This window comes from Leucopleurus acutus (genome assembly GCF_964270905.1).
Source record: "Leucopleurus acutus genome assembly, chromosome: 2".
Classification (NCBI taxonomy): domain Eukaryota; kingdom Metazoa; phylum Chordata; class Mammalia; order Artiodactyla; family Delphinidae; genus Leucopleurus; species Leucopleurus acutus.
The window spans coordinates 184,465,986-184,605,316 of NC_139143.1; the positions used below are offsets into that span (position 1 = coordinate 184,465,986).

The 139,331-nt window shown below is 54.1% G+C and overlaps 7 protein-coding genes across 8 annotated transcripts; 3 read left to right on the plus strand and 4 right to left on the minus strand.

Annotated features, from left to right (window-relative positions):
- Positions 1-931: 931 nt before the first annotated feature.
- NPPB (natriuretic peptide B) lies at positions 932-9,587 on the plus strand (the record flags this gene model as incomplete). The annotated part of the gene is made up of 3 exons (XM_082860197.1): positions 932-1,057; positions 1,317-1,572; positions 9,442-9,587. The coding sequence occupies 3 exons, from the start codon at positions 932-934 to the stop codon at positions 9,585-9,587; spliced, it is 528 nt and encodes a 175-aa protein (XP_082716323.1).
- Positions 9,588-10,503: 916 nt separating this feature from the next.
- Positions 10,504-11,271, plus strand: NPPA (natriuretic peptide A; the record flags this gene model as incomplete). The annotated part of the gene is made up of 3 exons (XM_082860209.1): positions 10,504-10,623; positions 10,722-11,048; positions 11,209-11,271. 3 exons carry the CDS (start codon positions 10,504-10,506, stop codon positions 11,269-11,271), a joined length of 510 nt encoding a protein of 169 aa, XP_082716335.1.
- Positions 11,272-14,892: 3,621 nt separating this feature from the next.
- CLCN6 (chloride voltage-gated channel 6) lies at positions 14,893-42,904 on the minus strand. The gene is made up of 23 exons (XM_082834009.1): positions 42,809-42,904; positions 41,959-42,018; positions 36,852-36,917; positions 36,430-36,495; positions 35,793-35,859; positions 33,893-33,999; positions 33,135-33,261; positions 32,416-32,483; positions 31,341-31,399; positions 30,344-30,476; positions 29,411-29,524; positions 28,971-29,137; positions 28,306-28,432; positions 25,517-25,643; positions 25,102-25,255; positions 24,787-24,946; positions 24,590-24,696; positions 23,405-23,591; positions 22,456-22,613; positions 22,151-22,307; positions 20,449-20,556; positions 20,179-20,304; positions 14,893-17,409 (listed from the first exon to the last, which is right to left on the minus strand). Exons 1-23 carry the CDS (start codon positions 42,893-42,895, stop codon positions 17,329-17,331), a joined length of 2,613 nt encoding a protein of 870 aa, XP_082690135.1. The 5' UTR covers positions 42,896-42,904; the 3' UTR covers positions 14,893-17,328.
- A 2,284-nt stretch (positions 42,905-45,188) lies between these two features.
- Positions 45,189-55,775, plus strand: MTHFR (methylenetetrahydrofolate reductase; the record flags this gene model as incomplete). 2 transcript variants are annotated; one of them, XM_082834240.1, is made up of 12 exons in its annotated part: positions 45,189-45,313; positions 45,593-45,838; positions 46,996-47,234; positions 48,093-48,203; positions 50,961-51,154; positions 51,842-52,092; positions 52,382-52,516; positions 52,693-52,873; positions 53,117-53,299; positions 54,101-54,202; positions 55,071-55,190; positions 55,557-55,775. In XM_082834240.1, the coding sequence occupies 12 exons, from the start codon at positions 45,204-45,206 to the stop codon at positions 55,773-55,775; spliced, it is 2,091 nt and encodes a 696-aa protein (XP_082690366.1). The 2 variants fall into 2 exon arrangements, with proteins under 2 accessions (XP_082690366.1, XP_082690365.1); XM_082834239.1 differs by having other exon boundaries at positions 45,204-45,313; positions 45,596-45,838.
- A 2,494-nt stretch (positions 55,776-58,269) lies between these two features.
- Positions 58,270-78,742, minus strand: LOC309975229 (uncharacterized protein C1orf167; the record flags this gene model as incomplete). Its single annotated transcript, XM_082860223.1, is given in 23 exon segments — positions 58,270-58,370; positions 58,373-58,409; positions 58,413-58,491; positions 58,840-58,972; positions 60,998-61,116; positions 61,199-61,267; positions 61,997-62,191; positions 62,193-62,246; positions 63,286-63,425; positions 64,341-64,530; positions 65,210-65,364; positions 65,482-65,712; positions 67,129-67,191; positions 67,501-67,696; positions 67,969-68,116; positions 68,201-68,311; positions 68,314-68,375; positions 74,149-74,285; positions 75,491-75,649; positions 76,711-77,288; positions 77,291-77,413; positions 77,416-77,536; positions 78,635-78,742. Coding segments are annotated over 23 exon segments (3,309 nt in total).
- Positions 78,743-88,696: 9,954 nt separating this feature from the next.
- On the minus strand, positions 88,697-101,826 carry AGTRAP (angiotensin II receptor associated protein). The gene is made up of 5 exons (XM_082833009.1): positions 101,733-101,826; positions 94,168-94,202; positions 91,747-91,852; positions 90,734-90,908; positions 88,697-89,186 (listed from the first exon to the last, which is right to left on the minus strand). Exons 1-5 carry the CDS (start codon positions 101,757-101,759, stop codon positions 89,083-89,085), a joined length of 447 nt encoding a protein of 148 aa, XP_082689135.1. The 5' UTR covers positions 101,760-101,826; the 3' UTR covers positions 88,697-89,082.
- A 14,406-nt stretch (positions 101,827-116,232) lies between these two features.
- On the minus strand, positions 116,233-126,821 carry DRAXIN (dorsal inhibitory axon guidance protein; the record flags this gene model as incomplete). Its single annotated transcript, XM_082833461.1, has 6 exons — positions 126,352-126,821; positions 123,765-123,955; positions 122,326-122,437; positions 121,831-121,920; positions 119,970-120,059; positions 116,233-116,345 (listed from the first exon to the last, which is right to left on the minus strand). The coding sequence occupies exons 1-6, from the start codon at positions 126,800-126,802 to the stop codon at positions 116,233-116,235; spliced, it is 1,047 nt and encodes a 348-aa protein (XP_082689587.1). The 5' UTR covers positions 126,803-126,821.
- Between the last annotated feature and the right edge of the window lie 12,510 nt (positions 126,822-139,331).

The following is a 139,331-nucleotide window of genomic DNA, read 5'->3' on the forward strand; positions in this document are numbered from 1 at the left end:
CGTTATGTTGGCTTGGTGGGAGAGAGGAGGTGTTGGCACCTGCGGGAGCTGTGATAGAAGCATTCCTGAATGACTTCATCTCTGGGCCTTGCCTCTCAAAATTCCTGTCAAATCAGCTCTACACTTTAAGGGATGGAAGAAGGGTCAACATTCCAGAAGTTCCTTGTCATACCCAGGCTTTTAATCAGGTGACACTGGAGAATTAGCATCCTAGTGCAGGAGGTTGTGAGAGGGCGGAGAGGGGTCTCAGACGTCTCTTGCCCCTGCCCCACGCTTGTCTTTCTGGCAAGACCCACGTTGAGGAGAGCGAGTCCTCTTGCGTTGTTGGCTCAGAGCGATCAGCACCACGGACAGCGGTCAGAGCGCCCGGAAGCCCCGCCGCGGAGCAAGGTGCGGAGAGTTACGGGCGGGGAGGGAAGACGCGCTGCGGCGCGGGGGTGGCGGCTGGGCCTGTGATTTCTCTGAGTCACCCCGTGCGCCCGGCAGTTGCGTCGGGCCTCTGATCGCTGGGGTTCCCTCTGCCCTCTCCAGGAATGCGGGGGGGAGGAACGAGAAAAGAGCCACTCTAAGGCCCCGGGGTTTTTGCAGGAAAGGGGGAAGCGAGAGACAAAGGACCTATAGCGGTGTCTACCCAACCCCGCCAACTCCCCCCCGCCGCGCGCTCCCGTAGTCGGCCAGGCCCATTTCTATACAAGGCCTGCTCTCCCCGGCCTCCCCCCTCCTCGCGGAGAGGTGCATTCCCCCGCCCTGAGCTCAGCGGGCCGGGCCGGAACGCGCCGATAAATCAGAGATAACCCAGAGGGGCAGGGCCGGCCCGGCTCTCAGGACGGGGATAAAAGGCCGCCGTTGCCCGAGGACCCAGCGGGTGAGACGTGAACTGGGGCCCAGCGCTGCGGCAGCGGCGGCAACCTCTCTCCGCCCCTCCAACGACATGGACCCCCAGACGACGCTGCCCCGGGCGCTCATGCTCCTTCTGTTTTTGCACCTGTCGCTGCCACGCTGTCGTTCCTACCCGCTAGGTGGCCCCGGCCCGGCCTCGGAACTGCGCGGGATACAGGTGAGCGCTGCCGAACTGCGTAAACCCGGCTCGCCGGGAGGGCACCGACAGCAGCAATTAACGGGTCCCCACCTACCCCCACCCACAGTCCCAAGAGGTCCCCACCCTCCCCTGGGAATTAGTGATAAGAGAGTGAGAAAGCGGCGAGGCTGGGTGCGGGGACCCCCGTCCCCAAGGCGGTCGGTTTGCCTTGGCGCCATCGAGAGAGGCTGGGCCCAGGTGCGGGTTCCTGAGGCTCCGCCTCCCCCACCCATCGCAGGAACTGCTGGGCCGTCTACGAGGCAGGGTCTTGGAGCTGCAGGCCGAGCAGATGGACCTGGACCCCCTTCAGCAGGGCCACGGCCTCGCAGAAGCCTGGGAGACCCGGGCGGCCGCCCCCGCGGGGCTCCTCGGGCCCGGCAACAGCGTCCTCCAGGCCCTGCGGGGAATACGCAGCCCCAGGATGATGCGCGACTCCGGCTGCTTTGGGCGGAGGCTGGACCGGATCGGCTCCCTCAGCGGCCTGGGCTGCAATGGTGAGCACCCACCCCCATTCCCACCGCGTGCCGCCTTTCTGGGTTTGAAGTCTCGGGACCAAACTTTGAGCAAAGGACACCTGGATATCACTCTTCCTTGCCGTCAGTCCTCAGGGTCAAGGAGCGCCTTTCTGGAAATATTAAATTTTGACAACATTCATTACCACGCCTGTGAGTTCCCACCCACCTTCTAACCCCCTCCTGCCTCTCTTACCAAAAGGGGCAGAATCACCTTAGGATGTAACTCGGTCATCCCATGAATTACATCCGTGTAATTCGGTCAATCGCCTTGGCAGCCCCTTCTTGGCGCAGAAAGAGTATGAAACATTTTCCTCCTGGTTTTCCCTGAACTGTCTAGAGCTGCAAGGGCAGAGGGCAGGATCACCAGGGGGACGGCAATCCCCAGTTTACAACGAGGAAAGCAAGGTCCAGGGAGGTAGAGTATTCCAAAGCCTCAGACATCCAGATGGACTGAAGGTGGCACATGGTGAGGGGAAGCTCAGGTCCTGCCTGCCTCCCGCCCAAATGTAATCATCACTCTCTCTCTTCCCCACACAGTGCTGAGGAGGTATTAGGAGAAGGTCCTGGCTGCATCTGATTCTCCCTCAACCCCCTGCTCCCCTTTGAAGCAACTCCTATTTATTTTTACTTATTTATTTATTTATTTGGTTGTTTTATATGAGATGGTTCTTATCTTTGAGCACAAATTTTCCATGATGAAATAAAGTCAATATTATAGCTTTTTCCTTTGAAATTGATTTGTCTCAGTGTTCTAAAAAATAATCCGTCATTGAAGAACAGTCAAACCCTGTGTTTTCTTGAAGATCCCAAAGATGTCCTAATGGTGGGGCAGGGACACGGCTTCAAGGGCTGGTCAAACAGTTGGGGGGGGTGGGGGGTGGTGGCTGCTTTGCTTTAAGGGCTTTTCATGCTCTGAAAGGTCTCTAAATATCTCAAGCACTTGAGACACTTCCCAGAAACTACTTTTCAGAGGCCGGCAGTTTCTCCCTGGGAGTTGAATGGGCCCTGATGTATTCCTGTGACATGAGGGTGTGTGTCAAGGTATCTGCCCCTTGACAGTAGCCTTCCCTTTGCCTGGAATTCTGCCATTAGAGGCCCTCTCCCTGTATTTGTCGTTTCCAGAAGCTCTCAGAGATTGGGGGCGCTTTGTGTGTGTGTGTGTGGTGTGTGTGTGCGTGTGTGTGTGTGTGTGAGAGAGAGAGAAAGAGAGTGAGAGAAAGAGATATGCCAGCTTATTTGCATTCCTGATGGGGGTGAGCCCTCCATCTGCCCCAAACCTCAGGTTCAAGTATTCAATTCCTGATGTCATCCTGGAAAGGCGGCTTCTAAACCCTGAGTTTAATAGCATTTTCATTTCCTGAGCCCATAAGTTTAGAAGTGCCTCAAAGAGGCCCAGCATTTCAGGGTGCCTTCCTTCGGGGCCCCACATCTTCACTTCCTCTCTGCCTTAGAGGGAGAAGACCTTTATTCCAAGGCAGAAAAGGAGACAAGCACTAGAATCCTACTGTGTTGCCTTAATCAGCAGGGAGTCCTGGTAGAGGTCACTGCCCTCTCCTCTCAGGGTCCTCCTTCCCCTGCATCTTGGGTTCCAGGCATCCCAGGTCATGCTGCAGAGCTCTCTCCTGCTTTCAGGCTCCCAGGCTTCAGCTCATGCAGTTTCCTTTGCCTAGAATGCCTTTTACGATCCCAGCTCTGCAGGAGGACAGGACTATTATTATTCCCTCTTTATGGATGAGAAAACTGAGACCCAGAAAAGGGAAGCATCTTACCTGAAAGCATTCAGCTGCTAAGTGCCAACACTGAGGTTTGAGCAGAGATCCCCGTGACTCTCTTATGGCTTTTCTGCTGTTCTCATCTGATGTTTCGAGTGAGAGGGAAAGAGAAGTGGTGGGTCTTCGTGTTCTCATTTTAACCCACTGTGCATTAGACATATCTAATGAGATTCAGATTTTGAAGGTAAGGTTTTAGGACCAACTTATTTTCCAATAAAACTGTGAGCCATCTTTGCCTAATGTTTTTTTTGTTTTGTTTTGTTTTTTTTGTGCTACGCGGGCCTCTCACTGCTGTGAGTTCTCCCTCTGCGGAGCACAGGCTCCAGATGCGCAGGCTCAGTGGCCATGGCTCACGGGCCCAGCTGCTCCGCGGCATGTGGGATCTTCCCGGACCGGGGCACAAACCCGTGTCCCCTGCATCGGCAGGCGGACTCTCAACCACTGCGCCACCAGGGAAGCCCTGCCTAATGTTTTTGACCCAGGACAATAATGAGTAATTAGCACAGTTAACATGTATAAAGGCCTCACTATGTACCAGGCCCAGTTCCATGAACTCATATTAGTCCTTGCAACAACTATGCAGGAAGGACTCTTATTATCCTTCATTTTACAGATGGGGAAATCGAGGCACAGAGAGGTAATGTGACTTTCTCAGGGTCCCGCAGTTAGTAAGTGGCAGAGCCAGGATTCAAGCCCACGCATACTGGTCCAGCAGCCAGGCCCCTAACCACTGCACAACCCAACCTTTCCCAAGCCAGTGAATTAGGCTTGCTGGTGGGTTGGAAGTTCCCCCTCTTAATGTCATCACTCAGTTCCCCATTTGGGGCTGCTGCGTGTTGGCAACTTTCTCCCCCTGCTCAGGTGATGAAGGCAGACCTCCTCCCAGAATGCCCACTCTACAAACCCAGCCAGCACTTCAGAATTCTTCCAGCTAAGTCCAGCTCTTCCATAAGTAGGGCTCAGGCAGTGGAGTCTGTATGTATGATACAGATATATCCTGTTACTTGAACCTTTTCCCCAAGCAAAAGTCCAGGAGAGAGGACCCCAAAACAAACTGTGAAGGAAGCAAATATGTCTTCTGGAGGATGGGGAGTGGGTGGCCTGACGTACCCAATGAAGTGACACCTCATTGAGCTCCCCCTGTGTTTGATGTTTGCGGGCAGTGCTATGGCACATGCATCGTCTATGGGTGCCCTTTAGAACCAGCCTTCCCTCACCTGTGACCCTGGCCCCTTCAAACACATCCCCACGTAGCTATAGCCATGGCCTTAACCTCCCTGACTTTCCTATTATCAACCTCGTCCTCCAAAGAAGCTGCCAGATTATGTGTCTCCATGGACGCTTGTCACTGGAATCTACCCAGAAAGACATGTTGGTGGACACAGGTCCAAGGATGCCTAGCCCACGGCTTCACGGCTGGAAGGAGCTTCGGTAGAGGGTAGACTGGCTTTGCTGGGTCTCCAGTTTTGAGGTTACTGAAGTCAGGACAGTGTTGGGCCTGAACGCTACATCTCATGTCACTGATGCTGCGTTCCCCTCTCCATCCCTCTCGTGGCAGCTTTGACTTTTTTTTTTTTTGGCCACGCCGTGCGCCTTGTGGGACCTGGGACCTTAGTTCCCCAACCAAGGATCGAACCCAGGCCCTCGGCAGTGAGAGCACGGAGTCCTAACCACTGGACGGCCAAGGAATTCCCAGCTTTGACCCTTCTGAGAATGATTTGTGGCAAGAAAGAAAAGTGCATTCTTTCCTCATGCAGAACCAGGTGTAAACAAAGTCATGAACTTGGCCATTCGTCTTTGTTCGTGTTGCAGTTCTCAACCTTCTATCCCTGTCTCTGTAGGATTTTTCATGCAATCAGTGCTTTTCTACTAAGTGGCCCGTTCCTCCCGTGGGGTCAGGAGCCAGGCTCCATACAGCTGCCTGGGCATCCTGGAACATCTCAGCCATGGAACCTTGGCTCCCACCCTTGTGCCCGCAGTGTCTTGTCTCTGGCACTGCCAAGTACAGCCACTGCCCTTGCTGCTTCAGTGCACACGAGCCCTAATTTCATCCAGCAGCACTGCACTTTCCTGCCCGAGGACTTTCTCTGGCAGCCAGAGTCCACTTCCTGCGGGCAGGCAGGAAGTGCTGGGGAATTGACACAGACCAGGAACAACACTTAGTCAACACCTAGGAGAGCCCTCTGTTCACAGGTGGTGTGTATCTTTCACTGGTTACTGGATTTCTCTGCGGGGGGCGGGTTGGGATTAAGCTGCAACTGCCCACGGTGATCCGTGCAGCTAAACTCCTTCTCTCCCTGGTCACTTCCCCACCCTCCTGCCAGTATTTCCTGGGATTATCTCCAAAATAAACTACTTTGCTTGAATACTTGTCTCAGATTCAGGAGAACCCAAACTATGACACTCCCGAATGAGTAAACTTTCTCCCAGGGCTCCACCCTCGATGACTTCAGCCCTTGGAATCTTCCTTGACTCCGTTCTTTGGCTGGACCACCCAGGCAAGTACCATGTCCACTCCTCCTTCCTTCCCTCACCACTCATATTGGCACACCAGCTTCCTAACTGGCCTCCCTGCCCTGGACTCCTCGATCTGGTTCTTCCTGCATCGGGGGAGAGAGCAGAACCTTCATGCCTTAGACAGCGGGTGACTCCCCCTCCCTGTGAGGCCCCTAGGGAGGGCAAGGTGCAGGGGTGGGCCCTCATGTATGTCCTTGGGTGGTATGCTGGAGGGCGTGTTTGTGAATCACGGTCATTGTGGATGTAATTAGTTGAGATGAGGTCATACTTGAGTAGGGTGGGCTCCTATTCCAATATGATTAGTGTCTTTATAAGAAGAAAAGAGAGAAACACAGAGAGGGAAGACGGTCATATGATGACAGAGACAGAGATTGGAGGGATGCATCTACAAGACAAGGAATGCCAAAGATTGCCGGCAGCTACCAGAAGCTGCAAGGGACAAGGAAGGATCCTTCCTCACAGGTTGTGGAGGGAGCCTGGCCCTGCTGACCCCTTGATTTCAGACTCTAGCTTTCAGAACTGTGAGACAATACACTTCTGTTGTTTTAAGATACCCAGTTTATGGTACTTTGTTACAGCAGCCCTAGGGATCTAATGCAGCGCCCTCATCCTTTTCTCTCTTCGTAGACTGTTCAAAGGTGCTGGGTTCCACAGAGCTCTCTGGAGATGTGCAGCATGTCCAACCAGCCGACCAACCAACCACTGACCTGTTTTTGCAAAGCTGTGACCAGCTTGGTAACATATCGCTTTATATTTGCTCTTTCTCTTTCCTTACCTGTGGTGGGCAGCCTCTGAGATGGCCCCCATTGATGCTCATCTCCTGGTATTCACCCCTTGGTAATCCCCTCCCTCTGAGTATGGGCTGGACATTATGGCTTACTTCTAATGAACACAGTACCACGGAAATGATGGGGTACCACATCTAAGATTAGGTTACAGAGAGATGATGGCTTACATAATGTTTCCCTCTCTACCTAAAGGAAGTCAGCGGCATCTCTGTGGAGAAGCCCACGCAGTAAGGAACTGACATCTCCAGCCAACAGTCAGTGTGGACCCGAAGACCTGCCAACAGACACACGAGTGAGCTTGAAAGTCCCCAGCCAAGCCTTGAGATGACCGCAGCCCCGGCCAACATCTTAATTGTAGCCTGTGTGAGCTCTGAACAAGGGGCACCCAGCTAAAGCAGAGCCAGATTCCTGGTCCACAGGAACTATTAGATAATAGATGTATAGTTGCTAAGGTTTGGGGTAATTTGTCACGCAGCAGTTGTTGACTAATACACTATCTCACTTCCCTTTGCTCCTCACTCTTACTTCCCTTGAACTAGAACCCCCATAAAGCTTTAGCAAATCAACTTGTCTTGGGCCTTTTTTCCTGGGGAAGCTGCCCCCAAATTCCAGTCTCAGTGACCTCCATGTTGCACCAGAGAAACAGAACATCGTTTTCAAAGTCCAAAGCAATCATTCCTAAATACGCACCAATGTCCTACCAACTTCTCCCAACTGGGGCTTCTGCTTTAGGCTATTTAGGTCTAACAGACTTGTCCCATGAATGTGATGGGGTTTTCACACCAGTTCTGCCCACATGTGACGTTGCTGGGCCCTCATGGCTCCCCGAGGCAGCCCACAGCATCCCCACGGAGAGTCATGAAACCAAACTCGGCTAGAAACTGGAGTTACCCCATTCTGGATCCTCCCACCCGTCTGCAACCTTTGTTCCATCATATGACTAAGATGACTTCTTTCCAGTGATAAGGAAATAAAGTCTTTTGATTTTTCAGCTACTGGGAGAGGTGGAGGTGGAGGGTGGGCCTGGTCTTCTGTACTTTTTGCTTTTCTTCTCTCTCACTCCCACAGGCTGGCTTCTAAACATCCCATTAAATATTAACTCCTCCACACATACCCCCCGAAGTGGAACAGGGGCACGAAAATGAAGAGAAACTGTACGTCAAGGCATTTTCCATTTCAGGGACAAGTCAAAGGCTTTAAGAGGGCTGGGCGGTAAGTGTATTTGGGGATTATCTGTTTGCCCTGGGCCCTGTTAGTGCAGGGGTGGTGCTGGTCCTATACAAAGTCAGGGCAATAAACCTAAGTATTCTTTTTTTTGCCACCCACCTTCCACAAAAACCCCAAAACAATAGAAGAAACTCAACAAATGACACTCGTGCCCCACTCCAGTTTCACTCTGGAAGACAAAATGTAACTTTAATAAAAGGAGCTGGGAAAATTCTGAAATTCTCCTTCTGGAACCTTGGACGGGATTTCCACTTTTCCTTGGGCCACCAACAGACTTCAGAAGTGGCTCAGGACGCAGGAACCGCATCAGCCCCCAGAGGCCAAGCCGTGGCAGAGGCCACCTGCCACGATGCCCTTCCGGAAGTCTTGCCTGCATCAAAGGTCTGTCTCAAAGGGTATCTCCAGGAGACAGGCTGTGTGACGCACGCAGCACGGAGCATCAGTTCCCCCAGGGTGACTGCTCACTGAATTCTCTTTGCTAATAATAACACTGCCACCCCAGCTATTAAACTGTGAGCACATTCCAGAGACTCTTCAGGATAGAGCGGTTCTTTGCCCCCAGCACTCCTACTCAGAATTGCGCTCATTTCAGATTTCAAGTTGAGTTTGGCCAACCCAAATCTTTTCTCCTTTAGAATAAAACCCCCCCAAACACCTCTCATGACCCCTGGCCACGTAATGCCCGGATTTCCTGCCTTTTCACTGCGTAACAGCCTCTCTCTCTGATCAGCAGTTGGGGGAGGGTCCGGCCAGGACAGAGCTGTCATTCCACCCACATTTCCTGAGCTTCTGCGGGGTAGATTGAAACACGTTAGGTGTGTAAATAGGTCACGGGGCTTGGATGTGGTGCTTTCCTGAGATAGTCCGCATACTTGCAGACTTGCCAAGCACGCAAAGCTCTAGTCCCAGGGCAGGGGGAAGGCGAGGAGGTGCTCAGAGGAAACCTGAGAGGCTGGGATTAGGGTGGTGTTTAATCAGGAACTGAGACTAAAGGGCTTGTTAAGGAACCTTCGTGCAAAGAAGCAGCGGGATCTGGGAAGTGGGTGGAGAGTACAGGCGTTGGCGTCAGACCTGGGGTCCGAGTCCTGGTTCTGCCGAGTGACATTGGGCAAGTGGCAGATGCTCTCAGTCTCAGTTCTGTCCCTCTATGAACGGGGACAATACTACCCCCCTTCTGGGGCTGGTGATGAAAAGGAAAGAATCCGTCTAAAACTCTCAGCACGGTGCCCGGCACATTCCAACCAACCAGGAAGGACAACCATTGTGAGCACCGTGCAATTATACAGCAATTCACACTTCAGGCTACAGTCACATATTAATAGCTCTTATGAGCCTCACAGATGAGGAGAATAAGGCCCCAAAGATGTATGCAGTTTGGCTTCTTTGGGGCTGCAATGCAGGGCTCTCATCCCTTCAAGTGTACTGTTTCCCCCGGATACGTTACATTGAAGAGTGTAGAGCGTTAAGTCCAGTGCTTAGTAAGTGGAGGCCACTCATTACATGTGGACAGGCTCGCTGCCTGGTACTTCTCTTTTGGGGACCAGGAAAATGGCGGCTTCAGTGGCTCATCCCTTGCCTGGCCTTGGAGAAGGACATGGGAGGCATTAAGGGAAATTCCACGGGCCACAGCTGCATCCCACCTCGCTCCAGCAGCCAACTTCTCCACGGGAGCTTTCCCGGCGAGATGTGAGGCATTACAAGCTTCAAACCCAGAGTCTGAGAAGTAGCAAGCTTCTATAAATGAAAATGCTGGTATCCTCTTAGCGCCGATCTCCCCCAGCACCTTAGGGGGAGCCGTGCGGTGAAGGGGGCGAGCTCTGCAGAGGAATGATTGCGTTCCCAAAACTTTTCTTGTGTTTCTATTTGGGAGTGGAGTTCTTGGGACAATTGGTCACATTTGGTTCTGACTTAGTATGCTAAAAAATAACTCCCTCTTCACCTGACCACTGAGAGTGACAGCCAGGTGTCAGGACAGCCCTGTGGAGGGAGAGGTCTGCCCTCGCTGCCGATGAGTCAGGTACGAGGCCAGCTCGAGCATCTGGACTAATTTGTCCTGAGCTGAGCTGCCGGCTGCCTGCCATTTCCTCCCCTCCCGCCCTTATTTGGAGTCCCTGACAGCTGAGCCGCAAACCAACGGGGGAGCTGGGCGCCGGCCAACCGTCACCCTCTGCTTCCCCGCATGGGTCCGGCTGCTGATGAGAAAGAAGCCTGAGGCATCGCTGTGAGATAACCAAGGACTCTTTTTTGCTCTTCTCACACCTTTGAAGTGGGAACCTCTTGAGGCAAATCAACAAGAATGTGGCTCCTGCAGCTGGGGGTCCCGGGCTCGTTGGAGCTGCTCAAGGCGGAGGGGCTGTGACGAGCTGGCTGGACTGATAACTTTAAAAGGGCATCTTCTGCTGGCTCCTCGCTCAGCTGCTTTATCGCTGCAAGTGACAGAATGGGGAGGGTTCCGTCCCTCTTGTGCTCTCAGAGAGCCAAGGGGCTATAAAAAGAGGAGGCGCAGGGCAGCTGGGAGACGGAGACGGAGGAAGGCCACGGGTGGCAAAGCAGAGAGGAGAGAGAAGAGTCAGCAAGCACCAGACCACCCCTTGACCGACGCCAGCATGGGCTCCGCCACCATCGCCGCGAGCTTCCTCCTCTTTCTGGCGTTTCAGCTCCCAGGGCAAACCGGAGCGAACCCCGTGTATGGCTCTGTGTCCAACGCAGACCTGATGGATTTCAAGGTAGGGCCAGGAAAGGGGCACGGTCTGGGATGAGGGGGCTTTGTGACGCTGTGCCAGGCAGTGAGACGTCTCCCTTTCCCTGTTTTCCTTTTGTAAAGAACTTGCTGGACCATTTGGAGGACAAGATGCCTTTAGAAGATGAGGCTATGCCCCAACAAGTACTAAGCGAGCAGAATGAGGAAGCTGGGGTCCCTCTCAGCCCCCTTTCTGAGGTGCCTCCCTGGACCGGGGAGGTCCACCCAGCCCAGAGAGATGGGGGTGCCCTTGGGCGTGGCCCCTGGGAACCCTCCGATAGATCTGCCCTCCTGAACAGCAAGCTGAGGGCGCTGCTCGCTGCCCCTCGGAGCCTGCGGAGGTCCAGCTGCTTCGGGGGCAGGATGGACAGGATTGGAGCCCAGAGCGGACTGGGCTGCAACAGCTTCCGGGTAAGAGGAACTGCGGATGGACATGGGGTGGGCGGGAAGGAAATTGTGGCTTTGTTGAGGTTCAAACCTTGTGAAAGAATACCACCAGGGGACGCCTTCAGCAGGAAAGGGAACAGCACAGAAGCTTACTCCCTTTGAAATTTCTGTCCCAACTGGGTAGGTGCCCCATGAGTCTCAGAACCATGATACCATCCTCAGCTACAGTCTGCTGAGAAAATGCTAAGAGGAAAAGAAGTTACTGCTAGGAGCACCGGGAACTTAATATGTTCACGGGGCCAAGTCACCCGCGTACCGCTGATTGGCAGTTCATGGCCCTCGAGGAACTGTCAGATCCCGAAGGATCGGAATTTACCAGGATTGACTTTTACTAGCTTCTAATGGGCAATTTGTTTACCAGTTCGTGGAACTCAGAGGGTCGTCAAGCTGGAGCGGGGGCTGGTGGGAAGGGAGAACGGTCCTATGAAACTGACTTTCTCCAGTGGAGGCAGGTCACCAAGTCAAACATGTCTCTGCTCTCTTTGTAGTACCGAAGATAACGGCCAGGGAGGAAAAGGCGGGCCAGGCCCCCGGCAGACTTCAAGAGACCCTCACCCCCTGGGATCTCTCATTCAACTTCGTCCCATCTCGTTGCCATCAGGTTGAGTTGTGACGAGTGTCCTATTCAAGCATCAGCCTCCTGTCAACATTTCTCACATTTTATGCTAAATGTAGATAAAGTGGTTTAGTTGTGGCTTCTCCACTTCTCCCACCCATGCGTTAAATTTTAATCACCTGTTACTGACACCGGTTTGAAAATGAATAAACTTCAGCACCACGGACAGAAGCTGGAGGCTTGGTGTGATTTCTTTCATTTCCTGGGGAAGGGAGTTCAGCTTGATAGTCCTTGTCATTTTACCTTTTGTCAAAGAGAATAATGCTCAGTTCTTTTCTTCCTCCTTTTTTTAAAAAATAACAAACTTATTTTGGGGAGCAGTTAGAGGTTTACAGCAAAATTGAACAGGAAGTAGAGATTTCCCACATATCCCTGTCCGTCTCACATGTACATCCTCCTCCATTATCAACATCCCTGCCAGAGTGGGACATTTGTTACCATGGATGAACCTACAATGACACATCTTGATCACTTAACGTCCATAGTTCACATCGAGTTCACTCTTGGTAGTGTACATTCTATGGGTTTGGACAACTTCGGCTTCCTTTCATTTCTCCCTCCGTGAGCATGGTGTGTATGTGTGTGTGTGTGTGTGTAGGGGTCGGGTCTCAAACCACAGCTCTCAACTTGCTCTCACTCATATTGCAGCCTCACCATGGATCCTGAAAAAGCCCCTGGAGACCAAAAGGGCATTTATCTTTATATTCAGATTTGCTCACATTCAGGGCACTTATTTATTGAAAAGAAAACTTACAAACATCTGGGCTTTTCTTCTGGTTACATCGAACATAGCTTGTACTCAATATGACACTTTTTGTACACTTAGTGTTTTTTCGTTACTGTTATTATTATTATTTTTTAGAGGCACATATGTAAAATAAGGGCACTAACTCTTCTCTGACACCTTTTGAGAGGTAGTGCGCCAGCTGAGTGAATTGCACTTTTAATCTGAAGAAGAGTAGGCAGGATATTTGGGTTTAAAAGCTGAGCAAAGTGAAGAAAGAAATGTTTGCTGTGCTGACAAACTTCACGTTTATGTGACTTTTGGGCACTAAATTTAAAAATTAGCCATTGGCTTTCCCAAATTCAGGTCCAAGGTGTTTGGACTTGTAGGTTTTACTAAGGTGGGAGCCACTGGAGAAGTTTTTTTGTATCTGCTTCTGAAAAGGGTGCTGCCCAAAGCAGAAGGTACCAGGCCCTGAGTTCACCTGCAACATGAAGCAGGGCTCTGACCAATTTTCCCAGCCGTTACCCCTGACACCACACTCTCCGAATCAGATTCTGCGACACTCCTCCGACAACCCTCCACCTTCGCTTCCCCACGCCCTTATTCACGCTGTTCCTTCCACCTCGAATGCCCTCTGTCCAGAGCCCTCGAGACCGTTTTGCTCATTTCTCAAGAATCATTGAGAATGCCACTTCTTCCCTGAAGCCTTCCCTGACACCACATGCCCAGGACAAATGAAGCTCCTCACTGGCAGCATTTCATAACTATCGTATAGCTATTATCATAGACCACAATTTGTCTTGGTATGCAACTGCGTCTGTGTCCCTGAACTGCAAGCTCCTGGAGGGTCAATGCCCCTTCAGCAGCCCCTGCAGCACGTGGCACTTTGGGTGCTCTATAAATGTCGGTCAAATTCTCTTGGTCTGTTACAGAAATTTAGAAAAGAGGAAATAAATTAGCAACGTGCTCCTTGTAGAGGGAAGGGGAGGCCAGGAGTGAATTGCTGGTTAGAGAGGGAGGTGAGGAAAGAACAGTAAGGTAACCACTTCTCATAAAGATGTTCCTTACGGGGACTCTGAACGCAGAGGGTGGAGAGCCAAGAACAGAGGACTAACAAGGGCCAGGAGGGTGGAGAGCAAGGAAGAAGGGTCTGTCCAAAGCCGGCTCCTGAGGTCCGGCACTGGGGGAGTGGGAGCTGCTGAGAGGAGGGGAGTGGGGACCTGGGCTCACTGCCAGGGTGTCGCAGTGACACAGCGGGTGCTCGCCAATGGAATTCACTGAACGTGCCAAATACCTTAACGCACAAGAGACGCCCCTGGAACTTAGAGGACCCTCGGGGATGGGTGGACAGGGGTTGGGGTGGGGGTGGGGGGTGGGCGGAAGGGGGGATGGGCGGAGGGACCTGAGCCGACTGAGACCATTTGCCACTGTGGAGTGGCAACGCGAGGCAGGACAACTGGAGACCAAGAACATCACGTTTCCGGCGAAACAAAATGTGAGCAAAGAGCCATGGCAGGTGGCAGCGACGGAAGCTCTGCAAGGGCTAAACGTCCTCAGGCCCAGCACCAGGTCCATTTGTTCTGGTTGGACCTCGGGGAAAGCTGCCTGTGGGGCAGCCTCCTAGACGCAACACCAACAGGAACCGAATGGCTTCTCCACCGACTGCCGCGGGAAGGAAAGGCTGGAAGGACAGGTGGCTTTATAGGAGGAAACGACCTGTAAACCAGGCCCAACAGCATCGATGTGAAGGGGGAACAGGAGACGGGGAACACCCGGTGGTTTCTGCTAAGATCCTCAGGACTAAACTGGTTCTTACACTAAGGCGGTGAGTGGCCCCCTGTGGATGAAGAGTCCTGCTGGGAGAGCTACAGAAAAAGACCTGAGACTATAAACCCCCTCCCCAGCTGTGCAATTTCTACATATTAGAGAGAGGGAGTGAAATGAAAACCAAGTATGTACCACTCTAAAGAGAGTGCACGGTGGAGACAAGAGGATGATGGAGATGAAGACATTTTATTCTGACATGTTACAGTTATAGTGAGAACTTCCACGTTCCAAGAGTTCAAATAAGAATAGAATTTTACAAATTAAAAAAAATACAATTTATATACACAGTAGAATTAGCTAACATTACCACATAAACAAACAGTGCAAACAGAAAGGAAGCTGCTACTGTTGAAGTGACCAAGGTCCACGAACCGTGGGGCAATACTGCACATCAACACTGCAGGCCTGGGAGGGCGCTGCTGGCCTTTCCGGAGGCTTTCCTGCCCCCCCCAGGGCCATGTCAGTGCGTGATTTTGCATCAGAAATGTCATATGGTCAGCTGGGTCAAGTATACAAGTGTCCATTCCTGTCCGGAACTGTTAGTTAAACAAGGTCACAAGCAAATCGTCCCCCAGAGCACAAAGGTCCCCCAGTCGGGTGGGGACTCTTGGCCCCCTCCCCCATCACCTCGGCCAGGGAAACAGGAAACCATCTCTAGCCAACCCCAGCCCCAGCCCCCTGAGGGTTTGTTTATCCAGGTGCCAGGTTCACTGGGAGGTGATCAGGCTGGCAACAGGCGGGATATTGAGATGCAGATTTCTAACTAACAGAAATCAAAGGAGGGAGGCTTACAGTTATTTTGTTACAAGTGGAGCCCCGCTTGTCTCTGGGCTTGTCTGGTAAGGGCAAGATGCCAGGAGAGGACAGGAAATAACGTGCCTTCCCAGAGGGGCTGGGTTTGGGTCCTCCTTGGTGGCCGTCCAGTCCGTTCTGGGGGAGGGAGGCGTTTGCTCTCTGCCGTCTATCTCTGGGCTACACTGAAGGGAACAAAATATCTGGTGACTTAAACACGACATGATGTGCAGGAGGCATAAATCCCGACACCACTCACCCAGGGTGTCCAGGAGGCCAGCAGCCTGCGACCCCGCCCTCTGGAGGTGGGAGATCCTCAAGCAGGACCTCAGTGCTACCAGTTTCAGGAGAGGAAAGGAGAGGGAAGAGGAAAGCAGGTTCCTGGTATGGGCGGTCATGCCACTCGCCTGCCTTGGGCATTGGTTTCCTTCTCAATAAAAGAAATAATGCGGTCAAGTTCCGAATGCTACCTTAAAATACCGGCAGCTGGTTGAACGCAATCACATTTAGAAGGGCTTGCCCTTTGGTCCTTGTGATTTCCCAAACTACTTACTGGGAGTTTCATCTGTGTTTCGTAAGTCAAGCGCACCCAAGGAAGTTGAAAATTTTATAGGTCGAAATAATCTTGGTCAAAGAGATTAAGAAAATGGAGGAACGGAGGAGCCAGAGTCATTGGCAATGATGCTGACGCAGCCCCCCGGCGTAGGTGGAGCTGTTCCCTAGAGTGTGTGGAGCGCAAGACCTGAGCCAGCAAAGCCGGGCGGACACCCACTCCCCAGGCTTAAAGGCGGCAACAGAAGTCGGGAGGCTGAGGGGAGAGAACTGTGTTGCTGAGGCCTGGCACTGACGTCCTCAGGCAAATTCCATGATTAAAAAACAAACAAACAAACAACTAACGTAATGCAAATGAATGCCACCTTGACCCTCAGAGCACATCTGCCACATGGTTGCACGATGGGCCTACGATGTTGCTAAACGTGTAGAGAGAGCACAAGAGGAAAGTAAGCGCAAATGCCTTTGGGTGCCTGTTCAGAGAGGACCAACCAGCCCAAAGGGAAACTAAGTCACTGAAAGAGAGGGAGGCTTCCTCCGCTTGATGTTAAAACCCCGGGGCACGTGCTGGCAGGAGCCACCTCCCTCTCCCCGCTGTTAACCCCTCCTGAAGTTTCCACTGCTGAGCCGCTCGGTAGGCTGCGGACGGCCAGCAGGAGGCCAGTGAGAAGTGCTGCGAAGGACAGACACCCTCTTCCTCGAATAAACATCTGCTGTACTGTCACACTCTGGCTTTTTAAGCCACATCGTGTACCTGTGAGTGGACCTGGCTCAGGATTCACTCCTTTCCATCTTCTGAACAACTGCACCATTGCCCAGAGTCAAGTGAAGCAGCTTTATCTAGGGGTGCCCTGCTTTTAGGGGTGATGCCAAGATCCTCTGGGCTGGGGTTGCTTCACCAGGAAGATGCAGGTAAAACGTAAGGAAAGTTTAGTAATTCCATGGAGAAGAAAAGGACCAGGGTAAAAACGTGGCACTCGGAGACCACGGGTAATTTGGAAAATGGAGAGGAAGCCGAACTGCTGAAACCTAGGGCAGATGTGAATCTAACCCTACTGTCAGAGTTACTGTTCAGGAACTATTAGCGGGATTTGAATGCTTTGTGCTTCTAGGGCCCTAGATTCACAGCACAGCGGCGAGACCAGAGCACCAGCTCACACCCAGAAGCAGAACCTCCCTCAAAATGAACTGCTGAAGATGTCAACTTAAGAGTCCCAGTGAAGGCGGGCCTCCCTGAAACAGGCGTAGTTTCCTCAGGGCCCAATTCCTCAATTTAGTAATTGACTGAATTCTGCAACCGGCATTCCACCCAGTGTTTGCCTCGGTCAAGGTCCCTCCCATGATGGTTTAAGGCAACAGCTGGGTTCCCTAGGAAAGGAGCAAAGAGGTGGTGGGGAAGCTGCTCCGAGCGCCCCCGCCAGTGGGTGAGGCCTGACTTCCCCTTCTGGTCCTGGTGCTAGTGGGGAGGAGGGGCTGGGGCCTGTGCCAGCACTGGATGGGGGCGCGCAGGGGGCAGGAAACGGGAAGACACTGGCTGAGGTCACACAAGTCCAGACCCTGATGGCTTGACACCACCCCCAGGAGCTCTGACGGCAAAGTGTTCGATGATTGCAGGCTTTCCAAGCCAGCGGGCGACTGGGAATCTTCCTGGCCAGCCATGGCGGCGGAGCCCGAGCTGCAGCTCCCGGAGAGGACGGGCTGGCACGTGGCGGCGAGGCCGAGCTGGGCCGTCATAGGGTCTGGTAGTGCTGCCGCAGCCGTGCCTGCAGAAACTCACGTGTCAGGTTGTGCCGTGTGATGACCCCAACGATCTAGGACGAAGCAAAAACAGACCCAAGTCACCTGCAGAGTGAACCCTACTGGGACGAGAACATGAGGGACAGGAGTGGACAGAGCTTGCCCGGCCCATCTCAATAAACGGCAGGGCCAGAATCAGGTCCTGGAAGGACGGGGACAGGCCTGACAACGTGATCAAGACACTCATTTCAAAGGCCACCTAGGGCTTCTCTGGTGGCCCAGTGGTTGAGAGTCCGCCTGCCAATGCAGGGCACACGGGTTCGAGCCCTGGTCTGGGAAGATCCCACATGCCGCGGAGCAGCTGGGCCCATGAGCCATGGCCGCTGAGCCTGCCTATCTGGAGCCTGTGCTCCGCAACGGGAGAGGCCGCGACAGTGAGAGGCCCCGCGCACCACGATAAAGAGTGGCCCTGGCTCGCCGCCACTACAGAAAGCCCTCTCACAGAAACGAAGACCCAACACACCCAAAAATAAATAAATAAATAAATTTATTTTAAAAAAAAGGCCACCTAATTTCTAGATGGGAACGAAATAAAGACACAACTCGCGCATCGCAAGCTGGAGGCCAGTGGGATGAATTCAGCTCCAAACGGTTTTAGTTGGGCCGGCTAGAATCTGAATGTGAATGTCTTTTTAAACAGGGCCCACGCTCTCTAGCTTCTCAGCCACCACACGCAGCCTGCTTGGCGTGCCTGTGCAAGACGCAGAGCCCAGGGAAGGCTTCTGAGCGGCGGTGACCCCTGCTCCAGCTCAGAAATACCATCTTTCAGAGCTACCTGAGTCACTGTGATATTGGGATTTATAATAACACGTATTTGGACTTTGTCCTAGTTTCTGGCACAAAGCTCTTAAAACTCTTGGCATTTCCTAAGTGATGAGTAATAAGGGTGTCTTATTATTCCTAACAAGCCCCTTGCAACCACCCCAGCGTTTATGTTAATGAAGTAACTTTTAGAAAGCCCTTTAAGGATGGAGGCTGGTTTCCCAGGGAACCAAGTGTGTGACTAGAAGATTGGAACTTTCATTCCCACCACCCCCTAGCTGTGGGAGGGGAGGGCTGGAGGTTGAATCCAGCACCAATGGCCAATGATGTAATCAATCATGCCTATGTCATGAAGCCTCTATTAAAATCCCTGAGCTACAGGGTCTGGAGAATGTCCAGGCTGGTGAACACGTAAGGTGCTAGGTGGTACCAGAGAGGATGCAGAGCTGGCCACCCCTTCCCCATCCCACATCCCTTGCCCGGTGTATCTCCTCCATCTGGCCGTTCCGGGGTTACTAAATTATTGTTTATTATAAAAGGATATAAGTAACTGTTTTCCGGAGTTCTGTGAGCAGGGGGTCATGGGAACCTCCTATTTACAGCCAGTCATTCAGGAGCACAGGTGACAACCTGGACTTTCCGTTGATAACTGAAGTGGGGGGGGAGGCGGATGTGATGAACAGTCTTGTGGGGCTGAACCCTCAATCCGAGGGACCCGACGCCGCCCCCAGCAGACAGTGCCAGGGCCGAGGTGAGTTTAGGACGCCCAGCTGGTACCCAGAGAACCAGAGAACTGCTTTGTGTGGGGAACACCCGGCCTCCTCCGCCAAGCCAGTGACAGACGCACAGCAGAGCATGAGAGTCCAGAGTCTTCCCTAAACGGGTATTTTCCACAGCCATCGCGGTGACTCACAGCTGTCACTGAGGTTGGCGTCCCACACCATAAACTGCGTTAGAACTGTCAGCGTGGCTGTGTTTCAAGGAACACGATTTGACTCCCTGCCACTAAATCCGCGTAAGGACACGCCGTGCCGTCGGAGGGCCTGCTGTGACCCTCACTTTGGAGAGGCGTCACTTCCTGGAGGGCAACGAGGTGACACCCACCGAAAGCCTCAAACAGGTGACCGTTAATGGTGAAATTTAACTAGATATTGCACAACAGAGGACAACTGAATGAGAGACTGGACTGCCACGTGACGGAATGCTCCCGAGCTGTCAAAGTATCCCAAGTGAACACTTTCTGCTGTGGAAAGTCATTTCCTATAGATTAACTGAAAAATTAAGGTATTAAACAGGATAAATAGTGTTAACATCTTCACTAAACCTTGACATATAAAACCTCTATGTCTAGACACAGAGGAAAAAAACAAGATATACTTTGAAAAGTTAACATGGCTGCCTCTACAGAGATCAGGGTTTGGCATTTCTTTTTCCTGCCTATCTATATTTTCATATTTTCCTACAAACACCAATGTTTGTGGAATAAGAAAAACAATGGAGTTCTAAGAAAGAGAAAACAATGGGAAAATCTGTAGCAATAATTACTAGGTATTTTACTTTTCAAAACTCTCCAAGTATTTTGTCTGAAACTCCCTCATTTACTGCTACAAATTCCCATAACAGGGGGGGAACTGACCCCCTCCTCAAGGAGGCGCCATCAGGTCAAGGGTGAAGAGGAAGGTTTCAGGACAGACAAGGCCCTAAGCGCTTCTGGGCCTCAGAGGGAAGACCGGTGAGACGCTGGCGACATCTGCCGGCCACACAGGAGACGGCGTAGAAGAAACACCCCGGAGGCAAAGGGGAAGGTTCCCGAAGCTACCGCAGTCTCCCCCTCCACCCCTGGGCCCCTCACCCCCGGTGGGGAGCCACAGAGCAGGTCGGGTCTGAGAAGCCTCCCTGCGGGATTCTGCTGCTCCTTCCTGGGTGAGAGGCCCCGCCTCCCCGGCAGCACTGCCCTTAGAGGGTCCCTTCCAGAAGATGCGGCCACAGGCACATGCGCCCTTACGCGCCCTTACGCTCACCTCTCCCACCGCATTCACCACGGGCAAGTGCCGCAGGCCCATCGTTCTGAACAGGTTGAAAACTTGGGAGACGTGGGTGTTGGGGGAAACAGTGAAGGGCGCGGGGTTCATGTACGGGGTGACGTCCTGCAGAGGAGACAACACAGGGGACCTGTAGCCTGTCCTGCCCGGCCAGGATCAGATGCCAACCGTGCAGACGAGCAGCGGTCCACGCAGGACAGGCCCTTGGCCTCCGTGCCTGGCCCCATCCCCAAGGGAAGCCCGTCTCACCACGATCATGCGCGGGTTCAGCAGGGTCAGGTCCAGGTCGTGGATGTCAGGGTACCGCGGGTAATCCTCGGCCATCTCAGCGTAGGAGAGGCGCGGCTGGCTGGTGCTCTGCAACCCCAACCGAGACAGTCCTCGCACTGAACGCGGCAACTGGCAGGGTCACCTTTAGAGACCCCCTCCCTCTGCTTCTGAGAGCGGGGCGGGGCCGGACGGGGCGGGGCCAGAGCAGGTGCCGCACAGTCAGCTCTCCGCCAATTCCCAGCTCTGTCTCCCTGGGCCAGTCCCCTAATCTCTCTGAACTTCCCTTTCATCTGTAAAGCAGACCTGAGCTATTCTCGAGAAAAGTGCTAACTAATAGTAGCTGTGTGGGGTGACTTGTGTCACCCCAAAAGATACGTCCGAGTCCTAACGCCTGGTACCTGTGAACGTGGCCTCATTGGAAACAAGGCCTTTGTGGATGGAACCAAGTTAAGATGAGGTCATATTGGAGTAGGGTGGGCTCTAAACCCAATGACTGCTGTCCTTATGAGAGAGGAGAGGACACACGGGGAGAGAGTGGGTGACGAGGAGGCAGACGTGAGTGGGGAGCCTCCAGTCGAGGCAGGCTGAGGACCGCTGGCGCCCACCACAAACGAGGAAGGCGCCTCCGGAGGAAGCACGGCCCTGCCGACACCTGCGTCTTGTCCTGTGGCCTGAGAACTCTGAAAGGATACCCTGCTGTTGTTTGAAGTCACCCAGTTTGCGGCGACTGGAAATGGCAGCCACAGGAGACTCACACGGGAGCTTCGCGACTCCTCCTGCATTCTGAGTCTTGTGGACTTTCCCTCAGCTCTCACTGCTGCTGACCGTCAGCGGGCAGCTGGGCCGCCACTACCAGCTCTCGAGCGGGGCACAGGAAGCACAGGTGCTAGTCACTGCCCTGCCCCACTCTCCTCCCCTTAACTCCCCTCTGCACACAGCCCTCCCCGTCCACCGCTGACTCGGGCCAGCTCTGGCGGCTCCTGTGTGCAGGCCCTGTGTAGTCTGGCCCACTTCATGCCTCCAAATTCCCTGTCCCCTGTGCTCCACACGTGACCTTTCCCCCATTCCAGCAGGGCTGGGCCTCCCCACAGGCCACACCCCCAAGCCTGAGCCTCTCCACCCATGGCCTTTTCTGTCCTGCCCATGCGAGCTTCTCTTCTGCAGGCCAGTGAGACCACGAGTGACCTCAGCTGGCTGCCCACAGGCAAGACCCAAAGCAGGAGAGTCAGTTTGGAAACTAGTCCTCTGGGTGACTTTTTCAGGCTCCATCTGAAGGGGTCAAGTGTGTCCCAGGTCGCTATAGGGACCACTTTGAGCACAGCCCACCCATGCCTGCTATCTCGACAAAAACCAAAGAGAAAAAAGAAAACTACAGGGGAATCGATGAGAAGAAGGGTATTTCTCTGGATGACACATGTAACAAAGTTCATTCACGGCAGACATTAAAGGCAGAAACTATATTAAGAGCCCACCGGCCAGAAGGACACTCAGCCCCGGGTGAGGAACTACGGGAAGAGGCGCCGGAGGGCAACTCACAGCTCTGCTCGGGCTCAGCGCAGGGACCCTGCCTGCAGCGGGGGCCACGCGGCCACACACACCGCTGGACGGCAGGTGCACGGACTGTGCTCCTGCCACCCTCGTGCCTTCCAGAATCCTGGTGGGGACAGGAAAGGAGACTCACCGACTGGCTTTCAGAATAACAAACTCCTCGGACGAGCAGGGTGACAAGCTGCGAGCGCAGGATCAGGCCGTGGAAGGTCAGTGGGCGGAAGCGCTCCTCCATGGTCCAGTCTTCGCTTGGGGACTGGTCAGGGTATAGGTTGGGGTAGGGAGTGTATCTGTTATACAGAAACCAGACGCTGCCTAGGACACCCTCAGCAGGATCACTTCCCGTCCACGTCCCCGACCCCCTCCCCCAAACCCCCCGGACAGCCCCGGCGGGCGGGCGAGGGGCTGACGGCCCCACAGGCGGCCACGCTTCCTCACCTCCGCTCGAGCATCTGCTGCAGGAGGTCCTCCTTCTCGCCCGGGTCCTCGGAGGTCACGTGCTCGTCGCACACGTTCCGCAGCTCGCTGGATGGGTAGGACTTCATGGACTGGCTCCGTCTGCGCTGCTCACCGGCGCGGGTGAGGATGCTGCACTTCTGTGGGCGGGAGGGGCGGCGACGACGGCCAGCTAGCGCGGGCGCGCCAGCACCCACTCAGGTGAGGATGTGGGTGACAGTGCGGGTCAAAAGCACAGGCCTATGCCGGAACTACAAGAAACCTTCACAGCGGCTCAGGGGCTTGTGATTCAAAGGAGCCTGTTGGAGCCCAAGGTTTCTCCCAGCCCAACACCCCTACTCCTTTGATCCGGGGACAGCATCTCAATGCTCCTGCGTCACGTCTGGGCGGTCCTATCAACTGACGTGCCCCCCAGCCTCCGAAGCCAAGGGTGGGCACGTGACCCAAGTGAGGCAGTGGGACTCTCCCTCAGCGCAGGTGCCTCCTGGTACCTGCAGAGGGGCCACCGGCCACCTGCTCGCCCAGAGTGCACTGCTCCTGGTGCTTCAGCTTTCCTGTCCATCCTGCAGTTTCCAATGGACTTTTTTCTTTCTTAAGTAGGTCGAAGTCCATTGTTGGCAACTCAGAACCCGCCCCGATACAACCTGCACCGAATACTCAAGACTGATGTTTAAAACAACAATCTATCCACGTGCTTGCTGCAGTGGGAATGAACACACGTCCTGACGGCCTAACAGTCCTTACTCACTGCGTAGTCTATACTCACTGTCCAGTCCACACTCACTGTCGCGTGCAATGAAAAGAGTGCTGACTTTCACAAGAGCCAACCGGGGCCACCCCATCTACGGGGTGTGACAAGCACGGCATCACTGTGGGCAGCAGGGAACCACTTGTCCATCGCCCACCTCTCCTCCGGGGCCGTTTCCTTTACCTTGTATTTGATGTTGTTACTGATGAGCTGGTTGCCCTTCATGAACTCCTTCTCATTGCCCCGGTTCTCCGTGACCACTGGGAAGGCGTGGTGGACAGTGGTGCGCAGGATGCTGACCAGAGACTGGATGCGGGTGTGCGGGTAGACGTAGGTCAGGTTGGGCTCCATGATGTCGCTGGCTCGCAGTCTGGGGGAAGGAGGGGAGCGGTCCGCACTCACGACAGAGTCCACGGCACCGGGAGCAAGCCATGACGGAGCTGCACTGCCTCTCCTGCACTGCCTGAACCACCTGGGCCCCTTTTCTGAACCATCTCTAGCAGTTCCTTGAACACACCCGTTCCTTGGTGTGTTCCGTCCCCTTCGCACATGCTGTTCCCTGTGCCTGGAATGCCCTTCCTTGCTCTGTCAGACGTGTGGGCCAAGACCCTCAGCTCAATATGAATGTCCCCCCACAAACCTCATCCAGTTGCTCAGGGGTTTGGCCATCGCTCCTCAGCACCCCATGGCACGTGCCAGTATCACCAGTGAACTGCTAATTATACTGGAATTACAATGTTTGGGCGTCCCTTTAGACCAGGGATGGCAACTGTCACCCGCAGGTCCAATCTGGTCACGCTCGCTCGTTTACATGTTGTCTGTGGCTGCTTCTACACTAAAGCGGCAGGACAGAGAGCACATGGCCTGCAAATATTTACTATCTGGCCCTTTCCAGAAGTTGGCTGACCCCTACGTTAGACTTTAAGCACCTTGTACGATCCCAGACACGGGAGGCCTGAACTATCTGTCGGCTGATGGATAAGCTGGTGATTATGCCCAGAGGAATCACTGCTGATAGGACGACACCTCGCTGGGCACACACGAGGCAGCTAGTTCTCACTCACAGGGCTTGGAGCCTAAATTTAAACACTCAATCATAACACTTCCTATTTAACCAGAATGCCACAGCGGCCGAACCATCCACGAAGCGGCCCTGCCCGCCCCAGTCCCCAGCTGCACGGGGCCGCTCCACCATCCCGAACACACCTGGGTACAGACGTGCTTGCTGTTGGAAGGACCTTGCTGTTGTTACTTACCTTCTTCCAACCCAAGAATCTGAATTACCGTTTCCTACCTAATACAAACATTCCTGGGCCCTAAAGTCTGTAAATTCTGGAACTAGGACATGAAGAGAAATTCTGGCCTTACTTGTCCATTTCCACCTCCGTCTCCCATTCTAGAAGCGGCACGCCTCGCAGGCCCACGTGGATGTCATAAATGCCCTTATTGAAAAAGTCCCCTGTCCATTTGGCCACCTGAAACACAAAGCAAAGACTTGAAAAGAGGCTGCTGTGGGGGAACGTGGCCCCGAACCTGAAGGAGGCCTGGACGGGGGGCGTGCTCACCATCAGGGTGACCATGATGGGGAGGCCGTACGTGATCTCGCTGGTGGACTCAATCAGGATGACCGTGAGACTGATGCTCATACGGACGACCCCGCCCAAGAAAGCCGCAGCACCGATCAGGGCAAAGGTTCCCGAATAGATATGGCCCAATCCAATGTAGCTGGGGAAGAAAGAAACCAAGAACACGCCTTAGAATCACACCGGGGGTGCGGGAGGGAGTTATGATTTGCACACTTGTGCATACGTACTCAAGTGCACGCTCAGGCGCACGCACACACACACACACACACGCACACACACACACACACGCGGTACCTTTTGAGAACGTTGGCAACTAAACGCCCAAAAGCAGCTCCACATAGCAGGGAAGGCACAAAAAGGCCGCTTGGAACAGAAATGCCGTAAGTCCAACACGCAAGCACGAAATAGAGGACGAAGAACAACGCCAAAGTGATGGGGCTAAAAGTACCTGCAAAGCCAGAATAGACCGACCTGAGTCCCGCTAAGATGCCTGCCAAGGCCCATCAGACTGCATTGGCTCCCACCAGGTCCTTCTGTGCCCTGACCGGTTCACCTCCAGCACCGGAGGCAGACACCCCTATCTTGTCTGGGTTGGCATTACCAACGAAAAGCCCTGTTCTCGCTTAGAATGAAGGGCAAGCCTGGCTCTGTCTCACAGAGGAGTAACTATTTGTTTCCTGCCCCAAACCCCACCCTCCCAGATACTCACTATCCTGGTGGAAAAGCTGAAGGATGCCAGACTCCTGGGAGTTGAAAAAGAGTGTGGCCATGTCATTGTAGGTCTCATTGGGACAAAAAAAGGTCTTGATGCTGGAATTCACTTCTTCTGATGTGACCTAAGAAAAAGGAATCAGAAAGTCAAATAAGGGCCCCTGAGTAGGGCATCTGAGACTTCAAGTGGGATGTCTCCAGCGAGGTCGAAAGAGTCTGGTTTGCAAGCTTTACCCGTAAATTAAACAGGCAGCAGAAAAAAGATCGATCCCCAAGAGCAGCCAACCGTGATACGGTATATTCCTTGCGTTTTGAGAAAGAAAGAATCAGGAGGAGGGCCCTGTTCATGCACATTCATAACAAAAACGTAACTACACTTAGGGTTCACCATGGGCTGGCTCTGCCTCCTCTCCCAGGGCTAATTTTGTCAGTGGTACTGCGGGAAGCCTGGCCCCAGAGCACCATGGATGGTGGAGGACGAGGCAGGGGACCGACAAGTGGCCGGGAGTGGACAGGCGTCTGCAGAGGAGAGTCCAGGGCACAGCCTGACCTAACGCCCCAACTTTGTCCCAAATGGAAAAAGCCTCCACCCGAGTTTGCTGCAGAAGAAAACCCACGTACACGAGGCCCGATGCAGACACCGCGCTCCTGGCTGCACAAAACCCAAGCTGGGAGGAGAGATTATTTCTCCACATCCCAGCCCTCTCATTCTCTTCATCGTTTTGTGTGAGCAGATGAGCTCCGGGCACTGCTGGGCTCATTACAGGGCGAGGGTATCTGTTTTCTGGTTGGCGATGTACACGCAGCACAGGGGGCAGACCTCACACCTCTCACTGGGCAAACAATCAGAGAGTGCTTCTTGCAAAGTTAACTACACAGACTTTTCCTGGATTCCATTCTATCGATATTAATGACACTGTAAAGATGCCCTTATGTGGATCCTGTAACAACACCAGGTGATGGGTTTGTATAACCCTCCCAGGTGGACCTGGCTGGGCAACACGGCCGGATGAAGGCTGCTGTAGGAGACAGGAGAGTGCCCCCTATCGGCAGAACCTGGCAGGGAGGAGCTGGCAAAGGAGACGCGTGTGCGGAACAGTGAAGGGGGGACAAGCTGAGGCGACAGCTTAATCACCAGCACATGCAGTGTTTCCCAAACTATGCCTGGAGGAACCTAGTCCTGAAGGTGCTCTGGAAAGAGTCCTGTGGTCAAACGCATACAGAAGTATCACAGCACTTGCTGGAAATCGGTGTATCTGTGAAAAGCAGAGAACAGGCTCCATGATCAGGTGGATTTGACTCTCACACTGCCACCCTCTAGTGACCTTGGGAAAGGTCTTTAATTTTGTGAAGCTTCCGTTTCCTCATCTATGAAATGGGAATAATACCCACCTCATGCTATATATTACTAGCTGGGTGATCTCAGGCAAGGCCTCAGTTTTCTCATCTGTAAAATGGGGACAATACTAGCCAACGTGGCAATGGTAAGGACTAAATGAGGTTCATGTATGTACAGTGCTTAGTAGAACACCTGGCACACAATGAACATTCCAAACATTCCTAACACTTACTGGAACTTTAAAGGCCCTGAGAAATCCTGTATTAAAGAAACCTACTCAGCTCTGGTTAACCCATCTGACCACAGAATCCTTTTCCATTTGTTTGCTCTTGAATCACGTGTATCAATGTTCCTTAAAACACACTTTGGAAAATATTGGTCTGGTAAGGGTGGCCTTGGGGAATAGCCAGTGACAGGGATCAACAAACATTTCCTGTGAAGAGCCAGACAGTTAATATTTTAGGCTGTGCAGGTCACATACAGTCTCTGTCACATGTCCTTCTTTTTTTTTTTTTCCCCAACGCTTTAAAAATGTAAAAACCATGGACCGCAGTTTGCTGACCTCTGACCTAGTACATTCTAGCCGTTCACTGACTGTTCCTGGGGACAAGGAAGAGGCAGCCACTCAAGACAAAAGCCCAAAGGGGCTCAGAGGGACTCGAGTGGCTCCCCGGAGGCAACAAGACATGTACTTAGAGAACCTCCAGCCTCCACCCTAGAGACCGGCTCTCAGACCCACCGGGCTGGACTGAAAAACACAGGGTACAGTAAGCTCCAATGCCTACCTCACTCAACCGGCTCTTTCAGGGAAAGGTGCTAGAAAACATCACATACTCCTAGGAAAGGAAAAGGAGAAATGCAAAGAGGAGGCATGCCAGTAAATGACCTAAACCCAGAAAAACTAGAAGATGCAGGACGAGCCAGGACCACCGTGTGCCCTGAGGCAGGCACTCCTTTCTCCCGTCTGAGGGGTGCCTCTTACATCCCGAGGGTGAGGCTGGCGTGCACCTTTCAGGGGTGGGGGGGGGGTCAAAGAGTAAACTGAGGCTCGGAGGAGAAGCGGACAGTCAGCATCCTGAACGTCTGTTTCCAATTAGTTTTGTTCAACAAAGAGAGAGAGGGAGGGAAGGAAGGAGGGAGAGGGACGGTTGGGGGGAGACAGGAAGGGAAGGAAGGAGGGAGGGGGACGGCGGGCGGAGAGAGAGGGAGAGGAGTTCCCTCTATGAGAGCCAGGACTGTTCACAAAAGTGAGAAAGAGAAAGTTTGGTGCACATCCTCTCTTAAGTAAGAAGACTACTACAACGCCCGCCCCACCCCGGGCAATCTGAATCAGGTGTGGAAGAATGAACCCAACACATCTATTAGCTCTAAACTGAGGCAAGCCATACATTTCTGGATTCTTCTGTTTCGCGTGTGTAGGACAAAGGTAGCAGGTGCACCAGGGTTACCTGGAGTGCGAAGGAGTCATTATCAACTTGACTTGCGGAAGACATCTGTCGGCATTCTCCTAACACCATGGAGGCCACAAACACCACCACGGTGGTCACCAGAGACACCAAGAGGCTCTCCAAGACTCTAGGAGGCAAAGCGCAGCCGTTACTGTGGATAAAAAGTCACCTGGTCCTGGGAACTCAAAACTGCCCACCTCCACCCCTCCTTTCCCCCAAGAGCACGCACAGCAGCCCCTGCTGTTAGCACGTGTGCAGAATTTATCAGTGACTTGCTGCATTCCAGCAATTTCCATGTAAAAAGTGGGCAGCCAGTAACGTGGGCTGCTGTGGCCACATCATCTCTCTCCGAGGAATGAAAGGCCTTCCATTTTAAGTCCTGGGGCGAGAGTCTAGTGAGAGTGCACCCCTCGGCGGGGCCAATACTGACTTTGTCATGCGTCCTGGTGGCCAAGTCCAGAGAGGCTGGGAGTGAGCCAGTGGCTCTGATATAAATTAAGCTCAGCCTCAGTCTTTGGGCCCATCTGACAAACAGATTTCCATTTTCAGTCTTAGACATGACATGAAAGCTGGTGTGGGAAGTGGGGTCCATTCCCCGGGAGAGATGGCCTGGTCCACACAGGACCTGGGGGCCACGGCAGGAGGGGAGGTGACTGCGTGGGTACCTGACGAGCTTAGGTTTCGGGTGCACGTTTCGCATACGGTACTTTGCAAGCCTCTTGTTCAGACAGTTGAATGTGGCTCCCAGGAGGCCCCCAACGACCCCCATCACGACGAAGAAACCCAAGTCCATAGCTGTCCAGAGATGACATTTTTTATCAGAGTCAGAGCACTGAGAGAAGGGGCAAGGGAGGGAGAGAGAAAAACCAGAGTGCCCATGAGAACAGGAAGGGGCAGGAGCAGAAAAAGACAGAGACGAGGAGCGATCCTGCCTTCTCCCTACGAGAGCCAAAGCAGTGCTGCAATCCCGCCCACACTGAGCACAGGGCATGCGGGAGACGACAGGGGCAGGGACGCACCTACCCTTCTGACAGCTTCTCTCTGGTACTTAAGAGCAATTTTCACGGGTCAAGAAAGAAATTTGGGGGGCAAGGACAAAACGTACCTTAAACTCGCCAAAGTTCAGCAATCCAGGGAGCTGGAAGGAACCCCAACTTCCAAACTGAATCCCAGAACGGAAGAAGTTGAGGGTGAAGGTGGCAGACATGGAGCAAAAGAGCTAGGGGACAGGTGAAAAAACAAGAACACTCGATAGCGACAGGTCCTGCCTCCTCCCAGACGTGTCCCCACCAACCTCCTGCTCTGCACAGAGACCGGCCAACTCCAGGTCTGGACACAGGGCCCTGGTGACCACGGCAGTAGATACACCACAAGTGTGAGAAGTTGGAAATCAGGCTATTAGGAGTTTTCATTCAGCCTTTTGTGAAGGACTATTCATTTACAGCCTATTATGCACCAGACCCTGTGCCAAAAAAGGAACAGTAAACACCAGAGGAAGAACGTGCTCCCCTGAGGCAGGAGACGGGGGTTCACATCAGGACCACAGCCGGTCTCACCTATCGGGTCAGATGGTTCATCAGGAGAGAACGGCAGCAGCTTGCCTAAGGATGGGAAGGGTGTTAATATGGGAAGTACAGAAAAGTCCACAGTTTGGAGGTTATGGGTGTCTAGAGCAAAGGAGTTTCCAGTAACGTCAACTCTCTTGGTCTCATCAGAAGCACAGGTTAACTAAAACTATCGATTAAATCGAGCCTTTTATCACCGTGAAACGTCCCTCATTCACTTTGGTAATTCCCCTTGTCTCAAAGTCTCCTTTAACGTTAAGAAACTACTACACCAGCTTTATTTTGGTTAGTGTTTGCATGGTATACCTTTTCTGCTTCTGTTATTTCCAGACATTTGTAACTGTATTTAAAGTATGACTCTGGTAAACAGTAAAAGAGGAAAAAAAAAAAAACTACTGGTAAATGTAACGGGTAAGAGGTGTCCAGTTTAAATCTGGGGGGTGTGGTTAAGCTCAGGGGAAGGTCTTCCTCACCACTTTCCACGTGAGCCCTTGGTTCCAGAAGGATGAGCCCTCCTCCAGACTGAACAAGGTACCCCCAATGGGGGCCCCGAAAGCTGCAGCGACTCCAGCAGCCGCCCCTGCTGATACGAAATCCCGCTTGTCTCTGAGGACAGAAAAGAGAGACAGTTTATCTGAGAAACAGCCCTCAGGCTGCGAAAGGCAAGTTTTCACTTCCTTATGCACTGACATTTTAACATCTCGAGACCCACGAACAGTCAGGGCTCGTGAAGGGCAGGTCTCTGGGGAGGCAACTCGGCAGCCAAAGCAGTTCACCTATGAGCCAAACGCTCTCCCCAGAGGAGCTCCGCCAGGTGGGGGGACTCCCTGACGTCTGTTGACTCTCAACATGGGTTCTCAGGAGGCAGACTGGAGGGTTCTGGTGGCACTGCTGAGCCACTGGCTCATCAGACCTTCCTTCCAGAAAGCTCAGCACCAGAGAAAACGTACGAGTGTGGCTGTGAGCAGAGGGGCAGGTGACAGTGACCGGCAGGAACGCCGAGGCGAGGAGGCGGACCGCAACCCGGCCCCTGGGCCCCTGACTGCAAGGGCCTTGCCAGGTGTGCAAGTCAGTAACACACACAAATCCCACGGGCTGAAGAGTGCCCAGAAGCAGCCTTCCAAACCCGAGACGCGGCTGACCAAGCAAATAAGCTCCATCCTTGATATATGCCTGTGGGCTTCCCTGGGCACACGTTCGATCTTGGACCACATTCTTCGTTGTCTGAGATGCTTCTAGAGGCCCTACGTTACGACAAAATGGAAGCCATGCTGCCTGCTTGGCCCTTGTGCTCCTAATCTTCAGAAGAATAATTCAAAGCCCACCTCCTTCTGGACGGTCGGGTTCTGCACGCAGCCCGCCCAGCCGGGGAGAGTGTGAGCCGGACTAGAGCAAGTGTAGGGTCTCAGTGGCAGTAAATGAACGGCTTGTTTTTTCCAAAAAAAAACCCAATTTCCAACCTTTCCATACCTGTCACTTCGGAAATAGGGGAAGTTAAACTGGATCTTCCGTAAAGAGAGGCTCTGAAACTAGAACAAGAGAAAACAAAGTCAGAGAGGGGCCCGAAGCTGCAGGCATCCACAGCGCCAGGGAGTCCCTGTAGCCTGAGCGCGCCTGGGCAGGGACTGCGAGAAGGAGTCCGGGGCAGCAGATGGGAAGACAGGCGGCTTCGGGGAGGAACTGCTTTTCCTGCCCCCCCAATTTCTAGGCCCCTCAGAAACTGCATTTTGTACATAGCGAGTCCAAAAGGAAAAGGGGAAATTGCTGAGCGAAGGGTTAGGCGGAACTGAAAGCTGCTGCAGACGTCATGGGGCAGAGTCACCAAGGAAGGGCCAAGGGGGCCAACTCTTAACCTGCTCGACAAAATCTCAGGCCGCCGCACAGCAACTCCCTCCCCTTAGAACATGAGATGTAAACGTCCGTAAGCGACAGTTCATAGGGAACTGAGACTTCTCCACGTGGACCAGCCCGTGAGCACGGGAGCCTGCGGTCCTGAGAGAGCTCCTTGGCCTCCCTAAGCCTCAGCTCCTCATCTGAGAAAGAAGATGATAAGGGCAACTCAACCCTTGAGGTGGCTTTAAAGGAGCCAGTATATGAGAGTCTGGCCCGGACAGCACCTAACGCTAATGAACAGCAGCTGCTACTCCCGCATTGCTTCCAAAGGAATCAGCATAGACCTGTGCCTGAGACCATCTCAGCCAAGGCTTCCAGCCTCTCCCGAGACGCTCCACAAAGCCACCCTGCACGGACGTGCTCGGCAAAGGCTGTGGGAGCACCGGGTGACTTTCATTTGAACAGACTTTCTCTCTGTCCCATTCCTGCTCCTAGGACTCAGCAGGGCCTCGTCAAAGCCTCGAGGTACCAGCTACCTGCTCTCCTGGGAGACAGACCATATCGTTTTCTCGTCAACCCAAAGTGACAGCAGATTCCGAAGCCGTGTTGGGATGCTCCCGATGGACTTTTTCCAAATTCAACCACAGACACGCCCCTGTGCAGGAGGCCCACTCCCAGGGGTAACCCGCCCCCGCAGACCATCAACTCTTACCTGTGGGAGGCCAGCCCCTACCACTGCTCCACTGTGGATCATGGGGCCTTCCTTCCCCACGAAGAGCCCTGGAACAGGTGGAAAAGGGGGAGGCCATCAGTGAGCACAGAACGGTCTGGGTCAGGAGACCTTTGTTACATAGACCTTTCTCTTGACAACTATAAAACAAAGATGATCCTATGACTTTGTAAGAGAAAGGGTGAGTCAAATTCCCATCAAACAGGAGAAAATAATCTTGAAATTCTACATCGGGGGTCGGCAAACCATAGCCTGTGGGCCAAGACGGCCTTGCTGCCTGTTTTTATACAGCCTGAGAGAGCTCAGAATGGTCTTTACATTCTCACATGGATACATTTTAAGCGGTCATGTAAGTTTAAGCACCTACCTAATAGCTTCTTTTCTTGCCTCTTGGCCCACCAAGTATAAAATATTTATTATCTGGCACAAAAACTTGCTGACTGTGCTAAAAGCCACCTCCACAAACCAATTAGACATTCGTTCTACTTCAAGACTCAGTGGTGCGCTGGTCAGATATCTCTGAATGGTAACTAATTCAGAGCATCTGCATTTAAAAAATAACCCATCAACAAACAGGGCAGAAACCTGTTTGAGGCCGGGGCCTTCAAATCCGAACCTACTCAGTGTACACACATGACACTTCTTGTCATCTTCGCCCCCTGAACACTTCAAGGATAAAGGTCAGAAAAGACCCTCCTTACCTCCAGCCACACTGAACAGCACTCCAAAGACTTTGCAGAGCAGGGTCCGGAGACGCACGATTCCAGGCACCTTCACACCATTCAGATAGCATTTGATCTCGGGTATCCCAGAACCCGCTGCCACTGGCTGATGGGGAGAGCAGGTACACCCAGAAACTCAGACTCCACTAGGTCTACGGTTCACCCTGGACAGCCTCACCAAAGAGGGCGAACTGACCCTCTTCACCAGAGCAGCACCCACCCCCCTGCCCCCCATGGGCCTGTGAAACCAGAGGCTGCCCCTGCCCCCCGGGCTTCTGACTCAGTAGGTCTGAGGCATTTCTAGCAAGTTCCTGGTGATTCAGCATCACCTGGGGGGGCCTTTCAACAATCGATGCCAGCCTTCACTACCGGAGAGTCTTACCTCATTCGTCTAAGCTGGGTATCAGTCACTTTTAAAGTCATTTTAAAGTCTTTTTGAGTTTAAAGTATTTAAGTTCAAAGTATTTTAAAGTTATTTCAAGTCATTTTTACCGTTCCCCAGGTTATTTCTAACGCGCTACCAAGGTCGAAAACCAACCTCGTCTAGATTGTTCCTCTTTAATCTCACCAGAGGCTGAAACCACTTTCAGAAAACATCTCTAAGTGAACGAGAGACCACGTTTTCTACGGGAATCTATATTCGAAGTCTAAATCAGTTTCTTGACATTTTGAAAATGGAGATGGAGAAAATGAGAGCAAAACCTCATGAGCAAAAAGGCGACACCCCACCACCTCACCTCAATTAGGACAAGAAGGCTCGCGAAGAAGACAAAAGTCAAGTTGAAACCCAAGAGTTCAAGGAGGGACAGGGCGAGGCAGCCTTTCTGGCTGCACTCCTCCACCGCTACAGACATGGGGTTAAGGAAACCGTGCCCGCTAGCTGGGGCGGTCCTACCGTCACTTGAAGTGAGGCAGCTTCTCCTCTTCTGAAGCACGGTGGCTGCTTACTGCACACCCTCCTGTTCTCCGTATATAAACTTAAAAAAAACACAACTGCCTGAGATGTCTCCTACATTAGGAACCATTTTTAAACTATGAAATACTTCAAACATTATGAGAGGTAAGGTACAGACACCTGTACTCCCACAGCCCATGCCTTGACAAATCTCAGTGCTACGCCGCATTTGCTCCAGGTATTTTTTTTAAATGAAAACATTAGATACCATTAAAAACAACGATGACAACAACAAAACCCTTTCTGTTTCCCTCCCTCTCTCTTGGAAGAAACCACTAAGCTGAAACTCTTGCGCATCCTCCCCTGCAAGTTTCCATGTGCGTCCACATTGTTCCAGGTGCTTCTAAAATTAAAACAATGGCATTGCACTTGATGCACATTCTACAGCTGCCTTTTTCCTCTCCCTCAACGCTTTCTGAGAATTAGTCATGTTGATGGAAAAGCTCTGGTTCATTTGTTTTGACTTCTACATAAAACTATATCATGTGAACATCAATTTTCCCACTCTCCCATTTGGTGGGATTTCAATCCTTTGCCATCACAGAGCTGCAATGAACATCTCTGTGCATGTCTGAGGGCCACATTTAGAACAGAAACTCAGGAGTTAGGAAGGTGCACCTTCCTATGTATTTGATTTTCATTTCCCTGCTGGTGGTGAGGTGAGCACTTTTCCACAGGTTTATTTATCGGCTAATTTTCCTCTTCTGAGAATTGCCTGTTCACATCCTTTGCTTGCTTTTCTATTGGGCTGTTTGGACTTTTTTCTTACTGAGCTGCAGTTCTTCCTCTATTCTGGATACTAATTATTTGTCTCTTAAATGCACGGGAACAACCTCTCCTAGGCTGTAAACTTGTTTTTTAGTTATGGTGTTTTATTGTTGTTTGGGGTTTTTTTGTGTGTGTATAAATAGAATATTTACTTTGATGTGGTCAAGTTTATTGATCTTTTCCCCTTCAGTCTGTGCCTCCTGGAGTCCTTAGAAATTATTCTGTACTCTCAACATTACATCGTCTCTTCAAGTTTTGTTTCGCCTATTGACATCTTCAGTCCATCTCGAATTAATTTATAGTACAAAGAATCTAATTTTGTATTTTTCCAGGTGGATAACTGATGTCCCAACATCTTTTATTAACTAATCCATCCTTCCTAATTTATAACACTAACTCTGTCAGTCACCACATCTCTCTATGTGTGTGGGCCAGTTTCTGCTTCTCTATTATTTCCCACTGGTCTAATTGGGTATTCCCGCACCAATATGATACTGTTTCAATGACTGTATCTTAAATTATATGTCTTGACATTTAGTATGGCTATTCCCCTGTCTGTTGTTCAAAACTGTCTCAGCTACTTTGGGCTCTTTACTATTCCACACAAATTTAGGAAAAGACTTTTCGAGTTCCAGCAACAATCTACTGGAATTTCCATTGGAACTACAATGAATTCATAGATCGATCAGGGAAAATAGGCATCTGTGCTTCAGGTCTTACTAACCATGAACATGAGCACCTTTCTATTAAAGTCTTCCTCTCGTGTCCTTCGATGATAATGAAAAACCTCAAACCCAAGTGGCTAATACGTAGCTCTTCAAAGATCACGTCTGCTGTTAAACTCACTTCTAGACAGGAAAGCAGAGTCAGCAACTGCTGACGTCCGGAAACACCAAGACCCGTGAAAAGGATACACGCCTGCACCACTCCGAACTTGAGCTGGGTGAAGAGCCGTACAAAGAAGTCCACGAAGAGACCCACCTGTGAAGAGAACGTGGGTGGTCACCCAGGTCTCCCCGCTGTCACAGGCACTCCCCTTGAGGCACCGCCCCTTCCCCCCACTGCCTGTTCTCGCTGGTCACCTGCACCAATGTTACCAACAGGCCACGCGTGAACAGGCTTTCCTTAGTCACTGTGGCTACAGGAGGGTCCCACCTGAACCTGGCGCCTCGGCCCCTCCAAGCACAAAAGAAAGGGGTGCAGCTAAGTTGTCAGAAGGAGAGTTAAAGCACAGAGGGAAAAGGATGGTAAAAAAGATCGGAGACCAAGGAAGACCACTGGTGCTTGGAGAGGAACAGTACAGACATGTGTGAGGCCTGCTCCGCTCTTTCCAAATGCAGTTTCAAAAAGCCTTTGCGTGCTTTAAAGGGCATCAGAGTTGCGTGGCAAGAGAAGTATGAAAAAGTGTCAGGATTATGATTTTAAAAAAAGGAGTGGGGGGCGTAAGGCAGTCTCTGTTATAAAAACGAACAACTTATTCGCCGGCTGGAGCTTGCCCTCTGACCCCCTCCACCCCTTGGCCCATCGTCTCCCCACGCCCCGCCTGCTCACCAGCCCTGTGCAGACTCCAATGGCAAACACCATCATCCACTTCACCGCCTCATACCTGCGACCTTTCTGTTCACAAAGGAAGGAAATGATTCTGTTTATTGCAGGCTTATGATGACAGCAGGGAGGGAATACATCTCAGCCAACCAGTTTTAGACTAAATTCCATATGGACAGCAAGCACGGTGATGATGTCTGGGGTGGCAGGTGCTTTACAATGCAAGAATGAAGAACGCTAAGGGCCGGGCCAGGAGCACTGACAGCGGGCACTCTGGTTGGCAGGTTGAACGACTAAGTAATAAATGCAGATATCTCATGAAAAGGGTTAAGAGGCCAAGGGGTAAAGAAATTTACTTGAGTATTTAGAACAGAAAAAGAAGCTGTCCTAAGACCTACTTGGTCCCAAGAGATCAATAAAGGACTCACCTTATTATCCATGGTCTCCAAAACCTCCAGGTAAGGGTCATTGATACAGCGATCATAATCCAAACTCTGAAAGAGGGACGTGTGAGTTAAAAAAAAAAAAAGTCCCAAGCCAATAGGAAGAATTACCAAAACCTGGAAAGGGATAAAACTCCCAGTTCCTGCCACTCAAAGCACAGGTGGGCACAGCAGCACCCAGGAGGAGCTTGTTAGAAACACACACCCTCAGCCCCTTCAGACCTGCAGTATCGCAATCTGTGGTTTATATGGACATTTCAGCAGCACTGCTTTAGGTGTATACTTCACGCTTTAGGAAGTTTTTTGCTTAATTTTTAATTAAATTAAATTAATCAATTAATTAATTTTTGGCTGTGTTGAGTCTTTGTTGCTGCGCACGGGCTTTCTTTAGTTACGTCGAGTGGGGGCTACTCTTCGTTGCGATGCGCAGGCTTCTCATTGCGGTGGCTTCCCTTGTTGCGGAGCACGGGCTCTAGGCGCATGGGCGTCAGTAGCTGTGGCTCACGGGCTCTAGAGCTCAGGCTCAGTAGTCGTGGCACACGGGCTTAGCTGCTCCGTGGCATGGGGGATCTTCCCGGACCAGGGCTCAAACCCGTGTCTCCTGCATTGGCAAGCAGATTCTTAACCACTGCGCCACCAGGAAGTCCCAAGAAGTTTTAAACTACATATTTTTAAGTGTCCTGTTTCTGCCAAACATTAAAAGACCTTCAGCTGTCACTAGTTTTACCCAACTTACTCTATTAGATGAACAAATACTTCAATTAACCAGAACCAAATTAATTTAGAAAGTCTAATTTTAAGTACCTTCTGCAGTTCGTGTCTGTGAAAAAGAGGTTAGTCACGAGACAAACGTGGAGACAGTTTTCCTTAAACTTCGCAGAACACAGCTGTTCTGCAAACGCTTTGCAGGTGGGCCAGAGTCATTTCAAGAAACAATTCAAAGTAAATAATTTTATTTCTACATCTTGCATGAGAAGCAGCAGTTTGGCACCAAAGGAACACAGTCTTCTGTGTGCTCTCTCCCCATAACCTGTTGCTACCTACATGTCAGCTAGTGAACAAACTGGACACTGGCCCGGTGGCCACACTCCCAGACAGGAGTTGAGTCAGCCAAACAAACACAGGTGTGACACGTGACAGTTTTTTCCATTTATATGACTACCCAAAGTCCAAATTCCTTTGTTAAAGGGTCCTGGAGTAACAACAGCCGACTGATTAAATCAGTTATCATCCACCCAGATACAGAAGACTATATAGCCATAAAATAATTGACAGGTCTACAAAGACAGACGGGGAAAATGTGCAACAATTAAGTAAAAAAGGCAAAGATGCAAAATAAATACAGGCAGAGCAGAATAAAATGTATAATATAATCCTATTTTGATTAAATAAAATTAAGATTTGTACGTCAGCATACAATGCAAAACATTTGGGAAAACTGTTAACGGTGGTTATCTCTGGTGTTTTAGGAGGCATTCACATCTGGATATGATTTAAAATTCTCCCAGCAAACATGGTGTGCTTTTTATATTAGAAACAAAATTGTTTTCCTGATTACAAAACAAAAAAATCTCAATCTGTAAACTATACTTCTGCTGGGAAACTAGACCCATCCGTGAATGACTAAATATATATACATATTTAATGATTATACATATATACACATATAGATTCTACGCATATACGTACATATAGTGGACACTTGAACAACGTAGGGGTTAGGGAAAGCGACTTCCCACACAGTCGAAAATCCAAATTTTGCTATTTCTGCCTCAAAAATGAAGAAACTGATAAATGACTCACCCAAGGGCAAGAAGCTGAAACAGTTTGGATACTAGCTCTTTTGATTCCACATATTGTGATCTCTAATGGAACACAAAGTTTTCCCCACACTTAGTTAATTTAAATATCTGTAAAATGAAAATACAGGCACTGTATTTATTGGAAAAAACCTGCATATAAGTGGACCTGAGCAGTTTAAACCTGTGTTGTTCAGGGTCAGCTGTATGTATACACACACGTTTGTATATATGTGTGTGTGTATATATACACACACGTATATATTTTTTAACCAATTAAGTGACATCACATTCTAGGAACAAACAGAAAAAAACTGACATGTTGAAAATATGACTATCCTTCATACCAAATATGTATAAAAATCACTGGCAATTAACTATTTGCTTGATGGTTCTAATAACACTGTGACTCCATAAACATTGAAAACGCTTGCAGATGTCCAGAACAGGCAAAGGTATAAAGATAGGAAGTAGATTAGTGGTTGCCTACGGTCAGGGGCAAGAAGAATGGGCAGTGACTGCTAACAGGTGCATGGTTTCTTTCCGGGTGATGAAAATGTTCTGAAATTGCTTCGATGATTGCACAACTCTGTGAATATACTAAAAAAACATTGCACTGTACATTTTAATGGGTAAATTGTATAGCATGTGAATTATGGCTCAATAAAGCTGTTAAAAGGGACATTTAGAAACAACTGCAACACCAGAACACCAATCTTTTTTTCTTTTTTTTAAATAAATTAGCTGAAAGTTTGACACTTGGTAAACAGGTACCAATGAACTATATGATCTGTTATTGAAACCTGATATTGTCTGGGCTTCCCTGGCGGCGCAATGGTTGAGAGTCCGCCTGCTGATGCAGGGGACACGGGTTCGCGCCCCGGTCTGGGAGGATCCCACATGCCTGTGCTCCACAACAGGAGAGGCCACAACAGTGAGAGGCCCGTGTACCGCAAAAAAAAAAAAAAAAAAAAATTTATAGAATAAAAAAAAACTACAAACCTCAATTTAAAAAAAAAAAGCAACAGGGACTAACATCTTGTAAGACCCCCAACTTATCAAAGAGTCAAGTATGTGCAATGAACTCTTTCTAAGGCAAGAAAGAACACATTTTAGAAAGAGCTTCAAAAGAAGGATTTTCTAGTTGATCCCTCATAAATAAAATCTGGGCAGGCTTTTCTGATCACGTGCCTAGCTAAGTTTGCTCTTACACATAGCAAGTGCTCTCAAGAAGCTCATATGCAGAGATGGTTAACTGAGAAATATTAATGACTCACACAAAAGAACATTAGCCCATAAAATTTACATAAATATGCATATCAGCTGAAAGTAAATGCATTACAAATATGAGTGTACTATAGTGAAAGGAGTGAAGGAGCCGGGGATACAGTAGGTCAATGGAGCACAGATGCCGTAGTGAGCTCCCAGGAGTAGAATGAAAGCTGAGACAGTGTCAGTCATAGCAACAGTCAGGATGATATCACCAGGCTCAGGCTCAATGAGGGAATGCAAGATGACAGCACAATATGGACTGTCTTATACTTATTCCTGCAAGTCTCTCAACTATGTACAAGCAAACAAATATTTAAGAAATATGAGACAATACATCAGTGGATACAGTGCTTTTTGATTGATTAAATGCACTCACATCAGAGCAGCACATTACACTATACCACTGTGGTACAGTTGGCAAGTTCTAGATTCCTAAAGTTATTTTAAGTCAATTGCAAGGGGAAAAAAAAAGATGAAGGTGGAATCTACTTCATCTTAAACCTACTTGACTTAAAAGATATATCACACAAATGCAATGTGAGGACTTCATTTGGAACCTGATTCAAACAAACTATTAAGAAGTACATATGACGTTTATAAGACAACTGGAAAATCTGAACACTGGTTATTTGATATCAAGGAATTATCGTGAATTTCTTAGGTATGAAGATGGTATTGGGTTATGCTAAAAAAAAGTCTTCATATACTAGAGATACGCACTGAATTACTTACGGGTGCAATGATGTGATGTATAGCATTTCCTTCAGAATAATATGGGAAGGGGGAAGTGGATGGGAGCCTACATGAAACAAGGTTAGGCATGAGCTGAATGGCTGCTGAAGCTGTGTGATGAGTACAGGGGGTTTCAATGTACTATTCTGCCTATTTTTGTCTATGTTTGAAATTCTTTATAATAAAAGTTTTTTAAAAAATTCCATGCGAAGCTATAAATCATAATAGTTACACTAAATTCTACAGCCAGAGTAAGATAAAATATTAGAAAGAAAATTAGTCTGGGTATGTTATTGCTCTAGGATGTTGATTTTTTTAAGTCTACCTGACCTTTTCTTTAAAGCATTAAACATAGACATGACTAAGCCCACTTCTTGGAATTGATCCTAAGGAAGCAATTAAGGATGAACAAGAAAGGATGGTCACAACGATGCAGTTCATAATACAGAGAAGTCAGATTCAAGAAACTGTGGCACAGTGAAATGCTATTCCCCAATTTAGAAAGATATTACAGAAAAATATCTATTGCTACAAAAATTCTTATCAACTGGGAGGGGAAAACATGTTAAAATAGTGTATTTAGTAGAGTCTCACTTTGTTACTTAAGAAAAAAACATGGAAAAGGACGTTTAGTAAAGTGAATAATCATCTTTTAACGAGCAGTGTTATGGGTTTTTCCCTAGCTTCTTTTTATAAATCATTTACGAATCCTCTATCACAACCATGGCTTGATTTGCCATTTCAAAAATCATAGAAATGTCATCATAAACTGATTAAATGATAAAAGGCACTCCCGCAGCACTGGCCTTACCCCCCCCCCCCCACACACACACACACTTTCAGAGTCCCATGCTTGAAATCTGGAACTATAACCAAGCACTGACAATTCTGAGAGAAGCTGCTTGGGCAGGAAACAATCATCTGAAAACCCAGTTCTCTTAGAAGAGAACTGGCCCACACCTGTTACTAGCAAACACTGTCAGTGGCTTTGACTCTGGGTCTCTACAAGTTGTAAAAAAGCAAACAGTCTAATGGCAAACACATGCTCTATCCAGGTTAAGGTGCCACAGATCTATGAGAGCCTGGAGACACACCCAGACCCTGCTTTGGGGCTGAGGTGAGAAAAGCGCTTCTTAAACAGGCCCCTTCCCACAAAGAAGTTACATCTTACCCACTCACTCCCCGGGAGAGAAGGTCAAAGAGCATCTCTGGTTGGAATCCTAATGCTTCGCTCTGAAGTGAGGTCACTCACTACTTATGTTACCCAAAACTGCATCTAAGAATCTTACCTCATAGTCTTTCCTTGGAAGGATCTCATCCTCCTCCTCCTGTGTTTCTCCAAGGATGGTCTAGAAAAACAGATCCAGAGAAGGAAGACCTTTTTAATGGTTTTAAAAGTGTTAAGAGGCAGAAGTATTTACTGAAACCAGCTACTAGTTTCTAAATCATCTGGAGACATTATCATCAAATGGGAACAAGACCTAAAAAAAAAAAAAACCTTTTGGGAGGGGGGTAATGTGGTGGGGATCCACAGTCGTCAGGTGACCGCTTCATTCCTACTTATACATTCTCCAAACAACCTCTCATCGTCAGGACACTTCAAAGATGTCACTTGCCAGTTTAAGGGGGAAAGAGTTCAGGTTCCGTCTGATAACATGCCGAGTCTGAAATCAGGAGGGACTTGTCAACTCTGGGGACGCAACAACTCAAGTTTTCCCAGGGTGCTTTGCAGAGGGACGCTGGATTATCAGTGACCCAGAAAGGGTGAGGGATAGAGTGAGAAAGGGCTGGAAAAACTAAGCCAGCTGCATGATATGCACAAAGTCCAGCGAGGGGGCTCACTCCGAAAACGCTCGTTTCATTCAAAACTCCATTCAGATGGAAATAAAAAGAAATAAGGATGGGATTAGCTGAAGCTGGCCTGGGTTCTCCCTCAGATTCCAGGGAGGGGTTCTGAGAAATGACCCAAGACTTGGGCACGTGAAGCCGGGCAGAAGCTTCGAGAGCCCAGGCTGCGGTCCCCAGGCCCCACCCGCTGCTACCTGCGGGCCCAGCTCGGCCCGGCCCCACCCCCGGCAACGCCTCTCGCCGTCCCTTAGCAACCGCCCCCTCCCCAGCCCGGCTCCACCCGCTTCTTACCAGCTCCTCTGGGGTGCGGGTCTCACGCTCACCGCAGCAGCAGCACCACCTGCAGCAGCAGCAGAGGGACCCCCTGCACCCCGCCATCTTCCTCCTTTACTGCCACTCTGGACCCCTCCGCCAACCCCCTCCCACCCAGGATCCGCGCCTCACGTGACTGGCCTCGGGAGTGTCACGTGGCCCTCTCGAGCTTGGGAGGGAGACTGGGAGTGGCTGCAGACGGGTGAGGCGAGGGCTCGCGTCACATCACGGTGGAGGGACGGCTTCCAACGAGACTTCTGGGCGCCGCCATGTTGGGGGCGGGGTTTCCGGGCGCCCGCAAGGGTGGTTTCCACCCTCTGGCCCCGCCTTCCTAAGCAACCTGACACCGGCGCCGCGCCCCCACCCGAGCCGCGCCGAGTCTGCTGGCACCTCCTTATCGGCCACGCATCTGCGACGGGCGCGCGCCCTGAGTCATCCGCGACCAGAGGGTGAGTGACACCGAGGCTCGTGGTCGCCGGGGAGGGAGACCAGGGCCTTGGGAGCCTTGGGGGCCACCTACCCGGGGGCGGGCTCTGGACGGAGGGCGGGGAGCGGTGGTGGCCGGTCGGCCCGCCCCCTCTGCGTGCACGCCCCCCCCCGCGATCCTCAACCGTGAAGCGGAGACTTACTTTCGGCCCCCGGCCTGGACTGAAGGACCTGAGCTGGGGGTGGACTTGGGCCTTCGCTTCCGCCCCCGCCCGTGACCTAGTGACCCGGTGACTAGATTCGTGGCCCTCGAGTCCCCGGCGCCAGAGGCATCTATCCGGCTCCCTGCCGAGCACCTGGAGAAGAGCCGTGGGCCGCTGGCACTGCTGTCCCCGACGCCCACTGCGTCGGGCGGCTCACAGGTGCACACCGGGACCCCTCTGGGAGTGGTGGGCTCCGTATTCCCCCACTGCTCGGTGCCTGGCACCGATTAAGTGCTCATCAAATGGCAGAGGGTTGCTTTGAGGACGGGGTGACAGCGCCTGGCCCGTCGGCGCTCAGTGAGTGCTGGCTGTTACCGGGTGCCAGCGCGGAGATACCATAGGCAGAGTACCCGGCCCTGGTCTCAGGGAACTGGGAAGAGGGAGCGGAGACAAATATGTGAAGCCACAGTTGCAACCCAGGGTGCTATGGGATCCTAGCTTAAAATGGGTTAAGTGGTAGCACGTGAAAAATGTTGGAAGAAGGCTAATGCCTGGCACATACTAGGAATGCAGTAAGTCTTAACGAACAGATGAAAGAGCATTTAGTTTGTGGGTGGTTCAGCCTCCTCTCCCCTCTTGGTTTTGTTCCAGCAGACAATTAATGAGGCACTCTCTGGAATTCGGAAGAAAGGCCAGACTAGGCTGATCTTGACACTCTCCCCTTTCTTAGTCGTTCATCCCCACAGAGAAACTGGAATTTTAGGTCAGAATCAAAATGGGCATCCCTGGCGGTGGTCTGGTCTCAACTCTTTGATGTTGGGTGTACCAGGGTATGTTACGTGCACTTGTGTGTGTTTGAGGGGAGAGGAGCATTGGATCTCATCAGTTTCTCAAGAGTCTAGGTCCCCCAAAATGGTTAAGAACACGGGCTTAGCAGTGGACATTCCCTGAAAGACGTGAACTTGGCCTGGTTGCTCCTCCAATGCTCCAGGTCAGCACACCCTGGATTTTCACTACTGTGTGTTTGCATCTTGCTGTGCAAGAGTAGTGTTTTGTTTTAGTTTTTGTCTTATTTTCCCCACCAAACTGCCCAACGGCGCTGTGCCCTCTCGTCGGCCAGCCTGTGGTTGCCATGGTTCAGGGCTTCCACTGTGGTGGCTTTGCAGTCGCTGTAATCGCTTGAAGTGACTTCACTGGTGTGTGTAAGGAGAACAGCCTGGAAGGCAGGCACAGACTTAAGCCTTTGTTCTGAGTTGGACATAAATTCATGCTCTCATTGAATTTGGGTTTGGCTGTTTTTGGAACCCAGCCAATGTCAAGTTCTAACCCATGACATGGTCTTTTCAGAGAAGCACAAACTCGGGAGAAATCAGGCTGCTTTGTCAAGCCCTCACCCCTTACAGCTTGCATGCGTACAAACTGTTCCAAGTAACAGGAGATGTTTCCATGGCTGAGCCGTTCCTTCCTTGGCATGTGATCCAGTCACCCTGAACATCTGTTGGCCTCATCACACCCAAACCCTGCAGTCTGCAGCCCCACGTCCCCCTCCTTCCATCCGCCTTCGGCCTCTAGAGCCTCAGCCCTCCCTCTTGCGGGGAAGCCTTGCCCCCGCCCCTTCGCGCCGGCCCCAGCTGCTGCTCTCAGCTCTTCCTTTGTCACAGCTCTGCCCAGTCGGACACACCCGCTGGGGAAGTTTCCTCCATTTCTTCCCCAGTGGTATGGGGTCTGAGTTTACACTGGCAGAAATGGACCGTCCAAAACCCAAGGTCCTCCCGGCGGGGCACTGCTGCCCCTCCCTGGGAATGCGGGCCTGGGAGGCCGGCAGCGCGAGGTTCTCAGTGCCACCCTCCATCAGGTAGCGGTCACGGAGGATCCACGGGCTGAAGGAGCATGTTTCTGTGCTGGGTGGGGGCTGTCATGCGGAATCAGGCAGCAGCGGAGGGCAAAGCTTGGAGCGAGGCAGCGCAGAGAGTCGTAACTGGCGTGTGGAGCCACTGGGTGGGCGCGTTGTCACCCGTACCCTCACCGGCCTTCCTCGTGCGTGGAAATGCAGCATCTCTCGCTTGATCCTGCCTTGCTGGGGCTCGGCTGGCTGCCTGCCTGCTGTCTCACGCCCCCGCCTCACCCCGTGCAGCAGGAGCTCAGCCATGGTGAACGAACCCAGAGGGCATGGCGGCCCCAGCCCCCGCTGGGAGGGCAGCAGCAGTGGCAGCGAGAGCTCCAAGGATAGTTCAAGGTGTTCCACACCGGTGCTGGACCCTGAACGACACGAGAGGCTCAGGGAGAAGATGAAGCGGAGGATGGAATCTGGTGACAGGTGGTTCTCCCTAGAATTCTTCCCTCCTCGAACTGCTGAGGGAGCTGTCAATCTCATCTCAAGGTGAGTTATCGCAAGATAAGGAGTAGGGCCAGACTGGGGGATGGGGGCAGGGGGAAAAGATGAACTGTCAGCCCCGAGGCTGGGCTGCACTTTGACCCAGCAGGAAAGGCAGCCACAGGGGGTGGAAAAAAGCAAAGCCAGGGTAGATCCTTTGATACGCAGCTTCTGTTGTCTGTAAAAGCCCCTCCGAGCACCTGGAATGTTTAGACACTCTCTTCCATGTGCTGAAAATGTTGATTCTCTCAGACTAAATTCTTTGGCGGAACTTGGGGCTGGATCCGTGAGGAGAGTTTAGGAAGTTACAAAATGGCGGCTTGGAGAACATTTTCAGCAAGTTAGGAATTTGGATTATGCATCTTGAAATCTAGAAATGCCAACCGGATTATGTTAGCACTTGATGAATCACAGTTCCTTTTTTAAAGCTTACGCTTTTTATCGCTTGCACTTCTTATGTGTCACTCCCAAGGCTGTGAAGTTTGAAGGCACAAAGATGTTTCAATGCACCACGTTATAGCTTGTAACACAGCGCACGCACGCACGTATAGCTCTCGATTCTAGTTATGGAAATGTGGCCGTGCTCTGCAGGACTCCTGGCTGCTGCGCCGGAACTAGGGGGCGGCAGGAAAGAGACTTGTGTCTGCTGACCCTCTTTGTCCCTAGAACGAGGCCCTGCATTTGCCACTCTGAGGGGTCCCCGAACCCTTGACCATTGAAATGTCTTAACTCACCAGAGATAATAAACGTGCAAGCAATTTGCAAGGCCAAAGTGCTGCTCTCACACAAACTGGTTTCATTGTCATTATATATTATCTCCACAATAAGAGTAATTGTAATGATAGCACATGGATTGCGTGTTTGCCGTGTACCCAGCGCTGTTTTAAGAGCTGTGGAGCCATCTGTCATGATATCCTCAGAGTATTATTATGAAGTAGGCACTGCCCTCTGCCACATTATAGAAATCAGGAAACTGAGGCTCAGAGAGATCAAGTAATTCTCCCAAGATCACACAGCCAGTGAGTAGCAAAGCCAGGATATGAATGCAGGTCGGTCTGATTCCAGCCTGCATGTGATGCTTCTCTAACTCCCAGACCCCATGGGAAGGTGGTGAAGCGTGGTGTACCCCCAGGAGCCCCTCTTCAGAAAGAAATTCCCCACAGGTTTGACCGGATGGGGGCAGGTGGTCCCCTCTTCATAGATGTGACCTGGCATCCAGCAGGGGACCCTGGCTCAGACAAGGAGACTTCGTCCATGGTGATCGCCAGCACCGCCGTGAACTACTGTGGCCTGGAGACCATCCTGCACATGACCTGCTGCCATCAGAGCCGGGAAGAGATCACGGGCCACCTGCACAAGGCCAAGCGTCTGGGCCTGAAGAACATCCTGGCGCTGAGGGGAGGTGTGGAGTCAGCACTCTGCTCTCTGGGGTCTTGCTTTCCCGAAGACTTCTGTCCCCAGAATGGTCCTTTCCTTTTCTCCAGGTCCCACACTGAGTACACTCAGGGTCCCGCCCCTGCCAGTAGCGTCGAAGGGCAGTGTGGGTCAGGAGGTCACGGGCGACACACAGATGTGTGGAGCCGCTTCCTGACCTCGCAGTAGGAGTTCAGCTGGGCCTGCGGCCGGGGCCTGACAACCCTCTGTCCCGATGTACACGATCAGTTGATTAATCAAGCAATTAATCAATCCCTGGCTGCACCTGGCCATTGGCCCAGTCAGAGTTCAGCTCTGGCATGTGTCCTAGGAGTGAGAGTAGCTGGCTATGCCTCTGGCACGCACTGTCACTGGGCCACACAAGTGTGGGAAGCGGGAGCCTGATGGGTGGGCACTTGTGGCCTCACGCTCACCACCCGAAAGACCACTTCTCACCTGAGATGAGTGGAAGATTCTCCCGGGAGGCGAGGGTTCCGAGGGAGTGGGAGAACGAGCCGTGGGCTTGGGTGAGGGTGTGTGGACACACCCAGGTGTGAGTAGGGAAGGGATCGCCGATGCTCCAGGCTGAACGCAGAGCTGCAGCCGCTCCCTGTCTGCTGCTGCCAGCACGGGGCCCTCGGAGTCGGTGCTCAGTGACTGATGGGTTGGCTGCTGTCTTCCCTCCCACTGTTTACCAAGTGCTACGCTAGAAAGTGGAGACACCAACTTGAGTAATAGGAAGGCTCTGCCTTCGACATGCTCACGGTCCTGGGCGTGGGGGGAGAAGGAACAGAGAGGCTACCTGGAGGTTTGGTGAGACCCAGCACTGTGACCTCCAACCCTGCAGACCCCATAGGTGACCAGTGGGAAGAGGAGGACGGAGGCTTCAACTACGCTGTAGACTTGGTGAAGCACATCCGAAGCGAGTTTGGTGACTACTTCGATGTCTGTGTGGCAGGTGAGAGGCTGGGGTATCCCAGTGGGTGGGACCGGAGAGGGGAAGGAAGGAGAGGCACAGGGAGCCCCTTCGGCATTCAGGTCAGGACCCGCTAGCTCAGCGCACCGCCGGCCTGCCTGCGCCAGGTGACAGAGGTGCAGGGGTGAATCGAGTAGCGTCTGCCCTCTCATCATTCTGTCATCTGCTGCCCACCCAGGCGTGCCACCACCTTAAGTTTTTGTTCCTCTGCCTTTTCTTTTTATTATTTATTTATTTTTCTTTTCTTTCTTATTTTAGGCTGCGTCCGGTCTTTGTCGCGGCACGCAGGCTCTTCATTGTGGTGTGCAGGCTTCTCTCTAGCTGCGGCTTGCGGGTTTTCTCTCTCTAGTTGTGGCGCACAGGCTCCAGGGCGCGTGGGCTCTGTAGTTGCGGCGCGTGGGCTCCGTAGTTGGCGGCACGCGGGCTCTGGTTGAGGCGTGCGAGCTCAGTAGTCGTGGCTCACGGGCTTAGTTGCCCCGCGGCATGTGGGATCTTAGACGTTGTGAGGCATCCGGATTCTTTACCACTGGACCACCAGGGAGGTCCCTTCCTCTGCCTTTTCTTGCTCTTAGCCTGCTTCCCAGCCCTATTCTTCTTTAAACCAAAGAAGTACATTTATTAAGATTCCGGGGGCAGGGAATCTCAGAACAAGGTCAGGAAATGGCATCAGACCTCATTAAGCGCTGGAACCAGGAGGCAGGCAGAATCCAAGGCCCTCCCTCATTCTCTCTGCCCCCCCCCCCCCGCCCGCGCTGCTTCATGCCTCATCCAGTAGACCTGATATGTACGGTACACATGTGACCCGCCGCCTGCTGCTGGCTCGCCCAGACTGATTGGCAGGTCTCAGCATCAGTTCCAAATCCTCAGGAGAGAGAACTGCGTCGGCTCAACTCCAGTTTCTTTAGCTACAGCCAGGAGGCAAGGTTCACCTGCTGGAAACGGAGGGCGTGGCCTTCCCTCTCGCCCCGACTCATGGGCCTGGGCCTTCAGCTTCTCAAACGGGGGCTTGGGTGTGGTGAGGCGGCGTGTGCCAGGGACACAGGAAGTCCGGGGATTAATCTGACACATCACCTTGGCATGACAATTTTTCTCAAATATTTTGGGGAAAATCATATCATTCCTATTAACATGGCTACATTATGGAGTAGCAAATCAAAGTGATCTGAATTTAAAAATACAAGCCACGTGGCTTCAAGGAAATTACTTGTTGTGGGGACTTTGGGCTGCGTCCCCAGGCCCCCATGTACACGTCCGCTGTTCTTAGTGTTGAGAAGAGGGCGTTGAGGTGGATGAGTCTAGGAGGCCCCGATGAGGAGGTAGGAATTGAAGTGTCGTTGGTCGTGCGGCCACGAGACAGTCGGTTGATTGGGGAATGTGCCCACGTGTGGTGGGCGTTGGACGGTCACCAGGGGAAACCAGCAGAGCTGTGAGCGTACAGTTGCTGAACGGTTTGGTGCTTTGCTTGTGGTAAAGTGATGAAAAAGAGCACCGGTGGATTAGAAGGCACCCAGCTGGCCGTGACAGAACAAGAATATAGTAAAACAGCAAAATCCAGATGTAAGCAATTGCTGGATTGTTGGGTGCCGCTGAGGTTTTATAGAGCTTCAGCTATTAAAACCTCTGTTTCTGAAATGTCTGCTGGAAAAATAGTATAAAGTATAAAAGCATAGTATAGTATAGTATAAAAGTATAAAGCTCTAGTGTTTAATCCTCCCACGCCCATCCCCAAAACAGTCGTTTTTATATCCAGTTTTGATGACTCAGGGTTTCTTAAGAACGAAACTGCATTATCACAGCAAAGCAGCCCGGCTACCCAACAGTGTGGGTTCAGGCTTGCCCCTTCCTGGCTTGGGGTCCTGCCCTGGCCTCAGGCTGAGGAAGCTGGCACTCTGCTTGCAGTTCATGAAGGCCTGTGGTCTTTCCTGTGCAGGCAGAGCCACTAGTAAGTTCAGTCGTTTAGGGAAGGGAGCGCACCGTTCCTGGAGCTAGTCGGGAACCTAGGGGACGTCTGGCCCCGCCTCCCAGGCATCCCCGGCACAGGGTCATCGCCCGGCCGCGTTGTTTTCACACACTGGGAGTCCATTCCTTTGTGGGGTTGCTCGTTGCGCTGTCAGGCAGCTCTCTGAAGCTGATCCTACTTCTGCCATCAGAAGCAGCACAGAGTATGATGCATAAGGAACTCGACTAAGGTGACTCCTTTTTCCCAGTGACAGACTTGTGGGCGTCTAGAAATAGTTACCATGTTCTCTGCGTTCTTTTCTTCAAGCAGAACATCTCTACTCTCTTTATTTATTCCTTGTGTAACGTGGTTTCTGATTTTGCACTGTCTGGGACCCCTGAGTAATTTTAATGTGAAATTACGAGCACTGTTGTAATCCAGTACCTAGAGTCAAGCCCATTACCCCAAGGCTGGCTGGCTGGTGTGAATGTAGCATTTCCTCTCTTCCGTGGCCACAAAGTGCAGGCCAGATTGGCCTAGCTGATGGCAGGACAGCGTGGGTGTTTGGGGGCAATCCATCCCCACTCTTGGGAGGGTGGCTCTAAGGCAGCGTTCAGCGAGGGTCACCTCCAGGGTGAGGGGCACATCAGACGAGCCCAGCCATCACTGCTTCAGCCTGTCCGTGCCGTGGGGTTGGAAGGTATGGATCCGGAGCTCTCCGTCCCCAGCTCTCTGGTTGCTTCATCGCTCCCCTCGAGCAGGTGGAGCCAGTCTCTCTCTACTGTCATCCCTGTTGGCAGGTTACCCCAAAGGCCACCCCGACGCAGAGAGCTTTGAGGCTGGCCTGAAGCACCTGAAGGAGAAGGTGGCCGCGGGAGCCGACTTCATCATCACCCAGCTCTTCTTTGAGGCCGGCACTTTCTTCCGCTTCGTTAAGGCTTGCTCCGAGATGGGCATTACTTGCCCCATCCTCCCCGGAATCTTCCCTATCCAGGTGAGGGTCCCAAGAGGCTCATGGGCTCCCACCGCCCCCGTCCTAGCACAGGCCAGGGCCTTGGTTCAGGCCAAAGTTCTTCTCTGACGCTCATTAGATTTTCGTCAGACAGGTGCTCAGTCCTTGCAAAATGTTGTCGTGCCCCCCTCTTTTGATTACCTCTTATGTCTCCGCAAAATAGCAGCGGTAACTGTCGGAGGGGCTCATTGATAAGTGTCACTAAAAGGGATTATTACTCTCATTATAAATTTGGGTTAAATCAGTGTTCCCCAAACTTGGCTGTCACCAGAATCATTTAATAAGCTCTTTTAAAACGTGGATTTCCAGATCCCATGCCTAGAAGTTCTGACGTAATAGATCTGAGGTGGGACCTGGGAATTTGTACGCTTCTGAAGTTTGGCAGGCGATTCTGGTCACTGGTCAGGCCTGGGAACCCCTGGCTTAGGTGACCACCATTTATCAATAGGTACATCTAGGGGCCAGAGGGCCGGCTCAGACCAATGGCAGCAATGCTGTGGGCGGCTGCTGCAGCCCGCAGAGTACAAAAAGTGCTGGTACAAGATGGTCTGACTTTCCTGGGTCAGTCTGTGTCGCACTGCAGAGCCAGGAGGCCTGGTGGGGGGATAAGTATTTGGGGTGAGAGACAGGCAGGGAGATGGGACCCACAGCCCCCTGTGTCTTGGGCAGGGCTACCACTCCCTCCGGCAGCTTGTAAAGCTGTCCAAGCTGGAGGTGCCGCAGCAGATCAAGGACGTGATCGAGCCAATCAAAGACAACGACGACGCCATCCGTAACTACGGCATCGAGCAGGCGCTGAGCCTGTGCCGGGAGCTTCTGGCGAGCGGCTCGGTGCCGGGCCTGCACTTCTACACCCTCAACCGCGAGGTGGCCACCACAGAGGTGCTGAAGCGCTTGGGCATGTGGATCGAGGACCCCAGGTGAGGCTAGTGGCCCCGAATTCAGGCCCTGGAGCCACAGAGGAGAGTCGGGTGGGCAGGGAGGTCAGAGAGAAGTCACAGAATGAGTGCGCCCTAGCTGGCAGTGCTGGCTGCCAAGGGGGCACAGAGGGGATGTCTGTGCCGTGGCTAGTGGCACCCTTAGGGCTCCAGTCTCAGCGGGAATGCCATCCGGCTTGACGTTTACGAGTCAAGGTGGAAGAACCCAGGTTCAGTGGTGCCCCCTCCCTCTGGCCAAGCCCTGACCCTTTCTGTCTCCATTCTCACCCAGACGTCCCCTGCCCTGGGCCATCAGTGCCCACCCCAAGCGCCGGGAGGAAGATGTCCGTCCCATCTTCTGGGCCTCCAGACCAAAGAGTTACATTTATCGCACCCAGGAGTGGGATGAGTTCCCCAACGGCCGCTGGTGAGCCATTGCAAATGAACTGTTTCTTGGGAGGAGGGAGACCAATCATGGTGGAGCCCTCGGGACAGGATTCACAGGAATGCCCCCCCCACCCCCCACTCCGGGGCAGGTGGATGCTACTGTCTGGAGCCCAAGGTCAGGGGTGTGCCTTGACCTCCTGGCACCTCCTCCACCAGGGGCAATTCCTCCTCTCCGGCCTTCGGGGAGCTGAAGGACTACTACCTCTTCTACCTGAAGAGCAAGTCCCCAAAGGAAGAGCTGCTGAAGATGTGGGGGGAGGAGCTGACCAGTGAAGAAAGTGTCTTTGAAGTCTTTGCCCACTACCTCTCGGGAGAGCCGAACCAGAACGGCTATAAAGTGAGTGCTGCTGGGATGGGATCCCTGGGTACCTGCCCTCGCCCCATGGGCCAGATGCGGGTGTGACTGCCCCACCCTGAGCCTCATCGCTGTGCCTGGAGGTGGCACCTCAGCAAAGGGAGAAGGTGAGCTGGGGGGGTCCCCACGTGGGGTGCCTGGAAGGGGCTTATGGAAGCAGAGACAGGCTGGGCCTCTGATGGGGACCGTGACAGGGAGGGACCCAGCCCGGCTTACCCTCCCCAGGTGACTTGCCTGCCCTGGAATGATGAGCCCCTAGCGGCCGAGACCAGCCTGATGAAGGAGGAGCTGCTGCGAGTGAACCGGCGGGGCATCCTCACCATCAACTCCCAGCCCAACATCAACGGGAAGCCGTCCTCCGACCCCGTCGTGGGCTGGGGCCCCGGTGGGGGCTATGTCTTCCAGAAGGTGTGGCAGGGGTGCACAGGGCTACCCTCCCTTGACCTGCCTGCAGGGGTTCCCCAGAGCTGGGGACAGAGGCCTTCATCTCAGGGGCTTTTTGTTCTGAGCGGCCGGGGATCAGAATGGATGCGATCTCAGGCTCGGAGTCAGACAGACCTGGGTAGGCTGGTCACTTGACCACTCTGGGCCTCAGCTTTCCCTTCTGTAAAATGGGGATATGTCACGTCGTGCTCTGGGGATGAAACGTGACAAAGCACATAAAGCGCTTAGCACGTGGGAAGCATCCCCTAACTGGGAGCTGTTATTACTGTTCCTTGTGGACCCCTTTCTCCTGGGGCTGCTGGAGTTAAAATTACATTCTAAACTAAAGCCTGAGGGCTCTGGGATAAGCCCAGCTTAATCCCTGGTGGCCAGGTGGTGCTGGAGAAGCCCTCCCCCCAGCAGGGGGGGATGGGGTGTCAGGCCTCTCTTGCCTTACTTGCCAAACTGGGCCCCCTGTACAGCTTCTGGAGCGACTTCTCCATGGAACCTTTCCCAACTGGACGAAGGGTTGGCAGACGTCCCTCAGACCTGTGCAGACCGAGAAGCCTCACGTACCTGCTCCCCTCCCTTTGCTTATGGGTTCAACTCCCAACTAGTGGCCACCGCTAGTCCCGACGCCTTAAGTGTCCTCGTGGATGCCTCCCTGAGACGGTCAGGAGGGCAGGCGTCTGGTGTTTCAGAGCACATGGCCCACTCAGCAGCGCCCAGCGAAGACATCCAGCAAGGACTGGGGGTTACGCGATGGCACCTGTCTCCCTCCCGCAGGCCTACCTAGAGTTCTTCACTTCCCGAGAGACAGTGGAGGTGCTTTTGCAGGTGCTGAAGAAGTACGAGCTCCGGGTGAATTACCACATCGTGGATGTGAAGGTGGGCCGGCCCCGGGTCAAAGGGCGCTCAGCAGGGCCGGGGTGAGGGCACCAAGTTTACTCCACCATTCAGCAGTCACGGAGTGCCCAGTGGGGCCACGCATCGTGCCAGATGGATATGCAGACAGAGCCAGGCCCCTGCCCTCCGAGAGCTCCCGGCCTGGCGAGGGCAGCCGTCAGTGAATAATTATGCACGGGTGAAAAGCAGTTGCACTGTCTAACAGTGAAGTGCAGCCTAGGAAGAAGCTGGGGATCCGAGGGAGGGATGTCCAGCTCGAGAGATCGGGGGAGGTGTTTGGAGGGTTCCTGTGTGGCCTGAATCTTTAAGGATGGGGAGTGAAAGGGCATCCCAGGGACAGGGCCGAGGGCGTGCAGAGGCTTTGCTGCCAAATGGGGTCCGAGTGAGGCTGACGCGTTGAGCCGGGCGGGTCCTCAGGGGTCTCAGTTGTCCTGCCTGGAACTTGGGTTTTACCGTATAGGCGAGAGGGAGCCTTGGCTCCATGTTTTATTTTGGGCAGGTCCCAGGGGACAGCTGTGTGGCTAACAGGGCCAGGGGACACTAGAGTCAGCAGCCCTGGTGGTCTGAGTAGCAAAGAGAGGCCTGGCCAGGCTGGACACGCGGCTGGACACGAGAGGAAGTGAGCAGTACCAGCGGCTGTGGAGCTGATTGGAGCGTAGGAGGAGGGAGGAAAAGCCCAGGGTGGCGTCTGGGTCTCAGGCTCCTGGGCGTCACAGAGCTGCAGAGGCGGGGCAGGGGTGGGGCGGTGACGGCGGGAGGAGGGGCGGAGCGCACCCCCGGGGAGAGAGGGCTGGAGCTGTCTGCACCCCAAGTCTGCCCCTACTCACTGCGCCACCCCCCCGCCCCGCAGGGTGACAACATCACCAACGCCCCCGAGCTGCAGCCCAACGCCGTCACTTGGGGCATCTTCCCTGGGCGAGAGGTCATCCAGCCCACAGTGGTGGACCCAGTCAGCTTCATGTTCTGGAAGGTAAGGGGGGGCCGGGAGCAGGCCTGCCCTGCCCACCTCCAGAGCCTTGGACGGGCGGGTGGGGTGGCTGGGGGCCACACCCCCAGGGCTGGCAGCGCCCTGACTCTGACTCATGGTGTTTACTTCTGGGCTGGGGAGCAGGGGTGGCACTGGCAGTGGGCCAAGTTCTATTCTTGGAAACATCTTGTCGGGCAGCAGCAGAGGCCCTTGGGGTGCTGGGGTGCTGAGTGCCCTGGCCCTAGGGCAGCCCTGTTAACCTGGCCGGCGTGTCTGTATGTGGGACCGCACACGTACTTGTGTCTTTCTGTCTGTGTGTGTGCTGGTGTCTCCGTGTGTGTGCGCGCGCGTGCCTGTGCGTGCGTGCAGGACGAGGCCTTCGCCCTGTGGGTCGAGCAGTGGGGCAAGCTGTATGAGGAGGGGTCCCCGTCCCGCACCATCATCCAGCACATCCACGACAACTACTTCCTGGTCAACCTGGTGGACAACGAGTTCCCGCTGGACAGCTGTCTGTGGCAGGTGGTGGAAGACGCGTTTGAGCTTCTCAACGGGCCCCCCCAGAGCAAGAGGGAGATGGAGGCGCCGTGACCCTGAGCCCTGACAGCCTTAGCTTGAGGCCACTGTGTCCCGCCTTCCTCCTCTCCGTCCTGGTTCTCTGGGAGACCCCCCGTTCTCCTTTGCTTCCCCCCACCCCCTGACACGATGATGGCAGCTAGACTGGTGTGAGGATTCCAGGCTCTGGCTGGACCGGAGTCCGCCCCACACGGGAGCCAGGTGTTCCCTGCTTAGCTGAGAGTCTGTGCTCCGGTGGGAAGCAGCCCCATCCCCCAGAGGAGCACGTGGGCAGAACGCATCGTCCCTGAGAAGGGTTGTCATTGACGGAGCCCCTAGGAGCCAGCCTGGGACTGCCAGTGACCTTGCTCTTGGGGCCTATGGAGGACAAGCAAAGCGAACATGGCAGTGGGCTCTGTGGGACTGCAGAGGAGACATGGCGAGGTCAAGGCGCTGCAGCCTTCCACCTCCAAGGCGTTGGCAGCCAGGCATGACCCACTCGGGAATGAAGGGGTGGCCCACTGCCCTGCCAGGCCCTGGCCCCTGGATGGGCCTTGGCCTGAAACCTAATAGTTGTCGCCTCCTAGCCGAGAGCTCAGCTGAGTTTCTCCCTTTTATACAGCGCTGGTTTTTTTTTTTTTTTTTTTTTTTACATCTTTATTGGAGTATAATTGCTTTACAATGGTGAGTTAGTTTCTGCTTTATAACAAAGTGAATCAGTTATACATATACATGTGTTCCCATAGCTCTTTCCTCTTGCGTCTCCCTCCCTCCCACCCTCCCTATCCCACCCCTCTAGGTGGTCACAAAGCACCGAGCTGATCTCCCTGTGCTATGTGGCTGTTTCCCACTAGCTGTCTACCTTACGTTTGGTAGTGTATATGTGTCCATGCCTCTCTCTCGCTTTGTCGCAGTTTACCCTCAGTTGTCTCCTCACATGCTCGAGAGAGAAAGTGCCTCTTAAGGGTTAAAGGTGTCTGAACCTTTGTGCATGGTGGAGCCCTTGGCCTTCCCTTATCTCCCCTGGCTCTGAGGGGTGAAGGGATGCCCTGCCTGTTACCATCGAGGGCGAAAGTGAGGTTGGCCCAAGCAGGACTGACTTCTTCCTGGCTTATTTTTCGGGCAGGACCTCCTTCTGCCTGCCGCTCCCTCCCCTCCATGCACCCTGTCCCGGAAGCTGTCTGTCTGGCGCAGCTCCCCAGGCATCAGCCCTCAGGCCCCACCGCCCAGGGGCTGTGACTGACACGTGCACGCAGGCTGTTCCCTGTCCCAGCCCCTGCTTGCGGGGCTTCACCGGCTCCGGGGGCGGGGAGAGGGGGCCGGTTGTCCACAGGGCGGCCTGATGGCAGAGGAAGCAGGTCAGAGGGGCTGGTTGGGTGGGGCAGGGGGCAGCCTTTAGGAGAGACAGAGAGAAGCAGCCGGGGCCAAGGAGGGTGTTTTATTGTCCTTCAGAGCTCTTGGCCTGAGCGCCTTGTGCCTGAGCCTGTACTCCTCAGGTGGGTGGGGCTCCGATCTGCTTTCCTTTCCAGGGGAACGGGTCACAGCTGCTGCTGGGCCCCCTGCTTCACCCCAAGTCCACCAAGCACAGGGGCTCTGGTGGCTTCCTGCCTGCTCCGAGGCCTCCCACTGCTGCTGGCTCTGCCCCTCAGGCCCCTGGCTGCCAGACGCTGGTGCCGTGTTTCAAAGGCCTGGAATCAGAGAGCAGGAAACTCTTTGGCTCCCTCCTGGGTGTGTGCTGTCAGTGCTGGAGGAACTCCGGGGGCCCAGCTCCTTCTGCCCCCGAGGGAAGAGGAGGCCTTTCCCTCTGCCCTGGGCCAGATGCACAGGCCTGCGATCAGGGAAGCTGGGTTCTGAGCGCACATCAGGGGGCGGCGCTCAGCGACCCACACCCAACACAGGCCGTGTGAGCGGCAGCTGTGCCACAGGCCAAGCCCGTCCCCGGACCAGTGACGGCCACGACTGTGCTCAGCACGTGGTCACCAGCTGGATTAAGGGCTCTGGAATCCAGGCTGCTTTCTCTAACTGAACTGATCCCTCCCCTGGAAAAGAAGGGGTTCTGGGGGCACCAAGCAGGGAGGGCCGCAGCTCAGGAATGTGCAGGCGTGGCATGGCTAGGAAGGGCCTGCTGGGGGGCGGGGCCGCCCCCTTTCCCCCAGTACCTGGGAATGGACCCAGCGTCTTGTTGTTGCTGTAATCGCTGAGACACCTGCAGCCGCAAGGCCCACCGTCACCAGGCCCGCCTCAGGTGCCACTGCCTGAGCTATGGGGACAGTCACGAGGAGACCCCGAGCTGGGCCCACCACTGTCCCCGGCCCGGCAGCCCCCAGCCCCTCTGCTGCCTCTCCCTGCCTGCAACTGCGGCACCAGGAGGAAGGGGATGTGACGAGGAGGTGTCACCTGAGGTGTGTTAACAATGCAGATTCCTGCACCTGTTCCCGAGGTTTCAGGCTTGGTAGGTCCAGAGTCCTGAACTTACTTTCAGAGACTGCGTTTCCATGGGTTAGGGCTGGGAATGGGACGTGATGGGAGGTCAGCGTGAGGGTGGGGAGGGGCCGCCCCACTCGCCAGTGTGGGCGCCAGCTGCTCCGTCCCCTGAGCATCTACCCAGCGCTGCCATGCAGCTGCCCGGGACTGGCCTGCAGGGAACCCCGGAGCCGGCGAAGCAGTGCCTCAAGGCGCCAGCACTGCAGGTACTTCCTCCTGAGGGGAGAGGCCCTGGTGTGTGTCCTGACAGCAAAGGGCATCACGACCCCTTCATGGCCAGGAAAGAGGGCAGAGCCACGGGCCTAGGCCTGGTCCGCAGAATGCTGCGGGACGAGCACCGGCCAGAGAGGGCCCAGGTCAGGCAAGGCCCTCAGCCCAGCCCACACCCTCAGCCCTCCCTCTCCACCCCTGCTCTCAGCCCTCCCTCTCCACCCCTGCCCTCAGCCCTCCCTCTCCACCCCTACCCTCAGCCCTCCCTCTCCATCCCTACCCTCAGCCCTCCCTCTCCACCCCTGCCCTCAGCCCTCCCTCTCCACCCCTGCCCTCAGCCCTCCCTCTCCACCCCTGCTCTCAGCCCTCCCTCTCCACGCACACACTCTGCTCCCACCCCAGACACCTTTGCTCGGCCTCGCCTTTGCCCTCGAGGTCTTTGGTCTCAGAGCCGGGTCCCCTTCTGGCCCCGTAGGGCGCTGACCCTCGCCCCAGCAGCTGGAGCTGGGAGGCAGGGCCGAGGGGAGGCTCTCTGTCACCTGGCAAAGGGGCGTCAGAAGAGGTTAACACATCATTCAGGGGAGTAAGCTCTCCCCCGGTACTTCTGGAAGCTGAGCCCTAGGAAGAGAGTTAACGAGAAATGGTGTTGAGCCTGTGTCCCTGCTGCCACCACCTCTGCCCAAGCCTCCTGCAAAGGCTTGGGCTGTGGCCCCAAAGGGTGGGCCAGGAGAAATTGTAATTGTTTTCTCAAAATTGTGAAATATTCCAGAAGAGGAGATGGGTGGGGAAAAACAGTAAATACATAAGACAGATTCGCCAAGAGTTCAAAGCTGATTTCCAGGCCCGTGAGGGCTGGTGACGGTCTCGTCCCTGCACTTCAGACATTGTTTACTCCCTGAGAGAGTCCGGGACGTTTCTCTCTGCTTCCTCTGTCCACTGGGGCTGTGGTGCTTGGTTGGGCTGGGCAGGCCAGGCCCTGTGGCCTGTGGCCTGCAGCTGCAGGCCTGAGGGAACAAAGAGGAAACCCTGAACCAATGGGCTTGGACATCTAGGGGCCCAAGTGACCTGGCAGGACTCCTTTCCCGACCAGTAACAGGGTCTCGTATTTGCGTGCACACAAGTGGGACGGATTCTCCCGCGAGCCCTGAGGCTCCCAGAGGAGACAGGAAAGGCCCGAGAGTAGTGTGGTCATCAGTACACGCCACTGCCTCTTTCCCCATGCTCCCACATGGCTCGAGACTCAGGAAGGTGAGTGGACCAAAAATGGCTACCAATCAGAGCTTACCTGTGCCAGGTACACCCTGTGAGGTGGGCATTACTCTCCCCACTCAGCCTCATAAAGTCAAATTACTTGTCTGAGGCCTCACCTCTACGGAGTGGTCTGACTCCAGGGCCCGAGGCCCCAGCGACTGCACTCTACGGACACCAGGGGCTCTCTAAGGGAGTCGGTGGCATAAAACCCGCCCCCGTCGTTAGGTGAGGGCCGCCTGGGCGCGCGTGTGCGTGCGGTAGAAAGAGGGGGGCCTGGAATTCAGCCCCCTAGTTACCATTGACCATTCCTGACATCTACTTTGTTTCTACAAGTCTCAGTTTCTCCATCAGGAAACGGGATCCCTGCCTGCCTTTGCTGACAGAAATGGAATGGAAGTGTTTATAAACATACTCTGAAAATAAAATTCTCTTGAAACACAGATCTAGAAATAAAATACCCTGAGACCCCAGAATCTGCTGTCGCCATAGCCCCACATAGGTAAATATGTGGATTCTGCAAATAACCAAAGCCAGTCCGTTTCAATTCCATTGAAAACAAACCACTTTAATCTTTTTTCCTAGAAACTTTTCTAGAGTCTATGACGTATTTTGTGGCATCCTGAAACAGGATTCTTGATGATACCAGTTCATCTTGAGGAACACTCTGTGGCCTGCCGGTAACTCTGGGGCTATGTGTCCCGCAATGACGTGTCCCACAATGGACTGCCATGTAGCGTCGCTCTTTGTGCCCGGGTTTCCTTGTGGCCTCTTCCCTCGTGCTAGGCCACCCAGCTCTTTGTCACCCTTTGCAGGTATCAGAACTAATGCTTCTGGTCTGGAGATGGACTGGCAGTCATCTCTGGGTAGAGAGAGTCATGAAAGAATATTTTTTCATTTATATTTTCTGGGTTTTCTATAATGAGCGTGTTTCATTTTCTAATTAAAAGAAAAAAAAAGAACAACAAAAAATTGCTACTGACCCCAATTACCTCTTTTGATCCTAGACTGTACCAGGACTTATAATGAGTTTAGGTGTCTGTCTCCCTAACAGATGCGACCCAGGGTGCTTCTTTGTAGCAGACCAGCACTGGCTGGTGCTCAGTGGGTGCTCAGTAAGTGCTGATGGACCTGTAATTGGCTGGCTGCCCGGCCAGGAGGCTGTTGAGAACCCATAGGGGTGGTGTCCACAAGGCCGCTGAGGTCCTGGAAAAGCATGCAACCACCCTCACCATCGGGGCTGAATCAAGCTGACTCTGAGGCCAGTAGCCCCGAGGTCATTTTGGACCTCCCACCTGACCTGGGCCGGGCCTCACCTGCCTCCGCAGGGCTGTAGCGCTCCTCAGCAGAGGTGCCCTCTGGCGGCCAGCCTAGGCCAGTGCCTGAGGCTGGCTCTGGGCCTGGGGTGGGCTGTGCTGGCCTCCTGGGCCTCGGCCTGTGGTTCCAGCCACACTCTGAGCAGCGCTGTCCGCCACTGGGCCCAGTGGGTTCGCAGGAGGCGCCTGGGCCCAGCCCACTGGCACTGGGCGATGGCAGTTCGCTGGACACGGCCCCCGGTCGCTGACTGGGCGCAGGCCTCTAGGACTCTGGCGGCGAGGGAGGAGCCCACACCGAGGCCATCAGGGCCAGGACTCTACAGCGGGCTGTAGGAAGCCCTCCTCTGCCCCCGCCAGTGCACCGCAGGAGGGGGACCTCCAGGCAAAGCCCCGTGCCTGTGTTCCTCGTCCCCCATCCCTCTTCTGGGGAAATCACGTTCAAATGGGCACAGAGAGCAGCAGAATTATCTGTCACACGACGGGGACAGGCATCCTGTTTAGGGGACACAGAGAAAGCAGTCCTGCCAACTCCTCCTTCCCTCCCATCCCCCCCACGAGCACTGATTTATATCATCCAGGACCTGGTGTGTGTCTAGCCCGAGCTGAGCGGAGAACTTGCACACGTTATTTCTTATCCTAATCCCCGGGGCCACCCTGCAAGGCAGGCCTGTAATCTTCCTTGGACCTTCGAAGTTAGACTTGCCCAAAGAGGGGTGGCATAGCTGGAAAGTGCAGAGCTGGAATTTGACCCCAGGGACCAGGACCTCCTCTCCCCATCACCCCTAGCCCCCTGAGACCTGCCACCAGCCGTCAAATACCCTCTACCCTGGCCCCATACGAGCTCAAGGCCTAAGCTGGAAGCACAGTGCGGGGCCGCACTCAGGCCATGGGCGCCCACCTGGCGCTCAGCTTCGGGGCAGCATCCGGCACAGGGCCTGGGCCTGGGTTCTCTCTCCTGCCTGCTGGCGGGCCTCACAGCACTGGCCCGGGGCCACTTGCCTTGCAACGGAGGCTGGCTGGGCCTGGGCCCTCCTCAGCTTGATGCCCACCTGGCGCCCCTGTCCGTGGCTTCCCCAGCAGGAGAAGGAGGCCTGGGCCACGCGCTGCTCCTGAGGCCGGGCTGCAGCTTCTGGGGCTTCACTGGCAAATGTGGCCCCTGGTGCCCATCTCCTCAGGCCATCCTGGAAGGCCACCCTTGGCCCGGGGCATCCCTGTGTCTCTCACTACTCCACACCAGGCCTGGAAGTGGCTGCAGAACAGGTGCAGAGAAGGGGCCCAGCCGACTTCCCAGTCAAAAGTCACATTAATTCAAAATTACACCTGAAAATTCCCCACAAACCATCACGGGTTCTTCACAGTTTTGGCTACACAGCCCTGTGCCTTAAGAACGTATGGATCGATGTATAACAGGTGAGAGCTCTGGCTTTCGCTTAGGGGCCTTGGCACGCACTCACCCCCACTCCGGGGGCAGGTGCTGCCCGGGACGGTGTAGGAACCTGGCAGTTGTGGGTTCAGGTCCCCCTCCACCAAGAGAGCATCCACGCCCTGCTTGCCCTCACAAGGCCACTGTGGGCCAGGAGGTCAGTGAGGAGAATGTGGTCCCCCGCTCCCAGATGGACCAAGAAAACATCAGCCACTCTGCGGTGAATGGTTCAATGGCCCCGTGGGGACGCTGTGAATGCGTGTGAGTTTGTACAGAACCAACCGTGGGAGAAGGTGTCATCTGTCCCCTCTGCTTTTAAATATGCACCCATGAACGGTATATGTGTGTCACTAGAACATCTCTATTTCAGATTTCTCTCTCTTTGTGGTGGCTGTTTGAGGAGTTGATTTCCCCATCTTTTTCTTTTTTTTTTTTTTTTTGGCCTCAAGGCACGTGGGATCTTAGTTCCCTGACCAGGGATCGAACCCATCCCCCCTGCAGTGGAAGCGCAGAGTCTTAACCACTGGACCGCCAGGGAAGTCCCTGATTTCCTCATCTTAACTGTGAGCTCTGAAACCAAAGGGCTGACCTGGCCAGGAGGTGGAGACCTGGGGCTTGTCAGGGCATTGGGTGGGGTTAGGGGCTTGCCATCCCGCACCTCCCAAACAATTCATATAATGGAAGCTTGGTGGTTTTGACTCCAGGCTGGGGTCTCCCTTCATGCCCATGATGCCCGGGTCCCAGGCCTCCAGCCTGGCCTGCCCCTAGAGCTGCAGAGGCCACCCAGCTTCCCATCCCTGGGCTCTCTCCCTGCTTTTCCCAGGATGGGGGTGACCCTCGCTCTCCCACCCCCAGGCCCGGCCACCTCTGCAGTAGGAGCTGCTCTGGACCGGCCGCCGTGCGTCTCTGACAAGCTGCTGCCTCCTGCCAGCCCCGGAACACGGCCCTGCGCAGGCCCTGGAGGCGGGCCCGCACACACCGCTGGTACTTTTCACGCAGGAGCTGCTGTCCTGTGGCCAGAGAGATGCTGAGGTGCCCCTAGGCGTTCATTCCAGCCTCAGCCTGGACCCCAAGGAACCGTGGGCCCCTGCTCTGCCAGCTTCTGCCCTCTACCCAAGTGGGAACCAAGGAGGCCACCTAACTGTCTGGGTTAAGATGCTCCCATTACAGGTGTCCTACTGGTGACCAGGACTACCAACTCAGAGTTTTGTTTTGTTTTGTTTTTTTAATTTCTTGACGATGTTTAGGAGTCAGGAGAATTCACATAAAAATACAGATTTCCAGCTTTTCTGTAAAAACAGAGGTCTGGCAACACTGGGTCAATGTTCCTAGGCAACGATTAGGCTGGGGAAGCAGCTGTCCCCAGTGGACAGGACACGAACTTTCCAGAACAACCAAATCCCCACCTGCCAGCCCACTGATATGATAGCAGCGGAGTGAGGAGCCTCTAAAATTGCCCCCAGTGATCCCCGCCTTCTGTGCTGGGCTCCTGAAGGCCAGGTGAGGGTGACAAGGATGAAGATGAAGATGGTGATGATGATGGTAGCGCCCACGAGGAGCAGGGTTCCGAGCCAAGCACTTAGTGTGGATTGTCTCACAGAATTCTCACAATCACTCTAGCGGGGGCGGGGGGGGGGGTGTATCACTGTTATCCCCATTTTACGGATGAGTAAGCTGAGGTTAAGTAGCACACTTAAAGTCCACACAGCCAGGGAATGGAAGAGCGGGGAACGTTAACCCGAGCCTACAGCGTCCACGCCCCCCAGTCCTGCTCTGCCACCCAGACCTGGGGTGGGGGGGTGGGGGGTTGTGGGAGTGTCCCATCACTGGACTCTGTACTAGAGGACCAGAATCTTGGGTGTCCCTGACGGACCTGGGCCCCCCCTCAGCCCCGGTGCCCCGTCCCAGTGCCCGACTCACTCTGCCAGCAGCAGTGCCAGTGGCCCAGTGCACGTCGCTGCTGTCCCCATCCCACTCCCGGGCCCACTGTTCCGTCTCCTGCTGCTGCACCAGCTGCTGCCGCCACAGGCCCAGCACGGCCCTGCAGCTCTGATCCCAGGCCCGGTGGGCAGCCAGCTCTCTCCTGGCCCCTTGGGCTGTTGCCCAGTGGCTCCAGCCAAGGAGGATCTTGGGAAGGGGAGTGTCCACCCTCAGGTGGTCACTGCCACTCTGGGCCAGCCCGGCCCTCCCCTCCCCTCCCCTCCCCTCAGAAGCAGAGAGGGCTTGGGGTGACTCTTCTCCCTCCATCCATCATGGGGGAGGGTGGGTTGCTGGGGGCTGGAGGGCTTAAATGCTCCAAGGGTCACAATGACAGGTGGTCGGGATACAGTGGGACCCCAGACCCCCGATGCCAAGTGCTATGCTCAGCTCCTAGTGAGGAACATTGCCACGGGCTGAGTGTTTACTAACGCCAGGCACTGTGCTAGGGGATGTGCGTGCCCCTCCCTCGCTGATTCCCATTGGAGTGAGTCCTATTATTACCCCCATAACGGAGAGATAGAGGCAGAGGGAGGTTAAGCAACTTGCCCAAGATCACACAGCCAGTGAGGGACAAAGCTGGGATTACCACAGCTGTGAAATTTCTGGGAGAAATGAATACTTCACACCTCTCAGCAGGGCAGGGTAGGAGGGCAGGAGGCTCTGAGAGGATCTGAGTCTGGGGTGTGAGGGGAGCCCTCTGGGATGCAGACCCCAAGGGGGTGAGGTGGGAAGGGCAAGGATTGATGGGAAACAGTAAATCCAAGGGTGGTGGGCAGCATGGCTCACCCGTCCTGGGGAGGGGTCCCTACCGCCTCTGAAGGGTGCGCTGATGCCACCTTGCCACGCCCCGGGACTGCTGGGCCTGCGCCTGCCAGAGCAGAAGGTGCCTCCCCTGCTGCTGCCGCCCAGCTGCCCACAGAAAGCTCACCCGGAACACCTCCAGGAGGGCGGGGGCCCGGGAAGCCTGGGGAAGGAGCTGTGGAGTCCTGGGTGCCCTGGGTGCTGCCACCCCCTCCCCCCTCCCCTCCCCTTCCCAGCCCTCCCCTCCCCTTCCCAGCCCTCCCCACCCTCTCCCCCTCACCTGCTCCAGGGAGCTGCAGGGTGTCCTGCAGCCCGGCAGGGCCTTTCCTCCCAGGACACCGCCCAGAACCGCTGGGGCCAAGGTGGTCCTGGCGCTGCCCGGATCCCGCGCCCTCAGGCGCCAACCCCTCAGGCTGTGACGCAGCGCCCGCTGCTGCACGCCCTCGAAGAAGGAGCTACTGGAGGGGGCAGGTGAGTGCCGGGGCCCCCCCGTCACCCCTGACTGGGGGTGCTGGAAGGGTGCCACCGTGAGCCAAACGCTGGGCCAGAGCTGGGCAGCCCCACCTCCCACACGGGCCGCCCACTAGGACCACCGGGGGCTCTAAGAAATACCGATGGGCTTCCCTGGTGGCGCAGTGGTTGAGAGTCCGCCTGCCGATGCAGGGGACACGGGTTCGCGCCCCGGTCCAGGAAGATCCCACATGCCGCGGAGCAGCTCTGCCCGTGAGCCATGGCCGCTGAGCCTGTGCGTCCGGAGCCTGTTGCCCCGCAACGGTAGAGGCCACAACAGTGAGAGGCCCGAGTACCGCAAAAAAAAAAAAAAAAAAAAAAAAGAAATACCGATGCTCACTGGGGCCCCAGCCCCGGAGATTCTGATGTAATGGTCTGGGTGCGGCTTGGGCTCCCCAACTTTTCCAAAGCCCCCACGGTGACCCCCCGTGAGCAGCTGAGGCCGAGACCACAGCTCTACTTGCCCTGATCACCTGGTTGATCCTCGCCACACTCCCTGGGTGCATGGGGGCCACACAGTTGATGGGGAGTGGAGCCGAGCCCAGGCCCAGCGACCCAGGACTCAAGAGCCCACACCAGTATTTCTGCCTCCACTCGGTTATAAAGGTAGGGAAACTGAGGCCTGGGGGAAGGTCATTTCCCCAAACTCCAAACAGCAGCAGACCTGGGATCCAAGCACTCATCTCAGGCTACAGGGCAGCCTCAGATATGTTGCAGGGAGCTATGGACTGTGAGCTGGTACCCAAAGGCCAGAGGATAGACTGGGGGAGGGAGGGCTACATTCTGAAGGATCATGGTGAACTGAGTTTCCTTAGAGGTCCAGGGACGCATTAAAAGAGACTGAGGGTCCAAGTGGACCAAGTGGGTGTGGGGCTGATGGATGCCAGGTGTATAGCTTTTTTTGGTTTGTTTTTATTTTTTTCTCGTTTTGTTCTTTTTTGTTTGTTATTTTGGGTTTTTTGTTTGTTTGTTTGTTTCTTTACAACCCCTTGTGTTGAGGGCTGACTTTCAATAGATCGCAGCCTGGGAGCTCCTCTGCTAGGTGCATAGCTTTTAAGGACAGAATTCTTAACCCTGCAGCTGCTGGCTTACATTCCTGCTGACATTCCATCAGTGAAGCTGGCCCCTCCTGACCTCCACTGGCTCTCTCACCCATAACCATCAGCCTGGGCTCTGAGTCCCAGCATCCCATCTTGTAGAAAAGCATCGCAAGGTCTCCCTTCTTGCTCCGGATTCAGCGTGATTTAGAGCAAGCTGCTTGATCCCTCTGAGCCTCAGTTTCTCCAGCTGTGTAATAAGGCAAATGGGGGCAGGGGAAAAAGTGGCTCCTTCACTGATTCATTTACGGTATTTGTTCTGGGCCTTTGGCAGCCTGGGCATCTGCAAGACGCTAGGAGACAGCGGTGAGGAGACATACAGGGTTTCCGCCACCAGGGGGCTCCCACTTAGCCAGGAGATGGGTGAGAGGTGGGTCCAGATTCTGGGGAGGGAGAAGAGCATTAAGCCAACCTCCCCGTCAGGTTCCAGCCACCTTGGCAGGACTCCGTGTCTGTGCCCCTGACCACTCCCTGTCCCCCACAGCTCTCTGCTCTATCACTGACTCAGCGTCCCTAGGCTACCTCCCCCGGCCCCATGCCTGCTGGGCACCACAGGGTGCCAGGCCCCATGCTGGGGCCACGGAGAGGAGTAGGATGTGGCCCATTCCCTATGGGACACTCCATCCAGTGCTGAGGACTGCTCACCTTCCCACCCCATGTCCTCCAGGCCCAACCCCAGGTCACAAACTCACGGACACCTGCTCCTCCCGCTGGCGCTGGGAGAGCTGCGTCCTCCAGAGCAGCAGCGCCCGGTGGAGGGCCAGCCTCCGGCCGGCTTCCTGCAGGGAGCCCTGGCTTTGCTCCCGGGGCAGCGCCTGGGCCTGGGCCACCACCCCCAGGCCGTGGGCTGTGGCCCCCCAGGGGCTGAGCTGGGGAGGGCCATGTTCCCTGAGAAGCAGACAAGAGATGAATCAGTGAGCACCCTCTGCTCAAAGCCATTGGTGGACGCTGCCTCGGGCCCCTTAGGACCTCTCCCCTGTGGCTACTGCCCCCTCCCACCACCCCCAAACCCTCCCCACCGGGACACCTGGAAGATCCCATCTTTCTCTGTCACGTTTTTGTCGGTCAGGGGCAGGGGTTGTGCATCCCCCTAAGACCAGAAGCTTCCCAGAAGCAGGGGCTCCATCTCTTCCAGGTGGAAGATTGAACAGGTCTCTCGCCTAGAGGAGCTCATGATGGAGGTCAGGCTGGGGCCCACCAAAGCCTGCTGCTCCAGGGACCCCTCCGGACCCTCCCAGGCCTGCCAGGCCGCATCCCCGAGAAAACTCCCGATCCCATCACCTCCCACCACGAGCATCCCTAAATCAACTGGGCGACCGCAGAAGGAGCTTAAGTGATGCTGTTTGCTGGGGTGGGAGAGAGAGGGAGCCCCTCGGCCTGCCACTCGCTCACCTGCCTCCCGCCAACAAAGGGACAGCCAGGTCACCTTCGCCCCATCTGAGGCCTGGAGCTGCTTCGTCTGCACCCACTGCTGCAGGCACATCCTCAGGGTCCCTGCCCGCGGTTGGCCATGTGGTCCCGGTACCGGGTCCCTCCTTGCGCGAACCGCTGCCAGGCCCCAAAGCACCTGGAGAGCCAAGAGAAAGTGCAGGTGCTCATTGTAATGACTGCAGCTACAGCCTCCCGCCATGTGCCAGACACACCACTGAGGCCTTGGGCAAGCCACTCACCGCTCTGAGCCTCAGCTTTCTTGTCTGTAAAATGGGCCTGCTGTGGGATGGTGCAGCATGCCATCTGCTCAGGCCACACCGTCACTTCTGGGTGCCCGGATGGCCTCAGCAGCCTCCTACCTGCCCTCCTGCATCCACTGTTGCCCCCGCCCCTCCAGTCAGTGCCTACACAGTAACCAGAGTGATATTTTTCAAATCTCAAATCAAATTATCTTACTCTCTTGCTAAAATACGCCAGGAGCAGTCCCCTTGCTCTGATGATCAAATTTCGACTCTTCCCCACTGACAGCAAGGCACTCTCTGCATGGTCTGTCCCCCACCCACCATTACACACCTTTCCAACTTCATCTCAAAGCACCCCAGCCCCCAACCCCATACTAACAGGGCTCCGACTGGACTGCCGTTCTTTGCATTTTCCATGTTCCTTTCCCTGTCAGAGGTCTTTGCACGTGCTGTTCCATTCCCTCTGCCTGGCACTCCTGTCTGCTGTCCCTCCACCAGTCAGCCATGCACCCTTCCCATCTCTGCTGAACCCTGGTCGAGGTCAGCTCCCTTTGTCAAAAGTTCTCATAGAAAACTCTATCGGGGACTTCCCTGGTGGTGCAGTAGTTAAGAATCCGCCTACCAATGCAGGGAACACGAGTTCGATCCCTGGTCCGGGAAGATTCCACATGCCGCGGAGCAACTAAGCCTGCGAGCTGCAACTACTGAGCCGTTGTGCCACAACAGCTGAAGCCCACGCGCCTAGAGCCTGCGCTCCACAACAAAGAGAAGCCACTGCAATGAGAAGCCCGTGCACCGCAACAAAGAGTAGCCCTCGCTTGCTGCAGGTAGGGAAAGCCTGCGCGCAGCAACGAAGACCCAACGCAGACAATAAATAAATAAATAAATTTATGAGAAAGAAAACTCTATCAGGGGATGCAATCAGCAAAATGCAGACAGTAGGAAACTCTACCTGACAAGCAGCCTGGTTTCTTCAACAGATAACTTGCAAGGAAACAAAGAAACAAACAAAAACAACAGAGGGGAGTCCCTAGATTAAAAAGAGCTTAAGGACCCCTCAACCAATGACAGCAAGTGGGCCTTATTTAGATCCCAATACAAACTAACTATAACAACAAGGACTTCCCTGGTGGTCCAGTGGGTAATACTCCGTGCTCCCAATGCAGGGGGCCTGGGTTCGATCCCTGGTTGGGGAACTAGATCCCGCGTGCATGCCGCAACTAAGAGTCTGCATGCCACAACAAAGATCCTGCATGCCGCAACTAAGACCCAGCGCAGACAAAATAAATAAATAAATACCAAACCCCAAAAAACCCAAAAAACTATAACAACATATTTGCTTGTAAAACAATTGGAAATTTGAATGCTGACCAGATATTTGTTGGTGTTAAGGAATTATTCATTTTTTAGGTGTGATCCTGGCCTGGTGGTTCTGTTGTTTAAAAGGCACTTTATGTTGTAGAGATGCTACAGAAATATTTACAGATGAAATGGTAGGATGCATGGGATTTGCCTCAAAATTATGTACTGGGGGAAGTAGCCAGGGGACAGATTAAACACATTTTCTCAGGAGGTGATTTTCGTGAAACTGGATGATGGGTACACTGAGGGTGATTATCCTATTTCCCCTACTTTTATGTAAGATTAAAAGTCCCATAATAAAATAGTTAACAAGGAAAAAAACAACTTCATGTAGATCTGTGTTTCTTCCCTTCACAGCACTGAACTTTGGTGGTATTCACACACACACCCCCTTTGTGATTGTTAATTTCCTGCCTGTCCCAGCACTGGGCCATGGGTTCCATGAGGGCCAGTGACAGCGGGCATTAAGCTTTGCTTATAACTAAATCCCAGCCCCTGGGTGGTGTCTGCCAGGTCTTAGCATCTCAGTAAATGGCACATGTATTCATTTCTTATTTTCATCATTTCAACACTAGGAGTCAAGAATTGACTTAAAGTGCATCTCCCAGCTGCATCTCACCCTCTGCCTCAGGGGAGGCGGTCCCCATTCCCACTTCCCCATACCTGCAGAGTCAGGCCCTCTGGCACCGGGTGTCCAGTGGGGACACCCAGGCTGCATCTGCAGCAGGAGAGCACCAGGCCTGCGGGGGGGCCTCTCCATCCTCTGAGCCCTCAGCACGGCCCCGGAGGCCTCTCCCTGGACCCCCTTCTCCTGCCCGTTCCTTCTGACGGCACCACAGGAGGAAGACTACAGGGAATGAAGAGAGTGGGAAGAGAGAGTGAAGGGAGGGGAAGTCAGGGCCAGGAGGAACCACTGACTCCTGGGACCCCAGGCCGTGTGGCCTCCGGCCAGTCCCTCTCCATCTCCGGGCCTCAGTTTCCCCACGAGTGAGTCATGTCTAAGGACTTGCCAATTCTAACACTCAAGCTTCTGTCCGGCCTGTACCAGGGTCCATGGCACACAAATGCAGGATGCGCGCCTCTCATACTCTGTGTCTTTGAGCTGCTCACTTCATGTCTCTGTGCCTCAGTTCCCCATCAGTAAAATGGGCACAATGCCTTGCTGAGGTCACCACGAGAGAATCAAATGAGATCTTGTCTGGGAAGTTGCCAGAGTAGATACTCGATAAACACTCATTCACTCTCTGAGGACCCCTTGCCCGATCTGACTCCATCTCCCCCGTTTCCCAGCGCCCCACATCTTACCAGGCAGCTGTTGCAGAGCCTGCAGGATCTGGACTCCCCTGTCTCCTCCATCTGGCCTCGGCCCAGAACACAATGGAATCGGCTGGGCTCCCGCCTCCTCCCTCCGACTCCTTGGACTGAGAGTAAAATTGCCCAGAGAGAAACTGATGCCCAGGCAGAGGGAGGGCACCTGGTCCCAACCCATCCACCCCAGTCCTGCAGTGCCGCCTGCCTGCAGGAGCAAAGGTGCGCTGAGCCACCTCCTGTTCTGTTCCAGACAGTACGTTCCACTCCTGATTATGTAAGTGATTTGGGGGGAGGGTTCTGCTTTTGCTGAATTCTCGTCAATACTATTAGGGTTTTTTACAGCACACATGCATTAAAATAAATATTACTTAAATAATTATCTTAAACACATTTGTTTCATTTAAAAATAGGAACAAAAACAATACATCACTGGAATGGAAAATTGAGGAAAAGAAAATAACCACCTTTAATCTCATCACTCCAGAGATGACCACCATTTTAGCATTTTTTTTTTGGGGGGGGGAGATGACATTTATTTATTTATTTGTATTTTTAATAGTGATAAAATACACGTAATATAAAATTTACCACGTTAACCATTTTTTTAAAGGAATGCTGATATGATTATTGTGACTTTCTTTTTTTACTTTTTGAATTTTTTTATACATCTTTATTGGGGTATAATTGTTTTACAATGTTGTGTTAGTTTCTGTTGTACAACAAAGTCCATCAGTTATATGTATACATATATCCCCATATCCCCTCCCTCTTTTTTTTTTTTTTTTTTTTTTTTTGCGGTTCGCGGGCCTCTCACTGCTGTGACCTCTCATGTTGCGGAGCACAGGCTCTGGACGCACAGGCTCAGCGGCCATGGCTCACGGGCCCAGCCGCTCCGTGGCATGTGGGATCCTCCCGGACCGGGGCACGAACCCGTGTCCCCTGCATCAGCAGGCAGACTCTCAACCACTGCGCCACCAGGGAAGCCCTCTGCTCCCTCTTGAGCCTCCCTCCCGCCCTCCAGGTCATCACAAAGCGTCAAGCTGCTCTCACTGTGCTATGCAGCAGCTCTCCACTAGTTATCTGTTCTACATTTGGGAGTGTATATATGGCAGTGCCACGCTCTCACTACGTCTCAGCCTCCCCTTCCCCCACTGTGTCAAGTCCGTTCTCTACATACACGTCTTTATTTCTGCCCTGTCACTAGGTCCATCAGTACCATTTTTCTAGATTCCACATATATGCGTTAGCAGACGGTATTTGTTTTTCTCTTTCTGACTTACTTCACTCTGTATGACACACTCTAAATCCATCCACCTCATTACGAATAACTCAGTTTTGTTCCTTTTTGTGGCTGAGTAATATTCCATTGTATATATGTGCCACATCTTCTTTATCCATTCATCTGTTAATGGACATTTAGGTTGCTTCCATGTCCTGGCTATTGTAAATAGTGCTGCAATGAACATTGTGGTACATGACTCTTTTTTTTTTTTTTTAATTTATTTTTGGCTGCGTTGGGTCTTTGTTGGTGCACGCAGGCTTTCTCTGGTTGCAGCGAGCGGGGGCTACTCTGTTGCAGTGTGCGGGCTTCTCATTGCGGTGGCTTCTCTTGTTGTGGAGCATGGGCTCTAGGTGCCTGGGCTTCAGGAGTTGTGGCACACGGGCTTAGTTGCTCCACGGCATGTGGGATCTTCCCAGACCAGGGATCGAACCCATGTCCCTTTCATTGGCAGGTGGATTCTTAACCACTGCACCACCATGGAAGCCTCATATGACTCTTTCTGAATTACGGTTTTCTCCGGGTATACGCCCAGTAGTGGGATTGCTGGGTTATATGGTAGTTGTACTTTTAGATTTTTAAGGAACCTCCATACTGTTCTCCATAGTGGCTGTATCAATTTACATTCCCACCAACAGTGCAAGAGGGTTCCCTTTTCTCCACACCCTCTCCAGCATTTGTTGTTTGTAGATTTTCTGAGGATGCCCATTCTAACCCATTTTTAAATTAATTAATTTATTTATTTTTGGCCGTGTTGGGTCTTGGTTGCTGCGTGCGGGCTTTCTCTAGCTGCAGTGAGCAGGGGCTACTCTTTGCTGAGGTGCGCGGGCTTCTCGTTGCGGTGGCTTCTCTTGCTGCGGGGCACCTGCTCTAGGCACTTGGACTTCAGCAGTTGTGGCACTCGGGCTCAGTAGTTGTGGTGCACGGGCTTAGTTGCTCCGCAGCATGTGGGATCCTCCCGGAGCAGGGCTTGAACCCGTGTCCCCTGCATTGGCAGGCAGACTCCCAGCCACTGCGCCACCAGGCAAGTCCCCATCTTAACCATTTTTAAGTGAGCAGTTCAGTGATATTAAGTAATTCACATTGTTATGCAACATTTCAGTATTTTTGCTTCTGGTTTTTTTTCTATGCACTGTTTTACGTTCATAGGAAAAAATATTTTAGGTACTATTTTTGTATTCTCTTTTTGTTTTTCATTGAACATTTCCATAACCCTTTTCCTTCTCATTAAAAATTCTATGCAAATACCCATAAACCTACTTCCAGGAAGGGGAATAATATACGTAAGGAGGGAGGTGAAACTTTCAAATTGATTGAAATACTTCCATCTATCTCGAATGTTTTTTCAAATCAAACATGCATTACTGTTATGATTAGAAAGAACACCAGTAAAGCTACCGAAACAAAAAATAAAGAAAAAAAGAGTGGGGAGGAATTTAAAACATCTCAATAAGCATCATATTGAACTGTTGCCAAATGTGTATCACATGGTTAAACTACAATTTTCTCTCTCGCTGTTGGGTATTAGGCTGTTTCGAAGTTTTCACGAAGTGTAAATAACACCGTGATGGACATCCTTTTGCACAAATCTTGGTCCACATGTGCTGGCTTTATCCTCATTCTCTTGTGGGGGAGGGGAAACGGGGACAAGGAGGGAGGGAGGGCCACCAGCACTTCCCAGGTCACACTGACTGACCTGGGGTGTCCCAGACCACCTGCTTCTCCAGGCGGTGTCCACCACCGGCTTCCTTCCTGAGGGGCCTCGGTCCTGGCCTCCCCCAGAGGATGGGGGTCCTGGCTCAGCCTGGATGTGAAGCTGCCCTTGTTTCTGCTGCTGAATCAAGTTTCTCCACTGGGACAAGAGAGAAGGGGAAGAGGGACGTTGGCTGTAGCCTCAAGTGCACCCTGAGCAGTGGCCGGGGTGGGGGTGGGGCGGGCACCAGGAAGGGCGGGGACACGAGTCAGACGTTGTGGTTTTAACCATACCATTAGACTCCCCTGCCTCTTTGGGAATGAATGAATGAATGGAAAGATAGAGCCCAAGAAGCAGGGTTTTCCTTGGGAGACAAAACCTAGAGCTGGGTCCTCCTAAAACATTTTTCCCAAGGAGGGAAGAATATAGAAGTTCTCTCCTAGTCCTGGCTGGCAAACCGCTAGTAAAAAATAACAACCAGGACTTCCCGGGCGGTCCAGTGGTTAAGACTCTGCGCTTCCACTGCAGGGGGCATGGATTCAATCCCTGGCTGGGCAACTAGGATCCCGCATGACACACAGTGAAACCAAACAGAAACAAAAAGCAAAACAAACAAAAAGTAGCAACCACTGAAACGGTAGAGTGCTTGCTATGCGCTAGGCAGGGTTCTGAGTTCCTTGTATTTATTAATTTAACCTCACAACAACCCTGAGAGGTATGTACTATTATGATCCCTTTTTTTTTTTTAAATCAATTTATTTATTTATTTATTTTTGGCTGCGTTGGGTCTTCGTTACTGCATGCAGGCTTTCTCTCTAGTTGCCGCCAGCGGGGGCCACTCTTCATCGCGGTGCGCGGGTTTCTCATTGCCTTGGTTTCTCTTGTTGTGGAGCCGGGCTCTAGGTGCACGGGCTTTAGTAGTTGTAGCACACTCATTCAGTACTTGTGGCTCGCAGGTTCTAGAGCGCAGGTTCAGTAGCTGTGGCGCACGGGCCCAGCTGCTCCACGGCATGTGGGATCCTCCCGGACCAGGGCTCGAACCCGTGTCCCCTGCATTGGCAGGCGGACTCCCAACCACTGCGCCACCAGAGAAGTCCCTATGATCCCATTTTAAAGCTAAAGAGACGAAGGCACAGAGAGGTTAAGTAACTTGCCCAAGCTCACACAGTGAGAAAATGTGGGGAAAAGGAAAGTGGCGGAGACAGGATTTGAATTCAGGCAGAGCTCGGTCATGTCTGGGCTGACACTGCCTCCCCCCTACTGCCAATCACTCAGGAGGAACAACCTGCGCCCCAGGAGAGCCTCCTCCCCAGACACACGGGCACTTCATCACCTCCCCACGGTCCAACCTGGAGGCTCCTAACCTTTTGGAAGGTCCACGCCAGCAGGGCCTGCGTGTGTCGTCCCCACACCACCTCCAGTTGGGCCTCCCAGAGCCACAGTGTCCACCGCGGCGCCCGTAGGCCCCTGCGCAACAGCTGCCGGCAGCCTAGCGCCATGGCCGCTGCCACTGCCCGCCGCCTCTGCACCCAGTGCCGCCACGCTCTGAAACATCTGGACAGCCACTGCTGGCTGGGGACAGACCAGGCTGACCAGGGGATGGGCCCGGTCCCCAGTCCCAGGGAGAGCTGGGGGCTCAGCAGCACCCACGTCGCCTTTCCAGCATGGAGGGTGATGCTCCACGCTGTGGCAGGAGAGTTGGCTGGACCCCGGGAGAACTTCCCTCTATGGAGGGCTAGCCTTGGAAATCCCAGACAAGAGAGGTCCTGGGGGCAGGGGAATGAATGCAGGACAGCCTCACAGGTTTAGGATTCCCGGGAGCGGCAGTCCCCACGTTCCTGTCCTTGGGGCATTCCCTGCCCCTGAAATTCTGCAAGGATCTGCCATCCGGGCCTTATCTCCATCAGGCCCGAGTCTGCAGGCAAATGGAAGCGGAGGCGTCCCAGGAGCATGGCCCCGGCTCCCACCCCCAGCCCATGACCTCACCGGCCTATCTCAGACTCCAGGCTCACAGTGTTTCTGGCTGCGTTCTTGGAAAATAAAGGGACACGACACAGCACTCAGGCCAAGAAGCAAGCAGGACTGGACACCCCCTGCTAAGCCTGCCTGCCCACAGCCTCCCTTTCTGAGGGAGGGTGACAGAGGAGTGACACCCAGCTTGGAGCGAGAATTCCTGGGAGGCAGCCCCCCTCCCCCAATTCTGAGTTCCCCCAGTTCCTATCCCAGACCCCTCTGGCCTCTACCTGCAGGGCACTCCTCACGGGGGCCGTGTCTGGCAGACCGGAAGCCGGCCTCTCTTCTTCGCTGCCGACCTGCTCCCGCGGGGTCCTGTCCCCTCCTTCCCGCCCAGGGAGGATGCCCTGGGCTGAACTGGACGAGGCTGAAGGGCAGAGTCTGGCCTCCCTGCTGCCGCCCCTTGAGGGAGCAGGGGGTCCTCCCTCTGTCCCCTGCCGTATGTAGTCCCTGGGGAGCACTTCTCTCCTCGTCTTACAGGGTGGGCAGGAAGGACCCCTTGCTCAGGGTCAAGGGCAACCCCGGGAAGCATCTCCAAAGCAGTCTCCAGTGATGCAGACTTGCTGCTTGCCTGAGAGTCTGAGAGACCATCCTGGACCCCCGGTGCTTCCGGGAAACCTGCAGTTTCCCTGAAACCTTGGGAATGTTTCCTCCTCTCATCCCAGGAAGCAAGAACAGGCTGGCTGGGCTGGGGGTGAGCAGGGAGTATCTGGCCAGCTCTGGTCCAGGACTCCTGCTGCACAGGGCCTGGGGGTTCCCAGGATGCCTGGCACCTGAGACGGACTGCCTCACGCTCCAGGCGTTGCACAGAGGCCAGCAGCTGGTGAATGGCAACTTGGGACGGAGCCCGAGTCCGGCTCTGGGCAGGGGCAGCCAGGTCCTCCAGGGTGAGGCATTCCCCCACGAGCCTGGAGGTCCAGCCCCCCAGGCCACACTGGGATCTGGGGTCCGGCCGTGTGTGCCCTTCGAGCGGGCCCAGGCCTGCAGCGGGCCCAATGTCTGGGCAGGGGGTATCGGTGGACAGCAGCCGGGACCACCTCGGGCGGGAGGCTGGGGAAGCCAGTGGCCCTCGGGGTAGAGGGCTTTCCCCGGGCATCCTGTGCGGCCAGAAGCTTTCCTGAGCCCCGACCAGAGGCGACGTCCCCACTCAGCCACGCTCATCTCCCTGACGCTCAGGTCGCTCTGCTGGATGGCAAACGCCTGGGCTCTTCCGTGGGGCCTCCCGGCCAGGGGCTGCAAGTTGCTCTGCTGTCGGAAGCTTGAGTTGGTCAGCTGCCGGGCGTGTCCCTCAGGGCGAGGCCCAAGCTGGGGCTGGTCAGGCTGCTCTGGACTCGGCAGGGCTCCTGGCACAGCGCTGCCCCCGGGGATGGTGTGGTGGCAGCCCCCCTGCTCCCGGCCTGGCCCACGGGCACCCACCGGCCATGTGTACTGGCCAGGCTCTTCCGGAGTCTCCATTACTCCAAAAAGAGGACCGACAGTTATGTCCTGGGGGAGAACTTGGTGGTCAGTGCTGGGGAGGGACAGGGCGCCACACGGGAGGGAGCCCAGGCTCCAGAGGTCTGCGTCAGCTCTGTCATCCCAGGTGGACCAACGGATGCACCCGGGGGTCTTGAGCCAGAGCAGCGACCTGGTGACAGTGCAGGGACTCAGAGCAGGGACAGGGCAGGGCAGGGAGGAGGGCAGAGGGAAGCAGCGAGATAGCTGGGAGGCTGCTGAGGGGTCCCAGGCGAGAGACGATGGGGCTGGCATGGGGGCGGCAGGAGGGTGGAGAGAAGGAGACAGATCAGGTCTGCTGAGAAGGCCTAGAAGAGGGTGAAGGGAAGAGAAGTGTCGCTGACGGCTCCCTGGTGTCCAGCTTGAGCAAAGAGGTGCTGGGGCGTCCGCAGCTGGGGTGAAAGCAAGACTCAACATATCAAACAGCTAAACGTGGGCTGCTCTGGCCCCGAGGTGGTGGCGCTCCCTCCCTGCCGGTCTCCCCAGCCCCCAGGCCGTTCTGCAGCTGGGAGACAAGGTCTCTTGGGGGCGGGTGAGATGCCTGGGAGGGCCTGGCAGGTAGTGTGGGCATGAAAGTTTGTAGATAGGAACTAAAGGTCAGAGAAGTTAAGCGCCTTGCCCCACGGCCACACAGCTAGAACACAGAGAAACCGGCAAGTAAACAGGAATCTGAATTTGTTCTTGGGCTACTCCCACTCCTGGCTGCACCAGCTCGGTGGCCTTCCGGAAGCCCCAGGAACCTGAGCAGGGAGGTTCCCAGCCCACCAGCGCTGCCAGATGACCGACCTGTGAGGGCCCCTTCTCTGCCAGGGGCCCCAGACAGGCCCCCTCCTGCGCCTCCCTCCTCACCTCCTGTCCTGACTTCCTGACCCTCCCTCGCGCCCCAGGCTGGAAGACTTTGTCCTGGCCCGGCCCTGAACAGCTAATCTCTGGAATTAGCAAGGCCCTGGGCTGGCCTGTCTGGGAAAGGGCCGCTGGGCTGCTACCCGAGGGGACCTCACTCCTGCCACCTCTGACCCAGACCCCCTGAGCCTCTTGCCTGGCCTCAGGGGGGTGGCCGGCCTGGGGGGCACATTCTCCTTGTGGCTGGTGTCAGGTCTCAGCTCCATGGGCTCCAGGGCAAAGCCAGGGTGGCAGTGACCTTGGTCCACACCGCAGCCGGTCCTGTTTGATTAGGGGGACTCTGAGGGGTGAGGATAGGGTGCCCGCCTCCTACCCAGCCACGCCCAGCCCTGGTCCCCACTCCCACGCTTCCCCAGCATCCCTGGTTGCCCTGAGGTCCAGCCCCGGCTGTCCTGTTCAGGGCCCCTTGGGGTGTCCTCTCCCCAACCCCTGTACCACCCCTTTCCCTTGTAATTTTCTCATGTCTTCCGGCACCCACTCCTAACACTGATGACAGATCCCTGTGGACCCTGCTTCCTGAGCAGCCCTGTCAGGTGAGGGCTCTTTCTCTCAGAACTCTAGGCAGGAGGGGGGGCCCTCTTTGCTTCCAGTCGCCCCTTCCCGACCATTCTCCCTCTCTCCTCTCTAAAATGCACTGGTTCGAAGTTCCAGGCAGGCCAGGAAGGAAGTCCTCGTCATTTATTCCTTGACGATTTCAGCTCCCAGCTCACTGTCACTTTCTGTAGCACACGCCTAACTTCTGGGTGGTTTCACCCTGCACGTGGGCAATCCCTCCAACTCCTGGTCTGCGAGTCCTTGACCTTCTAACCTCCCACCATCCTGTCCTTCACCCAACCTCAGTCACCTGCTCCCAGGGTCCCCCCAGACTTTGTCATCCTCAAAAACTGCACCCCCCCCCCATAATTTCAGTTTCAGAGCCCACACCCATCTATCCAGCTCCCTCCCTCTGGTGCCCCATCCTTCCTTCCATGAGACCCGACCCTCTGCCCCTACCACCCTTCGTCCTCCGACCGACCGGACCCACCGTGATGTCTCTCTCCCGCCTCCTGCAGTTTAACCATCCAGCGTTATAACCATCCCCTTTGCATACCCCCTGGCTCCCTCTCTCTGCCACTCACGCAGCAAAATCACAACATAGGTTAAAATGACTAAAGGAAACCCTACAACTGCACTGGTCATCTCGCTCCGAAAGTACCACCTTCAATCTCAAGCGGCCTCCAAGGCTGCTGGAGAATCAGACTCTAGTCCCCTCCTCCCCACCCTCTTAGAAGCTATTTCACACTTTCTCTGCTATCCTCAAGCCTCTGTGCCTCTTCTCCTCTCACCCGCTGCAGCAGACCTTGTTCCTATTTCACCCCCCAAAGAGGGCCGTCAGAAATCAACAGCCACAAGTGTCCCCGCTCACCAGCTTTGTGTCCACAGCCTCTCCCGCCCCCTCCCCATCCTGTGTGGTCCCACCCCCAGCCTGACCCTCCTCTGTGCCCTGGGGGCCATCCCATCTCCCCTGCCCAAGGCCAGCACCCAGGGCCACCACCGGCCTCCGATGTCCCATTCTGTGAATCAGAAAAAGAACCCTCGATCCCCACAGCTGACTCAGCCCCCCACGCCCACCGGGGCACAGAGTGGGGGGGCGGGACACAGGCTATGATGTGTCCCGGCCCTGTCCCTGCTCCCAAAGTCACTTCCCCATCGTCAACACTTCCCCTTGCCTGACGGATTCATTCCCATCAGCACTTCAACAAGCGGTTATTTTTTTCCATCTTTAAAAACAAAAAGCAAGGGCTTCCCTGGTGGTGCAGTGGTTGGGAACCCACCTGCCAATGCAGGGGACACAGGTTCGAGCCCTGGTCCGGGAAGATCCCACGTGCCGCGGAGCAACTAAGCCCGTGAGCCACAACTACTGAGCCTGCGCTCTGGAGCCCATGAGCCACGGCTACTGAGCCCACGCGCCACAACTACTGAAGCCCATGCACCTAGAGCCCGTGCTCCGCAACAAGAGAGGCCACCGCAATAAGACCGCGCACCGCGGCCAAGAGTGGCCCCCGCTCGCCGCAACTAGAGAAAGCACAGCAACGAAGACCCAACGCAACCAAAAATAAATAATAAATAAATTACAAAAAAAAAGCAAAACACCAAAAAAAACCCCACTCCTCTCTTGAGCCTCCAGGAAGGACTCAGACCATTTCTCCCCTTCTCATCACCCCCAAATCCCAACTCCTCCCCCACCTCCATCTCTGCTGACCTCAGTGCAGTTGGGCTCCCCTCACCCCAAAGCGCCTTTCCTCCAGGTGATCTCCGCTGTGCCAAGCCTCTGGCTAGTTCTCAGCCTTCCGCTTGTTGCAGGATCTTAGTTCCCTCACCAGGGATTGAACCCGGGCCCTCGGCAGTGAAAGCGCAGGGTCCTGACCACTGGACCGCTGGGGAAGTCCCAGCCCTCAGTTTTCTTGGGGCAGCAAAGGCGGCAGGACAGTGATCGCTCAGCCTCCTCGGAGCCCCTGCCTCCCTGCCTCCAGGCTGCCACCTCTCAGTACCCCTCCCTCCCTCCTGCCTGCCTGCTCTTTCCAGCATCTTCTGCTGGTTCCTGTTCTCCGCACTCATCCCTGGGACCCCCACTTCCCTGATGCTCGCACCCCAGGTGACCCCAGCTTCAGATGGTTCTCACGCAGACTCCCATCCCGCTCTTCTGGACATCCTGACTCCTCCCTCCCTCCCATCACGTGCAGTCCATCAGCTAATCCCATCTGTTCCACCTTCCAGAGACACCCAGAATCTGCCCCGGCTCACCACCTCATCCTTACCTCCCTGGGTCAAGCCACCCCCTCCTCTTGCCTCCTAACTGGTCTCCCCTCTTCTGCCCTGTCTCCACATCCAACAGCCTCCTCCCAACAGAGGGCAGAGTGGCCCTGCAAACACTGAGAGTCAGGGTGTGTCCTGACTCACCTCAAACACCCCCAAAGACTCCCCAACCCACTCAATCCTCAACCAAGGCTTCGAAGCCCTCTCTCAGGGACCTTATTATTATGTACAAAGTGACGTCGGAACACAGCCTCATCTCTTCGGTTATGCTTGTCTATGGCTACACACATTTACCCTCTGGCCTTTAAGAAAGTTGGCTGACCCCTGCTCCATGCTATCTGCTCCCCACCCTTACCTAACCCACCGTCCCCCTCTACTCCCTCCCCTTTTGCTCTCTCTGCTCTGAACACACTAGCCTCCTCACCGTTCTTCCAAAATGCTGTGCATGTTCCCACCTCAGGGCCTTTGCACTTGCTGTCCCCTCCGCCCAGAACCCTCTCTCCCTCTCTCCCTCATTCCTTCCAATCCTGCTCAGACTTCACAGGGAGCCCTTCCCTGACCACTCAGCCCACGCCCACCCTCAGCACTCCTGCCTCTTTTTACCCTGCATGATTCTTCTCCATGACTTATCACCACCTGACAGGCTGCAGAAATTAGTGTTTGCTGTTCTCTCTGCAGTGAACTATGAGTCACTGTCTTTTTTTCCCTGCCGTATTCACAGCACATAGAATAAATAGTATGTGGCACACATTAGGGGCTTATACATTGTGCTAAAGGAGTGGCTGGGTTGGGCTAAGCATGATGCAGCCTTTAGGACGTGTACTGTCATTTAACCTGCACCGCAGCCCTGAGAAGTAGGCTGCTCGTTTTAGAGATGAGCTTAAAGAGACTACCTGCCCAGCCCAAGGCCTTATAGCCGGTTAGCAGTGGCAGAGGGCTACCCCGGGAGCTAACTCCGCAGCGCATGCTCCTAACCAGGACCGCCCCGAACCCCACCTCTTTCCAAAGGAGACTTGAGACAGCTCAATCCGCAGTATCCCTTCCTACCCCTAATTCCCTTCATCCCACGCCTGGGCTCATCGGCCCATCTATCTGCTCTTCAACTCCCACCCCGTCTGCCCCCCGCCACTCCACCCTCATCCTCGTCCAGTTAAGGTGATAAGAGTCTCTCTTCTCTTCCCACTAGGACTCAGTTTTCTGCCCTCCTGGACCTGCCCTCCCGCGCCTCTATCTTCCTCTGGTCCACCTTCACCCAGTCGAATTTGAACCTGGAGGGGATCTCAGGCGGGACGGCTAACGATCCAGGCAGGTGGAGGCAGGGGAGCGGGGGCGGAGACATTAAAGATCGCGCCTGCCCAGTGCGGGGCTGCCGCGTGGAGGGTGCCCGCTGTGCCTCCACGCGAGCTGAGAACTTGGCGGCGGGAGTCTGTGCGCGTGCGCGCTCGGGGATGCGGGTGGCCGTGGGGTGGGTGAGGCTCGCGGTCCTCGGGTTCTGGCCGCACGAGGTGTGCCCGGAGGCAAGGCAGGTGGGCCTCGTGCAAACTTCTCCACGTGCAAGACAGAACTCTGCCTGCCTTCGGCTCCCTCCGAAACGGGCTGGACTCCGCCCTAACCACTCCCCTCCGCGCTGTGTCCTTGGCGCAATCATACTTTTCTCCGGGCATTTTCTACCTGCCAAACCTCTTTGCCCATGCTGTTCCCCACCCAGACCTGCCGTGCTCTTTGCGTTTTCTCTTTTCTAAACAGGGAGAGCACTGGGCCTGGAGTCAGAAGACCTGTGATCAAGATCAGTTCCCTTGCCCTGTGACCTCAGGCAAGTCCCTAACTTCTCTGAGCCGCAGGCTCCTCCTCTGTGAAAGGGGAGTGGTGACACCTACTGTACTATCTCATGGGTTTGATGGGAGAATCAGACGTTTAATACATAAATGCCAAAGAGCCTTTAAACTCTAAAGCAGTTCTTGAAGGAGGGGATGATTATTACTTCCTCTTAAGTCCTCTTTTATGTCTAGTAATACTTTTTGCCTTAGAGTCAAGTCGATCTGATATTAATTTAGCTATACCAGCTCTATTTCAGTCCTTATTTGCCTGGCTTAACTTTTTCATTGATTTACTTTCAGCCTTCCTGTGTCTGTATATTTTAGGTGTGTCTCTTAAAACACAATGTGGCTGGAAGTTTTTCGGTTTTTGTTTTTGGCGGTACGCGGGCCTCTCACTGTTGTGGCCTCTCCCGTTGCAGAGCATAGGCTCCGGACGCGCAGGCCCAGCGGCCATGGCTCAGGGGCCCAGCCGCTCCGCAGCACGTGGGATCCTCCCGGACCGGGGCACAAACCCGCGTCCCCTGCATCAGCAGGCGGACTCTCAACCACTGCGCCACCAGGGAAGCTCCTAAGATGTCTTTTGAACAAAGTGTTTGAAATAAAACAGACTTTACAAGTCGCTGGGCTGGGGAGCTCTAAGCTCCCTTCAAGTTCAAATCTGTGATTCTGACTTTAGATCTCTGATATAATGTTTTATAACAATCTGTTGACCTCTGTCTCCTGACAAATTTTTCAATCTTTTGAAAACTCGTAGAATGCATTCAATAAATGTTATAGAATTAATAATAAACAAATAGATAAATGGTCAGACATGCTACCCCCAAATATGGCACCTTGGCATACTGAATACTTTAAGCTGTAGTTTTTTAAAAACTATTAATTAATTAATTTATTTTTGGCTGCGTTGGGTCTTCACTGCTGCACATGTGCTTTCTCTAGTTGTGGCGAGCAGGGGCTACTCTTCGTTGCGGTGTGTGGGCTTCTCACTGCGGTGGCTTCTCTTGTTGCGGAGCACGGGCTCAGTACTTGTGGCGCACGGGCTTAGTTGCTCCGCGGCATGTGGGATCTTCCCAGATCAGGGCTTGAACCTGTGTCCCCTGCATTGGCAGGCGGATTCTAAACCATTTCGCCAGCAGGGAAGCCCCTGAAGGAGTTTTTGAGAAAGCAGCAGAAGCAGGAAGGTCCCTCTGACCTTCCCCCACCACCCTGCCCTTCTTCCCTGAAACAGGTCATAAAGTTCCCACGTGCAAGGAACACCCCCTGTATCAGGACAAAAGAAGACATTCTTATCACCAGAGACAGGGAATTTCTGGCCAAAAAATCTGTAAAAACAGACCTTGTTAAACCCTTATCTTCCTAGTTACTTCTTTACCATTTACAGCCCCAAGCCCAAACACCTTTGTCTTGTCAACTCTTCACAAATTTCTTGTTTTTCTTTGTCTAAAAGCTTCCTGCTCTGGTCACTTCTTTGGGTCTCCATTCTCTTGTATACATACAAATTCAAACACTTTGTATGCTTTTCTCCTGTTAATCTCTGTCAGTTTAGGGACTTCCCTGGCGGTCCAGTGGTTAGGACTCTGCACTTTCACTGCCAAGAGCGTGGGTCAGGGAACTAAGATCCCGAAAGCGTAGCCAAAAATAACCCAAAAAATAAAAAACTGTCCGTTTAATTTTCAGACCCAGCGGGGACCCTAGGAGGGTTGAGAAAAACTTTTTCCTCCTTACATTGGCCATCCCTCCCTCTGAATAATTAACGCAGGCAATGAGATGTACCGTTTATTTTACCTAACTGAGGCTCAGTGAAGTTAAGAGACCAGCCAGTCACTCACACCGCCAGTCAGAGGCTGCATTTAGGATTAAATCCAAGGCTCGCTGGCCCCAGAGCTGGTTTGGAGAGTTGGAATTTCCAGGCTGATTTGGACACTCTGAGGACGTGCCTGGCGGGCCCCCGCTCTGGTCCAGTTTTGGCCAAGGGGAAAAGACACTGACTCCTCTGGCTCCTTCATCTGGAAGGCTCAGTTTTGTGAAGACAAGAGATACAAGATTTGCAGACAAGATAAGTGACTTTAGCCCTGGCCAGCAGGAGACCAGAGACAAGAGGAATTTGCTTCCTGTGGTTGACAGTTTCTAGAATGTGAGAAAACCCTATAGACTAAAATATGGACTCTTTCCAAATCCCTTTAGAAACTGGTCTTTTAAAGAGAACGTGGGGGAGTTCCCTGGAGGTCCCGTGGTTACGGCTCGGCGCTTTCACTGCTGTGGGCCCTGGTTGGATGCCTGGTTAGGGAACTAAGATCCCGCAAGCCACACGGCGTGGCCAAGAAAATAAATAAATAAATAAAAAGAACACGGTAATGAGAATGTCTGGCCGGAAAGCCCTGTTACCTCAAGTGCGGCCCACTGGAGACTTGAGTTCCTGGCCTTGCCCATGCTGAAAACTCAGCCTCTGTGCACCGGGGCCAAGTCATATCTCGGAGACAGTTTTGGGCAAAGTAGAAAAGAATAGCTTTATTGCTCTGCCAGGCAAACGGGGCCACACGCATCACTGCCCCAAACCTGACCTCCCTGTCTCCTCTTGGTGAGTGGCAGCTCCAGCCTCCAGTTGCTTGAGCCCCAAACCTTGCAATCTTGATCTCCTCTTTTTCTCCTGCATCCAGTCCATGAGTGAAGCCTGCTGCTCTGCCTTCAAAACAGATCCGAGAGCTGCCACGTTGGGAGAGGTCATCTCCGTCACATGGCCTTTCCACCCTGCTTGGCCTGGGACACTTCCTCACCGAGAGACAACGAGCCCACACAGCCCAGCTGAGCTCGGCGCCTGGCGTGGGAGCATCTTTCCCTGTTTCAGGCCCAGTGTGCGCTCTTTTGTTCTGCTTAAGCCTGTGTGTCATATGGCACCCGGCCAGCCCCACTGCTCTATCTGTCCTCTTCGGGGAGGGGATGGGGTCCTTCCACTGCGCCATGAGAGGGCCGAGCACAAGCAAACTGCCTGTCAGCTGCCGGAAGGGACCCGCTGGTCCCTGGAAGACCGACGCCACTGCTGAAGCCGATCTTGCTGTCTCTTCTCAGCGTGAGTCCAGCGCCGTCCATCAGCGCTTGAGCGTCTGATGTTTTCCTTGACGCCTCCAATACCAAGCTGCCGTGGGCAGAAGTGCCTGGAGGACTCCCCTGGATTGAGAACCTGTGCCCGGCGCTCTGCCTGACCTGACCACGCGTCACCACCTCCACCTCTCCATCCAACACTGTCCTTTTAGAATGTTAAGTCAGACCATGTCCGACTCTGCCCAAAGCCCTCCAGCGGCTCCCATCTCACACTCAACCAAAGTCCTTGAAATGACCTTCTGACCCATCTGCCCCTGCTGCCTCCCTGACCTCATTGCTTCTTCCCATCCTCGGCTGCAGCCACTCTGGCCTCCTGACCGTGCCCCCAGACTGGGCAGGCACACGCCCGCTCAGGCCTCCCTCCGAGCTGTGCCCTGCCTAAAACCTCCCAAGCAAAATGGAATCTCCCAGGTACTAGGGGCTTTTCCCCCTCACTGGGGTATCCCCAGCATCTAGAACACGGCCCAGCTCCCATCAGCTCTTGACTGCTTGTTGGATGAATGTTAGACACTCTCCCTTATGAGACCTGCTGTGTGGAAAGGGGCAGCCACCCTGGTGGCCCTCACTGTTCCCATGTGCCTCTGATGGCCTCTCCTTGCAGGATGGCCCTTGGCTTCCTGGGGCCACCTTGCCCGCATGGGCAGGGAGCCAGAGTTTAAGTCACTGAAAGTTTAAGTCACTGTCCCCCAACCCTGGAGTAGCCTTGGCAGATGACCAAGAAAGCCCAGCTCCCCTGTTTTGCAACACATCACACGCTTCCTTTCAGAGTCTGCTCCTGGGGAGCTCCACCTCAGACAGGGGCCTTCCTCTGCCCTCTCCCCAAAGATCCGCTCAACTTGGGGTCTGGGGCTATAAGGAACTGGGGTCTCTGAATATACTCTCTGTTTGACACAGCCTCTCCTATCTGTACCCCCCCACCCCGCCTCTTCCTTCCTTGAGAAATCTGACACGCTCAGGATCCAGATGCAGGAGCATATACGCTGCGAGCCTCCCACGTGCCAGGAACCGGTACAAGCGAGAGAACTGGAACTTGAGTGTTAGCCTCCTCCCCCACCCAAGGCCACAACCACGCACTTGACACGGGTCCTTCTACCTGATGCTTTTACATCTTACCACATGTACGCCACAAACAACACAGGGTATTGCTGAGAGGTTTTAAAATTCACACTAACGCTCTCACATCACGTGTGCCATTCTGCAACCAACGTTCGGGGGGAACCAACATTGATAGAAATAGGCCTGGTTTATTCATTTGAACTGCTGAACAGCATTCCTTAGAATGAACGGACCACGGCTTATCTGTCCGCCCCCATCTGACTATGAGGCTGTTCCCGGTTTTCCACAGCTTCAGCCACCCAGCATCCCTTGGCCCCAGAGCACAAGCCCCTTCCCCGGAGGCCCATGTTCCTTCTTCCAGGGCTCTCGCCACCTGACGGAGGACTCCTAATGCCTGTTCCCCCCCAAGAGCAGGACCTGAGTTCACCCCTGTAGCTCCAGCATGTGGCAGGCACTCAGCTTCTTTGGATGGACGGATACAGAAGAATGGGGGGAGGGGACTGTGCACCAGGCCTTGACCTCTTTGTGCCGGGGACGAGCCAGGATGGCCCGAAAGAGCCCAGGCACCTGGGGTGCAGTGGTCAGTGCCATCCCAGTGAGGGGGGGTGGGCCCTGGCCATGGGACACTTGGAGCTTCTGGACAGGTGTCCCCGTCTGCTCTGAGGCCAAGACACAGGGTCCGCCAGGAGCAGACCGCCCCGGCCCACTCACCCAACAGCATCATGGGCTCAAGGAACAGCCCCGCCGACAACCTTGCCGTCACGCAGGGAGCCCTCCCGAGGGCCAGGCACCTTACATTGCAGCTGCACCATCACTCTCTGGGCAGGCATTAGCCCTCCTCCAGCAGACACGGGGGCTGAGGGGCACACAGTCAGGGGCAGGGCAGGATTCAAACCAATACCTGAGCCATCTGAATTCGGAGAAATGGACACCCATTTGCCGCAATGAACAGTGCCCTCCTCTGCTGGGGCCTCGGCTCTGCTGGAGCTGAGCACAGAGCAGGCCCAGCTGGTCGTGAGCCCCTGCTTCCTCCTGCCACAAGAGAATGGGCACCTAAGGCCTGGTGCCCTGGGGATTCGCCGGAATCTTCCCAGGAATGGCAAGTCCAGGCTCCAGCCCTGACGGGAGATTAAACGTGGCTCAAAACACACTCAGCTAGAGGATTCCCTGAACTTTAATGGCTCTGAGAAGGGCAGCTGGAGGCTGTGGCGGACCTCGGAGGCTGCAGACACCACCAGCCTCCAGTGATGGGGTCCTGGGCCCCAAGTGACTAGGCAGTGAGAAGCCGTGGGTCCTCACCCCTGCACTCCTGGGGCTTAGTGTGACCAGAAGCTCTCAGAGCTCCTGCGGGAGGGCTTGGCCAACTTCGGGAGAGGCGCGGGGTAGGGGCATCACTGGCTCTTAGAGGCCTGACCCCGCCAGGCTCAGGCACGGCTCGACCCAGGGCCTGCACGGAGCAGCTAAGGGTGGAGGTGACAGAAGCGACCACAGTCCCCAGCCTGGCACCAGTGGGATGCCTGGGAGGGAGGAGAGGCCTCGAGGAGTTTGGGACAGGTGCGCACAGGGGCTCCTGGCCTCTCAGGGCACTTGATTCAGGCAACCCCTGAGATGGGGAACCGGAAGGCACATCCCACATTAGTTCTGAGAAAGGTGGGGGGACGGGAGCGCCCCGAGGATGACATCCAAGGCACCAAGAAGGTGATGCAGCCTCCTCCCACCCGTCCCCACAGTTTGTCAAACTGGCCCCTAGGCTGGGGCCAGGTGCAGCAGGGCTGGCTTCAGTATCCTTGGGGCACGTGAGCCCTGCTCTCCAGGTCGGCAGGGGCTTCTGGAGAGTCAATCGTCTGGTAGGCACTGTGATCCTGTGAGGGTCCGAGGAAAGCTAGGGGGCGGGGGAGATGGGGGGAAAGAAAAAATGAAGGGTGAGGACTTAGGACATTCCACAAGGCCAAACCAACATCCCCCTACCCCCCGACCAGAAAGGCCAGAGCTGGGCATCCCAGCACCCAGGAGTGACAGTGGCAGCAGCCCCAGGCATCAAGCCTTTAGCATATATTATTTATTCAATCCTCCTGTAACCCTACAGAGCAGGTTTTTTATTGTCCCCGCTTTACAGATGAGGAAACTGAGGGTCACAGAGATGAACTGACTCGCCTGAGATTATAAAGCTTGAAGCAGAGGACACCAGGATTCAGACCTAAGCAGCACGACCCCAAGGACAGGGCTCGTAGCCATTAAGCCTCAGCGGTTCTCTGAGCTCGTAGCCATTATGCCTCAGTGGTTCTCTGAGCAGCACATGCTCAGGAACCTGGCCAAGGGACGCCCAGCCCTGGGCCCACGGGCTCCTTTCCGGCTCCTCTCCCGGACAGAGCGGATACAGCGTGACTGTTTCCAGAAGGTCCCAGAGCTGGCACAGTTGCAGAGCCCAGAGGGTGCAAGGCAGGCGGTAGGGCTCTCAGTGCCACACCCCTCACTCCCATCTGCACTCTGCACAACTGTCCTGCGCTCCTGAACGGGCCCCAAGGGCCCTGGGCCTCAGTTTCTTCATCTGTCTAATGGAGGAACGTCACTGGCTCCTCCCCGCCCCCGGGCAGGCCTGGGCAGTGCTGAGGTTGCCCAGGGTGGGCGGCCCCGGGCCATTCCTGCCCTTAGCCCAGCAGCTCTCCCAGCGGGTCATGGGCCACTCTGGGCCTCTCTTCTCAGAAGTGAAAGGTGGAAGACCACACCTCTCTCCACTTCTCTCAGAGAGAGAGAAAGGAGGTGAGAATGTGCATCAGAGAGGGCAGGGGAAGGGCCACCACGAGAAGGGGTACAGCTCAGAGAGGCCGTGGGAGCGGGCAGCGGGTCTGGGCTAAGGGAAAGCACCTGTAGTTCAGGGCTGGCTTTGGCCGGGGCCCCCACGGCCTAGGCCACAGCACCACCCCTCCCTTGGCCACCCAGACCCCGTATGTGGCAGGAGACGGGGGTTGCAGCAATGGGGCTGGAGGGAGCTGAGAGGGGAAGCTGGCCCTGCAGGTGTCTACAGGCCTCGGGCCACAGACTGCCCAGAACGGCCTGGGGCACTGGATCACGCCCAAAGCTGCACCCATGTCTGAGCTGACAGGGGAACCTGGCACTGTAGCCTGGTGCCAGGAAAAGGTCATAACAGGTGGGGGCGGCCAGGGGGACCCCTGGGCTCCTGCAGCAGAGACCAGAAACTTGCACACGGTCCAGCCTGGCTCCCAGAGCCCACGCCAAGCCCCGCCCTGCACCTCGAGCCCTTCTCTCAGGGGGCAAGGTTGGCTCCCTGGGGCCGGGGCTGGGGGGCGGGCAAGGTGGAGACCAGGGAGAGGTGGGGAGATGGCAGCGTGCCAGCACCTGGGCCAGCGAGAGGGGAGTCGGGGAGCTGGCGGGAGGCGCTGGCCTCACCAGTGTGGAGGAGGTGCTCACCCCCGCGCTCCCGGTGCATTTGGTAGACGAAGCAGCAGGAGACCGGCTTGAGGAGCGCGCTGACGATGGCCATGCCGGCGCTGAAGCGCTCTGTGTCCGAGAGGCTGGCCCTTGGGTAGAAGATGCTGATGTGGATGATGTCCAGGAAGATGGTGACCACCAAGCCACCCAGAAACTGCAAGACAGGCCGGGCGCAGGGCCCAGGGGCGACCACGTGTCATCCGGGTTTACGAGCCCGCTGCCCCCCTGTCCCACCCCCTCACTCTCCCACCATATACACCAGGCCGGAAGCTCCACTTGTGCCCTGCTGTGTCCTTGGGGTTTGCTGGACAACAGATCAAGCCAGCAGGCAGGACTCTGTGGACGAGATGCCCGATGGGGGCTTTGAGGCCGCGAGCAGTGGTGTGGGGCCAGAGCACCCTCCCCCACCTCCTCTCATCCTGAGGCCACGACGAGGTACAAGACTTGGGTCCAGAGCCTCTGAGATGGAAGGTCCCTCAGAATTCACTTGCTCCACCTTCACCACCAGAGAAATCCCTTCTCAGCCATCCCGAGAGGCCGGTGCGGGTGCTCACAGCCATCTGGGTCTGAGCGGGTGTCGGGAAGCTCCCCCGTGGGACAGTTCAGCCAGACGGTGTCCACTCTGACCTCACAACGTGGTGGAGTTCCCTCCTCACAGGCCTCCCGGCCACATCCCTCCCTCTTAGGAGGGCCCTAGAGGTGGGTTACTGGCGTGTGCTCCACTGCCCTCGGGGAAGGGCCAGTCTGGGACACCGGTGGGAGCCCACGCCATGCCCCTCTTGGGGAAAAAATGAGACTCCGGGCTCTCTGAGCCAGGCAGGCAGGGAAGCAGGCCAGACTAGTGAAGGTGCACGTGGGCTGGTAGCCTGGGTGGGCTTACTTAGCAGAAAGGGGAAAATGGGGAAAAAAGAAGGGAGAGGAGATTGGACGAGTGAAGGGGAAGACGGAGCCAGGCCCACGATCACCCTCAAGCCAGTTCTCCCCCAGCTCACCATACTTATGGCGTCGATGGAGTCCCGCTGCGCGACGGCCCACACGCCCAAAGCCAGGATGGTGAAGTTGGACCACGCGTAGGCGCCCGGGAACACGATGCAGCCCCTACGGGAGAAGGAGGCATCTGAGTCAAGTCAGGAGGTGGCCGCCGCACAGGTGCCCACCCCTCCCACAGGTCACCTCCTAAGGCTCTCAGGTCTCAGGGCCCCTACGAGCAGAGGCCACAGTCCATGGCCTTGTTCCTTCCCCCCACGCCCCCGTGCTCCAGAAATGTCAGCACTCTGCCTCCGCTCTGCCTCCGCGGAGGCAAATGCCACCGCTCTGCCTCCCAAACGGATCCGGAATCTGGCCACGTCCCTCCAGGTCCAAACCACCATCCTCTCAAACTAGCCTCTCCCCACTGGTCTCCGTACTTCCACTCCTGCCCCCTCCTGGCCATTCATAAACAGCAACCAGCTAGGTAAATCAGGGGACGTCACTCTGCTAAAAGTTCTCCAACAGTTCTCTTGGAATAAAATTCAGATTCTTGACCATGGCCTATGGGGCCCTGTGGGATCTGGTGACACAGCCCAGCCTATACCTCCCATTCATTGCCTTGCTGTCCCCTCTACCCTGAACACTCGGTCCCTTTTTGTCATTTTAGCCTCACCTCAACTGTTAACTCCGAGACTCCTTCTCTGACTGCCCCATTTCAAGTACCACCTCACCGCTTTCTAACACAATGCCCACCCTCTTTTATTTTGTAGGGTATTGCTACTAACTGAACTGTTTACTTGTTTGTCAACTCAAAGAAAATAATAGTTAACCCAGAGCCCTTACTAGTACCTGGCACAGTTATAAGTGCTTTAAATTTGCTCATTTATGTGCATTTGTCTTAACAACCCCAGTAAGGAGGCACTATTGCTATCCTCATTTTACAGGTGAGGAGAGAAAGGCACAGAGAGGTCAAGTAACTTGCTGAAGGTCACACAGCTGCTAAGTGGCAGAGCTGGGATTTAAACCCAGGCAGTCTGGCTCAAGAGGCTGCGCTCTTATCCACCGTATTCGCTCAGCTTGGATGGCCCCAGCACGCGGTGGGGTGCCTCACAAATTTAAGTGGCGTTCCCTGAAGTGTACCATACAGAAAACATGTGCAAAGCACCTAAGTGTAGGGCACAACGAGGCTTACTCAGAATAAGTAATCTCATTTTTTGGTTTTGAGAAAGCAGGCCTCATCAGCTCAAAATCTTGGGGAGCGTGACTGAGAAATCTGGATTTTGACTCTGCTCCTCGAGGCCATTAACCATGATTATCACTGTTCCCATTATTCACACCCGTTAACGTGTGCACTGCACTTCCACAACTGCAAAACGCACACGTGAGCTCAATGGTCTCTAGTCTTGGTTTGGCAGACAAATCTCCCCAGAAACTCAACAGCTAAAGCAGACGGTCATGATGAAGATCAATCCTGAGGTCCTCAGGCCTCCCTTGTGCAGGCCTGGGCAGTGTCCGGTGAGCAGAGCATCGCCATGCTTCTCTCTCACAGCTCCTGAGTGGCGTGCTTCCTTGTACCCATTTTACAGATGGAAACCAAGGTCCCAAGAAGTGGAGTCACTTGGTCAAGGCGACCTGGCTGGAATATAGCAGAGCCAGGACCTGAACAGGGTCAGTCTGAATCCTGAGCCTGCCGTCTCTGGGCAGGGGGTGTGAAGTGAGAGTGAGGGTCCACCCCTAAGCAAGTGACCTCACCCCTGTGTCAGGCGTCTACTTGCTGAGCCGCTGAGCTAACCCCCAGAAGGCGCCCAGCCTGGCAGCTGGCCTCTGGACACCCTCAGTGAAGGTTAGCAGTTTTACAGTTTCAGAAGTTACGCTTTCACCTTCCGATGACCTTACAGGACAAGTGGGAGGGTCAGTAATGCTCTCACTTTATAGGTGAGAAAATGACTTAGGGGGTTTAAGTTACTCACCCAAGGTCACAGACACACAGAGCTCTACCTGACATCCACCCCAGCACTGTATAAGAGACCGGCCCCCAGGCTTCAGCGCCTCAGACCCCCCAGATGTGAAGGCCTCGGGGAAGAACTAGAGGGGTGACAAGCCCAAAGGGCTCGGGCAGTATCTGGAGGAAGGTTGAGCGGTTGGTACTGCCCTGGGCTGTTGCCTCCCTGAGGATGAGGGCTCGAAGCTCCTAGGGCAGTGATGGCAAAGGCCTCTGGGTACTGCCTGCCCCTCTGACATCCTTGGAACATGGGGAGCTTGCTGGTGATGTTCTTGACAAAGGTGCTATTTAGTCTTGGAACGGGCTGGGAGACGTGGACAAGGCCCGTGGGACACATGGATGCAGACCCAGGACACACATGGACAAGACCCCCAGGAGACACGTGGACCCGGATCCTGGGAGACAGGTGGACATAGAACAGGACACTCAGAGAGTCACTCACCAGATCGCCAGCAGCCAGTGAACCAGGAGGATCGCCTGTGACACACAAAGAAGAGGGAGTGGGTGGAGAGGAGATCTGTGAATGTGACCACCATGGCGGCAGGGGGGTGGGCAAGAAAGCTTATGGAGCCAGAAAACACCGGAAGCCCCCGCCTAGCCCCTAAGACGGCTTCAGCAATGTCTGTTGAAATGAAACACCACCAACAGTGACAGAAGAGAAGGTAGAGAAGGAGGAAGAGCAGAGGCCAGGCGACGCTACCACGTCGCCCTCCCCACTCCCTCGGGGCAGCTGACACCTACAGCCCTTCCTGCTTCCAAAGGCGGGAGGCTCCTTTGGGGAACCTGGGAATCTGCTCTGGAATCAGAGGAGCCTCAGTGGGAAACTGGGGTGGGGGGGAGCTCAAATGAGGCTGATTTCTTAGGACACTGGAGCTGGGGTGCCATGTGGGGATGGGGGGATGCCGGGTGCGTCCAGGGAATGGGAGAGCAGCCCGGTGGCAGAAGACCAGAGGGGAGAGGTGGGCCTTGAGGGCCTCCGCAAGGAGCATGGATTTCAGCCCAAGTGCACTGAGAGCTTTTCTGCAGGAAGGTAACACGCTATGATTTGTTAAGAAAAGAAATCCCCCTGGCTTTTTTCTAGAGTTCTGCGCTATCCCACCCTTTTTGTTGCCCCATATGTCCTTCAAAGACAGCCCTCTTTACTGGAGCTGGTCTCTATTCCTGGTAATCCAAAGGGCCCTGATTGCAAAGCAAGTAAAGAAGGAAGGAACAGATGCTACAGGGAGGACAGGGCAGCTGCCAGCTAGAGCTTCCAAAGAAGCAGGGAACTCGGAGCTGGTGCTAAAGGGGACGCAGGGACCAGCCAGGCAAAGGAGAGGGAGAGCGGGGTGTCCCAAAGTGGACACCCGGAAGCACAGGCAGGGACGCAGGACCCAGAGCCCCGAGGAGGGGGGGCGCTGAGGCTGCGGGAGGCCAAGAGCCCCAAGTCGGGAGCTTCAGTGGGGCCTGGTGGTCGGTGGGGGCCCTTGAGGGGGTTTGCTCCCGGCACTGAGCAGTCAAGTTGGGAAGGGGAAGCCAAGAGCCGGGGGCGGGGGACGGCATGCTGGGCCCAGAGAGCAAGGGCGCATGGCCAGGATTGCAGTGGTTTCTGGTCTGGTGCAAGGGGCTCTGGCTGCGTTTCTAGAAGGGTTACTATTTATGGCACGCCTGCGATGTGCCAGGCCCTGGGCCCAGCGCCCCATGTGACCTTCTCTGGGCCTCACAACAGCCTCTGGAGCAGATACTAGAATCATTCCCATTTTACAGTCAAGAAAACTAGGCTCAGAGGTAAATTAAGTTGATCGTGATTCCACTGATGGCAAAACTCAAATGAAACTGTAAGTATGACTCCAGAACCAGGGCTCCTCGCCTTCACGCCGGAGGCACGGCCATCAGCGGAGAGGAGCTATTTGGGCTTGAGACAGACGCAGACGTTTTCCACATGGGGGGCAGACGCCCGGGATACCCCACCTTCACCCCCAGTGCTCAGTGAAGTGCACAAAGCCCAGAGTACGGTCCACAGCGCCCGAAGAATCCCTCTTCCGGCTACAGAGGACTAGATCGATTCTGTAAGGGCCAATGCACCTGACCTTACACAGGTCTTGAGACTCCGAAAAAGTTGAGTCTACATGACAGCAGGCTAGCTCTGGAAGGAATCTTTGCCATCACCTTCCCTCGTTTATGACCGAGTGCCTCCCACGCGTCAGGCAGCATTCTGAGATTTTTGTGCATAGGAACGCATTTCATCCTTACAATCCTCTGAGGTACAATTTTCCCCATTTTACAGTTGAGAAAACTGAGGCTCAGAGGTAAGTAACTTGCCCCAGGTCGCACAGCAGAGCCACGTTTCAAACCTGACTTAGCCAGGTGTTGTCCGACCCAGGGCCTGGGCAGATGTGCCCTCCCGTTACAAAGATGGGGAAACTGAGGCAGAGGAGGCCTAATCTTCTGAGGGTTTCTCTTCCCAGGGGCTGAAGGGGAGGGATCACACAGCGCTACGTTTCTGAAACACGTACAGTTTAAGCCGGCATCGCTGGCACCTGCTTGGCCTGCACCCTGGGGATTCAAAGGCGAGCGAGGCAGATGCAACACTGGGCTGCCCTCCCAGACCTGACACCTAGGGTGGGCGGGAAACTGTGAACCAGGTCATCACCTTAGGAGTGTGGATTTCCAATGAGACAGCCTGCTGTGAAGGAAGTTACAGCAAAGGAGAAGGAACCTCACCCTGCGTCAAGGGAGAGGCGCTTAGGCGGCTTCTCTGAGGGACGAAGGGGGTGAGCAGGGGTTAACCAGGGGCAGAGGGGAAAGAAGAGCATTTCAAGCAGAAGGGACAGCACCTGCAAAGGCTCTGTGGCAGAAGGGAGCATGGAACATTCTGGAAACGGAAAAGAAGCCAGTGTGGCTGGAGTGGAAGAGGAGAGTGGAGAGGAGGGACAGGAAGCTGGGGGTGGGGCAGGGCTGGGCCTGGAGGGTGTGGGGCGAAATTCTGATCTTTATCTTAAGAGCAAAATACTGTCCCCCTCTGTCTAACAGGAAACCCTGCCCACAGAGGGGAAGGGACCTGTCAGAGGCCATGACACGTGGCCAGCCACGGTGGTCCTGGTGTCGGGTTTTTAACTAAGACAAGACACCAAGGAAGGAGCCACAGGGAACGCAGCTCACATCGCCACTCCGGAAAATCAACACCAAATCCATCCCTCCCTTGACTTCTATTTCAGAAACGGTCTTCATTTCCAAGTGCTCTGGTTCCCACCTCTAGACTGTGCACACTGCAGGTCTTTAATAAAGGGGTGCTCTTGGCCTGCAGAGCCCAGCTTTACCGTGGTAAGAGGAAAGGCTGAGACCCAGGGAAGCCTGTGGGGAAACCATTCTGTTTAACCTGTGGGATAAAGTTTTTCCTGGAGCCAGAAAAGCTTGTAATATGGAGTGAGCACCTGCTAAGGTCCAAAACTAGGCCCTCTCTTTTGGGCAGAACAGAGTATACTCTGGAAATCCTGCAGACCTTTAGCAGACACACATCCCCTCGGTATGACATCACTTTTGTTTTCTAAATATTTAGGAAACATAGCATTAGTGGATCACTTCTCTTCAGCCCTGGGAAAAGAAACCCACAAAGACGAAGCCTCCTCTGCCTCAGTTTCCCCACCTTTGTAATGGGAGGGCACACCCACCCAGGCCCAGAGGGGTCTAATGTGCAGGAAAACTCCAACAAGAAACCCAGCCAAGATTCTAAAAAAGAGTGGCTATATGTGTATGTATACCTGATTCACTTTGCTGTACACCTGAAACTGACACAACACTGTAAATCAACTATATGCCAATAAAAATAAAGAAAAGAAAAAGAAACCCAGCCAAGCTGGCTCTGCCCTTCCTGACAGCCCTCATCTCTGCACAGAAGAACTGTCTGCTGACTCTGGGGGAGGTTTCTGGTAACCAAGGGGATACTGGGGATTCCCAGGTACTGCCATAGAGAATGAGGGAGGGAGGGGCCTGAGAATGTGCCTGGGCAGCCTGACCGTTCTGACTGGGCAAGAAGAAACAGACTTGAGCTCCTGGACTCTTCCTATAGACTCGGCCCAGGGGGGCTGCCCCGCCCTTTCCACCGCAGAGACAGGCATCTGACGGTCACTGGATGTACCTACTTACTAACCGTAAGTACTGTATTGAACTGACATCCAGAAACAGTGTCAACCACATCAACCCCTGCTACTGAGGAAGATCTGCCTGTCACGTGTCTACACTACCCTGAACACTCAGCCCATGTCATCCTTACAACCGTCTGGCGTAGAGTTTTAATCCTGTTTTACTTATGAAGAAACTGAAGCTGTGAGAGATTAAGTAAATTGGCCCAAACGGTAATGCTTATAAACAAGAGAGCCCAGATGCTAATCTCAGGTCTATCTGGTCTGAGTTTTCCTGCTAATAAAAATGTGATGAAGGGGCTTCCCTGGTGGCGCAGTGGTTGAGAGTCTGCCTGCCGACGCAGGGGACACAGGTTTGTGTCCCAGTCCGGGAAGATCCCACATGCCGTGGAGCGGCTGGGCCCGTGAGCCATGGCCGCTGAGCCTGCGCGTCCGGAGCCTGTGCTCCGCAACGGGAGAGGCCACAACAGTGAGAGGCCCGCGTACCGCAAAAAAAAAAAAAAAAAAAAAAAAAAAGTGATGCTACACCACCTCCTGGACCACTAGATCCTCCCCTTATCACCCTAGAAGGTAGGGTCTAATTTTATGCTCTTTTTATGGTGAGGAAACTGATACTCAGAGAGGTTTAGAAATCTGCTCCAGGTCACACAGCTAGTAAGCAGCAGAGTCTGGCTTTGGACAGAAATCTCTCTGGCCCCAAAGCCTGTGCTCTATCCACTGTGCTGGAAGAGCAAGGGAAGGGTGGATGGAAATGAGGAGGTTTGACCTTGAGAAGAGAAGGCTAAGGGGGAAACCGCAGGGTCCTGCGGACCAGGACTTAGACCCTTCGTTTGCCACTAGAGGGCCCACGGGGGTGGGGGTGGTAGACAGACCTGAGGTCACCATACAGTTTTGTATTTTTTCAGCTTTCAGGATTGAACCTGTGCCCTGGGCAGTGAAAGCACTGGGTCCTAACCACTGCACCGCCAGGGAATTCCCAGGAAAAATATATTCTCTATATTAATCTGTATGGAGGGAATTCCCTGGCGGTCCAGTGGTTAGGACTCTGCACTTTCACTGCCGAGGGCGCGGGTTCAATCCCTGGTAAGGGAACTAAGATCCCACAAACCGCACGGCACGACCAAAAAAAACCATAAACAAACAAAAGCAAAAACACCCAGAATATATTTTCCTGGTCCTGTGCAAACACTCGGTGGCCTGTTGCATGAGGCAGCAAGATCCCTGAGGACCCCCGAGGGCTGAGGCTAGGGGACAGCACTCAGGGCTGCTGGAGAGCAGAGGCAGAGGTGGGCAGTGGTTAATGGTGTGGGTATTGCAGCCAAGTATGTGGATTGGACCCCAGCTCTGTGACTTAGAGCTGTGTGACCTTGGGCCAGTCACCTGAGCTCTCAGAACTGCTGCTTGCTCTTCTACAAAGTGGGACTATAATGTTTCACAGGGGTGTTGTGTGGCTACAGAGAGGTGGAGGGATGTGCGAAACATTCAATGCAATGCCTGCCAGGTAGTCAGCCCCCCAGACGTGGCCATCCTCATTACTACTACACAGTCAGCTTCCAGAGTTCTTAACCCTCATGCTACACTACCCCCTGCACCCTCCTCCAAAGGGCCTTTCTCCCAAGACCTCACGAACCCAAGCCTAGTGCCTTCGAAACTTGTCACAGTAACATTCCTCCAGCTCAGGACTTGCCTCACGGGTGGGGCTGGGTTAGCGACTGCCCAGAGGGCCTGGGGCACTGGCTTCTGCTCACCTGGCACCACTGCCCACTCCAGCTGGGCTGGGCACAAGCAGGCATTGAGCCAATGCCCAAGGAATGTGTGAAATAAGGGAGGGGGTAGTGCAGGGCCACAGGGGTGCATTGCCCCAGCTCCCAAGGGGCTCTGGTCTCAGAACACCCCACTCAGACGGCGGTGAACAAGCACCAACAGCTCCCTCCACAGGGTGGCCAGGTTTAACAGCAAAAACACAGAGCACCCAGTTAGTTTTCAATTTCAGATAATGAATAATTTGCTAGAATGTCCCAAACATTGCCTGGGATATACTTATACTAAAAAATTATTTATTGTTGATATGAAATTCAAATTCAACTGGATGTCCTGTATGTTACCTAGCAACCCTAGCTGCTCAGGCCCTCCCAGCACTTAGTTGTCTCTGATTGGTATCAGTTAAGACCCTCTGAGAGATGATGTTTTATTTCCCAAGTCAAGGGAAGGACCAGACATTTCATTCCGGGCACCCAAAGCCAGCACAGCTCACAACTGGGGTCGTGTGTGGCCTGTCCCACCCATGACGTTGCTCCAAAAAAAGCCCCAAACAGACTAAGCCCTCCCCGTGGACAGAAAATGTCAAGGCAGAAGTCAGTCCTAACTAATCGGTGGCCAGGAAAGGACACAGCTTTGAAGTCTGACCCTGATGGATTCAAACCCTGACTCTGCCACTAAATCTCTGTGGGACCTTGGCAAGTTACTTACCTGGTCTGAGCTGAAGTTTGCTCATCTGTCAAAATCTCAGAAGGCTGATGTGATTAAATAACTAACCTGGCACCCCACAGATGCCCCCCAAATGCGGGCTCTCTCCCCTCTCAATTCCTGTGGCTCTGTCCCTCATTTCATTCCCTCTTAGCAATTATTTTAGGCAAATCTCTAATTAGAGAAAAGGCGGTCAACATTAACCCCACACAGGCTGGAACAGAGTATCGACACCAACAAACCTTAGTTGCCCTCATGTAAATTTCTTCCCAGCTAAACCTTCAATCCAAGTCCATTCCCTTGTTCCAGCCATCTCTCCCCCTAGCCGTTGACTGAAAGCTTCGGGGAGGTTTACTGAAGCAAGTATTAAGGAAAGTATCAAGGGACGTCTTCCCATATGAAGTCACAGCACAGACGCTGTCTAATAATCCAAATATGGATAATGTATTGTGCTGTAGTCATCTCTCTCTTAGATTCCTTCAGTACCAGACACCACGGGTGCTAAATTCTTTGTCATGCGTGAGTAAAAGGGCATTCCTGGATACTACAGTCTCGAAGGAAACTGCACTGAGACCCAAAATGGCAGGTTTGGTCCAAGGTTCACACGTTCCTGACCAAAGTTAAAGGCTTCAGCCTCTCAGTGGCAAACAGAGCCAAGAAGCACTGGGCTGGTGGGGCGGGGAGGAAAAAAAAGAACAGCCGCTGGCATCCTGACAGCTGAGGACACGGCTCAGGAAATGAAGACACCCCAGGAAGCTCCAGTGTTTCCCTAACTGCGCAAAGTTGGCGTTCTCTGCTTTTAAGTAACTTCTATTGGTGTCTGTGCTGCTTACGAAATAAAGACGTTGAATTTATAAACTTTGAAAAACCACTCATCCGGGATCACAGCTTCATCTGCCAACAAAGGAGGCTACCAGGTTGGTGTCGGGGGTGCAGGTGAAAGGTTTAGCCCCTCTCTCGGTGAAGGGGAGGTGGGCCGCCTCTAAGTCCCCCTCGGGCTCTCGGTGGGCCCCCCCCCCCGCGCCTTCCTCTTTCCCCAGGGGAATTCTGGGCGCGCAGGCCAAAGCGAGCCTCAGGGGCCCGGCGCTCCCAGCTGGGCCGGTCTGACTCCGGGAAGAGGGGGCCTCTTCCCTCCCTTCCCTCCTCCAGTTTCCTCTCGGTCTTTCCTGCTGGCCTTCTGTATCCCTCTCCTTGCTACTGTCTATCCACCCACCTCCTTCTCAGCTGGACTCTGTACGTTCTCTTTCTCCCTGCCACCCCTCTTTCCCCAAACGCTCGGTCCTCTCACCTCTAAATTCCTACTTTGAAAGCGCAAACGCCCAGCACGCTCGGGGAGACCCGCCCCGCGCCCGCCCGCCAGCCCGCCAGCCCGCCAACCCCAGCGGCTGGGCCACCCCCGCCCCGCCCCGCCTATTGCCACCTTCAGGTTCACGGCGGGCAGCTCCATCTCGACCAAGCTGGAGGGAACCTGCGCGACAACCGCGGGGGCTCCTGGTCTACGAACTCGGGAAACAAACTTGCCCGGCTCCGCCCCGCCCGCGGCCCCGGCTCCAACCCCCCCGGGGGGGATGGGCACGTGGGTTGGGTCACGTGACTGTTGCCCGGTTGCTAGGCGACGGCGTCCGGCTGCTAGCGTCTTAGTCCCGCAACTGCCCACGTAGTTCCCGGCACCAATGGAGAACATCCAGATTTGCGTCGCAAAGGGCACAATATCTCGCCGAGTTGAAGTTCCTGCAAGTGGGCTGATGGGAGAACTTGGGAGACCGTCCAGGTACAAACTGCAGATGCGGCAACAGCTGTGTCTCATCCCAGAGGGCACCCTCTCTCCTCCCTCCTTCTCCGGTGAAAGTGGAGACAGTTGGGGACCTCAGAGGATCCTTGTGAGGATAAATGAACTAATTCATGTTGAAGAAAAAATGATTCTGACACTTGCTAAAATGGTAAGGAAAACTTATTCAAGACTACTGGGGCAGGGGTTCCACAATAGGGAAGGGAGAGATCAAGCCCAACTCGGAGAACCCCAAGGATAAGTGGGGGTTTATAGGCAAGCAGCAGAGTGAAGGGTCAGTGGATGGCAAAAGTATTACTACGAAGAAACATCAAGGCTAGGGTGATTCTTGCTAACCTGACCTAACAGGATTCTTGCTAAAGGTAGGCCAAAGACAGACCTCAGAAGTGGGGAATGGGGAACTTGATCAGATATGGAGGGTGATCAGATATCAAGGGTCGGAGGGATTCTTGCTAAACTGACTTAGCAGGATTCTTGCTAAAACTGGGCTGTGCAGGATGCAGAAGGCTGGGTTGAGGCCTAGTCAAGAAGAGGGCTCAGAGGAGCCTAACTACAGTTTGGTTAAAGATACAGTCTTTGTCCGGACTTCCCTGGTGGTCCAGTGGGTAAGACCCCGTGCTCCCAGTGCAGGGGGCTGGGGTTTGATCCCATGTCAGGGAACCAGATCCCGCAGGCATGCCGCAACTAAGAAGTACTCATGCCGCAACTAAAAAAAGATCCCACGTGCCACAACTAAGACCCGGTGCAAACAAAATAATAAATAACTCAATAAATATTAAAAAAAAAAAAAAAAGATAGAGTCTTTGTGAACATAACGTGCCCAGAACAAATGCCTGGCACTTAGTAAATGGGCAATATACGTAAAATATTGTTATTATCAATACACAAGGGGCCTATGGTTGGAGCCTTCTTGAGTTAACATACTTAAAGCTTCAGAAAAATCCACCTGGAAGACCAGCAGAAAACCTATAGTCACACTTGTCTCCAGAAGGAAGAGGACTCGAGAAGATTCTATCAAGACACTGTCTGCCCACCCCCCCCACCCCCCCCACCCCCCCCACCCCCCCCCCCCCCCCCCCCCCCCCGTGAATGGAAGGGATGGAGGAAAGAAAGGGCTCTCCCACCTGGCGTCTCTCTTAAAGATCGTTGCCCTCCAAAGAGTCCCTCCATCCTCCTCCCCAGCCCATCCTCCACCCATAACCAGAGAACACTTTCATTTGGATAACTCCAGCTTTCATTTAGAGGATTCCGCCTGAGTCTGTCTGAGTGTTTATTCTTATTTCCAGGAGGGGAGAGACCACGTGGAAACTTGAAAAACTGCCTGGGTGGGTCCTGAGATCATATCAAGACACATACTCTCTCCATATACAAAGAAGGACTTTTCTAGTGAGTGTGGGAACTTTTGCAGGGCTGCAGGGTCCACTGGCCTAATTTAATGCCCCTTTTGGAGACACAGTCATCCAGCCGGGGGGCAGAACAGCACAACATCTGCCAGAGTAACCGAGAGCTGGTAAGCTTTAGAGACCAGACACTGGGTAGGATTGTTCGGGATTCAGAGCCCAGGGGACGAGCTGGACCAGAGTAGCAAGAGTTTGAGTCCTATCCTTGTCCACTTACTGGTTCAACTTGAGTAAGTCACTTTGCCTCTCTATGCTTCAGTTTTCTGATCTGTAAAATGAGGATAATAATAGTATCTTCCTCAACGGGTTGTTAGGATTTGTTAATACACAAAAAATGTTTAGAGCATTGCCCGGCAGACAGTAAGCACTCAATCAGGATTTGCTTCTATTTTGTTGTTCATTATTAGTTAATTATCATTAATTATTGCTACCGGCATAGTACCTAGAAAAGAGGAATTCCTCAATAACTGATGGGTATTATCCCATTATTATCATATTATTTCCTTCTAAGAGATGTTCCCCATCCACCCCAGATCCTAGAGATGTTTAATCCAGACCTGCAGGTGTGTAATAAAACCGTGATCACCTCGTAAGGAGAAAATGCAAAACAACTCCTGGGATTAGCGCTGACATTTAGTAAGTACTATTTTGTGGCAGACAGTGTGAAAAGTGCTCATAATAAATGTTCACAACAACTGCTGTGGTGTAGGTGCCATTCTCCTCCTGATTTACAGTAAGATGACCGAGGCTAAGAGGAGTTAAGACACTTGCCCAAAGGCACATCACTAGTTGGTATGAAACTGGGCTGGGGACCAAGGAGGTCTGGTTCCACGGCTGTGACATTCAGCCACTCAGCTCCACAGCCCACATCACAGGAAAATACAGCCCAGGCTGAGATGCAAAGGATGAAGCAAGGCAAGGAGGGGAAGACAGATTGGAGCCAGATGAAGCACAAGGCTGGGCCTGTGGAATGTCCCTGCAGCTCACACAGTGACACTGCATTCACCCCGACCAGCTGGGGCCAGAGGCACTCTGGGATGGGGGTGGGGCAGAGTGCGAGCAGACCCAGCAGGGGTGGGGAGGGAGCCCACAGGGAAAAAGGAAAGTGAAACTGTTCTTAAAGCCAGAGTTCCTGCCATGATCTATCCTGACTGTGGAAAGACAAGGGGACCCCCACAAGGCACATCCCACAAGGCTTTGGGGTCATATTTTTAGGGAGTACACTTCTGGAAGTCAAGTTTAAATTTTTCATGTCCCTCACCAATCCTGTCTGTCTCAGCCGAGTTTTATCTTCATACCTTCAACAAAGAAAATGACATCACACAACAATGTGAATGTACTTGACATTACTGAACTGTACACTTTAAAATGGTTGGGATGGTAAATTTTATGTTATGTACTTTTTTTTTACCATAATTGAAAACAAAACAAAAAACTGACATGCAGAATAGATTCATTCATTTATTCATTCAGTCATTAAGGGAACAGTTATTGAACACCTACTTGGGTAAATATCTAGGAATGGAATGGCTGGACCACACGGCACGTGTATACTTAAATTTTAAAGAAATCGTCAAACCGATTTCCAAGGCCGTGGTGCCGTCCTATTTTTTCTTCGTAGCACTTATCAATACGTGACGGTATTGCCCTATCAATTTACTTGTCACCTTGTTTATTGTCTGTCCCCCCATCTAGACTGCAAGCCCTAGGAGGGGCTTGCAACCTTGACACTCGCCTGGTGCATAGCAGGAGCTCAGGGAATACACCAGCTGAACCAGTACGTGTGCACCACTTCCTCCCATCACGGGCACCAGGGAAGACCTGCCACCCAACTCTCCGCTTGTCCTCAGGGTGCCACTAATGTAGTCCAGGTTCTGCCCTGGAAGCCACTCAGTCAATGTTATTGGTTATGCAAATGGCCGATGAAGCAACCACTGCCGTTTCTTCCCCATAGTTGCTTGTGTCCTTCAGATAAAGATATTATTTGGATCCCTGCTCTGCCTCGCCGCCTCCTAGCAGAGTGATCTTGAAGCTCAGGGTGATGGTGGGGATCCTGTGAGATAGTTTACACAGCATGCCTGGCACAGCTCCTGGCACTTTGTAAATGCTCAGTAAGCAAATAGCTGCCCTGCTGCTATGAAAACACCACAGCATCTTCCAGGGTCTCTCAGGATCTCCGGGCCCCCGATAAACGCCTGCTGAATTGGAGCAGCAGAGAAAGGCCCCTTGGATGGGGAGAAGACGCCCATAGCCCTTTCCTATGAGCAAAGCCTGGGAGATGGACCTCAGTGTTGCAGCATGCTGCCGCCTTCCCAACCTTGACCCCCTCAGCACTGCCACTCTGTATCTATGTGACCTTGGGTTAGTTGCTTAATCTCTCTGAATTTTTTTCTGCATCTAGAAAATGGGGACAGTGATAGTCAGTCCCCAGGCAGTGTGAGGCACAAAGGAGGCACTGAATATGAAAAGGCTTTGAAATGATTTCCAACTGTCCTTTGGTCCACAGTGTACTAGACACCCAACAATTCTGATGTGATCCGGCCACTTCCTTCCCTGAGTGGGTACATCAAACTGGAAGAAACAGAGCAGAGAAAATAACCCAAACACCTTCTGAAAGTCACAGGCACCTGTGAGAGAGCAGGCCCTCCATAGGAAGCTCATCAGAGAGGGGCCTAGAAGGCAGAGCCGTGGACCCTGGGTGCCGCCAGGATTCATGCTGGACCCGGATTCGATCTGGAGACCTTTCCTCCAGTGCTTCTTGGCTTGACCCAGACACACTGGCTCTGTGTTTCCTGGCCTAAGTTCTGACAGGATGGGGGAAAGCCCGGGTGTTGTTGGTCAGGGTTGTTCCTTGTATCTGAGGATGTGATCTTTTCTCTTTCTGAACAAAGACAGCAGGAAAGGAGGAGCAGAAGTGAAAGAACCGAGTGGAACCCTGTAGGGTTAGAGTCGGGGCATCTCTCTTAGGCTCTCAGATCCTGCGGCCTGTTCTCTGGTTGATGCCAAAATTCTGAAAGTATCGGAGATCATTATGACTTGTCAGTAAGATCGGCCGTGTCCACACATCATTCACTCGGAGCCGGGCAAGGGATGTGATCCTGCGGAAGTACATGCCCGGGGGGCATTAGGGCGGGTGATTCTGCTCCTTTCCTCTTCCTGGGTTTTCTGGAGGAGCTTGGACATTGCTGGGAGGTGTGAGAGCCCCCTCTCCAGAGAGGCATTTGTTTGTGTGACTGGTCAAAAGCGGGGGGGGGGGGTGGGGGCTGATTCTGAAATACTTGTCCCGCTGGCACAGAATTGGAACTTACGGCAGCGTCCACCGCTAACTTTTATAGGCCACGGTCAGGCTCCTTAAATACTCCTCCTTGAGCCTTAAAACGCAGCCAATAATTCCTAATGTTCCTGTTGCTTTGCCGCCTCCTCAGGGTCCTATGAAAATCACTGCTGGGTGAGCCCCATCCTGGGATGGCCTCACCGAACACTTAGTGATATTACCCTGTCCCTCCAGAGGCCGGTGTGCTCAAGCCAGGCATCAGAGAACCCATCGGAATGCCCTGTGGACCCCTTGGTGAGCGTGGAAAAGGCAGAAAGGAAATTGCCTGTGCCCTGCCGTGTCCCAGGAAACAGTGGTCGTGTTAGACACCAGCCAGAAAGAAAGCGATAGGAGTGGATGTTGCCGAGGACAAAGTCAGCCCCCCACTGCACTCTAATTCTCCGTCCCGTGGCATTTTCTTCATCCATACTCCAGCAATCCTCCTTATTTTTATTGAAGTATAGTTGATTTACAATGTTGTGTTAATTTCTGCTGTACAGCAAAGTGATTCAATTATATGTTCAATTATATATATATACACATTCTTTTCCATGTTCTTTTCTATTATGGTTTATCACAGCATGTTGAGTATAGTTTCCTGTGCTCTGCAGTAGGAGCTTCTTGTTCATCCATCCTGTATATAGTGATTTGCATCTGCGAATCCCAAACTCCCAATCCAGCAATCCTCTTATGTCACCGTGTGTGTGCATGTGTGTGTGTGTGCGCGCGCGCACACGCACGAGTGAGCGCCCAGGCCGTCACTAAATGTGTGTTGACTGCCTCTCGCCTCCCCCTGCCTGTGCCGGTTCTGTCCCTCTGTCCCGGTTCTGTCCGGAGTTCAGGCTGCTGCCTCCTCTCCTCTGTGGGGCCTCCCATCTCTCCACATGGGTAGGTTGGAATTCCAAAGGAGGCATCTGAGGGCTCCGGCCGCGCCTTAATGATCGCTCAGAAACCCAGACAAGGCCAGTTATGGCTGCTGAGGCCTGCGGCCCCCAAGATACCTGTCTGCAGTGGGGTTTATCTTGGTGTTTGCTTTCACCCGCTGCCCGCCGCTGGCTCACCGCCGATGGCCTTCAGTCTCTGCGGCAGGCAGGAGAGATAAGAGAAGAATGAGGACGCCGTGGTGGAGCTGGGCAGGGTGCCTCCATGGTTCCACCAGTTGGACAGCCCCTGGGAGGAATCCTGAACTCTTTCCTCTCTGAGGAGTCCCCCAGGAGGCGGCCTGAAGGTGAGTGCGTGACCTTCGGCTCAGGCAGCCCAGGGCTGGGACCTGCCGGCAGAGCTCCTGCCCACCCCGCCAGATGGCCCTGACAGCAGCCTTGATGGTCCTGGGTGAGCTGCACAGTCCTGTGATGGGCGGAGTGGTGTGGTTGGGGGCAGGGGTGAGGATCGGTGACCCACTCCCAGTAGGTGCTCTGTGAACTGCTGGCCTTTGAGAGGAACGTGGGGTTGGTGGACATAATCAGGTTTCAGACTCAGAGAGGCTCGGGTAGGGTCCCTGGCACTGCCACTAAGTAACTGTGTCACTTTGGACGAGTGGCCTTTGTTTCTTAGTGCCTTAGTTTTCTTCCTCTGCAGAATGGGCTCTAACAATTTCCGGCTACACCAGAGGATGGGTGCCCCATGCAGGGGACTCAGCTCAATAAACAGAGGTCGGGGTTTTCTTTGGATGGATGCATTTCCTCTCTAACCCTGGATTTCACTCCGTGCTGGGCGCTGACACAAGGTCAAGGCTGGGAACACAGCGGGACAGTTCGGGACCACAATGTGCAGAACTGACTAACCTGCCCTGCTGCTCTGACCAGTCACCAGTGTGGAAGGAGCCCGGGTGTCCTGAGGCTGGTCCAGTGGCCCAAACAGGTGGGTTTTGGGATAAACCATTGTGAGGGGTGTGATGAAGGGAAGGGGCACCTCTGTTAGCCACTTGCTTACATGGGTCCACTCACACCACCCTACCCCGCCCTATGCATCCCGACCAGAACTTCACGTCCAGACACTCCTCCGGGCACAGCAAAGCACCCATGCCCACATACGTGACAGATGGTGGCCACTGCTGCCACCTGAGGCTAAGGCTAGCAAACAGACTGTGGAAGCCCAGTGCTTCCTGACACACCACAGACAATGCTACCACACCCCCAGGTGTTGTGATCCAGATCTGGCGCTGGGGAGCCCAGCTCCAGGAGCCTTCCTGTGATGGTGAGTTTTCTCTGTCAACTTGGCCAGGATTTAATCACACACTGATCTAGGTGCTGCTGTGAAGGCATTTTGCAGATGTGGTCAACATCGACAAGCAGTTGACTTCAAGTAAAGGAGGTGGACGTGCCAGAATGTGGGTGGGCCTCACCCAATCAGGTGAACGCCATCAGAGCAAAAACTGCGGCCTTAGGGAACAAGAAATGTGACCTTGGGGCTTCCCTGGTGGCGCAGTGGTTGAGAGTCCGCCTGCCGATGCAGGGGACGCGGGTTCGTGCCCCGGTTCAGGAGGATCCCACATGCTGCGGAGCGGCTGGGCCCGTGAGCCATGGCCGCTGAGCCTGCGCATCCGGAGCCTGTGCTCCGCAGCGGGAGAGGCCACAACAGTGAGAGGCCCGCGTACCAAAAAAAAAAAAAAAGAAATGTGACCTCAAGTGTGCAACACCAACCTCTGCCTGAGCTTCTGGCCTGCTGGCTGGCCCTGCAGATTTCAGACTTGCTGGCCCTACAATAGCATGAGCCAATTCCTTAAAATATATCTATACAAATACATATATAAAGAAGAGATAAATACATAGACACGTAAAGATACATAAATATATTGGGACTTCCCTGGTGGCGCAGTGGTTAAGGATCCACCTGCCAATGCAGGGGACACGGGTTCGAGCCCTGGTTCCAGGAAGATCCCACATGCCGCGGAGCAACTAAGTCCGTGCGCCACAACTACTGAGCCTGTGCTCTAGAGCCCACGAGCCACAACTACGGAGCCCGCGTGCCACAACTACTGAAGCCTGTGCGCCTAGAGCCCGTGCTCGGCAGCAAGAGAAACCACAGCAATGAGAAGCCCGCACACTGCAACGAAGAGTAGCTCCCCCTCGCCGCAACTAGAGAAAGCCTGCGCGCGGCAACGAAGACCCAGTGCAGCCAAAAATAAATAAATTTTTAAAAGAAGATACATAAATATAAATATTCTATTTGTTCTGTTTCTCTGGAGAACTCTGAGACACCCCCAATCCAGCCACCTGATCCCCTGAGGGGCAGCACCCACGCTGCCAGGAAAAGCATCAAAGTGACTGTGGCCTCGGGTTCAACAGGTCTTGACTTTTCACTTCAGACTGCTCTGACTCTCGTTAGCAGAAATGGGTTTGAGTTGACATCCCACGACAGAAGGGGTTTTTAGAAGCCCAGCATGCTTTCTGCAACCACTGACCCCGGGATCAGCAGTATAGACTAGGGGTTGGCAAACTACAGACCAATGGCAGATCCAGGCCGCTGTCCTTTGGTGTAAATAAAGTTTGGTTGGAATACAACCGTGCTCATTCATTTGTGCTCATCTATTTCCGTGTTGTCTATGGGGGCTTTTGCGCTACAACGGCCGGGTTGAGCAATTGGGACAGAGAGGGTGCGACTTGCGATGCCTATATGAAGGGGGACCTTCTGGGCTTGATTCCTGAGACCCATCCCCAGTGGGAGGTTTGCCAGCTCCCTGGGACCTAAGCAGGGAGGAAAGTGAGTTCTCAGGAAGGTTTGGTGCCGTAGTGCTCAGACCTGGGGGTTGAGGGGCGTGGTTATCAAACATGCAGGTTCCCAAGCCCACCTCTGGGGATTCTGAGTCAGAGGCCCGGGTAGGCTCAGAAACCTGGGTCTGCTCCCCAGAGGAGCCTGATGCTGGTACCCCAGGCCGTGTTAGGAAACCCTGGATTAGGGGGGTTTCCCTGTCCAGGCTGTAGGAGCCAGTCCCTCAGTGGTGCCTGGGCATGGAGATCCCCACAGGTACACTAGGCCTTTAAGGGCTTCCCACACCTGTGGTTACCCTGGCCCCCAGGAGAGTCTGGACCCTACCTTGGCTTTAGGATGCAGAGCTGCTGAGAGCCATGACATAGCCTTGCTCTGATCAGATAGGCTTAGGGGGGTCTGGTCTGCAGAGCTGGGTGGTGCTGCCTGGAGCTGCTGGCTGGAGATAAGGGACGTGTTCCCTGGTGCTAAGCCAGGCTGCCCGTCGCCAGTTCACACCCTTTCCCAAGACGGCATCTGAGCCTGCCCAGGCCTGGCCTCAGGAGGTGGTGCTTTGTTCTTCCGCGTTCTGCCCAAGCTGGCATCTGCTTGTCTCTGCAGTCTGCCTGGAATGAGCCTGCCAGCCTTGTATGTGGCCAGCCTTGGAATCTCTTTGGGACCTTAGCTGCCCCAACTCTAAAATGGGAGAGAAAAATATGAAACTCCCACCCAGGAGGTCTGGTTAAAGGACCATGATGCAGTCCAGGTGAGGGCAGAGACCCTGTCTGCCTGTCTGCTGCTCAGCCCTGAGCAAATGCTCAATCCATGGTGTGGAGTGAATGAGTACGCAGCTGGAGAAGCACCAGGCTCAGAGTCCCCTCCAAACACCCTGACAGTGCCCCCTGCCTGCACACCTCTGGAGGGGCAGAGGGAGACGACACGGCAGCTCATTAATCATCATCTCTTTATTTACAGCTCAAGAGAGCGCGTGCAACACGCCATCACAGGACTACAAGGGCGTAGCACCTCCCCCCTCCCCTGCTGCCCCAACACCTTAAAGAGGAACGACAGCCCCCCCCAGGGAAGTTCCCAAGAGTCAGAAAACCCAACGACTGAGGCCCCAGGCCCAGGTGCTTCAATTCATTTCCTCTAAAAGTAAAGGCCAGTTCCAGCCCGGGAGACAGGGCCTCAGAGCCTGCGAGGTGGTCATTGCTGGTTACTAACTAGGCAAACTGGATCTCAGATTTGCCAACTCACACCCGAATGCAAACGCCCCCAAATCATCCAAATGTCCCTGACCGTCCGACAGTCCTGTCTCCCCCTCTGCATCCTCGGCCAACGCCTCTGAATCTTTATTGCGCACAAGCACGGCCTGGAGAACTTGCGGTTCAGCGGGTCCCGGCGGGACCGGGATCCCACATTTCTGCCAAGCTCCCAGGTCTTCGTTCCTTTTCCCACAAGAATGTGGAATGGACATTGACCGTGGGGAACTGTAATAGGGAAGAGCCTTTTGTATCCTATTACAAGTTAATCACTAAAGGGATGTTGCCTATAAGCTCAAATTGTACACAATGGCCCATCTCTGGGAACCCTGCTTCCCAGATAATGAGGATTAAGCTAAAATACCTTTGTTTAGCTCACAAGAAGCATTCTGACCAGGCCCATCTGTGAACGACTGCAGGGAGGAAGAAATGAACACATCCCTTCTGGAGGCTGATGGGAACCAGGACGTGTTTGACTTTCCTGCCTCCCCTTTTCGTATAAAAGGAGCCTGAATTCTAACTCTGGCAAGATGGTTCTTTGGGGCACGCGCTCACCATCTTCTCGTTTGCTGGCTTCTCAATTAAAGTCATTAGTCCTTGCCCCAGCAACAGCAATAACAACAGAAAAGGATGGAGGGACCAGAAAGCCTCTTGCTTCCAGAAGAGGCGGCTTATCCTCCATCAGACCACCCATCCTGACTTAGGATTCAGAAAATACACTCCCTGCAATGGAAGCCCCTGGCTCTTCAGATTGGCAAATCCCGTCACCCCTCCCCAGCACACACCCTGTTGTCTCCCATAGGAGTGAAGGTCATCTCAAAGGTCATGGTGCACCTTTCAAGCCCATGAAACCCCCCACGAGTAGCCTAAATGGTTTGATCTTCCTGCCCCTTCCCGCTGTCTCTTCCAGCACGTATTTTTTCCCTGCTGTTCTGTTGTTTTATAAACACGTTCCTTGCAGGTTGCATATATGTTCGCTGTCTCTCCAGCTGCAAAGCGGATCCCCTTCCAGGGAGCTGATGCCCACCATCTTGACATCAGATTTTATTGGATGTGTTGAATATGGCTTGAAGGAAGCATCCACTTGCCGCTTCTCAGTGGTGGAAGGGATCGTGGCTTTGGGAGGTGACTCGTGGCTCCATGACTCCACAAGGGGCAGGTAAAGCTGTCACGTTCCCACGTGGCATGGCTCTCATGTCCTCTGACCCTTCGCTCATTCCCAGCAGGCTCAGGAGCCCCTCTTGGCATCGCCAGACAAATCCCAGAAAGGCAGCCTCATGGGAACGGTGGGTATCTCTGGGGAGTGGCTGGAAGACTCCCGCAGGAGGAATGCAGGGGTCACAGGTGACCGTCCCTGCAGCTATTGGTTTCCACTTGGCCTCCCGCTCGGCTCTTCCCGGCCCCGGGGGGGGGTGGGGGGGGTGGGGTGGGTATTTTTAGAAAGCTCCGATCTTGTTGTTATTGCAAAGCCACTGACACCTGCAGCTCTGCCTCAGTGGCCAGAATCTGTACATGCTGCCTCGGGCTGAGTCCAGAGCAGTTTTCCAAACCTCTTTGACCCAGAACCCCATCCCCTCTCTCCTAATGGAGCATCTCACGGCCCCCGTGTTCCGGGGGACACGCCTTGGGAAAGGAGCCTGAATGGTGATCTCTGAGTATGTGACGGATGTTATCTCAAAAAACAGAACACCTACTAAAATCATCCTAAAAATAAATTAGCTAACACTGAGGGCTTATTATGTGCCGGACACTGTTCTAAGCATGTTACCAGGATTTTGTGTTTACATCTCACAGCACCCCTATGAAGGAAGATTTATTATCCCTATTTTATAGATAAAGAAATCAAGGCACAGAGATCTTAACTAAGTTTCCTAAGGTCACCGAGGTGGTGAGCGGTGTAGTAGGCCGTTTGTCGGCAGCTGTACCTGCGCAGTCAGCAGGGCGAGGGAAGGGTCTCGGGCCCAGTGTACATCAGAGTCACCTGGACGCTTTGCAAACGCACGAAGCCCAGAGACAACCCAGACCGATTAAACCAGCATCTTCGCAGGTGGGCTCGGGCGTCGGTACATTTGCGAGTTTCCCAGACTGTTCTAATGTGCAGCCCAGGTTGAGACCAGCAGATTAGAGCAGCGATCTGCTAACTGTGGCCCGGGGGCCAAATCCAACCCACGGCCTGTTTTTGTGTAGTCTGCAAGTTAAGAGAGGTTTTCGCATTTTAGAAAATCAAAAGAAGAATAATGGGTCTGTGACAAGTAACAATTACATGAAATTCTGTGTCCATAAACCATTTCATCGGAACACAGCCTAAAATATTTATCTGGCCCTTTACAGTAACAGTTTGTTGAACCCTGGATTAGAGGAAATTGGCTTATGTCCCAGCAAAAGAAATTTAAGATAGACCAAGGAAGAACTTCCTGGTAGAGAGGTTTGTTAAACACACAGGGGGCTCTGGGATCCCTGACTCTGGAGTTATGAGGATTCCACCCACCCTGCCTTTGCAAATGCAAAATGCAAGTAGCTAGGGCAAAGAGATAGGCCTTGACTTTCTAGCTATGGAGCTCCCTTGGTAGTCAGTGGTAGTTCTGTGGGGCCTTTCAGCTTTGTCCTGATCGGTGTTTTCCATCGTTGATGGCCCAGGGCTAGCCTAACCACTGCCCTCCAGACAAAAGCAATTCTGGGTTCCCCGCCTGCAGCCACCCCTGCTAGGGTTCTATCACTATCTCGAATCTGCCACTCCATGTGAGGCACACAGTGTGGGCCTTGTCTGGTCTCGAACAGACAAAACTGCCAGTGGATTCAGTTTACAAACAGCCGGCTTTGATCTCTTGCAGTCCCCCTTCTCCCCAAGATTCCCATGCCCGTCGAACTTGAATAGGGCAAAAAGAGCCAGTGTATTTGGTTTCTCCTAGATCTGTCTGCTTTCCTTGGTGCCGGACCCTTGACCCCGGACTGATTTTCCCAGTGGAGTAAACAGCCCTGGCATCTCGTGGGCGTGGTCCCCCGGCTGGGGTCCAGGCCGGCAAGGACTCTGGATGGAGAAGCCTTGCAACCTTCTTTGCCCTGGACCTGAAGGTTGGCCAGGAGTGAGATGCCAGGTGGGGGGATTTGAGTGGCTCTCCTGAGGTGGCCACTAGAGTCACATCTGCTCAGAGAGGTGTTTGGGGTAGGCATCGTGAGTCTGGCCTGTGGGGAGCTGTTAGGAGAGGTGCCCCAACTCCTCAGTGGGCTCTGCTGCCGAAGTGTAGGCTGGGGGTCCTGGGATGGTCTCTGGGGGGCCTGGGAACCACTAAGACGTATGCAAAGTGGGTGCCCACAGGCAATGTGCGTACTTTTTGAGTCCATGTTTGCATTAGATTCTCAAAGGACATGAACTACAAAAGCCAAAGAACCCCCCTGGGGTGGCAGCTTTCAGGCAACTCCAAAGTGCATGTCCCAGGACGGGGTGAGCGGGGCCATAGAAATAAGAGACAGCTTTACTGTTTACCCCAAACACTTCATGTCTCAGAATACCAGCTCCCAGAGGGCAGGGGTCAATCTGCCCAAATCATGCCTTATAGGCAAGCAGGTGTTTAATGCACATTTTCTCTTGTTTTTTAAATGATATACCTTTGTCCAGGGAAAGAAGAGAAGAGTCGGTTATTCCAGCCTTCACCACAGTGAAAGGAACAACTAGAGAACATGTCTCTCTCACCGAAAGCCGTGGAGAACCTGAAATGCGTCCTTAGTTGTGGAGGAGCAAAGACGTGGGCCTTGGAGCTGGTTGGACCCAGGTTCAGATGCCAGATTCACCCTGACTCTCCAGGACCTGGTGCTTTCAGTGGGGTCTTGGGTCCAGCAGCACTGGCATGCCCTGAAGCTTGTTAGAAATGCAGAATCGACTGAATTGGAATCTGCATTTTAACCAGATCCCTGGGGATTCTTACACAGGTGAAGGTTTGAGGAGAATTGATGTGGGACCCCAGACAAGTCATAAAACCTTGTCTCAGTTTCCTCCCCTGTAAAATGGTGATTATGCCTACTTTAAAGGGCCATGTGACAAATGAGATAATGTATGCCCTTCATTTAGCACAGTGCCTGGTACATAGGGGGTGCTTCGTACTCGTCTCCCAGGGAGTTTCCATTTTCCAGCTCGAAAACCTCTTCCTTTTTAAACTTGAAACAATTGCAGTGCTGCGGTCGGAGGCTAGAGGGCGCTCTCGACATTGCCATCGCGGAGAACGCGGACACCGGGATGCGCTGGCGGTGTGGGTCTCCCATTGGCCGGGTGGTGGCTGCAGGTGTGCTGCTGCTGCTCGGCTCCTGAGCGGGGGCAGTTCGCCCAGGGCTCCCCTCCTGGGGCTGAGCCTGCAGCCTCAGTCATCTGCCTCCCCATTTGATCTGCCACCGCGAGTTATAAACAAACTGCCCGGCTTCTCCAAACCTCCCGCGCTCAGTCCCGTGGCCGGTAGGGAGGCGCCTCACGCGGCCCGCTAGACGTTGATGAAAGATCCCTGGTCGCCGTCGGCCGTTTCGGGCTCCACGCAGCGCCCCTTTCTCCGGGTGACCCTGCGGTTCCGGTGGAATTTGACGTAGCAGCGCAGCCCTGGGTGAAGAGAGGCAAGGGGGTCAGGGATGTGACCAGCCAGACCCCTCCGCGCCCTCTGGAACCCCCTGCATCCTCTCACCACCACCCCCTTCTTTTTTCTGTCCTACAACCAACCCATCCCCCGCAGAGCAGCCTGAATGGGCTTAAAAAAGCGAATCACAGATGGAGAAGGCAAGAGTGAACAGATGGAGCACAGGGGATATTTAGGGCCACGAAACTATTCTGTGTGATACTATAATGGTGGGTACATGTCTGCACATTTGTCAAAACCCATAGAATGTGCAACACAAAGAGTGAACCCCTAATGTAAATTATGGACTTTAGTGAATAATGTATCACTATTGGTTCATCAGTTGTAAAAAGTGCACCACACTAAAGTAGGATAATAGGGGAAACTGTGTGTTTGGGGGGGGCATATGAGAACTCTGCATTTTTTGCACAATCTTTCTGTAAACCTAAAACTGCTCTTAAAAAATAGTCCATTAAAAACCTTTCGTTAAAGGGATGCAGATTCTGCCCTCCCCTATAAAACCTCCCACGACCCTCCATGGTACTCAAAAGGAATCCAAACTTCCTACCCTGGCTTATAAGACCCTCTGGGACCTGGACCTGCCTCCTGTCTGCTCTCTTCACCTCCCACTCCCCTCCTCACTCTCTAACTCCAGCCACACCCAGTTTTCTTGCTTTTCCTCATACACCCATTCATTTTTGGCTCCAGGGCCTTTGCACTTGCTGTTCTCACAGCCAGAAATGCCTTCCTGAAGTTCTTGGCATAGCTGGCTCCCTCACAGCCTTCAGGTCTCAAAGGGACCCTCCCTGACCACCCCAATTAAAGTAGTCGTGGCCCTCCTGGCCCACCAGTGGGAGGGGTTCCTGGCTGTGGCTCTATCATAACCACATGTCAGGCATCCCCTGACATACATGGGTAGACATGTTTTTCATTTAAGGCCACAGAAGGCCACATCCTCCTGCTTGGGGGTGGGAGGGTTAGGGGAACAGACTGCTCAGTGTGGCCTGAGCAATCCCTACATTTCAGTTTAGGAGTGACCACAGGGAGAGAGGAGGACATCACCTGCTTAAGATCTGCTTACGTCACTGTCAAGAGAATAAAGGAGTTGCTGTGAAGTTTGTGCTTTGGGGTCTAGAATTGACACCTGGATCGCAGCTTTCAGACCTGTGGCCACACAAAATACGCTTAGGAGGGGGCCAGTGGATTATAAGCAGGAGTGGTCGGTAGCCACAGAAGCCCTTCTGGAACCCTCCGGAATCCAGGCTGGCCTAGATTGCTGGACTTCATCCCTGGAACCTGAGTTCACCATTCTGGGATTTCTCAGAAGCCCTCAGGACTCTTGGTCCTCAGAGGGTTCCTGACAGCCTCTTCCTGGACCATCTTTAATGAGCTGTCATTTCTACTCAATTTTTTTTTTTCTGGAGCCTGAGTCTCCACGGAGGAAGCAAGAATTTTGGTGGGACCGACCGGGGTGGGAGAGACCACGGGAAACGAGAGATGGGCTTTTGGCTGCACACATATCTTCTGGATGCCTGAAAAGCTACCCCCTCCTACCTGAGGCCCTGGGGAGGAAGGAAGGACGCCTTCCTGGGCAGAGGGGCTGGGCACCAGCTGGGTGTGTGAACTCAGTCGGGCCACATCCCCCTCACGTGGGCAGGATGGATCTGGGGGCCCTGGCGCTATTCCGGGCTTCCTGGACCTCCGGGCCATTCTGCACCTCAGTCTCCTCCTCTGCGAAATGGGCCGCCAGCCCGGCACACGGGTAACAGAAGGCAGCTCCCCGGCATCTCCACCCCTGCCTGCCTCCATCCCCTCACCTCCCAGCTGGTCCTCTGTGTCTCCACTCCTGCCCCCAACAGTACTGCGGCCAGAGTGAGCTGTTACACTCGTAAGTCAGACCAGGTCACTCCCCTGCTTAAAACCTGCCGACACCTTCCCATTATAACTCAAAGTCCTGCACGATCCTCCCCGCCAGCTTCTCCTACTCCCCCTTCTGCCACCTTCCCCGTTGGCTACTGTGTGCCAGGCGCCCTCAAACATGCCAGCCTCATTCCTGCCCGAGGCCCTTGGCTTTGCTCTGCCGCTTGCCTGGGACTTTCTCTCCCTCCCCCCACCCCTCATCTTCAGGTGGCTGGTTCTGCAGTCCACTCCTGCCCACCCTTTCTAAAACACCTCCCAGACTGCTCACCAGGCCAGTCTGGATTATTTTCTTTACAGCCCCTATTCCTTTCTAAAGACATCTTGTCTACTTATTTGCTTACTGTCGTTCATCTCACTAGAATGGAATCCATGGGCGCAGAACTTGCTGGTTCTCTTTGCCGCTGAATCCCCCATGTCCTTATCAGAACCCAACACACAGTAGGCACTCAATAAATATTTCTTGACAGACTGGATGAATGAATAATTGGACCTAAGCAGCTTTATTGCTCTCACAGCAGATAATTTTTGAGGCTAATGTGAGAAAAAATTGGGCATGTATCTCAGAATGGTCAACAGAGGGACTGAGACCAAATCCCTTCACTCGGGAAATGTGCGCCCTGGATGTGGGATGACACTGAGTAATTATTGGGCATTTTTGGTATTTTGTTTTTAAAAGAGCACTTATCTCTTAGATGTGTATACTGAAATATTCACAGATGAAATAGCTACACTTCCAGGAGTGGCTTCAAAATCCTATTGCAGGGACTTCCCTGGCGGTCCAGTGGTTAAGACTCTGCGCTCCCACTGCAGGGGGCGCAGGTTTGATCCCTGGTCGGGGTAAGATCCCACGTGCTGCGCAGCGTGGCCAAAAAGAAGATTTAAAAAATCCTATTGCAACGGGGGAAGCAGATGGGAGGGGAGACAGCACAGATTGGCCATGAGTGAGCATTACTGAAGCTGGGTGACGGGAAATGGGAGTTCATTATACTATCCTGACGACTTTAATATATGTTTGAAAATTTTCAGAATACAAAATTTAAAATGTTCTCCCACTTTTCTAGCTATGTAGGTTTGGGCAAGTGGCTTAACCTTTCCGTGCCTCAGTTTGCTCTTGGGTAAAATGGGGAGAACAATAGCTCCCTTCCTGGGATGGTTGGGAGGATTAAGGAGATAATGGGTAAAGGGCTTAGCACGGAGCTGGGTACACCTGGGCCCACCTGGGCAGGAGGGCACATACCGCTCCACGTGGGAGCTCCGAGGAGTTAAAGAGGGAGCCAGCCGGGCAAGTGCATCCTTCCCTGGGACAGTGCTGGGAAATCCACCCCCCACCTCTTGTTATCACGCTTGGAATGTCTCCCCTGGGATAGAATTCCGGTATGAAAGCACCAGGCTTCTCAGGTTTGATCTTATTTTAAAAGATACGCTCCTCTCTCCTCCCCTCTCCCGCCTCCAGATCATGGGAGATCATGCCAGCTTGTATTTCAAGAGGTGAGAAAAGCAAATGTGACCAACGATGCCAGGAATCGAGACTAAATGAGTTCACAGATTGTGGGCGCCGAGCGAAGCTGCCCCTGCTCGCGTCTTCAGCCCCCCAGGGGTTCTCCCACCCCCTTCTCCGCCCACCCCAGCTTGGAGGAGAAAGGGAGGTTGCGAGGTCTCCGCACCGAGGGAGCCCCCGATGTCGGGCTCACCTTCCACACACATGCAGTCGTCAAAGCATTTGTTGTTCAGGCCTCGGTTGTGGGGCGTGCAGAGGTGCTCCCGGAGGTCGCAGCAGGTCCCTGCCCACACAGCAAAAGCACACGCGGTCAGCCACGCCGAGCGGACCCTCCCTGTGCCCTGCACACGCTCCCACTGGACGGGAGATACGTCATCTCCACGGTGGGGCCATCCCGGGCAGGATGGACCATCTGGTGCGCAAGGCTCCCAGCTGGAACCACTGACGAATGTCACGGCCGAGGCCCCTGGGGGCGGGCGGCAGAGACCCCAGACGCCCCAGATGGGCAATTGATTGATCATGGGAGGAGTGAGGGCGCTGTGGGATCCCCACCCCCCCCCGCCACGGGTGGAACGGCTGGGGGCTGTCAGGTGTGAAGTTAGCATGGAGCTGGGAGGGGCCTCAGTGATCATGGAGCCAATGTCCTCTTTGGACAGATGGGGAAACAGAAGCCCCCGAGAGGCAGGCCCTAGGCGCGGCCTCGCCCACCACGGAGCCAACAACTCTCAGAGCCACTGCTCAGTTGGCCCAAACCTGAGCCTTTTCTTTCTGCTCAGGGTGGAAACAATGGTTTGGAAAGAAAACAGCCTTTCAGGGAGCTGGCGGTCTGGCTTATCCGATGCCAAATGGCTTGTTGGGTTGCTGTTTTGTAGAATATTCTGGTCACTGAATTAACGAGCATCGTGGAGGTGTGCAACTCAGATGTCCCTCCGGAAGGCACTTGCCATCCATCGGCCGGGAGAGCAGTTAGCTGCCAGCCTCCAGCTGTTAACACCTGCAGGAGCCTCCTGAGCCAATGTCACACTGTTCCGGAGCAGAACGGCCCAGGCAGTCAATGACTCAGCGGGGGTGCCAGGGCCCGGCTACCTGCCCAGCAGGGGCCTCTTCTAACAGGGAATCTTTGCTCTGGAGCTCCCCGCTGGGCTGGCAGGCGACTGCATCACAGTCTCCTGTCCATTCCTCCTTCGTTCCACTTTTATCGTTCACAGGCCTTACCCTACCCCCCACCCCCAGAAACCTCCTGCCCTTCTAACTCCCCCTCGCTATCGTCTTCTCAGAAGTTCCGACTGACCCAATCAAGGGCCAGCAGTTTAGACCATCAATCAAAACCCCAGGCCTTAGGGATTCCCTGGTGGCACAGTGGTTGAGAGTCCGCCTGCCGATACAGGGGACACGGGTTTGTGCGCGGGTCCGGGAAGATCCCACATGACGCGGAGCAGCTGGGCCCGTGAGCCATGGCCGCTGAGCCTGTGCGTCCGGAGCCTGTGCTCCACAATGGGAGAGGCCACAACAGTGAGAGGCCCGCGTACCACAAAACAAACAAACAAACAAACAAAACCCCAGGCCTCTGTTTTCAGACTGTCTTAATGGGCTCAGCTGCTGGACAGGTCAGGATGTCATCAAAGTATCCCAAGAAGCCCAGCAGTGTCATGATGGGACAAGGACAGAATTAAGCCCAAAAAGACGTTAGGAGAGAGAAGTCGAGAGAAGGGTCATCATGATTTAAGGCAGCGTGGGGCAGCGGTTCAGAACCAGGCAGACTCAGGTTTGAGCCACTTCCTAGCTGTGTGACCTCGGCTGAAACACTTAGCCTCTCTGAGCCTCACTTTCCTTGCCTGAAAATGGGGAATGATAGGGTCTCTTTCTCTGGGTTGCTGTGAGGATTAAATAGAACAAAGTATGACAGCAACTCTCAGTAAAGTGGTAGCTGTGGTTGTTATTATTTACCATCCCTAAAGAGTCCTGCTCATGTGTCTGGGAACACCCGCCCCCATCCCTATGCAGGTTCCCCCAGCGCCTGGCCTAGTGCCTTGAACACGATGCTGGTTCGGTACCTGGCAGGCAGTCCTGGTGATGGTCGCAGGGCTCCCCTTCAGCCGGTGATGTTTCATTCCCATCACTGGAGAGTTTGCCCCGGTGTTTCTCTGGGGAAAACAGGATCTGTGGTCACAGGCTGAAGCTCAGCAGGGCAGAGAGATTAAGCACAGAACAGCAGGGTGAGAGCGCTCACACCGCCACTCCCAGTGTGGCTTGGATAAGACACAATACCTCTCTCTGCCTCAGTTTTCTCTTCTCTAAAGTGGGATCAACAGCAGAACAGACCTTTTTTTTAAGGTTAAGTGAGTAGCTATGTGGAAAGCGTTTGCCGTGCGATGAGCACTTGAGAGCAGCAAGTCCATTTCAGTTGTCCGTTCCATTATAGACACCAGGCCCCCTATCCCACCTTGGACATATGTAGGTCAGGCTGGGGTCACCGAGGCCCCTACCCCAATGGATGGTGGGAGAGGGGAGGGAGCCCAGCAAGGGGGTGGCGGGGTGGGTAGACATACCTTTCTTCTTCGTAGACGGCCAGACCTCAGGCTTTAAGTCTTCATAATCGGTCCAGTCAAACAAGGCCATGTCCAGTGTGGGCATCACCTCCCCGTCGGGCCTGGGATGAGCCTGCAGAAGGGGGTGGAGCGGAGGGAGCTTGAAGAGCCCAACAGGTGAAAGAAGAAATGTGGGGCCCCAGGACCAGAGAGCAAAGGAGGGGCTCCTCAGAGGCCAGCTCACCCTGTGCTGGACAGCCTGCAATCCCAGCCCGGGGACATCGAGAGGGCCGCCCAGAGCAGCCATCCCCAATGTGGGACGGTGCCTACAGGCAGCTGATGTCATCGGGCAAGTGATCCAGCAGGCCCTCTGGGGGAGGCGGGGGAGGCAGCTGTGTCCGCTCAGGAGGAAGCCCAGCTGCTCGTTCCCCTGCCCCTTCTCTCCCCTGCAGACGTCATCAGCTCTCTGTGGCACTGTTGAGGCCACGGCCGTGGCTCAGTTCCACTCACAGCCCTGGCCACAGTAGGATGTGAACCCACCTTCAAGGGCTGGGTTCTCAACACATGGGCCTCAGGGGCCCTGCGACAGCATGGGTAACCACGAATTCGTCGGAAATGGCCCATAGTCTTATCAGAATCTCAGGGCAGTGTAAGACCCAAAAAGAGAATAAGAAAGATCTACTGCTAAAAAAAGGTTTTATTTCTTCTACACATATATTTATTTTTGATCATTTTTAATGATTTTATTTTGAAACAAATTTCAAAGCCCCAGAAGAGGTGCAATGATGCACCTCACGTTAATTGCAACAATAAGTACCCTCCCTCTAGACTCACCAATGGTTGGTGTATCTGCCACGTTTGCTGGCCTGCTCCCTCTCTGTATAGCTTTTTGTTTCTGTTCTTGTTTTCTTTGTCTGTGCCACGCGGCATGTGGGACCTTAGTTCCCCGACCGGGGATCGAACCCACACCCCCTGCAGTGGAAGCGCGGAGTCTTAACCACTGGACCTCCAGGGAAGTCCCTTCCATATATCCTTTTTAAAGGTCTGAAGCAGACGGGTCAAAGTGTTAACTAAGGCTTGTTAATTCTGGCTCATGGGGACATGGTTTTAAAGATTATCATTCTCTGTGCTTTTCAGCATGTATAAAATTCTTCCCCAAAGGCCCTGCTCTTCCAGAGGCAGAGACCAGTGTGCTGAGCCGACACTTGCTTCCTTGGCATTCCCTAGAGTGAGCCCCCAGGACCACTGCCTGGACAGTGGCAGCCTTCCCTGGCCAGTGGGCCCACTGGCCTGAGCTGGGCTGGACGGGCATCGGGAGACCTGGATTCCACCCAGCCCCGCCGGCCTGGACCAGCTCCTTCCTGCCACTGTGCCTCAGTCTCCCTAAATGTACTAAGAGGGGTTTGCATGACATCATCTCAAGGACCCTTCCATCTCCGAGGCCGCCCCGGGCCCCTTACCTGGGGCCACAGGGATGTGACGGGCAGGATCAGGGACTCTTCTGTGGCAGGTGCTGCCTTAAAGGTGGTGAGGTAGAGTATGGTGGGGGCCAGGCTGGTGGAGGATTCCTCCATCGCGGCATCTGGGGCCTGGTCTTCTGACAGCTCCACCTTCTTCATCAGGGAGCTGGGACCTCTGACCAAGGCTCGGCCTGAGACAAGGAGCAGGAAACACAGCAACTGTATCTGCTTGCCACCCACCACCCCGTATCGGCCCACAGCTGGACCCACATTTCCTGCTGCGAACAGGGGGGGCGGCAGGAACCATATGACAAGCTATTGGCTCAGCCGACATCGCTGCTGCCCACCCTCCTGCGGGGGTGGAAGCAGGAGTCTGGGGGCAGGACGAGGGGGGAAAGTCTTGGATGAATTTGCAGTGTTGCTGGGGAGATGGCCCAGGATTCTTGCTCTAAAGCAATATTCCAGCAAGTTCAAGTCTGGGTTAGTTGGGTGCAGCCAGCAGTGTAAGTGCAATGAATGGAACTTAGTAGGATTAACCATGGAAGGCTTCCTGGAGGAGAGTAAGTTTGAGGAGGGGAGCAACGTGATGAGGCTGAGAGGCATTGCAGGGAGGCAGAGGCCTCTGAGAAGGCTGGGAGGTGAGAGTTCCCTACGTGGTGATAATGACCGTTTATTGAGTACATGCTGTGTGTGCTGGGACCATGTTGTACGCTGGGTCCTGCTTTACAAGCACTATTTCACCTAACCTTTGCAGGAGCTCTGGCAGGGAGGTACTCTTTCAGCCTCATCTACAGGGAAGGAAACTGAAGCACAGAGAAGTTAGGCAACTTGCCTGAGAGCACACAGCTAGTGAGTATCAAAGTCTGAATTCGAACCCAGGTCCATTTGTTGCAAAACCAATACTTTTAACCACTGATGCTGCCTTCCAAGATATGTGGGCAGGATGGGGTCGGATGAGTGTGAGGGGGGAGAGGGTGCAGGGTTGGGGGGTGGTCGGGAACCAGGGGGCTTCGAGAAAAGCTAGAGGCCCCATGCTCATCCTTGCCTCTTTTTCTCAGGCAAGATCTGACTTTAAGGTTGGTTGGGTCAGTTGGGGCCTCCCCACCATCCAGAGATGAACCCCAGAGAGTAGGAAGGGGACTCGGGGACCACTGAACCTGCTCTATTCATTTTACAGAAGGAAACTGAGGCCCCATCAGGCTGAGACCTTACAGCTGGTCAGCAGGCCTGGGCCTGGACTCCAGACCTCCACTCACCCACTCTCGTGGGAGCGCCCGGCTGGTCCACGGGAGCTGGGGCTGGAGCTGGGCTGGGCTGAGTCCACGCCCCGTGTATGCCTACTTGCTTGCTGTCAAGGCTGCCACTGCCCCCACCCCACCTGACACGTGATCCCCAGGGGCGGGAGGCTGAGAGTCTAAGCTGGGCAAACTCCCCTGTGTTCTGTCCACCTGGGGGGTCTCAGCGGGCCTGGAAGGGAAGCAAGTCCCAGCTGTTTGCAGGAGAAGGTGGGGCTGAGGTTCCACCCCCCACCTCCTGCAAAGCCCCCGCCCCCTTCCATGCCTGTGGCACTCGGTCTGCCCCTAGAGGCAGTCATGTCACATGTAAAGACTTGGAAGCCGAGGTTGCCTGCCTGGGCTCTGGCCAGGGGAGACTGGGGAGGAGCCTGCTGGGTGGGGCTGCTGGGACACGTTTGTTCTGGGGAGGCTGGGCCCAGTGGGTGGTTCGGCTCACAGGGGATTTGGGAACGTGGAGGGAACTTAAAGGAAGGTCAGAAAGACGAGGAAGAAACCCCATCAAACAAACAGAGCAGAGGTAGGAGAAATAAGGACGTGACCGCTCTCCTTGGTCAGTCGTGTCCAGGTCGGAGGACATGACTCAGCACTGAGAGAAAACTGAGAATTAACTAGTAACAACCACTGCCCATTGCCCCTGCCACGTGCCAGACACCATTCTGGGTGCTTCAGATAGCAAGCCGGCTCTGAATCTACCCTGAGGGCAGAAGGGGCCATGACACTCACTTTGCAGAAACTGAGGCACAGAAAGATGACTTGCCAGTAAGTAGTGGAGCCAGAATCAGACCTGGGGCAGATTTGGCTTCAGAGTCTAAGCTCTCGGCCTCTGCTCTGTGCCTCGGAGTTGATTAAGTGATGTGCTTGGAGGGCACCGAACTGTCCCATCTCTATTCAGGACTTACAGTAGGATGGATTTAGGTCAGATACGAGGTAGAACTTCCTGATTTAGGAGGACGATCTACTGATAAGACTGAGCTCCTATGGCCACATGTCCTTCTCTTCCTCCCATGCTCCACGCCCAGGCCTTTCCCAGCGTCCACGTCTTACCAGATCCCTCTGACTTCAGTGAGACCCCTCCCTTCCTCTGGGGGTCCACTACCTGCCCCCTTTGGGGACGCTGGATGTCCTCCCAGGGACCTCACACCATTGACACCGCCGCCCCCCACTTTCCCCCCCTTCCCCACCTCCCTGTCCTGTCCCTGAAGTCCCCTTGGCCCTTTGGATCTGATCCCTCTCCCCCACTCCCCCTCCCCCTTTCGCTGCAGGGCCCCACCCCCTCGAAGACCTCCAGCTACCTCTGTGCAGTTTCAACCTCTCCTTACGTCTCTTGTGCTCCCTGCCTCGTTTCTTCACCCTCTCTGACCCTGGAGACCGGCTCTGCTTCTCGGGGTAGGGCAGTGTCAGCCCCAGGAGCAGATCCTTGTCCTGCAGCAGGCCTGCAGGACTCTGCCCAGGCAGCAGCCCCCCTGCCCCTGGCAGCCTGGAGGCCTGCCTGGTGGTGGCAACCACAGCCCCATCCTGGGCCCGGCCAGGTGTGCCTGGGTCACGCTCCTTCTTGCCCAGGCCCTGCTGGCGGTGGTGGCTGGTCTGGGGCGTCCACAGTGCTGGGCCCGGGAGGTCGATGTGATTCTCCGGGAGGTTCCGAGCAGAGCTTCTGGGTCCCAGGGAGACTGCCAGGCTCAGCTCCAGTAGCAGGAGGAGGGCGAGGAACAGCATGGGGGCAACGTGGGTGGTGGGCCCAGCCATGGGCGTTTCCCTGCAAGAAAAGCAGGACTTTAAGGGGGCAGCCCTCCTCCTCCTGCACGGCCCAGCTCCCCAGTCCTCTCACCCCCACTATTATAGCCTAGTGTTCCTCAACAGGGATGGAGGGGGACTTGGCCCCCTCACCCCTCCAGGTGACATTTGGCAACATCTGGAGACATTTTTGGTGGTCAAAGGTAGGCAGCACCACTGACTTTACTGCTAAACACCCTACAATGCTCAGGACTCCCCCGTGACAGGGAATCGCTGGCCCAGAGAGACCCCAGCGCTGAAGCTGAGAAGCCCTGGTTTCAATAGTTGAAGAAGCGCCCAGGTTCCAGATTAGTCTAGATTCCTCTTTCTGTACAAACCTCTGCCTTTGGCTAAGTTCCCCGGAATGAGCTGAGTCCCTCCAAGCTCAGAAATAGGCCGATAGTCCCAGAGACTTGCCTCAAAGCCTACATTCAAACAGATGGAATAATAGCATGTGAGCACGTGCTGTAAGCAAGAATCGTGTTCAGCGCTTGGTGTGAATTTCTATCCCTTGGTCCTTTCACCGAGTCTCTGAAGTAACACCTATTATTTTCTGAAGTGGAAATAAAGGCTCAGAGAGGCTGTCACACGGAGTACGTGGCATTTATGCAACTGCTAGGCCCGTACTCTGAGCTCCCACGTGCTGTCCCAGGACAGCCCAGGCCTTGCCTTTTCTTTTCCTCCAACTTCCAGGCAGGTTCTGACATGGCAGGCGCTGTCCCTGCTGGGGCTGGGGAGCTTTGGAGGCTGGACTCTGACCCTGCAGGGTGGGGTGAGCTACCTCTGACCTACACTGGGGACAGCCCATCTTTCTGCACCAGAAGTGGTGTCTCCTCAGGGGACCTCACTGCTCCCCCCTCTGCGCCAGAGGAAGAGTCGGAACCCCCAGATGCTCCAGAAGCACTTGGAGCTAAGGCTCAGGAGACTCGTGGCTGGGGGACAATGGGAGTGTCCCACCCCCTGGGGCCCCTCCCCCATAGCCCTCCCCCCTACACCAACCTCACTGCATCCGGCTGAGCCAGGCACCAGGTTAGCCAGGCTGATGGAATTTTCATGGCCTCCCTGGGCCCCCTGCATATTCCATTAGGTTCACAAAGGTGCTTACACAACCGTCTCCTTGTGATTTGTGGCCTTGTAATTGCCCAGGGCTGAGGAAAGGCTGGTGGCCTGGGGATGACTGCTGGTTCTCTCCCTCCAGCCCCCTCAGGTCCTGCAGCCCCCGCACTGGCCATCCCACCCCAGGTTCACCGTTAGCCAACGCTGAGTGAGGGGCCCTTGAAGTGGCTGGGGAGGACAGGCTGACCCACCCTGGGAAGAGTGAGGGGTCTGGGGGAGGGAAGCGGCTCCTCCCCAGCTCGCCTGGTCACCAGCCTCCTGTTATCCTGCTGTTCTATCATCCCCCAACTGGCGTGTAGTGGTCCCCCGGGAGGTGCGGGCCTCTACTGCCCTAGGCTCTGCCCCACCAGCTTCAGCCCCAGCCTTTCCATAATGAGGGCCCGGGGGCCGGTGCTCAGGCAAGGCCTGCACTCCTGAGGCAGCCAGGTGGGAGGAGGAGGGGCCCTTCGACAGGCCTGTCAGTCAAGCACTGTTCTGCCCCCGGGGACCCCTCAAACCCTATTTCCAGGCCTCAGGCAGATGCCAGGCTGCATTTAACAGACTCCACCTCCTCTCCCTGTGGCTGAGAAAGGCTGAGTCTGTGTTGGATGCTACCCTGACCCAGCCCCGCCCTTCGGTCCTGCGGGGACATCACATCGATAACCTGGGAGAAACCCACAGAACACCATCAACAGGGGACCTTTGGGACACTGGCCTGGTGAACAGAATCCCTCCACCTTGAGAGTAGAGAGGAGCAAGGTGGGACACCCAGAAAGTGCAGGCAGGGGCTTCCCTGGTGGCGCAGTGGTTGGGAGTCCGCCTGCCGGTGCAGGGGACACGGGTTCGTGCCCCAGTCTGGGAGGATCCCACGTGCTGCGGGGCGGCTGGGCCCGTGAGCCATGGCCGCTGAGCCTGCGCGTCTGGAGCCTGTGCTCCGCAACGGGAGAGGCCACAACAGTGAGAGGCCCACGTACCGCAAAAACAAACAAACAAACAAAAACAACAGATCTGTTGTGGCTACACAACACTATGAATGTACTAATGCCACTGAATTATAAAATGGTTAATTTTATATTATGTGAATTTCATCTCAATTTTAAAAAACATAGAGGGGGCTTCCCTGGTGGCGCAGTGGTTGAGAGTCTGCCTGCCGATGCAGGGGACACAGGTTCGTGCCCCGGTCCGGGAAGACCCCACGTGCCGCACAGCGGCTGGGCCCGTGAGCCATGGCCGCTGAGCCTGCGCGTCCGGAGCCTGTGCTCTGCAACGGGAGAGGCCACAGCAGTGAGAGGCCCGCTTACCGCCAAAAAAAAAAAAAAAAAAGTGCAGGCAAGGGACCAGATGAGGCTTGGCAGAGGGGTGAGGGGTGGGCAGCCCCACGGCGTGTATGGGCAGCGTGCTGTCCCTGTGGACACACATGAGGCCGATCAGTGACCCCGAGCCAGCCTCTGAGCTCGGTGACCAGCCTCGGCACTAGTCCCAGAGGACAGCTCCTCCCCTGCAGGCCAGGAGCTGAAGCCCAGCCCCATCCCAACCCTACACCCCCATGCATCACGACCCCACCCATACTTGCCATCTCTCCCAATGAAGTCCTCTTACCAAGCCCTTGCCAGTGGCCATGGGTCTGTTCATCATACCCAGGAACCCCAACTTCAGTGCCATCTTTGTTCCTCCCACCCTTTGCACCCCACAAATCATGTACGCAGCCAGCCTGGGGCAGGGAGCGGGGATTTCAGCGTGCAGGCTGAAGCATCTGAGAGGCCATCCCTCTCCTGGATGGATATCAGCCCCGTCCAGCCCCCGGACCCAGCCCACACTGCTGCCAAAGTGCTCTGATCCTGACCCTCTCCTGCCCCAAACTGTCCATGGCTCCCTATCCCTTTCCCATTTAACCACAGACTCCTCGCTTGGGTACTCAAGATCTCGTATAATGTGGGCCCAACCTAACTCTGCAGCCCTGACTTCTATTTCCTCCCCGTCACAGCCAATAGAGACTATGCCCTGGGCCTCGAGCACCTCCCATCTTTCCTGTCTCTCTCTTCTCGCTGAGGCTGTTCCCTCTGCCCGGAACAGCCTCTCCTCTTCACCCTCATCTCTGTCTCTGTGGAACTCCTGCCCATCCTCTGGGACTCGTCCCAAATGTCCCTTCTGGCAGAAAACTCCCCCCTCGGGGCTCCCACACAGCTCTGCCTGGCTCATTTCCTGCTGGGGCAATCAGCCTTTTTTAAAGTCCCCGACTAGGAACCTCCCTGCTGGTCCAGAGGTTAAGCCTCCACGCTCCCAATGCAGCGGGCCCGGGTTCGATCCCTGGTCGGGGAACTAGATCTCACGTGCCACAGATAAAAGATCCCGCACGCCGCAACTAAGACCCGGCACAGCCAGATAAGTAAATAAATATTAGAATAAATAAACAAAGTCCCTGAGAAGATCTGGGGAAGATCCCTTTCCCCTCTGTCCCTGTCAGATTTACAAGACCCTGCAAATAACAGGCACTGACAACTACGGATCGGGATGGAATCAAACTGACACCCGAGCAGAAGATCATAAAGAGTTTCCAGGGAGGGTGTGCGTGTGCATGTTTGTGTGTGCGACAGAGAAAGAGAGAAGGAGACAGCTAAGTGAGGGCTGGGGATGCTAGCACCTCTTTGCCCTGAAGACCGCATGGAACCCTGTCCCCAAGCCCACAGCATTTGTACTTGAATCTTGGCACATTCCAGCAGCCAAGATGCCAGCCTGGCAAAGAGCCACTCGGGGAACACGGGCTGCTAGAGAAGCCGCACCGAGGATGCACAGCGATGCGGGCTCCAATCCACCCTGCCCGTCTGGAAGCCAGCTGGAGGCTGCCTCCCAGAGCACCCAGCAGCCGGGAGAGAAGGGGCAGCAGGTGCCCCGCGTGCCCCACCCCCATCAGCCAGGGATGGTTCTGCCCGAGGTTTGCGCATAAAGCCTGCTCTTTGGACGCTCAACAGCTTTCAGTCGCCCGGGACAAGAGAACCATCCACAGCCCCGAGACAGCCGTCTCACAACAGAGATCTACTAGTGACTCCTTAAAAACTAAACTGAACAGGAGCAATCGTCATCATAGGAGCTGCCACTCCCTGAGCGGTTGCAAAGCCCAGGCTCTTACAAGCTTACTTCATCCGTTTCTTATTGCATCCTCTCAGTTGCCCTGCACAGGGCAGGTTGTTCTCCATTATTTTTAAAATGAGGAAACCCAGGCTCTGGGAGGGTAACCCACAAACACAAGGTGACAGCACTGGTGAGTGACAAAGCCCCACCTCAAGGCCTGGGTTCTCTCTGCACCCCATCGCCCGTCCACTGAGCTTCGTCGGGGGTCGCCTACCTCCCCCACGTAACCTCCTGCCATTGCTGCGAGTGCCGTCAGGGCCCCAGAGCGGGGACCAGGCAGCTGGGAAGAGGAAACTGACAAAGGAGGGGAAAGGGGCTTGTCTCGCGCCCTTATCCCATCCCCATACTGTGCAGAGTTGAACTGCCGGCGTGGTCTCCATCCAGAAGCCTGCGGGGAGGCAGTGTTAATGCAAATGAGGGCAGCTGATGGAGCCCGGAGCTCGCTTTGATTCCTGAGCCCCCCTCCCCCCTCCCCACAACAGCCTTGCATTTGGGGGCCGGGCGACTAGGGGAGCTCCTGCCCACCTGCCTGGCAGACAACAGTGAGGCCTGAATTCCTCCTTTACTGATCAGCTCACCCGATGCCTGATGGGCTGGACGGGAGAAGGGGGCGGGTAGGGGGGTGGGAGGTGGGAGCAGTGCTGGCTGAAGGGGGGTCCGATGGGAATCCTGGGCCAGGAATATCAGTGATGCTCTGATGGAGCCTAGGGATTATGACGCTCAGTCCAGGCTGTGAGCCAGACAACCACCCCCCGGGAGAACTTGGCCGTCAACCCCCCTCCCTGACCCTGCGTCTCCTTCTCGCGTGTGAAAGTGACGCATTTGAGCCACCATATTTGGTAGAGATGTTTCAGGGGTTCTCTAAGCATTTGATTCTAACCTTACTTTTAAAAAATATTTGTTAAGCTATTTTGAAAACTGTAGGTAAAAACAACAGACACTCTCAAATGCGTCCTCTACACACTTTTAACTCGGGCACAACCCCACAATAACCTGGCCTCCTCCCGGGTCACTGCAGAGTGTTCCAGGGATGCGAGGTGAGCAGTTGAAAAGAACTGTTGCCGTTTGCAGCTACTTATTGACATGTTCCAGGATTTTCTGGACACCAACGACCAAAGCCTGTTAGAGGCTCGGTCTCATATCGACAAATGCAACTGACATCCATAGCCTGCTTTTATACCATTGAAGACAGCTTCTTTTTTCTCTTTGACTTACTGTAAAATGGGCAATACTGTACATTGGGGGCATAACAGTGGTCACACGGCATCTCCATGGAGGAGAAGCTGAAGAGTCTGACGGCATGTAGGGCTTGAAACTGTATCTGCACGAAACGGAGAACGTTTTGGTTTGGGGAAGAGATTATTGGTGGTGTTGGTGAGGTGCTACACCGCTCATAAAAGGCTGCCTTTATTGATTTTATATGTTGGGATCATGGATAAGATTTCATGGGAAATGATTCGTACTGCGCAAAAAATAATGGGGGGGGGCACTAGGGGAAGACCACTGGATCACTGGGTTAGATTAGATGGTCTCGAGGGCTCGGTCTGCCAAGGCAGCCTAGGAATTTATGATCCATAGTGACAAGACTCCTCCATCTGTCTGTCTATCCAACTGACAGCCCCCTGTGGGGAGGGACGACACATCATATCCTCCAGGCTCTGGAGTGAGCCCCCAGGGACCAGGGACAGGTATTGTGAAGTAGCATGAATTCAGAGGACATATTTGTGAATGTTCAAAGACAAAACGTGGGAATTCCCTGGCTGTCCAGTGGTTAGGACTCTGCGCCTTCACTGCCGAGGGCACGGGTTCAATCCCTTGTCGGGGAACTAAGATCCCGCAAGCAGCTCGGCCAAAAAAAAAAAAAGACAAAACACAGCCATGCGTGATGATAACAAGCCCATTCCTGGGCCGTCCCTCCCTCTCTCTCGCTTTTGGAGGAGCTCTGCCTTGCTTTGGTCACCTCTCTAACCGTGACTGACCCCCAGCCCCCAGATGAAACCCTAACCCACCGAGTCACTGGGATGGGCATCCTGAGGCCAGTACAGGGGTCTCTGGGATGACTGGGACACTTCTATCTTTCAAGGGCTCTTCAGAAAGGGGTGCACAGTGCTGGGGGTCAGGGATCTGAACAGGAAGGGGCCCTGATTCCTGCCACTCCCCTGGCCACAGCTCAGGTCTTGAAAGGACCCTCCACATGGAAACATCCTAACCCTCTTTAGCTCATAAGAAACTGGAAGGTAGCTGCCTTCTGCTAAACCTGGACCAGAAGGGACTTCCACCCCTGAGAGGCCAAGAAACTTCTCCAAGGGGATCTTGCTCCCTTAAGAGAACCCAGCCTTCCTCTGGGGCACTCTGGGAGCCAGTATTCTTAGCCACAAGTGATGAGCTCTCCCGGCTCATGGGGGAAGTGGGTCTGGAGTTTTGTGGCCTGCTGGGCATCTCTGGGGACCCTGACACTAAGGGCTGAATTCTGTCCTTCACAGTAGCTGCCTCAGGCCAGACTGGGCTCTGTGTAGGTGCCCCCTTATCACAGAAGTCTTGCCACATTCCCTGCCATGTTTCCAGTAACACAAACATCCTTCGGTGCTGCCGTCTGCCCAGGCCCCAGCTTATCGTCCAAACATCCTCCACTTCATAGTCAGAAGAACAAATCGGACACTAGCTTTCCTGCTTAAAACTCTTCAGTGGACATTTCTGCAACTCATACAGCAGACAAGAGATTAACTCCTTAATATATAAAGAACTCTCACTCCACTCTCAGCCCTGGGAGCCCTGGGGGCAGTGTTTGTATGCCCAGAACCCCAGGTCAGTAGTGCTTAGGACAGATTTTGTGAGATGCAGGAATTCTCTCTGATTTTGTTTCCATACTGCCGTGAAGATTTTAGGAATGCTCTAACTTGGAATGATCTGCCTGACTCTTCCCTCTGGCACCCCCTCATGACTTGACTGGACACTTCCTGGAATGGCTGGAATCAGACAATGGAGGTGGCCATCCCCAGGTACCCTCTTCTGCTCTTAGAACAGTGGACAGTGGGGCCACCTGGTAGTCAGCTCCACAAACCTGGAACTCCAGTTGGGGTCTTAGAGCATCTAAGACAGCAGGTTCCCGTCTTCTTCAGGGGGAGTGGATTCCCCCAGGGCTGGAAAATGAGTAGTTGTAATTGTTCAATCAAAATAGTTATGTCCCATAATTCAAAAAGAGTCATGTACCACAATGTTCATTGCAGCTCTATTTACAACAGCCAGGGCATGGAAGCAACCTAAGTGTCCATCGATAGATGGATGGATAAAGAAGATGTGGCACATATATACAATGGAATATTACTCAGCCATAAAAAGAAACGAAATTGAGTTATTTGTAGTGAGGTGGATGGACCTAGAGACTGTCATACAGAATGAAGTCAGTCAGAAAGAGAAAAACAAATACCGTATGCTAACGCATATATATGGAATCTAAAAAAAGAAAAAAAGGTTCTGAAGAACCTAGGGGCAGGACAGGAATAAAGACGCAGACGTAAAGAATGGACTTGAGGACACAGGGAGGGGGAAGGGTAAGCTGGGACGAAGTGAGAGAGTGGCATGGACATATATACACTACCAAATGTAAAACAGATAGCTAGTGGGAAGCAGCCACATAGCACAGGGAGATTAGCTCGGTGCTTTGTGTCCACCTAGAGGGGTGGGATAGGGAGGGTGGGAGGGAGACGCAAGAGGGAGGAGATATGGGGATGTATGTACATGTATAGCTGATTCACTTTGTTATAAAGCAGAAACTAACACACCATTGTAAAGCAATTATATTCCAATAAAGATGTTAAAAAAAACAAAAAACAAAAATGGTTATGTCCTCAGTGACAGTGGGAGAGAGGAGGGGGATCCTAAATTCTTGGGCTGGGCTCTTCCCAAGTCAATTTGGGACTAGATTCTGTCTCCCGAGCCCCTCCCACGATCCTCCCACCATCACACCTCATCATGAGTCATAATTTCCCTGTCTGTGAAATGGGATTATTAGCCTGTCATGAGATTTGACTATTTAGGAAATGAGGACTTCCGTGTGATTGGGGAAGGGGAGGTTTCCAGGTATGGAAGGAACTCAGGCAGTGTAGGTGGGATGGAAGGCAGCAAAGATGAGCTTCCTGGAAGGGGGGAGGGGAGATAAGAGTTGAAACATCTGCCCTGTGGGGTACTCATCGGTGGATTGGCCTTGACAGTCCTGAGCTAGTCCCTACCCACCTCCCCTGCCGCCCTGAGGCTCTGTGCCCCCAAAGTGCCACCTGTCCAATAGGAAGGGGCCTCTCAGCCCCCCCTAGGCCTCAGAACAGCCAGAGCCCCACCTACCCCTCCACATGCCTTTGTGCCAACCTGGCCTCACACAGAGAACTCTGCCTCTTGACCCGTGGAGCCCCAGGGTGGAGACTGCCAGGGACAGTGAACCAGGTAGTCACCACTTGCTGAGCTCCTCTGGGTGCAGGACCTGGATGCCATGCAAGGGAAACTGCTCTAGTCTGAAGACCTTGTCCCTGCTTCTGGAAATTGCCAGTCTGATTGGGGACAATAGCCCTGGCCCTGGGGAGCTCCCACTGTAACAGGGAAGATCTAGGTCTTGCCTTGGAGGACTCTTAGACTGATGAGACGCGGCTCCTGTCCTCAGGGAGCTCTCAGTCTGAGCAAGAAAAGCAGCCCCTGCCCCAGGAAGCCTCCAGTGTAACAGGGGAGACCCTGTTGCCGCCCTTAGGGATTTCCCAGTCTGATAGGGGAGACACAGCTCTGGCCTTGGATGTTCCCAGAACATGGGGAAAACATACACTTCGCTGGAGGGAGCTTCTATTCTGTGGGCAAAGACACAGTCCTTGCCCTCCAGGTGTCCCCACTCTGACCTGGCAGGGAGGCCACAGACCTAATGAAAGATTGAGGCACAGATGTAATTATTATTGATTCAAACACAAAAATGTCAGCCCAAATCCATTAAGCTGAGCCATGGGAGAGCACCCCCTGACCAGAGCGGAAAGAGCCGTGTGACCTTGGGCAAGTCATTTGACCTCTCTGAGCCTCGGTTTCCTCTCCTGTAAAATGCTGGAGGTTGCGAGAATGAGGGGAGGCAAAGGTATACAGAGTGAGTGGTACCCAGTAAGAGTGCAATAAACAGTAGCTGTTGTTAATATGAGGAGGGGAAAGAGCGGGAGTGGGGCTTGGGGGTGGGTTCCTGGAAGTGTTTGTGCATCTGTGCCTGCGTGTGCATGGGGGCAGGCACAGGTGGCCACGTCCTCAGTGCTCGGTGGGGTGATGGATGGCTTCGGTGGGGCAGGTCAACACAGGCCCAGGCCAGCCTGGAGGGGACCATTGTCTTAGCAAATGAGGTTTGCCTTTCCGCAGGGGCAGCACCATCTGCTTTTATTATTTCCAACAGCAGCCTCGGGAATTCCCACCCCCCTGAGGCCTCACACCTCAAAAAAACTGATGTAGGGCTGTTGTTTTGGGGGGAGGGAGTGGAGTCCTACCTCCTGCTACATTACAGGTACTCGCCACCCCTCCTCCTCTCCTAAGCCATCCTCCTGGCCCCCTATTCTCCAAATGTCATTATCTTGGTTCCCAGACAATTTGGTCGCACCCATCACTTAATCGAGTGACAGAATGCCCACTGTCAGTTCTGGCAGAGGTCAGGGTGGAGTAGAAAGACACCTGGAGTCAGACAAGCCTGGGTGTGAATCCTGGCTCCAGCATTCAATAGCGGTGTGACCCTGGGCAAGTCAATTAACCTCTCCGGGCTTCAATCCCACATCTGAAAAATGAATGTTTGCTTGGGTGTCATTTATAGGGTATCAACTACTCTAGGCTTAGAGCTTTATATATTATCTAGTTTATAATTCAGCCCACTGAAGTGGACAATACTTTTCAGGTAATAACAATAGTAACAATGGTTCAACATTGGGACAAAGATTTGAAGGATTTGCTCAAGGTTACACAGTAGAGTGAGTGGTAGAGCTGGGATTTGAACCTGTGGCCACCTGACTCCAAAGGCAGACTCTTTGACCACGCCTCATGCTAACTCGGTAACTAATACTAGTACTGACGCTGTGACTTTCAGGGATGACACGTGGTGGGGGCCTTAACCCAGAGCCTGGCACAGAGGGGGCCCCTAAAAACTTGAGGTCTGCAATTACTTTATCCCAACTGCTGTGGATTCCAGCACCGGTACCCCTACACTCACTCAGGGGTGTGTCCCAGATGGTCAATGCCAGGCCATGGTGTTGCGGGGTGCGAGGCTGCCAAAGCTGGGAACTGGTATGGGGGGGCAGGGCCTCTAGTGGCAGGGTCCTTCCTGGGGAGGCCTGTGTTCCATTGGCTACGGTGGCCCACGTGAGAGGAAGGGCTGGGGTAGGACAAGCAGAGGGCCTGGAACAGCAAGAGAGGCGGATGGCACCTGAATGGGCCAGTGGAGAGATGTTAGTATGACACCTCCCCACCCCAGGAACATGCCCAGCTCGTGCTCTTTCCAGGCTGTGGAGTCAGGGAGGCCAGGATGCAAACCCCAGCTCTGCCACATTTCCGGCCGAGGCAAGTGAAGGTCCAGGTCACGTAGCTGCTAAGCTGGTCTGCTGAACTTGGGCAGTCAGTTCCCTGTCTAGCCGATTTCCTCTGTTCGCATCAGGCACAGAAATCCTCCTCATCTTCTGGAGGCGTGCAGAGCCCCCAGTACCACAGGGACTTTCCAGGAGGCTTGCTCCCCGCTCCACAACCTCACCAGTCTGCCCTAGGGCCAACTCTGCCCCTGGCCTGGCCAGCAGGACCCGGTGGAACCCACGGATAACCTTGCAACTGTCAGTTCACTCCTATCTCCTTGGCCAAGGAGTCCATATATTAGAACAAATATGGACAGAGCACGTGCTGTGCTGCCGTGTGCCAGCTGTGTCTCAGGCACTGGGACCCCAAGTGGAACAGGACCCAGCCCCGCCCAGGGAAGTGCAGACCACGGGAGAGACAGGGAGGCAAGGGGGGCAGGAGGGCTCCCCGCAGGAGGGGACATCTGACCTTGGCCTGCAAGGGGAGACATTTTAGTTAGAGGGGAGAGCCCTAGCAAAAGCTCGGAGGCAGTCAGGGCGTGGAGATGATCGGCCCTCCGTCATGGCTGAAACCCAAGATGCCGACAGGGGGTGTGGTGGGAGGCAGGCAGCACAGTTAATTTAGTGGAAACAGGGAGCTATGGAGGGATTTAGGGATGCGAAGCAGGGTGAACTGAACGGTGGGAAGGGAGGCAGAGAAAGTGGCAGAAGGGATTGTGAGCAGGAGTCTGGATGGGGTGTGTGTGTGTGTCTGTGTGTGTGTGTGTGTCTGTGGGTGTTTCCAGTCCCATTCTTGCCTCTCTAAAGAGAAAGGCACTAGTTGCTAGCTCTGGCTGTGGCTGAAAAAAAAAGCTCAGCTAGGGGAACCCAGAACTTTCCAGCCGGGAGAAGATGTCCCTCTTCCGAAGTTGCCCTCGTTATGGCCCTAAGCCCACATCACTGCCCGACTCCTGGGGTGGTGTGTCACCTGTCGCGATGACATAGACGATGGTCAGAGGGTTTGGGTGATTACACAACAGGTGCAGGGTCCAAAAGACAATCCCCCCCAGAGGAAAGGAAATGGCTCGTGAGCGAGAGCCATTCAAAAAGAAATGGGTGCAAGACAGAGACTCAGAATTGGGAACGAGTCACACGGATGCCTCATGATCAATGACCAGCTGTTGGCAACACCGACACAGCCACATTGAGCTCATTTTGAAAGCAGACACTCTTTTCTTTCTGATTTTTGAGCTCCGATTTTAGGACAAGCAGAGAGGAGGAGGGAGAGAAAGAGAGAAAGAGTGCCAGTAACAGTGTGTAGGGGGAGGTGACCATGATACGGGAGGGGCCACAGTCAGGTTTCTCTGCAGTGTCTCTAAGCCTGAATTTTTGATCCATTTCCCCCTTTCTGTGGACCCCCTATCCCCACCCCACCCAGGGACTGGGACTGTAGAATCCCCCGTGGCCACCGAGTGTGTGCCTCGCTGGCATCCGATATGTTTTTTTCACTGCTTTCACATATATCCCTATAGGTAGGTGCTATTATCCCCGTTTCATGAAGGGGGCACTGAGGCTCAGAGAAGTGCGTCCCTTTGTCCAAGGTCACTCCCTCAGCCTCCGTCTGCCTGACCCCAGAGGGGTGGTACTGAACCAGTACTGGGACACTTCTTGCATGCCACCAGGCTGGGAGGTGGGCAGCATGGAAGACGGCTCCATGCAAGAGAGACCAGACAGAGGCG

Excerpts from the sequence above, each read along its gene's own strand:
- CLCN6 (XM_082834009.1), bottom strand. The coding sequence starts at position 42,895 with ATGGCGGGGTGCAGGGGGTCCCTCTGCTGCTGCTGCAGGTGGTGCTGC. Across the intron at positions 36,918-41,958 it reads TTCCAAGGAAAGACTATGAG|AGTTTGGATTATGATCGCTG; the intron begins GTAAGATTCTTA and ends TCCCTCTTTCAG. Across the intron at positions 35,860-36,429 it reads TTGGAGTCTGCACAGGGCTG|GTGGGTCTCTTCGTGGACTT; the intron begins GTGAGCAGGCGG and ends TTCTCTTCACAG.
- AGTRAP (XM_082833009.1), bottom strand. The coding sequence starts at position 101,759 with ATGGAGCTGCCCGCCGTGAACCTGAAG. Across the intron at positions 94,203-101,732 it reads TGCCCGCCGTGAACCTGAAG|GCGATCCTCCTGGTTCACTG; the intron begins GTGGCAATAGGC and ends TGTGTGTCACAG. Across the intron at positions 89,187-90,733 it reads AATGCACCGGGAGCGCGGGG|CTTTCCTCGGACCCTCACAG; the intron begins GTGAGCACCTCC and ends CCCGCCCCCTAG.